The sequence below is a fragment of the Cyrtonyx montezumae genome, unplaced genomic scaffold, assembly GCF_038088225.1.
Source record: "Cyrtonyx montezumae isolate F1298 unplaced genomic scaffold, pur_monq_1.0 scaffold_2, whole genome shotgun sequence".
Classification (NCBI taxonomy): domain Eukaryota; kingdom Metazoa; phylum Chordata; class Aves; order Galliformes; family Odontophoridae; genus Cyrtonyx; species Cyrtonyx montezumae.
This window is the reverse complement of record NW_027071936.1, coordinates 38281411-38386806: the sequence shown is the minus strand read 5'-3', so window position 1 is coordinate 38386806 and position 105396 is coordinate 38281411. Positions and strand designations below refer to the sequence as shown.

The following is a 105396-nucleotide window of genomic DNA, read 5'->3' as shown; positions in this document are numbered from 1 at the left end:
ACCTTAGAGCTGTCTATTCTGTGTATTAATAAAATACCCACAGGCTTATAGAAGAGGCAGTAGATACTTAAATTTGTTTAAATTACTAGTTTTGTACAAAATATTTTATGTCATTTAGCTGACAAGTTAACCATTTACCTAAATGTGTTTCAGTAAGCCTGAGAAGACTGGACAATAAATGTCTGAAGTGTCTATTTTGAAGTGTTTTTATATGAGACAAAACCAGCAAAGCAAGGAAAAAAAAAGTGTTCTAAGAGGTGCTTGAATGCGCCAAGATATAGTCTGGGAGGAAGGGATAACAGATGAGGAATGCATATGAATCAACAGCTTCTGGGTCTCCTGTAAGTTTTGGAATAGGCAGTGTTTTTTCATTATGCCTTTCAAGTCCATCTGGAGCTTCACTGTATGATTTCAGACTGTCTCTAACTCAGGAAAACTGATTTTTAACTGAGTTGATCAAGTTGTGGGAATAGTTTTGGTTGTTTTTTTTTTTTTTCAGTAAAGCTTAAACTGAGCGTAATACTTCTACTTAATAAAATGATATCCTGCAGAAAGGCTGAGAAAAATATTCTGGAACCCTTAATAAAAGCAAAAACCATTAGGTTTGAAGCTTGTAAAGTGACGTGGATCTCCTTTGCTATATATAACCTTCCTTGTTTCCAAGAAGCTTTACATTTGAGTCTGGACCTGATGGTTTTAGAACTAGATTTTTAAAGGGTGTCTTGCACTGGGGAGAGCTAAACAACATGGTTGAGCATACTGGTGAAACCCATAGAGCTTTCAAGCTTTCTGGCCCTTGGTTTTAGATGATTTCTGTATGAATCCATTACCCTCTTAAGAACAGTCAATGGTTTCTACAGTTTTCAGTGAATAAGTTATAATTATGTCTCACAAAGTTCTTAGGAAGAATGCGTGTCATATTCAGCAAAATGTCATCTTTTATGGGAACTGAGGCTGTGTGGCAGGAGTTTACTTTGCGTAGATGACTTGTTGATATTCTCTACTCCTACAGATATACTCTTTTCATCCCCATCTCTCAGCTACTGAAAGTGACATCACAGTAGTTCGTACTGAGCATTTTGTTTTGAGAGTCTATCCCAGCCAGGTGAGCAGGAGTGCAGAGCATACTAGCAAACTTTGGAGCCAACCTCAGCTCTAGCTATCCAATGCACCTGCTGAACCTCCCCATTTCCATTTCAAAGCTTCAGAAGCTGCTGAAATTCAGACTCTTTGTTTTGATCTAGACAGTGTAGCTGCCTGAGCAGTATCACTGCCCTTTATCTGTGGAAGAGTTTTGTATATGCCAGAACTTGTTTGCAGGCATCTAGCTCTGCAACAAAGCCTTTAATAAGCACTTAAATTCCTTTCCATACAATTCCTTTCCGTGGTCGTTTCTGCTTCTCCTCATGCCTAGTGGCTGCCAGCATTTTCCCAAAAGGCTGTGGGATGCCCCATAAGCCTTCCTGTTTTAGAAACAAAGCAGACTCCGATATCCAGAGAGTTAAATGTGAATTGTGACTGAAGGTGGTGATTGTTTCGTATCCTGGCACTTTTTGTCTGATGCCTTAAGTGTAAAAACATCCTAGCTGAAGTCAGTCTGTTGGGATCGATTGCGCTGAACTCATTTTTCATATCCCCTGCTAGTACTGAGCCTGTGACAAGCTTAACCACGAGTAGGTGAGATTTATGATTGCTTGTGCTTTTCCCACTTTGTTTTTTTTTTCCTAAAACGTTTTAAATTGAAGGATAAAATTACAAGTCTAGTCACTGCTTTTTTGGTCACTACAACGCTGCAGTGTGTGGAATTCCAGCTGTTGCTAACCCCCCTGGATAAAGACTGTCTTCTTTGGCATGGTCTACTTATGGGGTTTTCACTTCTTTCTTTTTTCTTTTTTTTTTTTTAGCCATGTATGATAATAATGGAAATGATACTTGAAAGTATGTGTGTGAATATATCATATAAAAGCAAAAATGACTCATCTATTTTTTCTATTTTTCAGAGTAGAATACTGTTATTTCTAAAAAGGTTTCTTTGGATGACTTTCTGTAATTTTGGATTTTGCTTATAGTAGGTAGTTTAGATCTTTCTCTTTTTTCTCTATGTTTTGTCCATTAATGTTACGTTATCAAGGAGTTGAAGTCAACCTTACATGTAAGGTTTGGCATTTTTGGAACTCGAGCTATGTTTTGTTTGAGCCTTTTCTTTCCTGTGTACAGGGTAGTTATCTTAGTGCATTTCACCCTGAGTCGTATAAATATGCAGAAAGTATGATGACCAATTTAAAGGTACTTCTTTATTTCTGTAGCTTGAATGAAAATAAAGCTTCTGAGGAACTGAATGTCTCAGCTTCTTGACTCTGTATGGGATTTTGAGAAATGTAAGTCAAGGATAAATGAATACGCTGCTGCTTTGTAATACATTCACTCTTCATTTTGCTGGAGCTTGCCTTGCCCACAGCTCAGCCTCGTTCCAAACAGAGCATAGATCATGACTAAATGCTGCTGGGTGCTCTTCCCTTGTTTACTGTAGTTTCTCCAGCAGGAAGGAGTGGAGTCCATAAAGACTTGTTCAGTCATACTAGCTAGATGGACACTGCAGCTCATCTTAAGTTGGAGACAATACCTGCAACTTGCAGGAAGGGCTTTAGTTTGAGTGTAGGCAATCCATGAGGGGCTATAAAAAGCCCTTGCCCTGCAGGCATGTAATTGCACAGCTGTTCACTTACTACTGGAGGCTTTCTTGAGATACAAGTGTAGATGTTTAACTCTTGCTGCTGTAACCTCATTTGGCTTCAGTTTTCTTGTGTTTGTGAAGTGGCAGTGTTATGGTGTGGGCAGGAAATGGCTTCCAGAGATGGAGAATGCTGCTTTAAGGCTTTCCTGGACCTGGTGAATTCATCCTTGAGTTCATTCCCTAAAGCAAGGGAGAAACATCTGCAAGCTGCAGTCTGGGAACACATGCACTCCAGATTTTCAGGGTTTTAAAAAAAGTAGTAAAAGGCCCCTCAAATCTTAGAAGTCATCAGCAGAGATGTAATGCCCCTATACACACAAACTGGGGACAGGGAGGAGTGAAAGATAAGGCCAGAAGCAGGGTTTTCTCAGGCCATGAGAGTTGTTCAAAGGTATATTGGGAAGAAGTGAGAATTCAACAGATTTGAGCGCTCATGTTTACCTGGGGAGCAGTGTTATCCCAAGATCAGCTCTGCTGCGAGGAACTAGTATCCCTTCCCCTTAAATGCTATTGCACAGTTAATATCTCTCACTGCTTTGCAGTCAATATATAGGCATGTGCGGGATCATTTCTTTAAAGTATTACAGAATCGTAGGGGTTGGAAGGGATCTCTGGGGATCGGGTCCCGTCCCCCTGCTGTAGGAGACTCCCAACAGTAGGTTACACTGTACTGCACAGAAGATTGCAGTAGCAGCAAAATCCTGGTCACTTCACCTTGCTAATGTGACCTTTTCAGATTGCAATGGAGATAGATGAGAAATCTGTACACTGGGAATTACTAATGCACAGGAGGTTGTAACAGTGGTGAATACCAGTCAAAAGCTGCAACAGTGATACCTGTTTAGGGGATGTGAATTTTTCAATGCTTAGGTACAAACAATATATCAAAGAGTAGGTGGTTCTTTCACATTTTCGTAAAGTATGCTGGATGTAAGCTTCTGCCACGTGTGCTGTTGCATGCAGTTAGCTGCAGGATTGAGGTGAGGGTTTCAGCTCTGCCCTCTAAGGTCGTGTCCTCTAACTGGGCTCATTATAGCGCAAGAATGTGCTCTTGGGTCTGATCCACCTGATGTTATTGCACGAAACCTGTCACCTGCGGGGTTTTTTGATGTTGTGATACAACCCAGGACAAGTATTCGTGTGAAATACCAGGTCTCCTGCCAGAACATGATTAATTCAGGACAGAACGCAACCCCCAACAGCCTTTCCTCGGTTACACTCTTGCAGCTACGTTTCAATTGCACTGAAGCATACGGTTTAGGGTCATCTCTTATAAAATTTATCTGAGGCAACTTAGTCCTACTTCATTTTTATAATTTCTATATATTTACACAGCAAACTTGGTTTTTCTGAGGTCTACACACCTTCACTGTAACATAGCTGTAGCCTGGTGTTTTATAACAGTCCCTGGCTGATTGTATTGCCAGCACAGCTAAAACATTTGAGCAGTGTTGGTGAATGCACCTGAATGCAGGCTGAGTGCAGTCAAACTTGGTCTGGTGGTTAGTACGCTTGCTGGGAAAGGCAGAGAAAGCAAATTTTACGGGGCCTGGCATGTGTATTTAAGGGGTTTTCCAAAGCTGAGCTGCAGCAATCTGGAGAATGCACGTAGTTGAAACAGTATTTCAACAGTGCTCAGGAAAATCTAGGGAGGGGAGTCCAGCAATAGATAAAAGAAGAAGCAGAGGCTCACGTGAGCATGCCAAAGGGCAATGAAACTATGACTCAGCTGTGCCTGAGCTGCTAGGGCTGTGGAACAGCTCCTGCTGGATCTAAGAGATAACCCAAAGGTTATTAGAATCCATAGGCTTTGTCTTTAGGGGATGATTTGATGTGCACTATCAGCAGCATGAGGGGAGCTCTGTGCAGTGTTTCTTTATGCCAGCCGGAGCACAAAGCTTTCCCAGGTGGTCTTCTGCTGGGCTGCACGCAATGAACAGTCTTTTGCTGGATATGAAATTCCAAAACAACTCAGAGGCATAGTCTGTGTGAGCTGTTCCATACCTCGTAATGGCACGAGGGCATGGCTGACTCATACTGCAGATTTTGTGCCAGAGGACTTGGCGAGCAAGCATCATCTCTGCATTAATTCCAGCACGGAAACCAGTGTTAACGATGGTCACAAAGACAAACGAAAGGCAGCTGAGCCACAGCATTCCCTTGGGCAGATGCTGAGCCTGGAATCAGACATGATAAAGGTGGAACAAGTTTTACAGCTCCTCATCAAGTCCTGCGGTTAGGGCAGCTGCTCTATGAGGTGACTGTTGAGCACACAACAGCTTTCTCACTCCTTACCTTTATGCAGTGTTCCAGGTTGCTCCAATCCACCCCATGATTCTTCCTCACTGAAGCAGACCAGTTGTTTCACTGAATGGGGCAGTTTGGATTTTCCAGGTTGTAGTCTGAGACTTGTCCCCAAGACCATTGACTGCGAACACCTTTTAGCTGCAGAGGTCTAAATGGGGAAAAATGAGTGTGCACTTCTGTGCAGATAGGTCCCTGTGGAAACATGAATCCTCAACCACAAGAGATAAGGCCTCTGGTCTCTGGACAGACCTTGACTCTGTCATGAGGCCCGTGTACTTCCGAGGTGCTGGTGAATGGTTCTTGGGTAACAAGAAAGTAGGAAAGGCAGAGTCATTCAAAAACATGAATTCCCTTGAGATCTGGCTGGACTGAGGCTGTCCAATCTTTGTGTCAGTGTGTGAGTTGGAGTAGAAAATGCAACTGCTGCTACTGAGCATTTTGTTTTGTCACCTGTAGGGCCTTGTGATTTATTTGTTTGTTGGCAAACACTGATGACTGAGCTGTTTTCCAGTAATTCCTGCCCTGTGACTTCAAGTTCTTCTACCCTGTTTTTAGCTCCTTTTTCACCCATGCAGAAAACAGTCACAGCTTAAACAACTCTGTTTCTCTTTTACTTTGTTGTGAAGCACTTTGAGTGTGGTCTGTGGGGATCTAGATCTCATTGCAGAGGTCCAGAGAAGGGATGGGGATATGGTGACACAGATTAAGAATTTCTTTGGGTAAAGGAAAGATGCAGAAATGAGGAAGCTCAAGCAGGCTGAAGTGCTCCCTCTGGGAGATCAGGTTAGCCCAGCTCCAGCCCAGCTGGGCTAGTCTCCCTGGGCTTTGGGTGCCCTCCCTCTACTGCACAAAGAGCAGAACTGAGGAGGCCTGCCCACATGTTCCCCTGCAGCTGTAGACCATGCACTGTGAGAGCTCGTCCAGGTGCACCTATAGTCTCAGATTTACTCTGGAAAGGCAGAGCAGCTGCCCCTGCTCCCACCTATTTCCTGGCTTACGTGCTTGGACGTAAATTCTAATACTTACAAGAGTAGTTTCCAGCTGCTGGTCACCAGCTGTTATATGCCCTCCGTAATAAAGTATTAACACAGAAAGTTTTGGGCAGTAAGTGCACAAATGCAGGTAGCTGTCCTGCACTATGGCAACAAGCAGCATGGCCTCAAAGCGGCCCTGCAGGTAAGCACAGGTTAAGCAAGCTACAGCTCCTTGCCTTTTCCCAACACTTGGCATCATGTTCATCTGCCACATGTGCAGGGTCACACAAAACATGCCCTGATTTGCCTGAGAAAGAGGGACTTGAGCAATGCTTGGAAAAATCAACAGACTTTGGACAGGGGCATGAGGTGCTTTTGCACTAAGGTCTTTCGATGGCTTGTTCATCTTTATCTAGTGGCATGAAACGTGCAAAAGGAAAATAACTTGCAGAGAATATTCCTGCCCCTTGCTGCAGGCCAAAGCACAAGGCAATGCCATAGGAACAGCAGCTTCTTACAGCCATTGTGGTTAGAAATGTAACTCTTCAGTCACTGGGTTCAGACAGTGCAGTCTTTGGTGTTCTGTTTGATGTAGCTGTTGTTCTCCATTCAGTTCAGGAGGAAAAAGCTGTGATATTTCTGTTCACATTTTTAATTGCTATCTATCAATTGTGGTAGAAGTAGAAAGAATGAATGACATTAACATGTAATGCAGGCTGCAGCTGACAAGCAATTTTCTTTCATTAAATTAATGTTTCCATGGACTGGGATGTCACCAAAAGATGGTAAGTTTTAGTCTTCTCCATAACATAAAATTAGGGCCTGTTTACCCTTTAGAGACTTTTTAATTTTTTTTTTAGAATATCCCTCCAAGCACAGGTTTTTCATTATTGCAGGTAGAGCTACAAAAATGATGCTTTATTACCTAGAGCATTTCATGCAGAAAATTACTTTTCTGGCTCAGCTGAGAGCGTTGCCATTTCCCTTCCCTATGTTGTTGACCATGCTCATTTGAAGCTTGGGGCTGAGGACTAAGATGTCCTGCTATCTGCTAACTTGATTATAATGTTGATATAACTTTCTTATAACTTTGACTTAACCAGTTTCCTGTTTCCAGCATTGGCTGGAGACAGATGAACAAAAACAGCTTAAGAAATGAAAGATCGCACTACAGGTCTTTCTCAGCTTTTGATAATAAAAGACACCTTGCATCTGGACCGTGCTATTTAATAGTGGCTGATTGATCTGCCTCCACTAACTTGGCCAGTCCCTTTCTGAACAGCTTTATGGCATTGGTCTCAGGTGTCCTCATGGCAACCAACTTTCCAGTATTATGATGCCTCTCAAGGAGTCAGTGCCATCTACACATCCTCCGCAGCAGCTTTCTACAAACAAGTCTGTCTGTCCGAGCTTGAGCCTCCCTTCCAATTTGCTTTGGTGGTAGATGTGTCACTTTACAAAAAAAAAAAAAAGGCAGAGATTATATATATATATTTTTATTATTACTTTTTTTTTTAACTGTGCCCTCTACTGGTTCTGTTTACAGTTCAACATGCTGAGTTGTTCAATTGTTGAGTACTGAAAATCTGCTCCACCTAAGACCATGCAAATCGCATTTAATGGTATATAAATAGAAGTAGTGTAATTTAGTAGACAGTACCTTAAATGTAATGGAATGACAGAAGCAGAAAACCAGATTTTGGATTAGTAGGAGCTGTTTTTCAGGTCATCAGCAGCACTTTGGAAGAACAGCACCAGCTGCCCTATCCCATGTCCACTTCAGCTCATTAGAGGACTGCGTTTGTTTTAAATGCAAGCCTTGCTTTTTGACCCCAGTAAGAGATGGAACATGAAGTCTAGATTTTCTGGGCAGTGCTATCCAGAGTTACTGTGCCCTTTCTTTTCTGTCTCTGTAAATCCTCTTTCAATTAAAAAAATAAATTCAAATGGCAAATTAAATATATAGCATATTTGCAAAGGAACCATGCCTTCTGTGCTTCTGCCCATTGTGTTAGCTATTTTCAAACAGCCCCCCGGGGTTCTCAATTACTTTGGGAACCTTGTGACCTAATGAATGAAGCAGCCATAAACAAAGCCAGTCTTATTTCATCATACCAGGCATTTTGCCAGGGCTCACTGGCTCAGCTCTGCTGTCAAATAAGAGGCATGAGGAGAAGGAAAGTTCATGGCCTAAGCTCATCTTTCTCTGCCACAGCAAGGCACCTCCAGCCATTCTCCACTGGGCTCTACAGCAAAGGAGCAGGGACTGCAAACCAGCAGGACCAGGGCAACAGCCAGGTTCACGGGGAAGACTAAGATACAAACTAATGGTGCTCGAGTAATCTCCTCACACTGGCTTTTTCCAGAGCTCAACCTACATTAAGATAAATAAATAAATAAATAAATAAATAAGGCACAAGGCAACACATTTAACAGGTGTTTGAGGTAGCTGCTGTAGCTCTTTCTTTCAAAATTGGCTTTCAAACAATAAATGCTTCCAGCTGGATCTTGTTTTTGGCTAATTTCTGCAATACAAAAGAGGGCCAAGGTGAGAGCAATGGGTGAGGATGCACTGATTTTTCTTCTTCTGTGTACTTCTTACAAATTAAGGTTTTGTCACAACAACAGTCAGATTTAGAACAGAAAGCAAACCATGGGTTCATAAGAGTAAAAGATGGATCCACTTAAGCGGAAGGCATTTTTGTTTATTTTTGATTGCGTTTGATTGTTCCAGAATAAATGGTGGAGCTCCAAAAAGGAAGGAACTGCTGCTAATGATAAATACTGGTATGTACAAAAAATCTCATCTGCTTCCTCGTGGATGTTTCTTCTGTTACTGAGCCTGAATTTCAGGTTTCTGCATTTGATTGAGTCGGTGTCTGCAGAGGGGAAAAAGCCTGGCCCTGGCCAGCAACTTTCCCAGGTGGGATTACTTGATAATTTTTGTCTGCCAAAGAAATGTCTTATCGGGGTTAGAAGTATCATACTGTCTACTGAAATAAAACTTAACTCCTTTCCAGACAAATCTAGTTGCAGATAGAAATATTTTCAAAACCAATTGAGCTTTATTCTTGCACAAGTTTTACCACTAGGGGAAACTCAATGAATGTCCCTCCTACTGCCTCTGTAGAACCATAAAATACTAGGCATTCAGCATAACATAGCTTTTAAATGTAATGCTATTGCATTTGCAGGGCAAAGGGGATACAAATCTTCCAGGATAGAAGGGAATGAGCATCCATCCAGGAGAAGAGGTGAGGCCACCGCAACTCTGAGTGCTTGCTGGGCCTGCTGTGAGTCTCTGATGGAAGGGCTCCGTTGGGTGTATGTCCTTCTTGGTACAGCAGGTGGGGCCCTGGCGTTTTGACTCTGTGCATAATGCTTTACTGGAACCATCCGAGCTGTTCCTCTGCTGTTAAGCACCATCGAGGGTGTGAACAAATTCTCAGTGTCTTCGGGGACTGTTCCCATTACTTTTTGTTGCTGTATGCTTTTCCTTAAGTGTGATCAGTCCTCCTCGCATTGGTGGTTGCCATTGCGTGGAAGGGACTCTGAGAGCACATACACTACGGTACTGAAACACAGGTGTAATGTGCATAGATGAGCCTGTAATCATCTCCTGTCTACCTGTTATATTAAACATGTTAAAATGTGCCCATGCAAGGCCAGTGGGACATGAAATTGAAGTGTGTATTTACCTAATAGTCTGTGGTATCCAACCCAGGATGGCCCTCTGCAAGTACACATCTGCCACAGGATGTGACCTTGTGGAAAAAATAACACAGCAATGTATCTTTCATGTCTTTGGATGGGTTTCCCTAAGAGGAGGAGGATGTGTATCCTGTCCTCTGACTCCATGGGTACACACTTGGCTGAGAGAAGAGATGTGTTATTGCGTGTGATGGCTCATATTCTATTCAGGACAGAACAGTTTGTGCTTTAGTGTGAGTTACACAGAACTAAGCACTTCCTGGTATCAGTCAGTTGCTTCATCCTGTTAGTTCTTGCTAGAAATACACCTAGGTTGCACCCCCCTACCCTGAGCCAGTTACCTCACTGTATGTAGAGTAACTCAGGCTACCCCTTTCTCACTGCCAGAGGCTCACATCATGCTTGTGGTTTTGGATAGCCTATGAACATGCAGTGGGTGATGGACCTGACCTGCAGCTTCTGTCAGCCAGTATTACCTTACGGTTTTAAACTCATCTGTCTGCCTGATGGTACTGAGTTTCCCTTTAGATGCATTTGTTGGGCCTGACTCTAGTGCTGCTGCTAGGCTTGCCTTACTGTTGCAAGTAAGGATTAGCCCCTTGGTAGAGCAGAACCTGTGCTATATGTGGGAAAGAGACAGCATAAGGCAGCCAGAGAATGCAACCAGCCTCCTGTTCTGCAGGCAGTTCTGTGGGCCCTGCTGATGACAAGGCAGCTGCACTGAGGATGAGGTGTGGATGTCTGCAGGGGAGCATGGCTCCTGGAACAGCTCTGTGCCATTCTGGATTAAGGAAATACTGATTAAAGGCAAACACTTAGACACCATCATGAGCATCTTGTAAAGTTTCAATCTGCAGTAGATTCCTTCTCTTGTCACTATATGACATGAAGCTTCAGACATGATCTCATTCTCATCAGAACCACTGGTTTGGCTTGTAAACCCACAGACACTCTCCTTGGCTCTGTGCCACAAACTTAATGCTATCGAGCTCCCTCCAGACCAGCCTGAGTGATAGCTATCAAATAGTTCCTCTAAGAGTTCTTGCCTGTTGTAGAGCAGGTGTCCACACCCCAGCGTGGGGCACCAGGCCTGGCTGCAGCTGGACCCACAGAGCTGCTGGTCCCATTAACTCTATTCAATGTTTCAGAGACTGATTTTAAGCCTCCCACGATTAGTATAAACTTTTTCATTTGGGGGTTATGTAGATCTATGAGGCTGTGCTGGTGCCATTTTGCCAGTAACTGTGCTAGTTAAATGTTTTACTGTAGATCAAACTCAAAGGGATTCAAGAGTGCCATTCAACACTTGTACAAATGTGAAAAGAATAGAAAGAATAAGAGGCTGAATAGAGGATCTGAGTCTGAGAAGGAAACACCTCAGTACAGGTCAAAGAGAGAAATGCTGTATGTCCTGCAAATATTTGCTATGATGGAGCATGGGAGGATATCAAAGCAGTCTGAAAATCTGAGTGTTTGCCACCTGCGGAAGGAGAAGGGGAATCGGAGTACAAGCATTACTCTTTTCTCTCTAGGCTTGTTGTCAGAGGGCCAAGATAGGTAACAGCTGCAGGCAAAGCTGCATCCTTCCTCAAGTCCCTTGCTTGCAAGGATGTGGACAACCTCTTCATATTGCCCTCATTTCAGTCCAGCTCTGCTCCTCCTATTAAATTGTTTTAGGAGACCTGCAGCCCATTCTTGCCTGCTCTTGTCTTTTCCAGTGTAATTTTAACAGGAGGAATGGATCAGTTTTGCTCGATATGACTTTGAGGTCTGCTGCCATTGAAAGAGCTTCAGCCTGTGAGAGACTTAGGTAGCAGCAGCAGCTCAGCTTCAAGAACAGCTGGGGCTGTTGTGTGACCCAATGAAGAGGTGAATGTATTTGGTTCCCTGTGTGGCAGAATGCCATGCATTAGTGGAGATAGACGGTAGGTATGTGGGAAGGAGTTCCGACTCAGTTAATACATCTAAATGTGAAAACATGGTATTTGAGGTCAAAGCACATCTCTTGCAAGTGGCTTGATGCGGTCAGAATGACGTATTGGTGAACCTTTGTTCTCTGATGTCACAAGTATCAGAGTTTCCATGGTTTTCTATTGGCTGCTGCTCCTGCTTTTGAAATTTACTGCTTTGGACATTCAGGGTTGTTTTTTTTTTTTTCAGTGTGCAAGTGGGTTAGCTGTAGGAGGGGAGTGCTGATTGCACACAGCTGACCACACTGTGCTAAGAGCTTTAGTGCACTTGAATTTAAGCTCCTGGCTACAGTAATAGTTGGAAGAAAAAGGATAAAACTGGACAGCTCTCATCAAGTCCTCTGATTTGTGATTTTCTTCTTTTTTTTCTCCTATTTTCCTACCATTTTTCATTGTTATATAAAGGAAAACAAACATTTTCCCTTTAAATTTAGACAGCAGCCATAGATTAAGCTTGCTAAGAAATAATCAGCTTTCACTGGTTTAAAATTAACCAAAACAGCATAAGAATGTTTGTTTTCTCTCGGCTGGTGGCAGCAGAGTGCAGGTGCCCAGGGGAGGCGGCTCTGGAGCAGATGTGTGTGACAGGATGAGGAGAGAAATGCCCTGCAGCAAGCTCTCTCCGTTGCCAAAGGCACAATGTCCCATCCACTCAGAATAAGTTTATCTGGCCCAGTTTTGTGGCTGCCAGAATGGGATAGAGGAAAGCTGGATTGCAAGAGGATGGAGAGAGTGGTGTCATCCTGGTTGGGATGTGAAGAAGTCAGCAACACTGTGTCCTGTGCTACCACCCATTGTTCTCTACTAGCTCCCCAGCAATTGCCTCATCAATTATCTCCTCCCCTCTAGTGTGTTAACAGCAGAGCTGCTCACTTTGGCTTATGATTGAATCAGATTGGGGATTTTAATCTCTGCCCAGTGCAGTGGTTAAGGAAGAGGTCTCTCTTATCCTTCTTTCCTTTGCTTTCTTATTAACTTGCTGGAAACTTCTGTGCTTCTGGCAGAGGGTGTTACAAGGAGAATGAATATTAGTTGATCTGCTCACTCTGACCCCACAGATGGAGAGAGGATGTGCTTGTTTTATGTGATGTGATCCTCTCCTTCTCATCAAGACTTTTCAGCTCCATGTAACCATGCTCTCACCATCTCCCATGGGCTTGGAGAGCCAGTGAAGGAAGGCTGAAGTCTGTGCATGCCCTGCAGCTGCCTTGTGGGGCTGCTTCATTGCAGGAGTAGGGATATTCACCCTTACCTTGTTTCCTCTAATGAAATTTTGTTTTCTTTTGTATTTATCTGGGAATGTCTTCAACATGCCTTGTAGCTGGAGCACCATAGTGTATCTTCAGTGTGCGTCTCCAGGTTTGTGTCATGCTGATTTTAGGTTTGGGTTTCTTCTCCTCTTTTTCTTTTCCTTTGGCAGAGCAGCAGTTACAGTTTATCTTTTCCTATTACTGAGGCATTGGCCCGAAGATTTCCTCCTGAAATCACAGCTGAGACTCATTCTCTGTACTAAACCAGCAGCTGTGTGGTAGTTCACAGGGTAGCATAGGGCTGTGTCTAGAGGGCAAAATTTTTAGTTTCTTCTGTTGGCCAAGCCACGCTGGCAGGTGTAGCATAAGGCCAAGAACCTCTAAGGGGTGTGGAAATGTTATCTGTGTATGAAGATTCTTTTGAATCTCCTTTTAGGCAAGACATAAGAGAAGGCTATTTTCCTTTTCTAGCATTAGGGGGAGCACAGCTGATAAGAGAAAGTCTATGTTTAAAAAAATAAATAAATAAATGCAGAGGATGCAAGCAGAGAAACTCCAGTCCTTACTAGTCTGTTTTAAACCCTCTCATATATATATTCCCTTCCTTGTGTATACTATGACCTTCTTATAATTCCTGTGCCACCAGCAACTAAGTTCCTGCAGATTTAGGACATTGCTCTCAGAGATGTCAAAGAGGAGGTGTGAAGCTGGACAGCCTATACATACTCCCATCACCCAAATTACATTCGCCAAGATGCAAATTCATAACTTCATAACTGAGTGGCATGAGCAATTGTTGAAACCTTGCTTGGCATCCCAGCACTAGTCATTTAGGATTGCTGTTTTACCACCAGGACCATCTGAGATATTACATTTTATAGACTATATTCTTGTTCTGAGGTTCCAGTGCTATAATGGGTGACCATGTGTTGGGCCTTGGCTACAGAGGAAAATGTTCCTCTGTTCTAGTCCAATGGCACTCCAAATGGGTTTTGGTTTATGCTTTTGTAGAAGCATTGCCCAGTAAGCTCTACAGTAAAATTTTTTGACCCCCAGCCAAAATAAAAAAAAAACTCATATTGATCTGCTGAGAGCTGAGATTTTGTGTGAGATCAAAGTCTTTGGGCCTACAAAAGTACACTGCTACTACCTCTGCTGCTTTGTGCTTATTTCCTGCACTCATAAAAAGTACCTTATTGGTCTGTCCTCCTCAGACCCACAGGGATGTTTCCTGGATGCTCTATGAGCAAGGCTAGCAGAATCAGACAATACCACATAACATCATTTAGGCCATATGTTCTCAAGGAAATTTTATTCCATGCATTTTAATTTGAATTGTAGCATATTTTAATCATTGGTATGGTCAACAGTGATTGATTGTTTGGCTGATTCACCTAGATTCTACACCTAAAAATAGTTTCTTGAAAGTTATACAAGCTCAAGAGCCATGGCAGCTATCTACAATTTCTTTGAAGGCCAATAGTCCAAGCTGGGGCTTGTTGCTTTGTGGCTGAGCAGAGCATCCTCTGAGAGCGGCCAGACTTGGTTTGTGACAAGAGGAAGTATAGCAGATGGGTTCAGCTATTCCCAGCATTAGGACTGGATGGTTCTTGTTGGTATTACTGCTTTGGTTTCATGGGGTTTGCAGGACTTTGGCAGAGTACGCATACTTCAACCTAGCCTGTTTAGCACACTTCTGTGCTGAATTGACTTCTTTAGGAATACGCTGACACTGACATAATGAAGAGAAGTGAAGAATAAAGTGTGCAAGGACTCCTTCTGAGAGAAAGGGATGTCCAAAACAGGCACACAGAGATGACATGCAATAGTACTGCTGGCTGCAGGAGGGTGATACCAGGAAGACAAACTGTAGCTGTTATGTGTGGGTTTTTCCTTCATAATATTGCTTAGAAGGAAGTTTCTAGGAGAGTTCTAGTGTTTATAGTGCTTCCAGAAGTTGGAGACAGCTGGAGAGGGACTAAAGAGGGAAGAATCCTGGGGAGGGGAGAAGGTCAAGAAGAAAAAACCCTTCACCAGTGGGAAGGGTTACTCTTCTCCCTTTGTAAAAAAAAAAAATTTTTTAATTTTCTAGTTCGAAAGGATGACAGGAGCATGAGGCAAACTGTTATTTATGTAAAGGGGAAGAGACACATATGGGGACATCTGTTTTTAAGGAGCTGCTTCAAAAATAACCACAGGAGAGGAGTGTGTTTGCAGAGTGTAGCTGCCAACCTGCAAAGCAGTATAAAGTATGACAGCAGTGGTGCTTTGAGTGCAGGCAGCCCCATATTCATTGAATATCCAAAATACACAACAGAGGAATGCAGATTGGGATGTTACTGTAATTCCAAAAATAAAAATAAAAAAGCTGTTATTCACCTGAGTAAGCAGACTGGGAGGTTTTGAAGCAGGATACTCAAACTTAGCTTATGCCCTAGCCTTTCACTGATCACTAAAGCCTTTCACTGATTACTAACAGGCAGCAGCTGGCCTCTGGACTTGGCTTCAGACCTAACTGTTGATTTACTGGAATCATAGATTCAGTCAGATTGGAAAAAACCTACAAGGTCATCTAGTATAATGATCATCCCGTCACTATAATGCCCGCTAAACTATGTCCCAAAGCACCACGTCTACTCTTGAATGCCTCCAGGGATGGTGACTCTATCATTCCCTGAATAGCCTGTACCAATGCATTTACCTCTCCTTTTGAGAATATTTTTTTCCTCATCTCCAACCTAAACCTCCCCTGGAGCAACTTGAGTCCATTACCTCTCATCTTGTCACTAGTTACCCAGGAGAAGAGGCTGACCCCAACTTTGCTACAGTCTTTCAGGTAGTTGTAAAGAGCAATAAGGTCTCCCTTGATCCTTTTCTCCAGACTAAACAATCCCAGTTCCCTCAGATACTCCTCACAGGGCTTGTGTTCCAGACCCTTTGTTAGCTTTGCTGCCCTTCTTCGGACACAGAGAAAGTTCATTAAAGCCCACTTGCTACTTTCACTTTCTAGAGGGTAAGAAAACATGGCTTTTGTGCTCCTTCTTCACCTTCTAACATCTATGGCTTCAGACAGCCCTGAAAGTGAGGTGAAGCAGGATTCATTATAAATATCAGGTAAGTAATGTACTTGCATCTGTAACTGGGTATCAGATATCTGGCTTTATGCTTTTATTGAAGTTCAATAGAGACTGAAAAAGGTGTCGTTTAACTGTTCAGGATGCATAGGTTATCCCGCTGGATACCCATTCTCTGTGCATAAGTGAGTTTCATTTTGGGCCCTGCAGAACTTGCAACTGACTGGTTTCAAGGGGATGTGGGCTTCTAAGCACAGATCACTTCTGAAATGGGAGCTCTGGCAACTCTTCCCTTGGAGTATCTCATGTGTTCTGTTCTGATGTGTCTTCAGGCCTTGCCAAGTTTTTCCTATGAGTTTGTAACCATATTGAAGATATGAAACAGTTCACTCTCAACAAAATTTGGTAGGTAACTTTTATCCTAGTTTGAACTAAGCATATGGCTTTGTCTGTGTAGTTGTTTGATTGCTTCCTTCTTGTTTCATGACAACCAATTGGCTTACAACTCTTTTTCCTGTGTGAAGCAGGACCTGCAAGCATTATACCATTCTGCCGTGCACACCCTAAAGACATGCTGTTGTAAACAGGTACCACTATAGCATGGACATTGTTCAGATATCTAGTCACTATAGCAATGAAAAAGATAATGCTGACTGCAGACTATTAGGGTCTTGTTTCAGTCCAGCAAAAGCTGACATTGTGTTTGATGTGGTTACTTCTCCCAACCCTTCTCCTACCTTAGCTGCTAGCTCTGATATACTCGCTTCCTAGATGCCTTATTACAGCAGAGTCCTGCAGCTATGAGAATTTGGGAACAGTAAGGTGAAATGTTCCTTTCTCATTCTACAGAGCACTTGCCTGTGAGCATGCCCATGGAAGGTTTCAATGTGTTGTACAGCAGTGCCACTTATCGCTAGATAGCTGAACCTCCTCTTGGTCCAGCTCTTGGTTTTATCAAGCTGACAATGCTTAAAGCAGAACAATGGGCTTTTTGTAAGCTCTCTTCCCATTCCCTTTATAACTTAACATTCTTAACAGTGCATGCTTTTAGCAAATTTACTTTTAAGATGAATTGTTCAAACTTTTCAGGCATACTGAGAGCTATGCTAATTTCTAAGAAAGTGATGTACAACATGCAAGGTAAAAACAAAGAAGAAAAATCTTCCTATTGCTGTTCTTTTTGCATTCCGGTAGACATCTAACACAACTTTCACAGGGTCTTTTATTTCATAGATACATGCATGAGTGTGACACATTCTAAAGTCCATCTTTCAGACTGTGTTAGAGCATGATAAACTCCTGAGAAGTCACGACATAGCCACATATCTTAGTCTGGTGAATTTGGTGAGGCACCATTTGCAAAGTTTTGAAAGATGTGACTTAGGTCATTCTAATTTTGTTCAGGAGGGATATTTCTCTCCCCAAATAGCTTTCCTTGCCCAAATAAAAATCATTTTACTTTCAGTCAGTTTCTTCCAAGAAGTTAATACTTCTGTGTGAAAAACGTCAACTTCCCTGATTTCTGCAGACTGATACAATGCACAAAGAAAGCAGGTTTACCCTGAAAGGCAGATAGGAGAAAAATACAGAGTATACATCTGTGTCATGGTTTTATGATTTTAGTTATTGGTATTTCACATCATAACATCATGTAGTGCACTAGGAGTTCACAGAGTTAGAGCATTAATTCTTTGATTGCTGATATTCCTGGGTACCTGGCTCTCGAGCAGAAAAAGAGCTACATCTCTCAGAAGACTTTAACTGTTCCCTTTCTGTTTTCCATTTAGAGGGAAAGATAAAACTGCTTGTGAGTAACAAAATAGTCCCCTTCATTTTCTGGTCATCTCTGTTGCTGTGTGCCATCTCACCTTCAGCACGAGACTAAAGCCTTCTATTTTGCACACTTTCTCATTTTATTTGGTTTATTAGCTTCTATTCCAATTGTATTGTATTATATTGTGTTATCTCACATTCTGCTACCATGTTTAGTAAATTAGCTTGTTGGTGCAGTTTTGTTTTTAGGTCCATCTCCTTATCTTCTCCCTTTTATCCCTTTGCCCTCTCCTGGGGAGTAGGTTGGAAAGTGCTTCTGTCCCATTAGTCACAGAACTGGACTGAACCAGCTGTAAACTATTGAGTTTGTTTCTTGAAGACATTGCTGCTTTTTTTAATTCTTTTTTCTTCCCTTATCAATCTCTTCTTTGCATTTTCTGATCAGTACCTCTTAATTTACTGGGCCTACATTGTGTGTTCGTAGATATTTGCATCCTTGAGTGAAAAACAACAGAGAGATACATTTTAAAACAGAGATTTCTTTAGTTGTTTTGCTGCTACATTTTGTGTCGACCACTTGCAGAAGCAAGGAGATACACAGTCTCTGCCTCTACTCCAAGGGACTGATGCATCAAACTTGGAAATGGTTGAGGTTCTTTAACGGTCGTGAGAAAAGCTGAGAAAAATGGACTGAAAATAGGTGGTACATTAAAAAATAAGGTAGAGATGGATCCAGAAGTACATCTGGGATAGGATTTTTTCTTTTTCCAAATACTGTCTCAGGTTTCAGTCACTTGCAGTTCAATTTCCTTAAAAGATTATAACAGCAAAATAGCTGATGGTATAATTACTGCAGTAAAGAGAAACAGGAAATTAAAAATGAATTCCACCCATGCCAATTCAGAAATTAACACAGGGAAGCATACAGCAAACTACAAGTCTATGAAAAATAAGGCTTTTCAGAAGCTCTGACAAGAATATGGTGGCTCTTTTGTTTTTTTTTTTTTTCCTCTCATCCACTTGAATGTTTCTGGTTTTGTAAATGTAATGAGAGAATAAAAAATGCTTGGAAATTTCCTCTTATTGGATTTGCAAACAAATAAACTACATATTTTCCTGAAGCATCTTCACTTTATAGGTGTCCGAAGGGTAATGCGTGCAGATTATTTATAATGAAGTTTTAACTTGGAAATTGAAAATATTCTAGGAACAAAATCTGTCTTATTGGCCCTCAGGCTCTCAAAATACTGCTGTTCCCAAATAAGCATGGGAGTCATGTAGCTAGCCTGAACCCTATCTTCTGCTGCTCAATCCTGTCACAAACAGTATGCTACCACTGAGAACAGAGCACTATCTGCCAAAGTTGTAGCATTACCAGTGGCTTGGTCTGTTTCTCTCACCATGCTATGGAAAAGAAAAAGCCCTTAACAATGAAGCACAGTCTTGTAAAGATGATAGGACTGCTATTTTAGGCCTTCTGGCAATGTTTAAAAAATGTGTATTATTTATCTTGTCCTGGTCACTTGTGGTATGAAAAGTGCGGTGTTTACTGTGGTGTCTTTGTGTTATGTCTGAAAAATCAAGAACATTAACACTAACAGTACAGGAAACAGTGGTATCTTTGATCCTACTATGTGGTAACTATTGTCAGATGTGAACAGAGATGTGTAGGAACTGGACACAGAATTATGCAGAAATCACATTAAATGTATCAGTCACCTTCCTTTACAATTATCATCTCATTCAGAGAACTTCAGAAGCACCCTATAATACATGATTAGAGGCCCTAGAGATGCTCTTTCACACAGCCTGAAAGGCAGGAGTCACCAGTGTCACAACAAAGATGAAGGACCTTTTGCACTGCTATTGCTATAGCTGAGATGAGCAAATGTGCTCTGCAAGAGACTGGCTCCCTCAAGCACCTTGTTGCTTGAGAGCTTAGGGTCCATATTCTGCCATGAAGGCCCTGACTCTACAATAGTACAGAGCCCTTTCACAATACAGCATCTCTACAGCTATTTGAATCAGAAAACAATGAATAATTGTTGCCTTGATTTAAAATAAGAACTTCTTGTATAGATGGCTTTTCCCACTGTTCTCAGCAAGATGATTGAAGGCTCTGCCTGAGCTGAGAGTTATGTGCTGAATTCCTGAGTGAACCAGCAAAACACCTACTTCAACATGTTTTAGCTCCATTCTTGGTGAATCCAAAGATGAAAACTTATTTAGAAGATAGGTTCCAAGATGAGTTGGTCTGCTAGCCTCTCCTCCTACCACTCTGCAACTTGCATTTACAGCCTTCAGCAACCGCGATTGCCCTCTCATCTAACCTTCTGCTCCTGCTTCCTGACCTTCTGACAGTTCTACAGGTCTGCCTGGAAGGAAATGTAAGGCTGATTCCTGATGGGTTGCTCATCTAGACAGCTCTCATTCAGGCCCCCAGGTAAGAAAAAATCTGCTCTGCAATTGGGAAGGGGGAAGTTCATTTGGCTTAAGGCTGTGTAAAGGAAGCCCTTGTAGGGAAATACATTCAAAAATTACTTGAAATGGTGGATTTACAGAAAACTTTATCATCATTAAAAGCACACTCAGAGAAATTCCTCACTCTTCTGAGTCTGTTACAGAGTAAACACCGTATGTTAAACCTGAGCTGTGAAGAGAGGCTGTCCTGTGTTATCTGCTTAAGAATGTCTGAGAGTAATTCAGAGGGCCTTGGAAAGCCAAAAGGACCCTAACATACAAAAAGGGTATAGTGCTCCATCATAGGATAAGCATCACATGCGTTTCCAGACAGAACATCTGAAAGAGTTACACCAAATCTTTCAGAAACAGACAAGTGAACGCTTTTGCTGAGGAAGTGAACAGTTCTTAAATTTGCAGAGTTTGTTCAGTCCTTTAGCAATTCAAAATGAAAAGGATAAACTTGGCACTTGCCAGAGTCTACTTTTATCTCTGCATTAATGACAGTGGCCCTGTAACACCAATAACGAAGGTGCTGGGGACTGCCTATAAGTAGCAATTGCAGTCACCACTAATTCAGGACTGCAGATGTGAGACTCATTTGCAGAATAATATGTATGTTTTTACCCCAGTATGTCCTGCCACTGTCCTGCCTACAAAATTGTAAGAGGTAAGTAGTAGTTAATGCTTTTGGGGAGCTTGTTTGGCTATAAGAGGTAGGTGCTTTGAACTATCTTCAGTCACTGTATGATAGCAAGACATGGACCAGGCACATCAGACCATTCCTGCCTCAGTGTCACATAGACTGGTCAGGGGAAGTATTAAGAAAGCACTGTGTCAAAATCTCCAGAGCTAGGGCTTGCTGAGGCACTGCACTACAGAGCTAGTGCCATGCTTCTGAGCATTAGCTGCAAGCAGCAGCACTGTGCAGCTAGCTGCAGCCCTGTTCGCTCCTTGGCCTTTAACTGCGCAGCACGAGGGCGGAAGCATGCCACCTCTTCCTCTCAAAAGCAGAAGAGGTGTCAGCTTGAGGTTCCTGGCAGAAAACCCAAACCAAGATAGACCCTCCGTATCTACTCCTTCTACTTGCAAGAAAAAGCAGGGTGCGTTATTCTTCCCTACTCTTCAATAGTAACATTTCTGGCACTAATGTTCTTCATATTTCGTTTTGCAGATGTTTGCTGCAAAGGGACTTCTGAAAGCTGTATCTTTGTTTAGACTGCTGCAAAACTTGTCTGGGCTCATCTTGAACAAGCCAGCTTGCAGACTGTGTGCAGTAGAGCTCAGCCGGGTGGATCTTATTGCTGCTAGTTCTCTTCAAGTAATTTGCATTCTAATTCTAGTTAGTAGCTCTCATCGCCTTTCTTCCAAAACCTGTTAAATTCTAGAGGGATCTGCAGCGAGTGGAACCCGCGGTTTCTTTATATGATTATTTTTACCATAAGAACAAAAGAAATAATAGAACCTTATGCTAGAGGTATAGCATTTGGACACAAAAAAATAAGGCTTAGATTCATACTGTATTGAGAAGGTAACAGTGGGTGTGATGTGCTTAGTTACTGGTTATTATTTGATATGCCCTAACTTCAGCTTCTGGCCTCTCATTCTGCAGATGTATAGACATGCTCAGTGCTATATGACTCAGCCTAACAACAATGCTTTTGTTATCAAATTATAAGGGCAATGGGTTGGTCCTGTAAGTGGATATTATTATTCAGTACTCAGAGGCTAAGTTTCAGGCTGAAAAAGCAGCTCAGTACTCACCAGAAAGCCACTAACTAGTGTTAGCCTTAATAATAATAAGTTAAAAATTATACTTGTGAAAGAACTGAAAAGATTTGTTTTATTCCTGTAGAAAACAGAAGCTATGTTCACAACTGGGATAAGGCACATAAATCCACTGAAGCCAACTCAACTTGTTCCAACACCTGAGTCTGGTCCTGTAAAATGCTTTTCTCAGAAATTTTAAGCCTAGAAAGCCCTCACTCTTAGAAGTTGGACATTTGCTAAGCAGAAAACAAAGTGTTTTTATGTTTGCAGGTGTATGAAATGAATACAAATGGTATCACAAGCTGGGATGATAAACAGATTGAAAAATACTTTTATGTAGGTAATACCTCTAAGTCCATAAATCTTGTATTCCAGAAAGCTCTAAGAATTCCATGTGGAAAAAGATATTGCTACTGTACAAATTTCAACTACAATGAGGTGTCCAGGAAATAATTAGGCTTAGGGACGCAGACCTTGAACTCTTTGTAGACTACAACTCTTTATCTTCCTGAATGTGGCATGAGGTGACGTCAGTAATGTGATAATTCATGGAACTTCCATCTTCAATGGGCTACTTAGCTGTATCTCATTTCAAATCATTCAGACTTGCATTTCTTTTTCCCTGGAATATGTCTAAGAATTCAGAGATTAACAAACAGGGACAGACGTGAAGACAGAAATGACCAAACTGAGGAACTGGGATGAGAGCTCTTTATTTCAAGTAAGAATTTCAAAGTCTACAATGATTCCCCTTCTAAGATATTTATCAAACTTCCTGCATTTACCAGCATCAGTCTTGGTCAGAAGTCTGTTGATGTCTAGATCTTAGGGACAGGAAATATATTTAATCATTCAGATAGGACCTTTTCTCCCAAGTCAGTAGTAAATCAAAACATTTCCTAGTGTCATGAAGCACGGGGCTCTTAGAAACATTGCTTTGTCACTGAAATACTCTCCATTAGTTCTCCTGTAACAAGGCAGATGAATTATAAAGCAACAGAATTTGAATAACTGTTTCACCATGCTGCAAGGAAAGGTAATATTATCTGCTTGCTGCTGCTGAGGATTGCCTCAGGCTTTTGTACCAAAACATCACACTAGAACTCAGTGTTGTCTAGTAACTAACACTGAATTTAAAGTGTTGGCACAGTCAGTCAGGCTCAGTTTCCAGACCTAGGTCACCAAAGCATGTAAAAAAGGATCCACAAGTGATGACTCAAAGCCAAAGTGCTTTTTTTTTTTTTTAATAATTCCTGTTTGTTTAGGACAGAAGATAAAATGTGTTTATAAACCAGAGAGGCTGCTGCAGGTGCAGTAGACTCTTCCAGCTGGCACTCTGAAAGATCAATTACCTCTATCAAAGCTGTTCTGCTGCCTTTTCTGTCTAGTTGTTCATTTCTGAGGCTGCACAGGAACCCTCCACAGAGAGTGAATTAAAAAGACCAGGGCTCTGTGTTCAATACCCTCTTCAAGTGTGTAGTTTAACCATTAATGGTACAAGTGCTAATTCTTCTTAATCTGGTTAAATGGTGGGAAAACATGAAAAGATTTTGAGTTTGAAATGACCTGGCAATGGTGATGCTATTCTCAATTGGGAATGAAAATGAAGCCATATAATAGGATGCTATAATTGAGAAATGTTGTTTTTGCTTTTTATTTTTTTAAGTTGTTCATCAGGGATGAATGGACTAGTAGGTAAGCTATCAGAGATTGTTATTGAATATAGTGTAATAAATATTATTCTGCAATATTTTCCTGTTGCCTGTGAAGCATTACAATGCTAAAGGGTGCCAACATGTGGTGTTAGTGGAGTGTTGTGACAGTAGTATTATCAATGTTGTACAGGCTGTCACCAATACTTGAAATGACGTGTAAAAACAGCACTTTAATAAATAATACCATTACCATTACTGTGCTGCATGTGGAAATGTGCTTTTGCTCATTGGTACAGAATCTATGCATTACTGAGTACTTTTCTATCTTCTTGCTCTGAATGGTCTTGCAAAAGACACAGTGTTAACATCACTCTAACAGCATCCACGATCACATTGCTCATATGGTAAGCTATACAATTATATTCATGTTATAAATTTTTGTTGCCTTTGTTTCTCATTTACCACCAATCATGACCAATATTCATGGATCCATTTCAGCAGATGCTTTCTCTCCCCAGCACCTACTGCACCTGAGAGAAATGTTTTCATCACTCAAAAAAACCCCACACATGATCAAAGCTCCAAAACCAGCACGAGGTGATCTTCAACCAAAGACTATTTTTTTTTTGTTCCTCTAAAAATATCATACTTTTCAAGGCTGTTATCTTACAGTTTGGTAGAAATGGGAGACATAATTTATTATTACGAGGAAGTCTTTGTCAATGGTTTACGGGCCCGGTTCCTCGATGATTGGTGTGGGGGAACCATGGACCCACACCCTGGGAAGGGGGAAAGGGAAAAGGGCCTAAAAACAAAACAGTGGCAACAATCTGAGGAGGAAAGCTAATTTACTAAATAAGATATCAGAAAGCAAAATAACACAATGTAATACAATATAATTGGAATTGAAGCTAATAAAGCAAATGAAATGAGCAAGAGAGAGTGTCTGATAAACCAAAGGCCTTACGCTAACGCTGAAGGCGGACGGCAGCGAGCACCCACTGCTGAGTCGATCCCAAAGGAAAAGAAGATTGTCCCGTGACATGCAAAGTTTTTATCTTTCCCCCAAGAATAAAAACGAAAAAATACAAAGTAACGCACAGTCCTCTGGGGAATGTAGTTTTTCACTTCTGAGACAGGTATACCCGTAACTATCGATGATCCACAGAGCTGGAGCATTAACTCTTTAACTCTTAATGCACTACATGATGTTATGATGTGGAATACCAATACCAAAAAATGTAAAACCATGACAGCCTTCCATCTTTTCAATTAAAAGTATTGCAGTTATTGCTGGGCTAGGAAACTCTGAAGACTTGCGAGATTGAAATGAAGATACCCTTCATCCAGGAAACGCTATTATGCTCTTAATGGTAGGTTGGCTCTCTGAATCCCAAGTAGCACATGAATCCAGCGGTACAGCTGGAGGATTCAGCGTATCTTTCAGTAAAAGTCCGCCACGAAGCCACGTGTTCTCGTCCTTACTACTGACCACAGGCGCTAAGGGAGAGGACGTTCTTTCCAGCGCTGCCAGGAGCCCCCACCATCGCCCTCCTTCCGTCCTCACCCGGCCTCGGGACCTCGCCGAGGCACGCCGACCCCCTTACATCCCTCTACCCGCAGCGGACAGACCCCTGCGGCTTAACTTCCCCCCCCCGACCCAGGCACCCCGCCGCGGGGAGCGGGCGTGCCAGGCAGGACGACCGCGAAGTCTGATTGGCGCGGCGAGCTGTCGATCATCCCGCCGGCGCTCGCCACTGCGGGGCGGGGCTCGCGCGGCGGCCTGCGCTGCTGTGGGGGCGGGGGAAGAGAGCGTCGTGCGAGCGGGCGCTCGCGAGCCCCGCGCCTCTGCCTAGGCGCCTCCCGCTGGTCCCCTTCTCCCCGCTGCGAGCAGCCGGGGCCTCCTCCATGCGGGAGAGGAGAAGGCGGGAGCTGCTGGCCGGCCATCCCCGGCGCCCGGCAAGCCGGAGCCGAGCCGCCGCCGCCGCCGTGCCGCTTCTGCCGCATCTCCCCGCGGCGCGCTGAGCTGTGCCCGTCGCGCCGCCCCCTCCCTCGGTCCTTCCCCCCCCCCACTCCCCCCCCCGCCGCCCGTTTTATGTTGTTTTTTTTCCTTTTTTTCTTTTTTTTCCCCCCCCCCCCCCATCCTCTTACCTCTCCGTTTTTCACCCTGGCCGCGAGCAAAGTGTCTTCATGAACGCAGAGGATGTCCGGGAAGCACTACAAGGGGCCTGAAGTCAGTTGTTGCATCAAATATTTCATCTTCGGCTTCAATGTCATCTTCTGGGTGAGTGAGCGCAGCCCCAGGACGGGCACCGTGGGGCGCCCCGGGCGCGGGTCGCGCGTGACAGTTGTGCGCGTGACAGCTGTGCGCGGCCCTGCGAGCGCCTTTTGTTGTAGGTGCCCCGGGGCCCCGCGCACCCCGCCCCACGGCTGCTTCGCGGTGGGGTTGGGGGGTTTGGCCGCCGGGGAAGGGATGGATCCGTATGTGCGCGGTGGGGTTTGTATTGAAATATGTGCACGCGCGATGCGAGAAATCCAAGCTCAAGTTGTGCGAGCGGTGCCGTTGGTTGCGGGAATCGTTCCACGCGCAGCTCGGCATTGTGTAACCGCGTTGTTCTGGTCTGTGATCTCACGGAGCTGTGGCAGGGATAGCAGGAGGGAAACGCTGTGCAGACCTCTGGCTCTTGTTGCCCCGTGCCAGCACCGCGCATGCAGCAGGCAGAGCCATATGGCGGGATGTAGCCCGCATAGCTTAGCGTTTCTAGCATCTTCTCAGTGTGTCAGGTTTGAAGGAGAAGTAGCCTATTTTGGGTGTAAATTCCAGATTTTGGAACCACGCGGTGAAGGCGTCGATGGTTGATCTCACGTGTGCATGGACGATGAGTTCTTAGCACTGCACAGAGCATGAAAGTTGGGTGAGTGCTCCTTATGTGTGCAGTCCCCTCTTTATATGAGGCATTCCATTTAGCAGTAGCAAACGTGCATGAACCACAGCAGGGTGGATGCCCTTCTAAGGGAATATCAAAACAAGTTGTGTACATTGGTTTCTTAGAACTGTAAAAGTGGTTTGGGCCAATTAAACACAAAACAAAAAACACCACCATTTTCTTATGGATGTAGGTGATGAAGAGGAAGAAAGAAACCTTGCTGGTACCAAGCTTGTAATTATCACCTCGGTGAGCAGAGAGCAAGGTGTTTGCCTGGCTAATAAGGACTTGTAGTTCACTTCATGTCTGTGTACCTGGGAAGTAAAGATGCCTGGAGTGGCTGATTTGGTGGGAAGGGGTTTTTTATATATGACACACTTACAGTGAAATATCTTTTCTTAATCAAGGAGGTATGTTGCTAGAATGAAGTTGACAGCAATTGCATACCTTTACATCAAAGTTTTCTTGGCCTAAGAACGTGACCTGTGGCAATGAATTGCTGCAGATGAGTATCCTGACCCTACGGTAGCTGCTGTGTTTTTATGATCTGCTGAAGTTTAATGGCTGAGTTTGCTGTGGTTCTCTTCCCTCATCTGTTTTTTTCCTTTTGATTCTCATGGGCATACGCTACTGTGAACATATATATTTTTTAGCAGGGAGCAGGGCAGTGTTGGAACACTTGTGTGACACGTCCTTGAACCAAAGAAGGGAAATCATGATGAAACACACGTGAATGTGTTATCTTGCTCCTCCAGGCATGTAGCAAGATAAGATACCCTATAACTTCATTCGCTTCATTCTCTGAAGGCTAACATGTGGATGGTGGAAATAGGGAAGTGGTATCTTCTCAGTACCTAGTGGCTGGTTGTTTTCCTATTCTTGTTCTGTTGGGGCTGGCATGTACAGCTTTTGCATAGCACCATGGAATGGGTTAAAGGAGAGCTCTCAGGGCCACACAGCTTTGTACTGCTGCAGTGGTAATCCGATGACCTGAGTGTATTGCTCGCTCTGCCACTTGCTTGCTGTGTGGCCCTTGCTTACAGATTACCTGTTTTGCAAAATGCAAATTGTCTGGTGTCCTTGGCAAAACCTCATGAGATCCACACTGAATTCGGTCATTTCTTCTGTTACCTTTTCATGAGGAAGCCTGCATTTGTTAACCATGGTAGGAAGTGAGACTGTGACTCTTGCAGAATACATTTTAAAGTTTTTATTGAATTAATAGCAAATTCTTTAATATTCTGACGTGAAACTGGGCCAGAAAAGCTGTGAAGGAAAATTGCAGGCTTGGTTGGCTGCTTGCAGAAAGGGAGCATCAAACATAGCCACTAATGTAGTCCTTATAAATAGATTGAAATGAGAAAGAGGTCATTGTATTATCCCAGTGACACACTCCTGGGATCTTGTTCCACATATCTAAATGTCTACACCTTTGTTAAAACTTCTGAAGCTTTCTTATGTGCTGGTTTTAACATTACCTTTTAAAATTTTAATGAAAACAAATGGAAAAAATACCCTCTGTTATGCATCATAAAACAATGGTCTAAAAATAAAGAGAACTGAGTTGAAAGAGTAATGGTTTTGACAAGAAAATTGTCAATGTCTCAAATAAGGAAATATTGTAGATCTGCTGAAGTTTTGTGGGTAATGCTTGCTGGTTAAACTGAAGGTATTATAAAAAAAATACAAAATTTGGAGGGTTTATATGCTGTAGAGTATGGGCAAAATAAATTATCAGATCAAATTCTCAGTTGTTTTTATTTTGTGCTTATACGTTATCTTTCCTTAAAAAGCTAACAAGCAAAAGAATAAAACACAGCTGATCTGCTGGAATAATTAATATGGGAAGTTGCACTCTAGTGCTGTGTCTTCAGTTGTGACTAAAGGAAAGGTGACACGATACTCTTGTGGAGATGGTTGTGCTCCACCCCAGGCAACTTGCCCTTGTCTCTGTGTCTCATAATGCATTAGAAGAGAACTGTATCCTCCAAGACTGTAGTGACTCATGTTCTAGGTATACTTGCCATTTTAATTTATTTTTTTTCTGATATCCAACAGTAGGAAGTAAGAGAATATACCCAAAGTGCTTGTTCGGAGTGCTGTGAGGTTGCAGTGCTGTGTGGAAGTGCCTGCTTGGCATTTGCCAACATAATGTTTAGGAACTGAGACCAATAGATCACAAATATATCTAGATGAAGTAGAATTCATTGTTTTGCTTTCCTTTCTGTTGCTCAGCTGCTATTCTGCTGATTGTTAATTAGAGCATACTCCTGTGCTTTAACTTGGCCAGCATAATGCCTATGTGAAAACACCACATAATGTTTGCCACCTTTCTAGGCTGCTAGAATAGTGCTTTTTCTTGAGCCTTTATGCCTTTATCAAGGTGAATTGTAGGTGAATTCTGAGCTAGATAAGACCTGAATGTATAATACAAGTTAAAAGAAAACAATTTTATTGTTTACTCACATTCTTTACCTACATATCTCTCCTCACCCTGTGTAGTCTTCCACGTAGAATGATGTCAAAGATGTAATGTAACAAATAATAGTAGATCACCTTGCTTCTGGAAAGGTGAGGACCATTTCCCCTTCTTACCTTTCTGCTTCTGCAAGACAGTTTTAAATTGACTTTTACTTCCAAGAAGTACTTTAAATTCCTTTCTGTGCTTTACTGTGCTTGATGGGATCTACGGATATATACTTTCATTTAAATTGGAATTTCCACGTCAGCTGGAGGTCACTGACCCAAACTTAATAGGAACAATGTATAGAAAGCATTGATTCATCAGACAGCAACCTTTACTTTATCTGGTGATTCGCTTTAAGTAGTGGGATATGCTGCCATTGTGAGATGTCAGAATATTGCAAGTCATGATTTATATCTTAATTTTCTTGACATGTGCTGGTTTTGAGGGTAACTGTACGGGAGTCTAAATGTCTTCTGGCAATTTAGAAGACTAGCAGAAAGAAAACTGAATGAAGTTATGTAAGTGTGCTGTGGGAAAAGTGTTGGAAATGTGCGCTGACCTTTGAGGGACAAGAAATAGACTGTTTATTGAATTTTATACATTGTTAGTAGTTTATTTTCAAAGGGGCAGAAGATCATTTTCTCATGCCAGCTACTTCTCAAACATCCATGAACGAAGTTTTTGTTATGTAATTTTGCCTTGCCACATTGGTTAAAAAAAAAAATAATAATAAGTCTATGTAAGACTTGTTCCATGTGGCCTTCAAATGCCTTCTGTATCATTATAAATTTGCACATGGGGGATGCTCTTTCCGTGGAAGTGAATGACATCCTGATCACTTCTCCCAAACTCCTCTTCCAGTTCCCACCCCCACCCCCCCCACTTTTTTTTTTAATAATCAAATTACTTCATTGTTATTATTTTAAAATTTAATATCACTAGTAACTTGGAGAGCATTCTGTAAATGATCCCACCAGAAACAGAACGGTTCTTGTCTGGAGAAAATGTATAACTGTTTTGTGACATTGAAGGGTAGCAACGCACATTGTACATACGGATAAAATAGATGCATTGTTGTGAGTTCGGGAGCTCTGAATTCCTTGAGTTGTCTTTGCACAGGCACAGCCACAGCCCTTTAAATGCATACAAAAATATAGTAACTCTGCTGGCTCCAGGGGACTTGCCTCAGATTTGCGGAGGCCACTCTCGAAATAAAAATGTTTTGTGTCCTGCCTTCCCTAGTAACTTTGTAGCAGAACGTATCATTGCTTATTCCGAAAGAATTATGTGAGAATCGTAGGCAAAGCTGTCTCCTTTCTCCTCAGTGTTTGTGCTGCCCAGACTAGTTGTTTGGAAGTATGTTATTGTTTCAAGCTATTTTATGTTTGGGGTTTGCAGAACAAGAATAAGCCTAGGGACACAAGACTAAGAAATAGGGAAAAAGCACTGATTGTGGTTAATTGTGCAACTCACTGTGTTGGATTTCAACGTACTTAACGTTATTGAACTTTAAGTGCAGCTTACATAATTCTGCTGTAGTGATGGATTTGTTAACTATATTTAACAGACTCCCACCTTGACTGACCAGTTTCACCTGATGGCACATCTACTGCGGGGCATTGAGAATACGTTTTGAATCTTTTGAGTTTCAATCAGAGAAAAGCTCATAAGCAACATCCTGTGAATGTGCAGTGGCTGTAGAGTACTCCAGCACATGAAACAGTTTATAATGTTTTTCTGATAAAGGCAGTAGGTCCGTGTTCCAGAACACTGAATTTGATGAAGAGGAGACTCAGGGGAGTCTCTATAGAAAGGAAATTGTGGCGAGGTGCTGGTTGGCCTCTTCTCCCATACAACTAGCAATAGGACTAGAGGGAATGGCCTCAACATGAGCTGGGGGGGGGGGCTTCAGTTTGTTGATTAGGAAAAAATTCTTCTCTGAAAGAGTGCTCAGGTGCTGGAAAGGGCTGCCCAGGGAGGCGGTGGAGTCACAGTCCCTGGAGGTGTTCAAGAAACATTTAGATGTGGTACTAAAGGACATAGCTTAGTGGGAAATGTTGGTGAGAGGTGGATGGTTGGACTATGTGATCTTTTCCAACCTTGGTGATTCTGTAATTCGGTGACGATACACATACCACTCTAATTCACTAAGATAGCCTCTTTTTGATAGACTCTTCAGTAATATATTTATCATGTATGTGCATACTCAGTTACTCCATATGATACAAAGGCACACAGGGAAAGCTAGCAGCAGCTGTACTGTGGAAGAAAGTGTTTTGAGCCAATATCAGGTAGTGCAAATAGATGTAGGGGTAATAAATTTTTTTTTTGTGTTATGTGGGAATTGGAAAGAGGAAAAATGAATGGAACTTCTGTCATCTCCATTGCAGAGGAGTTTCCAAGTATCTCCTCTCTGTTCTTTGTTTTTCAACACTCTTGCATTTAGTTCCTTAGATTAAAATAATACTGAAGTACTTTTGTACTTTTAAGCAAAATTTAGTTTATTCATTATTCCTTAAACCCTGTAAGATGCAACAGGTTGTAATTAGTAGGGGATAAGACGCTTAAGTTACAATTAATGAAATACTTCCAGGAAGCTTTCCTTCTAGTTCCCTTGCTACAGATAGACTTCTTGTAGATAAAGCATTCTATAATGTTTTTGACACCAAGGTCACTACAGTCTAGAAATTCAGAGCAAGAATCTGATGCATCATTAAATGCTCACCCATAAGTAGGTACCTCAACAGTTTCTACTCTGTGAACCAATGGCAGAAACCAATGAAGATCTGCTATGGGTATTTAGAATATTGTTTAGCTTCCAGTTAGAATAGAGGGTGAAAGAATATTTTTGACCTAAATAAATTCTAGTAAGTTCTAATTGTGCCAGGCAGGGAAATTCAGTCTTAAAGTATAATGCTAAAGGATAAGTTCAGTCTTATACTTTGTGTTGCCCAAAATGTGCAGAACGTTTCTTGTATACGTGGCTAGCAGCCTGTCAGCAGGACTCTAATTGTTTTATTGATGGAGGCAGGAGCAAAGAGCTGAGCAACTCAGGAGTTAACCCAGCTCTGTTAGTAGTGACCCAGAAGTGACTGTCACTGTTAACCATAGAAGTGCATTCTAGTAAAGGAAATTGGCTTTAACTCTTCTAAATATATGACTTCACGATTAGAATTTCATAGTGACTTTGTATGTTTGCACTGTTTTTTCTTTTCTTGTTTTTTCTTTTTTTCCCTATTAAAGCTTCAAACATATTGTCGCAATGCAAGAAAGAATTAAAGAAAAAAAAATGAAACACTTTTTCTTTTTTCTTTTTTTTCATAATGAATTGCATTTTAGTGCACTTTTACAGTTCAAGATCCTGGAAAACATTTCTTTACTGTTTTGAGGCCTAATTTATTTTCCATTGTACTATTGTATGAGTTTGGAAAACATCCCATTTCTTGTGAGTCTGCTGCTGCTCCTGCCAAAAATATGTTCCCTGTTGGCTCCCTGTGGATGTGGATTTCCAGTGATTTCAGCAGGACTTTGCACAAGTAAAAGAGTGAGTTGGGGTGGCTGTAACTGTTGTCTCAGTGCCCTGTGTATGGCTGCTTCTGTAACCAAGATCTACAGCCATCCGCCTTCCCCTTTACACTCGCATTTAAAAATGTTGCTGACACAGTGGGGTTTGCAGTCAAGGGAGCTTGATTTGGTATCAAACTCTGACTCAGTGTGATCTCATATAACCTCCAGATGGCCTGACTTGTGGAGGTGCTCAGAACAGTCTGATCCCACTCCTTCAGCTGTAGAGAACAAATGAGGCAAATGGCAGTAGCAGTATTTATCTTAATACACATCAATCTCCACCTTCAGCTAATGTTTCAGCTTTCCAGTTGCTTTCCTCTGGACAGCATTTAGAATAAGCATTTCAGCATACACAGAGGATCTTATGAATGAACTGTCAATTTCCCACAGAACTGGGGAAAAATCAATATGCCTCTTCCCGGCCTTGAAAATCCCTAGTGAAGGCTCCATTACATCAAATAATATTGAAAATCATTTCAAGTGAAGTTCCTGATGTGTGGTGATAGAGGACTTTTAGTCTTCTTTTTGCAACAAGGCAAATACACATTATGAAAGCTGCCTATTGTCTACCTATTCTGTACCTGTTACTGTCTGGTTTTCTCAATAGCAATGCTACTTGCGCAAAAATCAAAGGACTGTAGCAGCTTTTGCCTAAATATGTTTTTGTTTTTTTCTTTTCCCTTTAAGAGGCAAGTAAAACTGCCTAAAAGTGTCTAGTGCTTCTTTGTATATTGTATTCAGTGAAAGAAGTAAAGGGAAACTAGATGCCTTTAGATATGACATATTTTGCATTTGTAGAGGCTTCTGTTTTGCTGACTGTAATGTTAAAGGAGTTAAAACCTTTTGTTTGTCTGCTGTCATATGCTCAGTAGCTTGTCCTATTGTTACAGGGTAATGAATGTGGCATAAATGAAATTGCAAGGCTGCTTGCAGTAATTCAGCCTACTGGGTGTTTCCTAGCGTTAGTAGCTTACCCTTAATGAGAGTCCAGCTTAATTTACATTGATTTAGGTGCAAATATCCCATGATGCAGAATGTTGTTTTGTGTCAGGTCTCTTTCTCTACATGGGCAGATTCTCTCAACCAAGCTTTGGTGTGCTAAGCAAAGACACAGCAGTACTGTCAGAGGTGGCACTCATAGCAGATCTCCCAGCTGTCATGTTGTCAGAGCCCACAGCACAGGTTCTCCCTGTTGAACACCTTTGGTTTGCATACATATGCATAAAGAGTGCATTTATATTTCTGAGAGCAGGTTCTGTTTTCCCCTCCCACTGAATTGCATGTCTTCTGCAGCATTTTGTTTTCCTGCCTGTAATGTGATCTTAACGTGATCTTAAATGCAAGTGTACATCTTCATCACATACTTCTCTGATTTCTTTTCCTTCCCATAAATGTCATTCCAAACACTGTGCCACTCTGTGATAATGTACTTCATTGGAACGGTCTCCTGGAGAAGGGGGCAAATGATCTGCTCTCTGAAAAGCAGGGATTGTTTATCATTATCCATTTCTAAGTGTCCTTTTTGGCTTTGTTGCAGACAGGTTAGTAAGCATTTAGTGGTGAGAAATATGCTTATATGTAGTGAGTATGTAGCAAGATATGAATATATATGTACACACATATACTTTATGTAGAGAACACACTCTGTGTATGTGTGGAGGAAACAAAAATATTGACTTACAAGAGCAGAAATGTATTGACCTGTGTGCCTAAAAGGAGGACTTGAAGAGACTGGAAACTCATCTAACTTCTGTTACCTGGGAAGAACGCCTTTTTGTGCTATCTTCCACTGGCTGCATTCACTGTTCTGCTGCTCCTGGGAGCTCTGAGATGGTCATCAGTGGTGTTCCTGTTTCAGCCACTCAGGGCTGAGTATGGCTGAAAAGCACTACTTTCTTTTCTATGAAAGCAATCTTATTTCTCTTCAAATATATCCTGTTCTTCTAAAGATAGACAAAACTCCTATCTGGATACTTTAGAGGTTCATAATTACATCTGAATCAAGTCTTCATGATACAAAATCTTCTTCCACGCTAGTGGAAGCTAGTGTGCTTGACTTAAGGACATCAGCCACTTACATTTTTATGTGATTTACATCCTTGCTGGATTCTGCTTTTATTCTCTTTTCCAGAAGTAGCTCCTAGATAGATGCAGTTAATAGCTTTGTATTTTAAAGAAAACCAATACCACTTTTGATGAGAGAGGTACTGAAGGGTTCTTGACACCGTAGTAGGCAAGTTGCAGCTCTCATCTGGCCTTTCTTGTTTTCCATTGTAGTACTCTCCTGTTCCCCAGAGATGCATGACCCTATCGCAAAGGTGCTAACCTCTGACAGGGGCAAAGGGACAGCTGTGAGGAACAGAAGCTATTGCTATCAGCTTTCCCTATCCAAGGATGTTGTATGTAGGTGGGGTTTCCAGTGAACTCATTCTCATCCAGAATTTCATGGATATTTTAAATGCCATGCCTAGTAAATGACATTGAAATTATACTCAACTCCACCATCACCTGCAGTTTGCTTATAAGTAGCAGCTGATTACTTCATGGATAAATTACCAGGCCTCTTGTGAATACCTGATTAATGTTGGCTTTGCCCTCCTTTCAGTTTGTGATCCACTCCAGCTTTCTGCCAGAGGCTGTTCTTGCTGTTGCATTCCCCTATTTGTCTATGCTTGTTCTTACTCCTTTCTCCTGCAACCCCAAGTTCAGCTGGGTTCTGCGCTCGGTTAGCTCACAGGAGCCCCTATATTGTCAATACTACACTCTGAGAGGCCTTTGTATGGGTGCTGCTTGCTGACTCCTACTTGATCTAGCCAGAAGTCAGCAGGAAAGTGGCAGGAAGTAACAAATAGCACTAGGTTTTTTGATATCCTTTTATAAGACTTCTTCTTACTTGATGAACGGCTTATGTTAAATGCCTTTTTTCAGTGTAATACACAAGCATCTCCTTCTGAAACAGCAAGCCTCAGTGTAGGTGCAGTACCACCCAGATGGTGCTTTATGGGTAACGTTTCCTTAATTGATGTGTCAGTCAATAAGTCTGATGAATGTCAAAGCAGTAACCACTGCTCTGGCTCTGGTGTAAAGAATTTCACATTTTAGCTTAATGAGCAATTGCTGCAAGAGTGAGCCAGGTAGAATGGGTGGGGCTGTGGCAGAGACTGTGAGGTAGCAGTGATTTGAGAAGAATACTGTCCTTTTTTTTTCTTCTTTGTATTTTAGTTTTGGAGCACATGGGAAGGTTCTGAAGCTCAGAGTCACAGTAGTGTTGCTTATTCAGTAAAGGGCAGAAATTAAAAAAGGCTGTTTGCTGCTGCTATACCTGTTAGAAGCATCCTAAGTAAGTCCAAAATATTTTGAGAATCAGTGTAGATACTTTTTTGTATCTATACAGAGCTGTCAGCTTCAGTGAGATCTGCTATTTATTTAGATCTTAAGGTACAAGGGTCAGATTTTCATTTGCTCTAGAAGACCACCTTGTACCAATCTGTGTGTACCCTGTTCTTAATATGCCTGCAGGCTACACATACAGAGCAAGTAGAGCAATGTTGCAGTTGTGGCATCAAATTTTCACGTGAGTACATTTGGTCTCCCAATAGGGAATTTTAAGGTGTTCTGAAAGGCTGGACTTTGTCTCCACTGTGCAGTGGAACTGTATGAGTGGTTGGGAGAAAACAAACTTGTAACTTTTTGCAGGATGAGCAGGAGTTTGGAGCTCTCCATGTCTTGATCATAAAGCAGGAGGTTTTTAATTTTGAGAATGTGATCTTGTAAAAGTTGGAAGGTAGTCATGTTCTGCCTGAATGAAACCTGTTTTCTTCTTTATTCCACCTCCATGCTGGCTTCAGGGTAGATGTTTTTCTGCATTTATTTACTGGTATCATAGTGCCACTCAGGGAGCTCTCTCGTCTTATTTCACTCTGTTTTGCTAATAGGACTTTATCCTGGTTTAAAAATTCTCTATCTTGAAAAACAAAACAAAAACAACCAAACAGAAAAAGAGAAAGCAGAATAAATACGTACATAAAGACATTTCAGGATTCACTGAAAACAAGCAGTGGATCAATTACTGAGTGCTTTCCCTTTTCTTCATCCACTTCCTGTTGTAGTATTAATTTTGAATGAGCCTCCTGCGTAGCTTGCTTTCATCCACTCAGGGTGCAGAACACAAAGGCTTTCAGCACTGTAAATACTCAGGGCCTTGTCCTCTGCATAAGAGCAGCTCCTGTGGACTTCAATAGGAGTCACTTGGTGGCAGCTGCATAATTAGACCCTTAGTTTTCAAGCAATGTTTTTTTTTTTTTTTTTTTTTTTGCTTGTTTGTTTTTTTTCTAATGGAAAAAAAAATCAAGGAGGAAATAATAAAGAAGGAGGTGGGAGGAAAGCTGCAAGATGTCCTCCAAAGAAAACACTGAAAAAACTTTGGAAAGAGATAGAGCCCTTACTTAACACTCCTTAAGTAGTTAAGGGCTGACCAAATGGGTAATACACTCGTTTAACAAAAAAAAAAAAAAAAAGCCTGTCAAGAAGAGGGGAGTCTGACAAGTGTTTCTGTTGGTTTATGTCTTGGAGTACGTATCCATCTGACCATTCCGATCTTTTGAATGAAAACTTCCTCTTGATAACAAGAGCTACAAGAGAACCTAATACCTGCAGTGCTGAGAGAATGTAACTGCTGAAGCAGACTGTTCAGTGTTCTCTAGTTTTGAAGTGGTTATGTGCTTGTATGAAATAGCTTTACAAACACTGAGCTATCGCCTAACAATTTTCTGCAGGGTATGTTCCTTCCCACTGGTCTGGACAGCAAGTTGGCCATGACTGTTGCTTTTTTTAACTAGTGATTCCTAGTATAGTTTGACTACTGAATCAGACTTTTGCCAGACTTGTGTGTAATAGCAGCAACTTCATAGCAAATCTGTGTCCAATGGAGCTACTAATGCCCATCTGTTAAGTACCACTACTTATGCGGTCTGCCATTAGACACATAAGGAATCACTACATTTTATTAATGGCTTCTGAACTTTAACAACATCTTAGGTTGAAGATAATGGTTTCTGCATGAAATACATTCCATTGCTGCTAATGGTGTCTGAGTAAGTTAATGTGGCAAATAAAAGAATTTCTGTAAACAAAGCATGGAAGTAACTATGTATAAAAATCAAATCTGAAAACTGGTTTGTAGCTGAATGGAAACTGAACATGTCAGAGTAGTTTTGGTTATAATTAGGTGACTGATAGAGGAGATTTTAAAACAGTTTGTCTAAAAGCAGAACTTGATAAATATTGCATCTGACTTCTGTTATTGGATTGTCCTGTAGTTTGTGGTAACACAATATGTGTAGATAGTAATAGTGTTTACTATTAGCAATAGTTGCAATACTACTAAAAAAACACAAAGCAAACCCAAATACAAAACAGTAACAGAACAGGAAAATCAGCCTTTCTTTTTGCCTCTAAGGAAAGCTTTAAAGAAGTATGAAGTCGATTCTTATTGATAGTGTATATATTAAAAACAAAAAACAAACAAAAACCCCACACAGAACAAAGGCAAGATTAACATTCCCTCCTTTTACACTGGTCATACCACCAAGGGAGATCAAGAGATTATTTGGGCTGCTGCACCGAATCCTTAATCTGCTAGTGTCAGGCACCTTCAAAGGTACCATTAACCTACAGATCCAAAAATTGCTTCAAGGTTTTGGAGAGGTGCTGAGCCTTGCCTTTTGATTAAGTTTGGTGCAAGGGAGCTTCCTAAGGGAAATAATCCTGCTTTACTCTCTCTAGAGTGCGAAGAAACAATGTCTCAGTGCACCAACAACTCTGTTGAACAAGCTGAGGTTTTAGTAGTAAGGAATTGAAAAAATGTTTCTGTGAAGATCAGTTGTGTGTTCTTGATTCTGTTAACTTTGTGTATTGACAAATTAAAGAAAGTGTTCTAGGTATTTAAATCTTATCATTCACAGTCCGTTAATAAAGATGGAAGGAAATGACAACTTCTGGAATATTTTTTCATTTGAAGTTCTGTCCAGTGTAAGGGCAATTTGGGTGGGTCTTAAATTTTTGTCAAAGACGGGCAGCTAGGATAGTGTATCTGCCAGCGAAAACGACTTAAACAGCTTGTGTTCAGTGTTAAGATATGGCTTCAAAAAGCAGCTGAAGGGCTAGTGAAGAGTGAGAAAACGTGCCCGTCAGTGTGAGGATGGGACCTCTGGGAGTTGTGAAGCTGTTTTGCTGCTTAAAGCACCAACTGGTTTAATCACCTTGAATAAAAGCTGTGTGGTTTTGTGTGAGTACTGTTCTGGTCAAGCACTGACCCTGCAATGAATATTTGACATAACTGGTAACTTCTATGTACAGACTAACATCTAAAAAAGCAATAAACAATCATAGAATCACAAAACAATTGCTGTTGGAAAAGTCCTTGAAGATCATGAAGTTCCGACCCCCCTGTCATGGACAGGGTTTGCCATCCATCAGACCAAGCTTCCCAAAGCCCCACCAGCCTGGTCTTGAATGCCTTCAGAGATGGGGCATCCACAGCTCTCCAAGGGAAGAATTTCTTCCTCATGTCTAATTCAAATCTCTTTTAAAATAAAACTACAGCTCCCTGTCCTATCACTGTGCTCTCTCATAACCAACGTGTTATCCCTTGAAAGTATCTTACCTTAATCAGCTGTTAAGTCTGGGGGTATGTTATCATTCCCCTGTTCTCAAGATCTTCAACTCTGAAATCTGAATTTATCAAAAATACCTGAGGACAATCCCAGACTCAGTTAGGAAAGCCTCAGTAGTGGAAGGTATGTTGAGATCTGAAAGGCTACAGTTACTACAAGAAGATATTGATCCAGAAACTAAATTATTACTACAGTTAAGGATGTCTGGTACAAGACAATGTGACTGTGCCTGGAATGGTATTTCCAGTGTACTTCGCTGAAGACTGGTAAAGTTCCACTCTTTTCTTACTTTCTTGATCTCTGGGGTGAATGTATAAGTGTCTAATACAAATTCTTCTTTCTGGCTTAGCCTGAGATAATGCCAGGAGTCCAGGCTTCATGGTTGGTTTCTTTAAACTTCATGAAATTTCAAAATGAATTCTCAGTGTTCATAGTGAGAATGGGGTGGGGTTATGAAAGTGTTGTTTGTGAACTGATCATAACAGTTGATCATCGTTGGTTTAAAAAAAAAAGGGAGCAAAAGAAGTAACAGTTGAAGTTTCAAAGTGAGTATCAGGAGTAATTTTGTGTGCTTAATTAAAGATGGCATTGATATTGTCAAAATTATGCCAGTACAAGAAGAATATATAAAATAATGATGCATTCATTTAAATTCAGATATAGTTACAATTATTGATCTATGTTTTACCTTCAAGAAGAGGCGTTTTGCATTTAAAATAAAATGAAAGTTATTGGATTCTGATGAGATGTAAGAATGAAAACTTGCACTAGGCTGAACAGAACAGTTGTTTTGAAGTATTTTTGGGCGATCTGCTGTGAGGTGTCCTGATCAACTCCCCCTTCTTGCCTCCCTGTGCTATTCTGTTAAAATTATCGTGAAGCATTTCCTGATAAAGAAATGAAATAAGAAGAGCTTTGAAGAGTGGCCAGTGGTAGATAACTTGTGAGAAGTGTTAGAACAAAGCAGGCAGGTAGTGATAATACTCAGGGAATATGCTTTCAGCCTTTCATAGACAGAGTTAGGATATTTGTATTTGATGTCCCTAGACTGATTTTAATTTGTGGTTTTTATTTTTTCTAGTTGCCCCTTAAATCTCTTTATGAAATACTTGTCATCCAATTATTAGTTGTATCTTTCCTCTACTGGGTTTGGCTTACTTTAGGGAGAGCTGGACTACCAACAAGCATGTGATAGAGTGTTCTGTGGATTGTAGTCTATTAACTTTCATATTCATCTACCTACCCTTTTTGAAACTGCAGTGAAAGTCTTGCATCTGAAAAAAGAGACTTGAAACACTTTTTCTCTAAGGCATGGCTTTTCCATACAATACCACTGAGAAAAGAATTTTGGATGCTTTCCTTTTCAGTAGTTCCGATGGTTGAATTACAAATGTTGGAGGCGTATAAAGCCAAGTAAGTGTGCCAGTCCAAGGAAACTGCAGCTGGATGTCACAACTGAAAAAGCTTGCTGCTGGGAAGAAGAGTTCAAAGTCTGCAGATGGTGACCTAGTTGGATCTTTAGTTGTTACGAATTAACCATTTTCAGCCCCGGGTATATTTAACAGCAGTATGTGTAGTACCTGCTCTTCTGCCTTTTTAATAAGCGTTTTTTCTGTTGACGGTTTTAAATATAGGCTTGTAGTTACCAACACTTCTGGCCTTTTTCATCCACTTGTTGCCTCGCCCACCAAAGGGAAGAAACAAGCAACATCACCAGAATTATTCTATTCTGTCATTGGTTATGGTGGATTCTTATTTAATATTGAAATGGTATGTTGAAAGATGAAAACTTTGTGATGAACAGGTGTATCTGAAAGATATTCTTAAGTAAGCATCTGATAATTCCCTTCTTTCATTACTATTTTGATGACTCGCTGTTAATAGTATGTGAAAGCTCAACCGTATTATCTGTCCCATGTTTTGGAAGGAAAACTAATACATAATTGGCAGTCAGCTTAGTTAACAACTTTTGCTGTTTCACAGATTTGTTGGCATCTGTGTTGCAGTCTTGTTTAGGTAGTACAAATTTCCTTTATTCAGCACTGTTTCAATCTTGACTCTTCTTAATGCCTCATTTAAACCTGCGCATCATAATTCATTATGGCCTGATTTATGTCTACCTTTCTGAAGCAGAACATTTAGATAGAAGCTATTTTTGTTTAAATATGTCTCTTGGCTGGAAGGAACATTGCTTGAAGCTTACCCTTCTTCTCCGTTGTGTGAGTTGTCATTAACTTAGTGAACAGGGAGTCCTGAACTAGCATCTTCGCTGCCTGATAGTGGTACAGGGATTCTGAAAAAATGTGGAAAGCTCGTGCCTCACCTGGAACCTGAGGAGGTCTGTAAGCAAATTTGAGGATTTTGGGAAATGCTGCCTAGGTTGTCTCCAAAGCAGAGACTGGTGTGCTGAGTATGATACTGACGTGTTGCATGAGGTAAGCTGGTGGTCAGAAAGGACAGTGAACTCATTGGTGTTCTATAGGTATGACATTTCAAAGTCTACAAGGTTGTATTGTAGTACGTGTATTTAATGAAAACAAATTTGTAGAAGTCATCTTACGTTATATCACAGCATTTGTCATCTGATATAAGTTACGCTTTTCTTGTTTGCTTGCACAATATTTGTGGGAGGGGAGGAAGAACAGAAGTGGCATAAATGATTACTTATATCTGGCTGAATGAAGAGAAGGCAAGGACTGTATTACCTGATGGTATATGCTTTTAGAAAAAATAAAAAAAAAAATAGATCCTTTAAAGTGAGCTGACTGCAGAAGTGGAAGATGCATTTCAGATTTAAGCTAGTTTACTAGTCTTGGAAAAAATAGCCAAGCTTACAGAGAGTTGAGTCTTTCTGTTTCCTTAGAAAAGAGAGCTTCTGAATGCCTTTGAAAGTTCTTGTTCCCAGGTCCATGGTCTGATCCCAGTGGGAACTGAATTTCCAGGTAAATAATATTTTAATCTAAATTCCAGTTCCTGTAGGAAGTCTTTGTTTAGAAGTATAGACCTGAGTAAACAGTTTAGAAGCTGCTCATGTTGGCATCTTTTTTTATGTGCTGCATGGGATCTATTTTAGAAGTACTTCAATGAAAACTTGGACAATAGAACAAAACACTTAAAAGCTTATCGTTTAAAGGCATGTTATTTAGTTTAGTTGGCTGGGTTTGGTGGTTGGTTTTTGTTTTTAAGTTTTTGGAGATTTCATTTTTTTTCCTTTCAACCTTTGAAGCTTGATGTGTCACTGTTTTGTATCATATGCTGCTCTTCGATGTGATAGATGCTATTGAATGAGAAACAAACTGACTCTGCAAGCTAGATTCAATGGCTGAGATTAGGAATAGTTCCAAAACTATAATTGCTGGAATATGTGGTTCCTATTAGCACTGATAATATCCAATGTAAGCAGTATACTTTAAGATGTTACGTATATACATTTTTTTCTCCTGGTTTTGTTTTTCTGCTTCTGAGGAATGCTGAAGAGCACAGCTTTTGCTCTTGCTAGCCAAATTCTGTTTTTGTAGTGAGGGGTCCCTGCTGGGGAAATCTTTTCCTGCTATCTTTCTTCTCCACAGGGTAGTGGGCATAAGGACTGCCCTCCAGTCTGTTCTGCTGACAGCCACGCGTTCTCTGCTGCTTGCTGCAGCAGCTGCTGCTCCTCAGCCTGACGGAGAGAGCATAAATTAAAATACAAAAGTCTCCTGTGGCCACTCTTGGCTGACACTGCAATGGCAAATCAGACCTTTTACATCATCTTCACTCGACTTTCTTTCTTTCTTTCTTTCTTTTTTTCTTGAGGATTTCCTCTGCATTTGTATCAGTCACTGACTTAATGCTGGGCTGAGTAGGTGCAGCAATTCATTCACTCCAGATGCTTTATGTACTTGAGTGAGCGAGCAGTTTGTAGAGAAAGAATTATCAGTGTGGATTTCATCAGAAGCTCAGATCTTTTTCCTTTTCATAATTTCTGGAAAAACAGAAACTATTTTTGTTCTGTTTTTAGTATGCTGAAGATACAGGCCAAATTTCTCTCCCCTTCTTCCCATGAGGTCATGTGGAGTTTTAAACAGCAGAACCATTATACTGCCTTTGTGTACCTGTGACTGAAGACACAGCAGTGAGTGCAGTTTTTTTCTCTGATGGAACTGTATTTTCTTAAAGCTTGGTATCTAAATGGGGCATCTCTAACTCCTACAGGGCAGAGGGGGATATGTGGTGGTGGGTGAAAATAACACAAGGTTGGTTATGTGGCTGTCCTGACCAAGGACATATATATAGGTTTTTGGCAGCAAGTGGGCTTCTTTTTTAGGTTTGTATTTATCCTGTATGCCTCAGACATAGCAGACATTCTTTGATTCAGTATACTTGTATGTTATGGCACGTTATTGTAGTTGGTGCAGTAAGGGAATAACTTAATGACAACATTTTTTCCAGAACTTTGTTAAAGTAAAAGCTAAGCATAGCTATCATATTTATTTTACTTATTGTGAAGACTTATTTAGGGTTGAGCTGGACAAGAGTAGACTTCAAGCACTTAGAAAACCTTCCTAGAAATCACAGGCACTGCCTTTGTGCACTGTGGAAGAAGGGTCTTTATTTGCAAGGCTTAGTTCAGAGGAAAAACCTTTCAAAAGTAACAGAAACTGTGGACTGAAGGAGGCTGATAGGAATTTCTCACTGATAATACATCACACTGAAGTCCATTTGCATGCTAATCACAGATTTCTGTAAGATGCAAAGTGCTCTTTGAAAACTTTCCCTGGTTTAAGATTTTTCTTTAACACTGTTGCAGTAGCTGTGGATGTTGTATAAGCATGCAGTAATATTTGGAAATAATCATGGGACCAACAATGGAATTGCTGTTATATCTACTGGTCTGACTTAATGAGAACAAAATGCCATTATTACCTTCATAATCAGATTTATTTTAATGTCTTTGAACAAAATACCTCTGGAGTCAACTGCTGAGTGCTTTAACTGCCTCCTTGCTGCTTAATGAATCAGTGGCTTCACCAGACTGCCTACTAATGCAGTAGCTGCTCACATATTAGGTATCTGGAACATCTTCACTGATGCGGCTGCATGCAGTACTCAGGTGGATGCAAAAGTAGCAGGGCCAATGTTCACATTTCTTTATCCAGTTTTTGTATGTGATGCTAGTGATGGCAGACACAGAGGCTCAAAAAGTCCTCTTCTTGAAGCTTGACTCTTGTGTGAATGGTCTTCCAAGACCAGTGGAAAATTGCTGCTTTTTATTAATTTTTTTTATTTATTTACCCAGAGTCCTCTAGGTGAACGGTATAGTTAACAAATTCTAAAGAAGTGTGTGTGGGGGGAATTCTTTCACAGTACCTTGAGTCTCTGATGGTTAACAAATGAATTTTACAACATTTTTCACTTCTTACAGTGATTTAAGTTTATATTCAGTAACCACTGCTTAGAGTAGCATTATGCTGTTGCAAGGTTAGATGAGGAGGAGCTGATTACTCTTGCATAGTTAGGGTGATTCACTAAATTGACTGAAATGGTTACGATAAAGCTGTTACTGAGTTTCTTAGTATCTATTTCCTCAAATCTGGAAGCAATGAACAAATGCCAGTAATTCAGATAACGCCCCTGAATGAATACATACACTATCTCATTTAGTCATACTTAATATTCTGCATTGTGAAAGCCTAAAAATTAAACTTACCTAAGCTTAGAACCCTACAACCCCCCCTTCCTTTTTTTTTTTTTCCTTTTTCTCTATATTTGTGTTGCATTAAGATGTGTTTATATACGTTTATTTATAGGCATATAATTTCCTTTAATATAATTGATTTTAAAGCTCTGGGGAGGGAAGTAGCAGGATCGGGACTTGCTCTCGTTGATCCTTTTATCATGCTAATAAGGCTACTGCAAGTTACCTTGCTGGTGAGGCAAGAGGATAAGATTGTGCAAGTAAACTGTTACATGAAAGTGAATAAACATGCACAGAAGTTGTTTTGTTTTTATTTTTTTTCAGTAATCTTAATACTATTTGCATGTGCTGGATGAACAGTCCTGCATGCTGATGTCCTGTATCTCTATGCCAGGTACATCAGGATGAGTGGGAGACTGAGTGTCTGTGCAGCATCTTTGCAGAGGAGCAAGATAGTTCTGTAGGTCTTGATAGCTCTTTTCTGGGAAACCCATACCACCTCAACCATGACAGGTCTCCGATATGAACTTGCCAGCTAGCACTTGGACTGAGTAATTTGCTCTTTATTAGCTATTCATCTAGAGAGTAGCAGTTTTAACAGACTATTGCTGTGTTACGTTTTTTTCCCTCTTTAAACAGTAAACTTTCACAATGGAGAGAATGAGAAATACTGTGTGCACTGGCTTGCTGATTGTAGTGCTACAAAGACACAGATTTCTGCTGAGCGATGATCAACCCAATTATGTGTTATGGAGACTATTGTGATAGGGGAAGTACAGGGTGTGGTGAGGCACCCAAAAAGGTTGCTGAGTACTCATAAATTTAATTGTAGGAATTGTACCATTTCTGTCAGCTGATGCAGCTAACTTCTTTTCAATTGGCTCGGAAATTGTATAATCTTTAAATGCATTTTTGTGTACCAGTTTTGCTGGACTTTCTTTTGGGTTCAGAAGACTGGCTTTTACATAAAGCTCCTTCCTGTCCCTCCTTGGCCGATTAAATAAATAACATTTCCCTGAACTTTTGACACAGCTTTGTTTGTGTTATCTGTTAAAGGTGAGGAAGAGGACTGAGTGTGTCTGCATCCATTTCCTACTTAATACTGTGGCTAACAAAACGGATGTCAAGAGGTCATGAGGACACCTGCTTTTGATGTTCAAGCTGTGTCTCTTTTGCAGGCTAGAAAATCTGGAGTGGTACCTGAAGTACTTGGTAGACTGTACTTGCCCGCTGTTACACTGAGATTTGTAAAGGCTGTAGAAGCAATATAAATAGCTTTCTTTTGCAGACAATATTCATTCCACTCTCAGCTGTGACCAGTGCACTTCTGTTACAGCTCACTGTCTAATATGAGCTGAAGAGACTCTTTAGCAGTAGCTCAGATCAGAAAGGGAGTTGCATAGCTGTAGTATAGAATTCATTATTCTGGAAAATGATACTGGTATGATCCAGCTGACAGTTTTTAGGCTTGCTAACATGGTCCTTCTACAACACAGGATGCTTTGTTCATTTGATATTGTGCTAGGAGTTTGCCATGCTGTCAGGCAATCTGACCGTGAGGTTTTGATTTTTGTTACGCTTGATTTAGGTTAGTGGAACTTGCCTATGTTGCCTGTGGGTACTACTGCAGGTGCTGTAAATAACAGATAAATATGCCTTTCCTTCTCACATAGCATATTCTTGTAACGTCATTCCAACTGTAATAATACAAAGAAAATTATTAAAAATATTATTTTGTGGTTGGGCACTTTGATTTTCTTCTCCAAAATAAGAATCTCTCAAAGGAAGTGGGATTTTGAGGGCTTTTTGAGGACGAATAGGACACAAGTGTTTTTTCTCTTTGAGACTGACCTGCTCACCCTTTGCTGGACCCTGTTGATTTTTAAAGGAAACCTGGGAAACAACTGCTTCAAGACACTGGAAAGAATTATTCAAAAGGCTCATTTGCTCAGTTCTGTTTCCTCATCATCCTTCTGTGGTGAGGGTTGGCATGGTCAGCCTGTTAAGAGAACAATTACCCTGACTAGCTCTCTTATGTGCTGTAGGCAATCATGGTGGAAACTTGCCTAGTATGTGATTAAGTTTTGGGCTGGAGCAACAGGCTTTGGCTTGGTGCGACTTGCTTTGCTCATGATTTGGTAGGCTTTGCAGGTATCTGTCTGGTAGGGATACACTGGCATTTAGAATATATTTTTTCTTGGCATTAAAACAACATGTATTTTCTCACTGTAGCTCTTCCTTGCTGGTCATTAAAAGCAGCATATTTCAGAAAAGCCTGTGGAAGAATAGAGATTGGTTAGTTTTGAGCAGTTAGTGGAAAACTAATTCTGTGCTCCAAAATGTGAGTTGTGAATGTTTTGCTCCACTGAGTGAAATATGACTGGTGTGACTTAGTTTATCTTGCATACTTAACATGCTAGATACTTTTTGTCTTTTTTTTTTTTTTTTTTTGCATGTTTCCTAGGAAACAAGTGCCTTGGTATGGTAGAGAACAGTTATTCTATAGAGAATGCTGCCTGTCTGGAAGCATTTTTATTCTGCTGGTGAAAGGCTTTAAAGGAGAAAGATGTTTTTGAAATCTACAGCTCTTTGTTGACCAAAATGGCACAAGGGTGTGTATTTTTCACTCAGCTGTGCAACACCCTAATGTATTTATATTTTCTTTGCTAGTGGTATCGGTGTTTCCGTGTTGTAATCGCTTCTGTAGTGAAACTAGCATATCTGTTCCTGTTCCAGGTGTACTTAGTTACTCAATCAGTTTCTTTTAGTAATGGTAACTTGTTTGTCATCCACACTGAGCAACATGCAGATATATATTTGTAGCAGCATTTTATTTTGAATTACCCAGAATGCAGAATTTGGAGTGAGACTGAGCTTCTTGAAATGGTATTCATGTCAGTGAAGTAGCTCAAGCTACTTTTGATGACTGCTTTTGATATGTAACTTTGTTTGTTCTGAACTGCTTGAAGAAGTTGAGTGTGTAGTATGTGATGACTATCTCTCAATGACATCCCTCACAGATACCTGTATTGAGTGCTGCTGGCGGTGTCGCTTCTGTGGCTATGGCTTACTGTGGGTGGGTTGTTTGGACGTTTGTTTAGACATTTATTTCTTGCTGTTGTTTCAGGCTTTAATAGCTATCCTTCTGATCCTTTCCTTTCTCAGAGCACCATGCACTGAGAGAAAAAGAAACCATTCAGTGAGGAGATAAATCTGTGTAGCTCCATGATTCCCTGCCAGAGCTTTATTTCGCAGCACTTTATTCAACCCCTGTCCTCAGGGAAGGTTAGGTTACTAATAGCAGTGTATGATCACGAGCCTTCTAGAAAGGTGAGCAAAATAAGGGGATATGGTAGGGAATGGAGCTTGTGCTGTTGTTATTGCTTTTGGATTTTTAATTCAGCAGAGCTAATACTTAAACTGTATTTGCCAGTAATATGCATATAAAGTACACTTATTGCCTTCCCCAAGGGTTACATCTTTCAAAAGTCTCAACACCTTTTGATAATGAACTGCACTGAAGGCACGTATAAGACTTCAAAGACCTTGTGGAAGATTTAAAATAAAAATGTAACATTCTGAAATAACCAGGGTGAGTACTGAGACTGTGCCTTCAGTGCAAGAAGTGGGGGTAAAGGCAGGGTGGAGCAGGGTGGCTGAGCAAATAGCCAGCTAAGTGCATTCCAGCGTAGAGCCACATCCACCTACCTGTGGCAAGGCCTGCTAGACCAAAAAGTCGCTGGTCTGTGATGCCAGGCTGCTGCAGAAGGCAAGGCTGAAGAGAGCTCTCCTGAATTCTGCCAAGAGGGGGAGTTTTTGTTTTTTTATTTGTTTGTTTTTTGTAGCTGTTGCCTCATCTGTTACTGATTATTACACTTGTGCAGAGCAAGAAAATGGTGGACCTAATTGCTTTCAGCCTTGCTCTGAGCAGATAGTCACAGCTGCTTGAAAGGTTGCTCTTTGAAAGGTGTGTGATGTGCATCAATGATTGCATGTGACCTGGTGACATTCTGATATTTCTGTATTTCACCTGGGACTTGTAGCACAATCCTAAATTTTATTCCCAAGCTTTCCCATTTAGCTTTGGGACAGTCATGATATTGTCATTTTCATGGTGCCTTGCACGGTTGAAATATCCAAGGTTATTGTTTCTGACAGTTTCCTATAACAGAACATCTTTTGTGAAGGAAACTATGATTTATTTGAAGAATCTCCTCATGGTGATGATTGTAGAATGGTTTGAAGTGAAAGAGACCTTTAAGATCACCTACTTCCAAATTCACATACTGATCTCCCCGTGTGGTCGTATGACTTATGAAGTGGTTTTACCTCATGGAAAGAAAATAAGTTACCAAAGTTGCTCTGGATATTCAATTTGACTATCAACTGCTGTTCCTGGGTGACTATTCCCACTTAGAAAAACATGGCTAAATGCTAGCAACAAATGTATTACAAATCTCTACAAGTGCAGACTTCTTCTGTATAGAGTCATTATTGGGGCACGTTATTGAGAGACAAATTCTATGCCCCTGCACTCTTCATTGGTTACTAATGAGAATGGTCAAATTGAAACCAGGTTTGAAGACTCAATTGTTATTTTTAGAATCCCAGAAAGGGAATGATAAAAATTCTTGTAAAAGCAGCTGCACTTGATGTGATGTTGACCTCTTGTGAGAGTTGTGTGCCTATGGAACTGTTTGTGGTGTTGGCTGTGTACACCCAGCAAGACTTTTACAGCTAGACTCGATAGTAGGCAAACAACTTCAGGTTTCAACACAAAACTAAATGCCTATTTTTCACACAATTGTAACATCAAAAATAGTTTATCAGCCCTTAAGACTGAAGAGAGGAGAAAAAATGAAAAGTGCCTCAAATCCATTTAAATAGTAAAATACCTAGATTGCATGATTGTTGTTGAACTGTTCCTTTGCATAGTAAATATTCAGCACGTGAATGAACAAACCAGGCACGAGAAGTCGCTGATGAGCTTGCTGTTTCCCAATGACTGTAAGAGGGTATTGGCAAGAACTCAATGCTTTGACTACCTATGGGTGCACTGAATAAAGGGTGAGGCCAATATAGCATGTGGCAGGGAGGATCTTCCTTGCTATTCCAAGATAAGCTGAAGCCTTTGAACAGTGACCATGGCAAACTGCACTAAGGCACATGGACAATAAGGCTCTGTTCAGAAGGTTCATTTATTAACATTGTTGCAAGCTGATTTCTTTCAAAATGCTTAATGCCCTCTCCTGCCCAAACTCATTACTTGCTTCCATTGTCTTTTCTTCTGGAAAGGAGGTTGTGGACTATTGTAACAAATGATGTTGTAAATTCTGTCTGTTTATTAAAAATTCCCATCTGTTCAATCTTCAGTACCTTATTTATCAGTATCATTTATGTGGTGTGGGATTTCTTTTATTAGTAGTGCATACAGTGCACACTCACTGCTGCTCTCAGAGCATTTTTATGCAAATGTAAAAATTCCATAGCTCAGTCTATTTGAGGTGCTTGTGTAAAGCAGTGTTTGATTGTGTGCGTGAATGCAAAGCGCAGACACTCTCCTGTGGAACAACCAAAAGTGGAACTTAAGATCTGTACGGCAGTAGAAAATAAGAATGGGAAGGTCTTAAGAGTCCATTGCATAACCAGAGCATCTGGTTATTGTTATTTGAATCAATTCTTCTAATTAAAGTCAAACTTGCAGAGGAGTTGTTGCTTTGTATGTCCTTCTTGTTAGCTATTCCGCATTGCTGTGTAAAACTCAGAGTGGCTCTGATGCAAGACATTTTGTGCTCACATGAAAGTTACAACTGAATCTAGTTTCAGCACACTTTTCATCATACATTCAGTAATGTGAGTGTAGGAAACTATTCAGACTTTTTTTTTTAATTATTTTTTCTCTTCTTTAAAGAAGTTCCACTTTGAAGATCAGGGCTATGTCTCTGGGTAGAAAGGAGAACAGATCTGCACATAAAGAACCAGTCAGTCCAAATGTCATTCCACCCTGGTGGTTTTATCACAGCATGCTTTCTGTTTGCTTCCCATTCCCTTTGTTACTTACTGCAGCTTTATAAGGGAAAGCAAAATTAACTTCTGCAGGCTGTTTTTGTGAGCTGTATTCATGGCCTGGTATATCTCTAGGTACTGTGGAGAACTGAGCTGTACTTGGAAATGTGGGAGAGGCTGTTGTAGCATAATTAGAGGGAGTTTCTCAAATTTGCTAAAGCTTATCACTGCTAAAATAGCTTTTCTCTAGACTGTCTGAAGCCACGTGCACTGTGGGAATGAAATTGCTGGTCATCTAAAAGAGCAGGATGTCAGGTGGTGGCTGCTGTTCCCATGTTGAGGTGAATGGCCACCAATGATACGGCATAGTCTCCCAGCAGCTGGGGTATTAGTGGGCACTAATAGCATGGAGTGAATTGGATGTGGCAGTGCATGCGAGAGATTACCTTCCTTGCTAGGTTCCCTACGGGGTAGACATTGTGGTGATATGAGAAGCAGAAGAGTACTCTTTCCAAGTATGCTGACTGTTTGTTTTCCTCATCATTGATGACTGTGGTCTGTTCATCAGTTACTCTAAGTGCTGCGTGAGCATCTGGATCATTGTCAAATTTATTCTAGTCCTTGTAGAAGAGATATGCAAGAAAGCAATGAAGTGTAAAAGATGACTGGTGCTTTATTTTGAAGTACGTTATTACAGCTCTTTAGTTGCTAATTTCCATGCAGTGACACTGTGTTTTGTGGTGCTTCCAGGAGATCCCTGAATTAGAGTCTGTAACTGCTTGAAGAGTAAAACAGAAAATTCTGCGCCTTTTAATAATTCTTAGGCTATTTTGAAAGTCCTCTTCTAGAATAATCTCAGTGAGTTTCAGCTGGGTGTAATATGAAGTGACTGGCTGTCTTGGAGGTAGATCTGGTAGAAATTATTATCGCTGTCTTTGCTGTGCTCATTCAGCATCTGTTGGTAGGAGACATTGTTAATTGTACTGACATAAATGTTTGACAGCCCTCTAAGCTGAAATGGTGAAATGATACTGGCTGCAAGCAGATACATAAACTTTTTTTTTTTTTGCTTATATGAATAATTCATAGTTCCAGTTTAGAGATGTGCTAGTGCCTTGAGGAAGAAGCAACCTCTGTCCCAGGGTGGAACAGGCATGAGCAATGGAGGGAAGATCTGGGGCTTACTGCTGATGAAAAATTATTTATGTAACCTCAGACGAAGTCCTGTGCAGAAAGGGCACCAGTGTGCACCCAGATGTAACCTTTGGAATGAGAATCAGGAACGATCATGGAGAAACATACTGGCACTGCTCTCTATTGTTGCCAGGGTTTGCTGCTAGCATGCTAAATGCAACGGTGCAATGAATTTGAAATGTTAGAAACTTTTAAAGGCTTCTTTTGCATGCAGATGGGGTAATTGATGGATATTTGACAAGTCTGTTGAAGACTGTAGTTTTTAATTTGAGTATTAAATCCACTTTGCTTCATTTACTTTTCATATACCTAAACTGTAGTTCCTGCTCATCCTCAATTGTTTTTTCTCCTCCATTTAATACAGGATGCTTGTGCAGGACTACTTAATCCTTCTTCCTCTCAAGTAAATTGCCACGTATTAGTGTAATTATACAATGAGCTTTCATTTTGTTGTCTGCTTCATCTTAGTAGACCAGCAGTTCTCCATACCACATAAATCTCTGCATTTCAGCACTGTTTTGCAACCTGCTTTGGGCTTTGTCAGATGGGACCTGCATTTTTAACTTTGACCTGCATTTTCACCTCGTATCTTAGAAAAAGAGGGCAGTTGAGTGAGTGACCTGCAGAGCAGCACATGTCCTTTGGGTTATTTTGACATGAAATTTTGGGAGAACTTTTTAGGATTGCAGTACTACTTTATCTTTCTTTTGTTTTTCACGGTGCACCTATGCACAATGATCAGTGCATATATACTGAATGAGGAAAATGATACAGAGATAGGAATCACCTTCCTGCTCCATTTGCATTTAGCATTACTGGGAAGTGATGCTTTGAATTTGTTGAAGCAATTAATGATGGCATCATTAACGCATGGTGAATGATAGTTTTTTAATAGAAAGAAATTGATACAGCAGTAGAGAATAACCTACGCTGTATTCTCACAAAAGGTGTGAGATCACATGCCCTGAAAGAAGCAAATAAGAGATGGGCTTGGAGATGTAGGCACAACCATGCAATGCTCAGCAGGCACAATTTTGGACAGCTAAGTGTAGCAATGTGGTGACTTATGACGTTATTGCCAGCTCTTTAGCAGCACCAATGTTTTCACCTCGTTGCCTGTTCTGATAAAGTTGTACTATGGGAAATAGATGCATGAATGTTGCCAAGAGAGATTCTGTATACCTGGTACACAACTCACTTTTATTAGCTCTTTGAATAGGTTGGATACAACCAAACCTGTTGGTGATGGTACGTAACCTTTCTCTTTTGCCTATACTACAAGCATAGGATGGTTGTTGTTTGTGCTGATTTGTGAGTTGGTCCCTTCCAGTGCTTCCTTGATCAGCTTCGCATGCTGTGTTCCTGCCCTGTCCTTAACAGCGGTACTTCTCCCACAAGGATGTTCCATGACATACAACTCTGTGTTCTTAAAGAAGCAGATGGAAGCTTTTGTTGTTGCAGAGGTTTTCTTGCTAGTTTCACCCATGATCTTCAGGTCTGAGTTCACCCAGATCTTGTTAGGTGTACTTTTGATTTACCTCCAAAGCTCTTCTGTCACCCTTGCAAACTACTCATAGTGGCTCGTGCCTTTGGCAGACCTCAAGAAGCACCATGGCTGGGAAGTGACGTAGTGAAAATTTTGCTGACACAAGAGCAGCAGAGCTACCTGCCTGTGAGAAGTCTGCTGTTCTTGCTTTTGCAGTGCACAGATCTTTAATCGAGTGAGTCCTTACTGTGTTTCCTCCCAGAGGCTGTACTTTTGAGGCTGCTAGGAGTTGCTTTATAGTGGAAGATTACTGGAGCCTGCTTCACATGACAGCATAACAGTAAATTTAGGTGAATGCTTTTAAATCCCTTGCAATAGCTGAGATTCAGGTTCTGTTTGTAGGTTCTGTTTCAAAGAAATTGTTTTTTACCCTCTTTGAATAATCTTTAGAGACGCACAGTGATTTGAAGATCAACAGACAGGCACTGATCAAAATGCTTCTATAGCAACTAGCGATAAAGAAATAACCTTTTCTAACAATGGATTTGTTTCTGAAATAATGCTTCCCAGCATTCATTTACTGGAGATGATTTTATTCATGTATTGGAGATGTTGCTGTGCTCCAGTCCTTATTGATCAAATTGGAGTGCATGCATCAGCACTGAAGACTGCAGTTTTTAAAGTGTATAATAGGTGCACAAATGTTTTTGCTTAAAAACCATACAGCAGGGGGCCTAACACTGAATAGATAGGCCTAACTAAAATGATAAATTCAGTAATTTCTGTTAACCAACTTAACTTTATCAAGTGATTTCCTGGAGGAAAGTTACCTGATAGTGACAATGAGCTTGTAAAATACCTTATTTTGGAAAGCTGGCTTTCTGTAGTACTTGCAGTATGGTGATATAAGTAGTGAATTTGGAGTTGTAGTCTTAACTCCTTGCTTTGTTCAGTGTGCAAGGAAGATGTGTTATTGGTTTTATAGTCCTTGTTGCACTGTAATAGGTACTTATGCAACACACATTAACCACCAGAATGTACTTTGAAAAGAAAGTTCTTTTGTAGGAGTATGATGAAGCGGTAGGAGAACAGCTAAGTGGTGCAGACAACTACATTTGAAGAAGAAATGGGGGAAAGAAAAAGGGAGAAATCTAATTCAAGCTACAAGCTAAAGGTGATCTCAAGAACGAATTACAGGTTGTGGGCTGATGATTTTTGAACCAGCTACAGAATTGAAGGGTAACTGCAAGTTGAGGAATAGGTTTTCTTGAATTCCCTCCTCAGAGAACAGTTTCTGTTCCAGAGGTTTGCTTTGTGGTATGTCAGTGTAACTGTACCTGAGAATGAAGCGTATGAGGAATGTGATCTGAAAAACCTAAGTTCATCCAATTGCCGCTGATGATTGCTCATTAACTGAGGGACTTTCTAAATGGTTTTATGTTACACATTCTACCTTAGGTAGAGATGAGTGCTGCTCTGAGTGATGTTTAATGCTATTGGTTTTATTTCAGTTGAGAGCAAAAGGGGAAGTTGCATCAAGTCTCTTAGAAAGGACGCATTCTCTGAAAGGAACAAACGTGGGGGAAGTTAGCAATAATAGCAAAGATGTTTGAAAAATACAATGTCTGTAGGGTTTTTGGTTTGTGGCTTTATAGATGTTGGGCAGCTCCCTCAAAAGTGGAATAATCTTAGCTTTTTAGATTACAGAGCTGAGAGTATATTAAATTTCTATTTTGTGTCAGAATTCAGATGTAATGCTGAAGCACTCTGGGTGCACTGAATATACAGTTATTACTTCACCCCTCACCTGCTCCCAGACACAACACTGTTGATGGAGCTGAAAGCATTTAGTGTATCAGTAGCCTGGCTAATAAAACCCTACTTGATTACTTTGTCTTTAGATTTTGAAGAATTCTGACAAGGAGATGCTGGTGCTTGGAGAGATTCAGAATAATTCTTCTCCTAATCCTGTATTCCTCTTTACACTTGGAGTAGTGAATTGCAAAAAAAAAAAATCACAAGCTGACTTAGGTCCAGGGAGAAGGAATTAATGGAGATTTGTCAGAAGTATCTCTTAATAGGGTAGATATCCTAAAAGCATACAGATCAGTTGGGTTCTTCCATGCTGCTCAGTGTCATGAGAGTAAGAGGTCACTTGGGGCCAGGTGACCCAGTGCCTTGAAGGAATGCATCTCCACAGCGTGAAGTCTTGTAGCCACTCAGTAAACTCCCATTGCAACCCAGCTCCATATTTTTCATATCAAGACCTAATGGACTGCAGCCTGCAAGGTGTCCTGAGCACTGCATGGCCACCTGATGCCAGTCATGGAAACTGTAGTGTTTTGAGTTAGTGTTACATGGATACCACTCCACGTAGCCAGAGAGCCTTGCCTGCCTATACAGCACAGGCTTAGCACCAGGTGGCTCCTATTCTGTCCTTCAGTTGTATGCTCAAGTTTTGCTTTTGTTCTTGCAGAACAGAAGCATGCTGGGTGCTGCTCCTGCACATTTAGGTATCCTTGCTTCTCAACTGAATGGAATGTTGCTTTTAAAAACACTCATTAATCATGTACGTGGCTATACAAACTAAGCCCTATGTGTGTATTCTTCAGACCAGAAGCTGATGGCTCATGAAGATAATTTTCTTCAGTAATAGTTAGTATGTGTGGCTCTGTATACTTTTTAAAAAATTATTCCCTAAAGGGTATAGTGCTGGAATCAAATAACTGTTTTTTTTTTCTGCTTATTTACATAGTCTGGTGCATTGCATGGCATCTCTTTTAAAGGCATGTAGATGCTTTTCTCTATGAGACTGATATTTGGGGGATTTGTCACCAGTCTCTAACATATGTTAATAATTCAAGTATCATGCTCAAACAAAAGTTTATTTGATTTTTTAATTAAGACAATTTTACTTCTGTGTAGCCATCATATTTAATTGCAAGCCGTTGTTTTAAGAAATGGTCATTTGGCAAATTTGTAAAAATGAAAAAAAAAAAAAAGGAAAAAGGGAAAAAAAGAAATATAAACTTGCAGTAAAGGTCTGGATTTACCAAACAACACTCAAAATTCTGTTGAGGTCATTCTTTCTCAGTAGGTCCGTTATCTTGATGTGTTTCTGAGGGTTCATGAAGTGAAAACTATACACAGATATAGGTGGAAGAATTCTCTTTCATTTTTTGTGTTGTCTGTGATCCTGTTTCTGTAGAGTTCAGCCAGCTCTTCTAATGCTGTTTCTCCGTTCAACCACTTTTTCATTTTTACTTTACTGTCTCAAAGGAGCAAAGCATGTGTAAGCAACTAGCAAAATTCATGACAACTTAAATCTGTTTCAGGGGAGGCGGTGTATACTGAACTGTGCATCTCAGTCCTGTACTATCACCCACCAGTGGACTGAGAGATGGCATTTGTGTGATAATTCAAGTAGCACCACTTGAACATCAGCCTTCAAACTTTTGCTGATCTGCTGGATAGAATGAAGATGAAGTAATGTGCTGTGTGTTGTTGGCTCCCCTCTTTCTTCTCCTGTTATCATTCTGAAACCCTCTGGACCACATAGGTGGTATTTATTGGGAGGACGAGGAGTGCACACATTTGAGCAGCATTGGGAGTTCTCACAATTACCACCTTGCCAAAAGGGGTGGAGTAGGAACCCTGTCTCGGGAACTTATAGGTTGGAACTCTCTGATCAGTTAAAACTCTGAACCATGATTTTCCAGGATTTGAAAGGTATGGGAAGCCAAGGTTAAAGTAAGCATTCCTCAGTACTTCTGATTGTATCTCTTTTGCCAAAGGAAAGCTGCAGCAAAGCACTGCGTAAAGCTACACGTTGAGTTCGTGAAAGGTCTTTGTGCTGTGCACCATTGAGTTTTGATCTGAACTCCCAAGGAAGTGGCCTGGCTTTCAAAATAACCTGCTCGCAGAGCACAGTTTGATATTTGGCTCCAATATATTCCCAGTGATATGAATAGACTTTTCATGTTGCAGCATGTAAGCAGGATGAGAATGTGAATCTACTACAGCAGTTGGTGAAAACAACATATGTTTGGTTTTATGAAGACTTAAAAACAGATGGTGACCCACAGGATAATTATATAACAGCCAAAATTCTCTTAACAAATCTTTTTATAGTAGTTGTGATAATTACTCATAAGTAGCCAGTAACTTCAGTCTTCCTCTATTTCATAAATGGGATAGAGATCTAGTTTGGCCTCACATGAACTCTTGGCTGAATTTGTTCTTTAGTCTGGCTTATTTTTTCCCTTGCCTTGCTAATTCTACATGAAATCATGCAAAGAAAAATATTTCAAGTAATGTTTCTATTGTACATGATCTTGTTTTGCTCTGAACAAAAGGCACAGCTGACGTGTTTGCCCAATCAAGTGAAACAAACCTGAAAATGTCACTTCTCCCTTACTTCTGCTTTCAGGGTTATTTTCTTTATCTTCACAGGGTTTTTTGTTGTTTGTTTTTGTTTTTTTTCCTCCTCCTCCTCCTGATTTCTGAAGGGATTAATGTTCCCCTAAGAAATTGCTTGCTGCTTGTCCTGTAGTGTGCTTTGGAAGAATGGAATACAGAAGGATGATCTGTTTTCTGGGAACTGCTGGCTTCCATCCAGAATTTTACCCTCATTTGTTCAGCTGTCATCTTGGCTGCCTCTTACATGACTTCTGAGTGGACTGGGAAATTTCAGATTTCTGGAACAGTTTTTAGGGCTGGGAATGAACTGGACAACCAATTCTGAGTTATCAATGTAGCGGCCTTTGAGCCACCAGTGGCCCTGATCCAGCATCAAGATGAAATGCCTATCAGTAAGAACAGTCATTTTTTGTTGGGGATTTTCAGGGGTCGATTTAAATAAAAATATCCTTTCTTTCCTGCCTAAGTCTAAGCCTTTCAGTATCCAGTAGCTCATGAGCTCATGACCCATCTGTTTTATGTGTCTGAAGAGCAATTGGCCAGCTAGACACAGGCCATGGATCAGTCCTTGACTGGCATGATCTTTGAGGGAAGGAAGCAGCAGAATTATTTTTGTTACGTGTTTGTGCTGATGCCTACTTGTCCAGCTAAGGTAATATTTAGGGCAGGAATACTGATTCAAGTCACATTAATTGGCCTGACTCAGACTAAGGAGATGTTACAGAGGAAAGGAGCAGAATTCTGCTAATGTATTTTCAGTGATACTTACCAAAATAGAAGCATATATTGAGTACTGGCCGATTGGTCTCCAAAGTGTGCTACTTATTTAAAAGCCTCTTTGTGTGAAGCTGTATCCCAGCTTTCCCCAAAGGAAGCATTGATAGCTTCCTTGCTAGCCATGGACCTATACCAATGAAAACAGATTAGGGTTTGAAGAAGTAATTATAGGAAATACAGCAGCAGAAATCCTTGAGCAGTACTACAGTTTCTCAGCTGGAGAAGTACTAACACTGTGTTCGTTTGGGACACCGCATTTTATCCTCAGTGGTTAGATGAGTCAGTCAGGCCTGTGACAATTCTACTTATGTGAGGTTACATAAAGTTCCACGTAGTAAAAGTAACTCAGGGCTGAAAAATACTAGAAAGAGCTTGTGTTAGCCAGGTCATTACTCTCTGAAAATGAGATTGTCTTGAGAGTCTGTCATGTGATCCTATGGACAGAGTAACTTTCTTTCATGCTTTTTTACAACAGTGGGAGCCCTAAAGAAATCCTCTTGAGCAGTTAGCTGGAAGCTTATCAAAGGCTTCTGCTTGCCAGAGCTGTATCTATCCAGGCAAGCATCCTAGCCTTTCTAAGTCACTGAACCGAACCATTTTGATAATGATAAATAAAGGAATACTTCCCTTTCTAAGATCAATTAATTTACTCATTTAAAAAAAGTCAATTTGTTAAAATTACTTCCAAATTGTATCTACTTTTTAACATTACTTATAATTTTAGGGGAAAGAATTCTCTTAAATTCCTTGTTGTTTCAGTGTGGAATTCTTTTAGTTGGCTGGTTACCTGGTTTATTTCCTTGCTCTTTGTGCAGAAGAGGTTCAGATCAGATTCAGCTCTTGGCTCAGACAAATTGAGGAATTAAACAGAACAGAATCTCTTGCATACCAAGCAAGTTTCCAAGCAGCTGTGCTCTTGGTTACTCTGTGGTGATAACTTTTGTGGTTATCCATCAAAGAAACTTGTTGATTTCTTGTTCTGGTACAGAAACCTTTTGTTAAGTTGTTGAGACTCTGGCAGGGTATTAAAAGGTCTTCTTCCTAGGTCCAGGATGGTTTGCTTTAAGACTTGAAAATGTTCTTTTATATTATCTATTCGATTTTTTTTTTTAGCTCATTTGTAGGTCTTTCTCTGACAGTATACAACCTGATTGTCAACTGTAGAATCATTCTGAATCAGCATTCTCAGCAATTCATAAGGTAGCAGTAGGATATTGCCTTTGCTTAGCTGTGTAAGAACATAACTGCTTTCAGTGGGGCTAACCTTCTTGGTTCAGAGCTGCTTGTCATGTAGTAACAGTTTATGGGCCTTAATCTTCTCTGTTCATCAAACCCATGACCTCTGTGCTCTATTGTCTCATTTCTTTTTATTTGCATCTACTCAAGACAGAGTGACTGATATTGGGTTTTTAATACACACACTGAAGGATTAAAAACTGTGTTCTGTGGAGCTTTCTTGTCTTACTGTCCCTTGATTTTTGACAGCCATAATTTTACCTAATATTGAAAAGACTTTGGACTACTAATTTTAAATATTTTCTTTGCCTGTGAAAAGCAATGAGCGAAACATAACTGAGAACCTTGAGTAATGAATAACAAGTTACTAGTACCTAGTGGTAAGATGTAATTATCATGAGGTCTGTAAAACAACCTCATGAGTCGGTTGCTTTTATTTTTAAGATAGTTGTTCTCTAGTCTTGAGATCTGAGAAAAGGCTGTAAGGGCTTCATATGGTAGGATAGTGCATGTATCTCCATGTGCACTTTTTATTTTGTATGTATAAATTGCTTTATATCACCGAAATTCTCTGGTGCTTCTTACTCTTGGCTTTTTTTCAACTTGCTTTGTTTCTTTCTTGGACCAGTTTGTAGAATACTTTTTCATTTTTTTCCTTGAAAATCGTCTTTTTCATTTAAGAGAGAGAAAAATCCTGAATGTTCTGTTATAAATATGACTGTGGCAAGCACCTATTGTATTTTCAAGTTATCTTTTATTTCCCTCTGGTAACTGCAATATGTCTTTCTGTAATGTATTTGACCTAATGAAAGTGGGGACTACAGTTCAGTAAAAGAATAATGGGATAAAGCAGTGATGTTGCAAATAAACGTTGACAATAACATTTGTGTATCTTAACGTTTGTCTTAGAAATGTCCCTTTTGGGCAATGCATGGAGAAGTATTATGATGACCAATGTGACAGCTGTTAGCATTTTGCAGTAGCGTGTTCTCTCAGATTTCTCCAGTTAGTGCAATATGTATATTTTGGGTAGGAGTAATACCTTGAAAATAAATAAACCTCTGCAAGACAAACTGTACTTGTAAATATTTATTTTATTCTAGACCACTGTGTTGTGTGGAAGGAGCAAGGTTCATGAGAAAAAGCTTATATGTGGCAGATAGTTAGGATGTGATTTACACACCATGAAAATCTATTTAACAGTTTTAGGCCTTTGGTACCCATGATTCCTAAGAGGATCTATTGTCCTTCCCAGTCTTGAGGACAAAGGCAGTCATATGGCCAAGAGCAGCCTTGTTTGGACGGATGAACTAGCTCCCTTTTTGACCTGGGGACAAAAGTAGGATCATCAGGTTTCTAGAAGTGATCATTTGCAGCATGATAAAAAGTATTAAGTCTTCTATAGTGAGGAAAAAAAAATCCCACCTTTAAAGAATAATGCTGAAAGTGTTGTGTAAATGTTTCTTATCCTTAGTGCACGCTGCTGAATTTGAGGTCTCACACTAGTTTCTTCAGTTTGCACTGTTTTGTCTCAGTCAAAAAAACCTTTCAATACATTCAGCTTGTTCTTGCCGCAAGAACTTTGAGCTCAAAAGCAAGGAATGTCTATTCATTGAAAAGGCGTAGGAGATGGGGGTGAGAGATGGCAAAATAATTACAATGACAGCTTGTAAGTTGCTCTATATTCACTTCAGTTACAACTGACGTACTATATATATATATTCTTTTGTGTATTTGCCTTTACAGAGTTTTTAACCCTAACTTGTAGCTTGGATCTCAGAAAAATACAACGAAGATTTGATGCTGTATCTTTTGTTCTTTTGTTGATATTCTTAATAGTCTTTACAGTCAGATTGTAGTCTTTTAAGAAGGCTTATTGAGAGGTCAGGAGCAAGTCATCCCACTGTACAGGGGTGTAAAGCATTTCAGGGAAGGGATGTTTAGCTAAGCAAGGAGTTTTGGCAAGCTCAAATGTGAGAAAAGAGCACAGAGGAAACAAAAGGGATAGGCAAGACAGAGTGTGTAAAAGCCTCCTTTGGGCACCAGGATGCTATGAGGGAAAGCCAAAATGTAGCTGAAATGAAAGCTGATTAAGGACATAAAGGCTTGCAGGAAGGCTCTCTATAAGTATACCAGAATCAAAAGGAAGTTCCCAGAAACATGTCCCTGTTGTTGTATAGGAAGGTAGCTTAGTGTTGCTCATCCAAGGAAGGCCAAAGTATTCAATGTGTTTTTGGCATCAGCCTCCCAGGCCTGTGGGCGAATGGATGCCGGCTGGGGAGGATCCTGGCTGCCGCCCTTCAGAGATAACAGGCAGGGGCTTGTCAGAGAAGTTAAGATATTTTATTGTCTTTCTGTTAGAAAGCTTTCATTGATGTCTCATCTAAAACCTCCTTGATTAAATTTCAGCCTAGTGCAGTTTGGGTTGTGAGTACAGACCACAGGTTATTCCCTCTTTCTGCAGCGTTTACCAGTTCTCTCTCCTTTGTGTTTTTTAAATTAAGGTTCTCAGTCGTCTCTTAATTTTAGGCCAACAGTTATTTCTTTGCTTTCTTGGATGCTCTAAATGATCCATGTCTTTGCAGAAGTGCCTAAAACCAGGTGTAACACCCAGCTAAGCCTTATGTGGACTAAGTATAGCATGAGGATTATTCTGTGTTTTGTAGGCTATTTCACTTCCTTTATAAGCTCCTGTGTGAAGCATGGTTCTAGTCTGAGCCTCTTATTGTTGTCTAATTCAGCTTACAGTTTACCACAGGTAAAAGATTAACAGCAGCAGCAACAAAAAGTTTAATGATATTCTCTCAGTAAATAAGTGGTCTTGTATGATGCTAGGTTTGCCTAAGAAGCATACTGTTACTGTGTCTGAAACTGCAGAAGTGCTTTGCTGCTACTCTCTAAGAGCAAGAAAGCTAAGGGAAGTGGGGGATTCTCCTGAGAAAGGTGTAAATGCTACATAGGGGACTTTGAAATCTGGGCAGAATTTACTTGCAATGATGTCATAACAGACATTGGCCGTTTGAGTAATCCTGCATTTGGTGCTTTCCTGAGGAACTGCCATGTGTTCAGATGTTCTCAGTGTTGTGCTTCTGCATTTGCCTTCTATCTGCTAGCAAGTAACTCCCTGTACGCTGTCTGTTCTGAATGGATTATTTAATTCTGTCAAGATTTCTGTGCTCCGTTAAAAGAAACTTCGTAAGTTTCACATTGTAAGTGCCATAGGAAAACTTGATAAATGCTCCTTTTTCCTTCATCCTGGCAACAAAGTTGTTGAATAGTACTGGACACAGAACAGGCCCCTGGAAACTTGCCTGTTACAGCCTTCCCTTTTGCCAGTGAAGGGTGCTGAATTACTCCATGACCTAGCTTTTTTCTCCTCATTCTTGCTGTCCCCAGTGGGTTCAGTAAAGAAACTGAACAAACTTCAGTGAAGAAAATCCCCAAACTTGGCTGTAAGGGTGTGTTGATCCAAATTCCTATGAAATGCTCAAGACAGGTATTACTGGAGATAATGGGGCCCAGAACAGGTACAAGAGAACCTGTGCGTGGATACTGCTATAAGTATAGTTTTTTATTTTTAATTTTTTTTAGTATGTTGACATTAGTCCAAATAGTTTCAACAGCGCATTGCACAGCTGCAGTCTGTGTCCTCAGGGTAACTTTCTGATCAAAATGTAGTGAGTGTCTTGTAAGTACACCTGATGTGCACAAGACAAATTCAGCCCTGGTGCATGAAATAGAAAGGATCCTAACAAACCTGTTGGTTTTCATTTTGTAAAGAACACAAAGGCAACTGTCAGATCTTTTATTTCTTTATTATTCTTGTTATGTTTGCCCTTCTCAGAAGGAAGGAAACAGGGCTATTACTCATTATTTGATTTGTTTCAGAGCCAGTATTGATTTTGGAAATTTGATAAACATCTGAATAAAAAGCTGTTCTGTTGCTTTTTCAAGTGGAGCAAGACTTGGCACAAGCTCTCTTGGCATAGGGCAAACATGATAGAACCGATCATCAGGAATCTAGGTTTAGATTTTAGTATACACTGTAAACTAAAAACCAGTACCTGTTTAAAATCCCCTTTTTGAGTGCTACTTTATGTATCTGGTCTGCAAAAAATTTAACTTTAGAAAACTCTTTTCTTTGAAAGTGGAAATTACTACTTTTTTTTTCTTAAGTTAAAACCTACCCAAACTAACAAAAACCTCAGCCCTCCAAATTAAAGAAACCTGAAATTTACATCAAGAACATTCAAAACTGAAAATCTCCTTTAAATTCTTTAACTCTTGGGACTGCAGCAAATACTCAGCTAAAATGGCACAAAGTTAGTAGCAGCTTCTTCAAGTTGGTAGTTGATATGGAAAACTCTGGGTTGTTTGGTCTTGCAGTCTTGGCTAAAAATGTCAGAAAGTATTGACACTGTCACCGAATAGCTGATTCACAGGGTGTTGTGCTGCAGTGCCCAGGATGGCCATTCAATGCTTTTTTGGTATTTCTGGAGAAGCAGATTAGAGCCAGTTGCTGCCTAAAGGCATGTCAAAACAAGTTTCTGTGCATAGTGCTGGTGTTTTTTGTTTAGTTTTCAATAATCTAATGCAGTGAATGCAATCTGTGGTGGAAATGAAGTGGAAGAAAACTGTTGTCCCAGAACGGATTTTGTGCCAAGCCCAATTTGATAATGAAATTTCTCCTTTTCTGTGAACTGGGTAGACATGCAAACCAGATGGAGAAATCTGGAAGTGGAAAAAATAATAAGTAACTTTTATCGCCTTAGAGAGAAATTAGAAGAGAGTCTGCACAATTCTGGGGGTCCTGTCTTGTGCTTTTGGCTCCTACCATCCCAGAGTTCCCCAGTTTTTATTTCTGATACCACAAGGGTCTGTTCTCAGTCCAGTCAGCACTTCATGTTACTTGGGCAAGGGCAGGTGTGTGCACCAGGATTAGTGCCATCACTTTCTTGGGGTCTGCTGTGGCATTACTGGTCTTCATTGTGCTGATCCCAAATGCGCTTTAATTAGGACAGGCAAGCAGAAAAGAAACTAGAGAGCATGGGTCACGTGAACCTCCTCTCTCCTGCATTTTATGTTCTTTCCTCTGCTTTGTTTTTCTTTTCTCTGTCCTTTGAGTTTCAGGCTTTTATTAAGAAAAAGACGAGTCTGGCTTTATCAGACAAGGTAATTACATCTTCTAAAGCATAGCTGTCTGCTGTGACTAAAAGATATCAAAACAGCCTCTAACGTCCTGATCCTCTTGAAAGTTTGTCAGGCGTGAGAAGTTGATAAGGCTTCTGTTTGGTTTATTTTCTGGTGGTATTTAAGGCAGGCCACTGGAAAAGATGGGCCCTTTTGTCATTCATTTTTTCCTAAATCTTTTCATCACATGACAACAGTGCCACTCTGTAGCAGCACATTTGTCTCCCTTCCTTTTCCTTCAGTATTGCCTTTTTGACATCTTAAAATCCATCAGACAACGTATTTTTTTCCCCTATTGTAATACTGTATGACTAAAACCAAATGAGTGTTAGCAGAACTGCTATAGTGAACCCTTTGCTACATGGTTTTTCACATGCTGTTTTCTTTCTCTTGTATGCTCAGTAATAAAAGTGTTAGTGGAAGTGAACCAGCAATAATCTGTTGTAAAATCCCCAATCCAGTCTTTCCAAAGAGAACAATAAGAAACCAGTGTTTCATTAACACTTTGCCCTTGCTGAGCCTGAGAAACTACCTTTTTTTGCCTATATAATAGAGATGTCATTGTGCTAAGCCAGCAGCTTCGAGACGGGCCTTGTTGCGAACAGCTCAGGCTATTTAGCTGACAAAAGATGGCACGAAAAAGTGAGCCATGGAGAGGACGTGACCTGTGTGGGGTCCTGTTGCAGGTCAGTGGCAAAACCATGGAGAGGGCTCAGGCACCGGAGCTGCCGTCCTGCTGCTGCTCCACCAGCTGTCACTGCGGGCTGCCGCTTCCCAGGCACTCTTGATATTCAACTTGCAACACATGCACTGATGGTCGTGCTGCTTGGTGACTTCATTGGGGTGACGCTGTCATCTCTCTTCATTCAGTTACTCACATAATCTACAGCTTCAGGTCTTTCAGTCTTCTTTGTAAACTTCATAAATTTGAAGCTTCATTTGGAATGAGAAAATGTTACTTTACAGAAGGATCTTGCATCAGGTCATTATAAGCGGATCATTAAGCTGTCATGGCCTATCGTGTCTGTGGGACTTAGTAGAGACCTTTAATCAGCAGATTATTGACACTGTGTGGCAAACAGTCTGGTGTGTCAATAAAAGTTCATAACCTTAGGGAATACTAATAAAAGTTCTTGATGCAGGTTAGTACCGCTAAAAAAGAAAAATACTTATATATGCTTTTGCAGTTGTTTTTATTTTAAGGTCAGTGAAAGGTGAAGAAAACAGTGCCTTGTAGTTGAGGTCCAAAGCTTTTTATCAGCAACTGTAGAATTGCACTGCTGCCAATATTTAACTTTGCTAAGCATGCAACTGTTTCCATATGTTGTAATCCTCTTTTTGGTGATTTCATCTTCCAAAGTTATTTTAAGTTCATTTGACATAGTGAGGATTTAAACGGTATGGGAGTAGTTCTGAGCATTTGTTTAATGGTAGTGAACTCTTATGCTTTTTGTGTGTACAGTGTAGGACCTGAACCGAAGCTGCATTTCAACAGTACACGTTTGGATGCGTAAAAGTGAGTAGTTTCCACTTGGTAGTGTAGGTGGTCTTACATTTAAAAAACAAACAAACCAAAAGTCCTAATCTATAAATTAAAACAAAATGCTTTTTGTTTATCCACTGTTTTCTCAACTGAAGGGATGAGAGCATCAAAATTGGAGAAAAACAGGATAGAAGTCGGTTGGAATGTACAACCCAAAACTGAAGGGCTCACCTTTTGTACAAATGCAAAGACCAGCCATCAGTTACTGCACTTCTCCTGCAGTTTCAACAGCAGCATCTTGTCCTTATGCAGTTGCCATCCTCTGCATTTAATACCATGGTAAAAATTAATCCAAATGTTTGGAAACAGTTAACTCCCAAACTGAAATGCCCACAGCATTGGTCCTTGATGTCTATAACTTGCCACAAAAAGAAAATCAATCCAACAGGACTGACAGTACTCATTTGTTTTAAATCCTCTGCTCTGGGATTTACAGAAAATAAATTAATCATTGGTGGAGGTTCCTTTTCTGTCATGTTCTCTAAAGCATTGCCTGTGCTACTCTTATTTTGAAGGGAAATATGTTTACAATTTCTTGCCCTAATCCCCAGTTAACTGGATTTAGTAGATGGATAAAATTTTAATAATGAAAAGGGTTACAAATTAATACCATTAAATAAGACTTTTGAATATTGTGTAAAGCATTCTAAATGCTAAATGGAACATGGGAATTTGAAACAGATTTATTTTTAGTTCTGTTCTTTGTTCAACCAACCTTAGATCAATTAGAAATAGCGCTCCTTGTCTTTTCTTTCATGTCATTTTTACCAGAACCATAGCTGGAACTTTTATGAGGCCTTATTAGAATTAAGAGTTTCAGCAATGGAATACAGCAGTGATATATAGCAAAATGTTTATTGAGTGTTAGATTTTACTTTTAGTAATTTTTAGGTTACTTTTAGGTTTTTAAAACTTTTTTTAAGGAAAAAAATACTACACCTTTGAGGTCTTTTTCTGATCTCTAAAATATATTAAAAGATCAGACAGCAATAATTTTTTTTCTTTTTTTGCTAAAATGGCCCAAGCTCTTGTTCTTAATCCTTTTTTGTAGATATTCTATGGGATAAGAAATATTCCACATTATACAGTAGCACAGAAATGTATGCTTTTTTTTGTAATTTGATCTAAAGATATACTTTATTCACTCAGCAGTAACTCATAGTTGAAGGATTCCCCTTACTATTTAATTAGATGTTTCTTGAACCCTTTTAATTATTGCCCAGGTTACAGCCTTTCTCTTGTGGAATGGAATTGAGCAATTGCTAGGCGATGTCACACAGCACAAATACACTCACTTCCACTGACAGAGCTTGTTCAAAGAGTGCTCTCTGAGAAGCGGACCAGGGATAATTTGTCCTGAGTAAAATACTGATGACTTTGAGTTGGTTCACATGCTGCTGGCAAAACTTTACTGCTTTACAAACAGAGAGCTGATGGAGATTATGAGGCTGCTTGTGTATTAACATTTTTTGGCATTTCTTTTTTGTAGTTGGCTCTTGGGGTGAAAGAATTTTACTTCCGTAAGGAATTTTTCCTGTGTGAAAGATATAGCAGTAATCTTGTTCATTTGAAGGCACTAAAATTAACTATCTTTCTCCAATGCTAATAGTGACAATTTATATAAAAGTGTTTCCTCAGTGCCCTTTTATAATTATGTGAGAGGGACTACTGGTTGAACTGTCCAGTATGATAACGTGACGATTTGCAATTTTTAATCTACAAATTTAGAGTAAAAAATGGCAAGCTAAAATTGTGGCATAACTATGACAATTTTACAAAATATATTATTTCTAATTTATAAGAAGGTCTGCACCACATAGGAAGTCTGGAAGGTGCTGACTACTAAGGCAGAGTACTAAAATAGCACCACCTCAGGGAAGGAAGGGTATCTAAGCTTTTGCTGGGGACTGGCAGCTGTCTTACAGGACTTGCAGCAGCTCAGCTTGCTCTAGAGCAGCAGCCTGGGTGCTTGTGTGTTGGCATTCCTACCACAGGTGCGGGAAAATGGAAGCACATTATTGTCTGAAAAAAAATGGCCAAGACTCATTTTTTATGACAAATCATCATTTGCATTAAAATTACAGGGTGATATGTTATGTTACGTTATGAAATGAAACATCTTGCTAGTGAGAATTTACCTGGATGCTTACCATGCTGTATGTGGTGAGGCTGTGCTAAGAATAGCAGTTGTTTACTGTAATTCCAAGGGGACTTCTTCAGATGGGCAATTTTCAAGTTCACTGAACACTGGGAAACAAACTGATTTAAGTTTAACCACAGTATAAATATTAGAAAGGAATCAGACATACTTTAAAGAAAAGAAAGGGGAAAAGGGAAGGAAGGAAAAAATTGAAGTCTGAAGTATAGGGCATTCTTGAATAGTTCCTGATTATATTTTCTTTCTTTAGAGCCACAGAAATATTTTGACCAATATGAAAAATCTTATTACTTCAAAAATGTGCTAAAGTTTTTTCTGGTTTTTGAATTTACTGTTAATATGCATTAGCTTATAAGACAGTATAGGAGAAGAGAACTACTGTACAAAGTTTAAGTCATGTATGGTGTGTGTGTGTATATACATATATCCATATGTGACAGTTCTGTCATCTGTATTATTGTATTTCTTGTGTAACTCTGGAATAGGGGAATAGATGGTTACTCAGCAAGTCCTTGGTGACTGGGTTTGGAAGAGTGAATTAAGTAGAAAGTATATCCCCGAGCTTAAGCTGAGCCCTTAATTGTATTGCTTCTGTCAGGTGAGACTGACCCACAGCATAGCTGTCACGCTATTTTGGTTCAGACTTCCAGCATTCTCAGTCCTGACTTACGAAAAACCTGCAGAGCTTTAAAAATACGTTTTCTTTGTGTAGAGCAAGCTATATGGGAGCTTGGGGGTCTTTGGTTTTTCCCCTGCAGTTACTGCTGATTCATATAACAGAAGTAGGAAGAACACCAGTGTCTCTACTGAAGTGTGTGTTAAACTGATCAGTGAGGTTATGCTGACAGAGAAATCAGTGGATTTAATAAGCATATAATGATTACTCAAACTGGATCAAATTATTTCACGTTTACTGGGAATCAAGAACTGAGGTAATCTTAAAACTGGTGAAAAGAGCGATCCTTGCATATGATGTTTTCTTCTCTCCTGGAAAAGTGTGATCTGTAAGATGCATTACTTTTCCAAGGAGATAAACATTTAACGTAAATTAGACTGATGCACTATGTGAAATAATACAAAAATGCAGGAAGCTATTCTGGGAGGTAAAACACTTTCAGCCACAAAAGTGACTGCTTGTGGTTTAAGGTGACTGAGAAGATGATCTCTGGGAATGGTGGTAAATATTCTGATGGAAAATTTGGCTTTCAGAAGAAATCATTTTTAAAGAGGAGATGCAGCAGGTGGCTTCAAATAGAGCAATTCTATTTTTAGCTTGCAGGATGGCCTCTGAATAATGAGAAGCTTACTGGTTTACCACTTCTCTGTTTAGCTATGTTTGTGCTAATAAATTGGTTCTTTTAAGCTGGGTACAGCAGACGTTAGCAGTAATGATGGGGAGGATTTTCAAAAGCTTCTCTCAGCTCTCAGCTGCCATTGAAGTCAAGAGGGAGAACCTGGAGAATCATGCCAGGATTTAATATCTTTGTATATCTTTATCATTGTACGTGCTTTGCCTGGAGAACTAATTATTCCAAATTTCTCTCCCTTTCTCCCATAATTAAAAAAATCTGTTGTTTCAAGTATGTTCAGTGCATTGTGTACCTCTAGATTGCTGATGGATGCAGTGTTTCATGGGAACAGACACTTGGCTTAGCCAGCTGCCAAACCCAATCTCTTTTAGTCACTGGAAGCATTGTAGAGTGTGGGCCTTCTCCTTCTGCTGCTTCTTTCACAGCTCCAACCTCCACATGGCCTCACGCCTGATTGTAAGCTCTTTGTTTGTGCGTGTACATGGTGGTGATGGGGGAGTGCAGGGGTTTTGCTTAACAAAACGGGGCTTGTGAGTTCCTCTAGCACATCCTGTGGGATGTGTGTCTTGTTGGGAGCTGTGTAGGAGAGGCAAGAGTAGGAGCACTCAACAAAGCAGTGATAGACTACACTGACAGAGTAGAAAGCTATGCAATAGATTTGTTGTTCTGCATTATTATATAAGCATCAGATATACTGGCTACAATGATGGGATAGTGAAATAACCCCTTTCCTTAATTTAGGGTATATCACACAGATGTGCAGCTTTTCCTTCTGTTCTGACAGAGGCAAGAGGTGGTAGAGCTAATTACTGTAGTGGCTGAAGGCAAGGCTAAAAGCTATTGGTGCTCTCTCTGTTCTCACACACTGTTCCTCCATCTCTCCCCTTCTAATGCCCTGATGGTGACTGCTGGAGAGTGTAATAGCTTGATCTGGTGCATCATGGTAAAGGATCTGACACGCCACACTTCAGTTGCTTGTTCCTTGTCTGTTTGGCAGTGACCAAAATCAAGCAGAGGTCACACAAGTGCAGCCAGAAGAGTATGTCAGTGCCAGGGCTGCAGTTGAATTACGCTGGGCCCCTTTCATGATGCTGTGTGAATAAGGATCAGTGCTCTACCAAGAATCTTGGAATTAATCTGAAATTTTTCCACCTGCTGTTTATGTGAAACAAGCTGAGTGAGCTACCAGTATTGGAGGGGTCAGATTTAGACTGGTTATAACCTGAGTGTGGAGTCAAATGCTAAATAGAGAAGAATGCTAACATAAGAATGCTGGGGTTAGAGGAATCAGAGAGACCTAAGAATCGTATAGAACTGTAGAATCATAGAATGACCTGGGCTGAAGGGGACCTAATTGTAACAGTCACAGGAAGGGCTGTTGAAAACGTGCTTCTTAATTTTAAAATAAACAAAACCCTGCCACTCTAAAGAGATAGGACTGTTATTCTGTATATATTTGGATGTTTGCATTTAAGTGTATGCTCTCTGGGATGTCTTGTCTTGGTAGCATTGCTTATGTTAAACTATAGTAAATGAATCTGAAGTTTTATGTGAGTAGATCCAGTTACTTCTTAATCATGATGAGCCCATGTCCAGCAATCTCGAGAGCCACATTCTTTTACTGAGTACTGATGGGGCACATCGGGGTCTCATACAGGACTTGTAATGCATGCACTAACTTGGTGTTGGCAGGGTCCAGCTGTACAGCGCTGATGTGACATTTGAAAGAACAGCCTGCAGTCATGTAGGGGACTGCAGCCATCCTGGGCATCTTTAGTGGTGCTGCCTGTTTTAAGCATTTGTAGAGGCAGGGGGGATTGAGGGAAACTTAAAGAAAGCAATCATACATTTTTTTTCTGAGAATATTTTTTCTTTTTTTTAATTTATTTTCTAACGTCTTATTTTGCCTTTTTTCACATCCCATCACCTTACTAGCTTGCAGACAGATGCATGTAATTCTAAGGCTGTTTTCTGTCATCTTTCCAGGGAGTACGTTTTCAGCTTATGGCAGATATTTTTGTATTTCTAAAATATATGATGCTGTGTTTGGATTGTTACATTCTATTCCATCTGCACCTCCCATATGTTCAGCCCTCCACAGTTTGTTTGGGGTCACCTTTCTTCACTAAGGAAGGAGAAGGACGGGAAGTATTGGTGAAGTATTCTTGCTGATGGCTCCATAGCTGTGGTGATAGGCTGCCACCGACTGGGTAGACCTTTTGTCTCAGTCTTTCTCCTGTGGCCTTGCACAGATGAACTGCTATGTTTGTGTCGCAGGATGGAACCAGACTTGAAGGTCTTTTTCTATCTCCAGATGCTTCAGTTCAAGTGAAAATATATTTAAAAATATAATAGAAAAGGCAAAGGAAAATAATTTGTACTCTAAAAGGCTACTTATGTATTTAGTGGCTGAACTAGGACACAGATGAAGTCGGAAGCTTCCCTCTTTGAAGTATTCTGAAATGGAAGAGGAATGCCTGAAATAAAAGACTGTTCTGCATGTTCTTGGCTGTATTAGCCAAGACAATAGTTCAACTCTTATGTAAAGAGAGCAGTAGATGAACTTATTGGGAAACAGAAGAAGTTGTTTGATATTACTTTTCCTTGCTCAGTTAAATTTTCATTGTTTGCATTTATTTCTTGACTGTTTGGAAGTGACTTCCAAGTGTGCTTTCTCTTCAACAAAAGAAAGCATGGCTTTCAGTGAAACTGAAATCATTGCCTTAGGGTAAGACTTAAGTAATGTTTTTCCAGATAAGGAAAAACTTCAGTCATGTTTTTAAAACTAAGCTGTCTTTTCTATGTGGCATTAAGTCAGTACTATTGTGCTGCAAAATGTTTATTTTCTCTGCTAACTTGGATTCAAATAGCAGTGCAGGCAGGGAGGTGCTGAACTTTGCTTTAGTAGGTGTATGCTGCCCGTGTTCTCCTTTACTTTTGTGCTTAAGTTTTTATGCCAACTCTGTCAGGATACCTTCTTTACGCTGGTGTTTTTAACTGGAATTATTTGTCGTAACAGCTGAGATGCATCACCATTCCTATATAAATGTACCACTGGCATAAGCTGTTATTTGCAGTGAAGAGTTACTTTATAAGAAGATGATGCCTCTTCAGCAAAGTTGAGAAAAATGCAAAGTTTTTTTTTGTGCATCAGCTTCAATCACAGGTTTATTATTGCACATGTTGCTTCATTTCATTGTAGCCTTGACTTCAGTGTTGAGGATGAGAAGCCTGCGCTTGGAGCGGTCAGGAAGCTTTCAGAGTCCCTCAGTCTGATACAGGTCTGCTGTTTTATTCACTTTGTACCCAAGGGCATTGCTATTGTGCAATGGGCTCCAAGGAACACTGGTCATTGAATTCCCTTGAGGCTCTTAAAGGCAGAGTTCTCTGTAGTCATGTTATCTTTGAACCTGTTGAGCTAAATATAGTGGATTTTGCTTGGAAGGATTATATTGAGAGTCTGTGGATTGCTGAAGTCCCATTTGAGATTCTGCATGGGACAAGTGTTCCATGGGGAACAGATCTGTAGTACCCAAATACTAAAAGCTAAATGCTTTTTCTTCTCATCTATAAGAATGTTCAAATAGGTATGGAAAGTTACTGAGGATATGTATTTTTTGTGCCTGGAAATATTTCTGGGGCAGAGTAGGAAGTAAGAAAATAGCAAGAAAATTACATCTGATATGCAAGGAAGAATTGCATTCTGGTACCAAATTAAAAAGAAAGAAAGAAAAAATGAAGATTTCATTTTTAAGATCGTACTACTGTTTCCAAAGCTTTCTTAATAAATGATCTTATGGTACTGCCCTCTTCAGTGATGACTACGCAGGTAAAGCTGGGATTGTATGAGCAGCAACTCTGCTTTTACAGGCGAGGGTGAAAACGAGGCTGTCTGGCGGGCACGTGCACGTTTGCACATCTTTGTGATACTAGCATGCCTCCCTGATTTTGGAAGAGAGGTAGGCAAAGACTGACTGACTGACTGCAGTAGCACAGCTCTGCAAAAGGACGTAAGGCAGCATCATTTCCTTTTTATAGCTTTTCTCCTAGCGAGCCATCTGCATGTACTACAGCTACATTTCCACTTCCCTTAAACAGACTTTGTAATGCTTTCTTTTCCTGATATGTGTCAGCAGGGGGAATTAGCTATTAGCACTTGTGCAAGGTAGAAAAATTTTACATTAAGCAAAGACAGTGTGAGTTTGTGGAAATAGTGTACTACAAAGGGACAATAAAATGAGGGGTAAAATTTGTACTTAATATATGAACCTTTTATATGACCTAGAAAATAACGTTCTTGCTGTTGAGCTGAAGTTGTATGAGAATAGTTTCTACAATAGCAAGCCAGAGATCTTACAACATAAATCTGTTTTCTCAAAGAATTTACTCTTAAAGCAAATTTAAGGCTCTCAAATTAAGTTGCAGTGGATGTATAATCACCAAAACACGTCCAGCTCAAGTGTTGGAGCAAATCCTCCTCAGACTGCTGTATTGCATGGAGCAACAGCTCTTTGAAGGGACAGCTTTAAGGTAGCAAAGGGCATTTTCTTTGTGTTTAGTCAAGCCCGCAATTCCTCTGTTGAGAATGGCAAATAACAGGGGCACTGTTTGATGCTGTCTGCAGACTAGACAAAGGGTTAGTGCCCTGTATCATTTAGGCAAGCAGCTGTTTTATAGCTGCATTTGTTTGCTGCCAAACTGTGTAACTTTTGTGTAGGAATAAAACCTTCATCTAAATGGTGTTGTGACCGTTTTTTGCCTCCTGTTTGTTCCACATTTGAGAAGAAATTGAAATCACAGTTATTTTTGCTCTGCCCCCAACCAATTGATATTATTGATGAAATGACAAATTGATGCCTACTTCTGTAAATTTAACTGGCAATTGGGAAGCTATCTTTCAGTCTAGAACTATCTAATAAACAATTGTTTAATTTTGTAATCAAGTAAAAATTTGGATTTGTTTGCTGGATGACCTTGTGTAGTGTGCAACAAGGGTGGAACAGAACTTGTCAGAGCTCTGGTCCACAGACCAGTCGGTGCCCCTGAAACAAGTGCTGTGAGACCCACAGACTCAAGCTTAATATTTCATCTGAACTTTTTAGTTCTGGCCACTTAGGGTGTGGTATGTGGGAAGTGTGGAGAGTTTGGTGGTGGCTAACACCACCAACCACACATTTCTATTGCAAGGGCTGCAAGATGCAAAACAATAACTAATGTGGCAGAACCTTGTGTATCTGGCTGCCTGAGTAATTAGGTATGGTTATCGGAAATAACTTTGATACCTGGCTAGTTAGTGTTTCGGCTTTCTTTTCCCCACATCTCTGAAAAAGAGGCATGCATGGACACAGCTAGCCCAACTTTTGAGGCTATGCTTTTGTTTGTGTTGTCAGAAGTAGTGCCCATCTCTACACAACTGACTGAAACACTGGCAAGTGAATGGTTGCTGTGTTGTCAAATAACTCGATAAACCTTAAGCCCCTTTAATATCCCCTTCTTTGCTCCTGGAGGAGGGTACAGTGGTACCAGTTGCTTTCTGAGTGGGGACTCCTAAAAAAGAGCTAGGAGGAAGTATTCGATGAGAGTAAGAGGCAGTAAAACCACTGCAAGTTTTTCTTGAAAAAGCTTGATGTGTTTGCAGGCAGGCTGGCATTCACTGTTCATGCAGTGTGTGCTCCAGCAGGTGTAGCTCCTTCTCAAATGCATGTATTCATGCAGTGTGTGTTCATGCAGGTGTAGCTCCTTCTCAAAGTACACCAAGTGCCAGATTAAACTGTTCAGCCCAAGTTTACCTGTAAAGCTGGTGTTGTTCACTTAGCGCGCCTGTCTACCCAGAACTGCCCAGAACTTTTCATGCTTCCCTCACACTCCTCACATGCTGGCTTCCCATTAATAAGTGGATCTCAGTGCAGTCCCTGGAAATGGCCTGGGATGTGGGAGTGCAGCTGCTGGGACAGCGGAGCTGGGGATTCCTGCTGTGTGGGCAGGCTGTGCAGCTGGAAGCTGCGGCTGCTGTCCCTGGGGGAATTTCTGAGTGCTGGAAGCATCCTGCTGTGTTGACAAACATACCTATTCGTGTTCCCTGACTCTACTACTTAAATCGATTTGTTACCAAGAGAAAAGCTAGCTCAGGTCTTTTCTGCTTACTGTATCAAATGCCCAAATTAGGTGTTACAGCGGTTGAAATGAGTGTTTGTATATCAGTTTCACAGAGTTTATAAATGTTTATAAGCATAAAGTTTATATTTATGCTTTGTTTTGTAGTTTTTTCCTTCTTTTAATGGAAAAGTAGCTCTACAAAGAAAAAGAAGGTATGAAGAATGGTGGTGGGGCTGCACCTGAGTAGCCCTTAGCTCAGGTGTAAGCGAGCAAACCAGGCACATGCAGCAACAAGAATGGAGCCAGAGGGGGTCTCACTAACTACAGGGGTAGGAAGCTGCAAGCCCTGGGCAACAACCCATTCACAGCACTGCTCTGAAACACTCAGCTTCAGCCCAGTGTGAAGAAGACCATGCTTTCTTTACCTTGGTGTTTTTTCTTATTCACAGACCAGGATGAAAAGCTACATTTCATACTTAACTCTCTTTGGCAGTTGGACAACGCAGGGGGAGAGATACAAAATTCAGTTATTTCACTTCAAGCTTCCAGGCACTTCAGCTCCTTGTGGTTATGTTTTAATCTCATACAGCTTTCATATTTTGCTGCAGCACCACTTCCAGAATTTTTGTGTTTTTATAAACAGAAAGTGACTTAAGGCAGAGAAGCTGCAGAGGAGGGGCCTGAGCCCGAGGTGGAGGTGGTACAGATGAGAGAACAAGGCTGGAGAGGAAAAGCAGAGGCAGGCTGAGCACTTAGTGTAGCTCATAAGGGAGGCTGAGGAAGAGGCCCACGGAGAGGTGTATGCAGCAGAATTTCTCTCTCCCCACTTAGGCCCTGAGCTTGGAGAGACTTACTGCAAGCTTGGAAAGAGTTAAATTTATTTTATTTGGGCTTGAGGGGAATTGTTATTCAAAACTTGGAGCAGGAAAAATTGGGTCTAATTCATCCTCCTTTTTATGTTTTCCAGTATATCAATTTCTGTGGACAAGGGGAGAGGAACTTCAATTTTTAGGGACTCTTACTGCAAGCTGATTGGCAGTACTTATGACTGCACCACCAGAAAGCAATAAAATAAATACATAGAGCAACTGTAACAGAAAGCAGATGTCTTGCTTTTGCAATTAAAGAACAGGAGAAGGCAATAAGAAAACTAACAGCCAATGGCTGTGCATTTGGGGCAGGAGGAAAGGTAGAGCTGGCTTACTTTTAAAACAATTGAAACAGAAAACCCTATACTGGTGCAAATAAGAGATGCGTTAACGGGCACAGTACCTTGCACTGAAAATGGATGTCCATTCAAGCTTAATTCTTCATTAGAAAATATCATGCTAAGAGACCAGCAGGATGGAGCAGATAGTTTTTCTCATTGTTCTCAGATCTGGTTTTCTACTTTGGATAATTCTATAAAATCAATTGTATCTCTCATACAACTGAACAAAAATAATGTGATTTTTTTTTCTTCTCCACACGTGTGATTTATGTTGGGAGATAACATGGACAGTTATCTGTGAAATGTAGTCTAACATTTTTCTAAAAGCTGCACATAAAATGAATATAAATTGGACATCTTTTAGCCTATATTCAGTCTGTGTCTGAATGTTGCTATGAACCAAGATAATAATTAGTCACATTTGCAGCAACTTCTTTCATCAACTGTGGTACATCAAGTTGTCTTGCTGGTAATGTTTCAAGGTGAAGAAGAGGTGGGCTTTAGGTGAACACTTTTTTTGTGAGCATTATATAAATATATAAATGAATGTGTATATTCTGAGCAGTTTGCCTTTCTTGTGGCCATAACACGTGTCTAGCCACCTGAAAATGAAATGCTGTGCTAGGTTGGTTTCAGGATGGAAAAGAACATTGGAACTGGAGTGTAGGGAAACAGGAACAAAGCACACTTCTGCTATCTTCATCCTCTGTATGGCTGGTCCTGGCTAAAGCTGTGAAGCTGAGAAAAGAGTTGAGAGGGTGTCTTATTTCAGTTGTTTGAAAGAATACACGTTGACATACTTAAAGCAGGATGCACATCAGTGGCATAAAGAACAGAAATAGACTGCATGAATCTTTATTTTAAATTTTGTTTTGGCATCCTTTCTCTGTCAGGACTAGCTAAAGCTAAGTAATAATAATATTTTGTGCTCTGACAGAGTAATTAAGCTCCTTTTTGGCCTTGGTTGAAAAGCCAAGAGGTTGATTTTTGTATAAAATACTTAAAGAAAGCAGTGAGTGTTCTGACTTTGAAGTTTCTGTGAGTGCACGTTAACACAGGCTTCCGTGGAGGAAGCATTAAGGGAAAAATTATTCATCTGGGATTTTGGAGTCGATTAAGAACTTGTCAGTGCTGCTTTTATACATGCACAAAGCTCAGAAGTGCTGTATTTTCCTGATTGTGTTTTGGGATGTGAAATGCAACTCTTCATAGTGTCCTGATCACTGCTGCGTTTATTGGTAAACTACTGTACCTTGCTGTCCCTCATTGTACTGGCTGGAATTGCACAGGAGGAAATGTTGCTGTGTGAAGAACCTGCAAGATATTGCCAAGGAGGAAACACAGAACCAGTTGTAGGAATAGTGAGAGAGTTTCCTTGCTACAACACTACACACAGCTCTTGAAACACACAGAGCAGATGAGAAATTTGCACGGTCCCTACGTATGTAACTTAATAAAGCAGTTCTGCCTCTGAGCTCTCTCAGGTTTGACGTGCTTTTTGCTAGTGTGTTTGTATGGTGTGATTAAGGTAAAAAGGCAGCTGTGCTGTCGTTTTTTCTCTCATAACTCTTTAATAATGCATTCACACATGGGCATATACTGGCTTAAGGTACATTAACCAACCTTTTTGCTGCTTGGACTGCAGTTGTTGTACTTTTGATTGAAAACTGCTACCAAGTCGCTTAAGAGTGTCAGCTGAAATGAAAAATCTGGTATATGAAGAAATGTCTGATCACAATACTTAAGCTCATCTCTCTGAAATTGTATCTCATGTTTATGTTAGTATTTGCCCCAGTGTCTTTCACATGAAATAGTGTTCTGTATAATGCTGTATCCCTAGCAACAAAAAAATCGTTTTCTTACATGTAGCCAAGACTGGGAATAAGATGTATGCAGCTTGAAAAACTTATTGATCAATCCACTTCTGAAAACTGCATATAAACTTTATGAGCAGTCCAGCAGTACAGATATTGCTACATGCTTTAGAAAAGAGAAACTTGAACACATTTATTTGGTGCTTATGGAGTAAAAAATATGACTCAAAAAGTGCTATTTTGCAAGTCTTGTAATGCTATGACACTCTGGAGGAATGTTTTAATGTTCTCTTGCAAACTATTGTTTGAAAAGAAAAAATCAAGTTTTTACAAGCTTTGTCTTAGATCCGGTGACCATTTACATTCAGGCTTAATGTTCTTAGTAGTTGTCTGGGGAGAATTAAGGATGTCTTTCCTGTAATAATGAGGCAAACTTTTACCTCTTGATTACTCACTGGAATAATTTAAAGGATGTAAATTAAATTTTCCAGAGTTAATTGAGAAAATGCATATTATGCCATTCCCTTCCCACATGCTTAGCGTGAAGAGCTTTTCTTTTTGGTTACAAACAGAATAAGACACTCAGAGAGATATCTGCAGAAGAACTGCAAGATAAGCAGAGCGTGCATCCTGCTTTACCTCTGTTATTAAGAGCAAAAATATAGAGGGATTTTTGCTAAACACTTCCTAAATTCTTCAGGCTGCGCAGAAGTTTCTTTCATAATTCTCAAGAAATTCTCAAGTTAATCCTGGGAAGAGGTGTAAGTCTCCTTCTGCTAGTGGGGGTTCCTGATAGCATTCCTCTGAGCTTCATCCACCCAGCAGGCTGTTTGTGTGAGGGTAGGCATCTCTGGGGAGCAAGTGTAGGGACTTAGGGCAGTTGTGTGCCTTGCTGACTGTTTTGGCTCAACTAATGCATGTAAGTGTTTGCCTAAGGAATGGGGTGTTCAAGCAACAAAGCATATATACAGGGATCTTTTCCTGCTTATATTCTTTTGGTAAGCAATAGTTTAAAAGCTTCCTGAGCCAGAAACTGTGCCAAAGTCACTCTTCAATAGCTGTGGATCCTAAATGAATTTATCTAAACCTGCTTCTGAATGACATGAAGTGTTCAATTTCTGCAGCATCCTGTGACAGAATTCATGATTCCATCCTGAATGTTTTCTTCTCCTATTGGGTGTTGTCTGTTGTTCCTATTTTATCAGTTGCTCAAAAGGCAACTGGACAGAGATTTCCATTTTGTAGTATGAAGAGAACAGGACAGCATGCATTTCTTTGAGTCTTCTCTGAGAATTCTCAAAAGAATGTTTCCTGTTTTTTTTTTTTTTAACAGACTTGCCAGAAGCTTGACAAGTATCAGGTTTTTTTTTAGGTGCTTCAGCTTAGCATAGTGCAGTTTCATCTCACTTTACAGACTGAGTGATGAGGTCAGTCTTGCTAAAGATCCATGTGCTCTACAAGTTACCTTTTGCAACTCATGAAGTAATATCTTACCCTTATAAGTTTCAACATCTGGTGAATGATAAGGACACTTGACTGGATTACATTTAATACAGCTAATGGATCCGAGCCAGACTAGCAGCTGATGTATATGGCTATTAAGTTACATATATAGGCACTGATCAAATTCTTTCTAGTTTTCCTTGCTTGTTTTGTTCAAAAGTATGTTCAGCTACTCAGAAAACATTCTGTATCTCTCTAGAAATAAAAATCACTATTTCCAAATTCAGTTTTTCATTTTTCCACGCTCCTGTTCCTTAGTCCTTGGTGCTTTTGGCTACGTAAGAAAGAAGGAAGGGAGCCTGTTACTACAGAATAACTGCATTTCTCTGAAAGTGATTTGGAAACTTGTGCAGCTTTATCTCACCGAGTTTCAAATAATCATTCCAGTTGGAAGGATTACCTACTTCTGGCAAGCTCTCCAAGCATAAAGCGTTCTTGATACAGGTAAAATAACCTTTTTTTGCTTGTGTATGCCACGGGAGGCTGTTCTTTCAAGTCCATCTCTTGTGAGTTACAGGTAATTAAGGCTGATGGAATAGCAGATTTTTTTGACAGTTCTGTTTTTCCATTCAAGACATTTTCCATTTATCATGTATTTAATATAGCCAAGCTTGTGACTGTTCCCTTTGAGGAATGCTGGCTTGTAGTACTCTTTAAATTTGCAGGCACTACTCTTCAAATCAAAAAGAAGAGTAGTGTAGATGTGCTTCTGGGTGAGCTGGGAGTATCTTTATGTGCTGCCTTTGCTTAACAGGCAGTGTACATTTGCAGAGTACCTCACAGATGTGAGGGGTATTATCATACAATCATAGAATGGCCTGGGTTGAAAAGGACCTCAAAGATCATCTAGTTTGAACCCTGCCATGGACAGGGTTGCCAACCACTAGACCAGGCTGCCCGGAGCCACATCCAGCCTTGTCTTGAATGTCTCCAGGGATGGGGCATCCACAGCGTCTCTGTGCAACCTGTTCCAGTGCATCACAACCCTCTGAGTGGAAAAACTTCCTCCTAACATCTAACCTGAATATGCCCTGTCTTAGTTTAAAGCCATTCCCCCTTGTCCTATCACTATCAACCCATGTTAAACAGTCATTTCCCCTTCTGTTTATATTCTTCCCTTCAAGTACTGGAAGGCCACAGTAAGATCTCTCTGGTGCCTTCCAAGCTAAACAAGCCCAGCTCCCTCAACCTTTCTTCATAGGAGAGATGCTCCAGCCCTCTGATCATCTTAGTGTCCCTTGTCTGGACACGTTCCAAGAGCTCTGCATCTTTCTTGTGCTGGGGGCCCCAGGCCTGGATGCAGTACTCCTGATGGGGCCTCACAAGGGCTGAGTAGAGGAGGACAATCACCTCCCTCTCCCTGCTAGCCACCCCTTTTTTAATGCAGCCCAGGATATAGTTGGCCTTCTGGGCTGCAAGCACACACTGCTGGCTCATGTCCTGTTTCTCATCCACCAGGACCCCCAAGTCCTTCTCTGCAGGGCTGCTCTCAAGGAATTCTTCATCCAGTCTGTATTAATACTTGGGATTGCCCCAGCCCAAGTGCAGCGCCTTGCACTTGGCCTTGTTGAACCTCATTAGGTTCACATGGGCCCGCTTCTCCATATTGTCCAGGTCTCTCTGGATGGCTTCCCTTCCCTCCAATGTATCAGTGACACCACCCAACTTGGTGTCATCTGTTGCAAACTTGCTGAGGGTGCACTTGATTCCATCATCCATGTCAGTGATAGAGGGAACTTCAGGGTTGAGTACATTCCCTTTTAAATTATACTTTATAGAAATTCTTGTGTGTGAAAGCTAAAATTGCCACTTAAGTGTATATAAGGAAGTGTAAGTCTTGCTTTGAAGTTGTTGAAATCGCTTCTGGGAAAGAAGTCTTATACTCATGCTTCCTCCCACTTCTAAGCAAAGAAAAACGCTTCTGTCCTGTTTTTGCAAAAGAAAAAAAAAACCCACCAACATTAGGATACTTGACTGTTTATGTAGATAGTAAGAGAAAATGTTCATGCAATATTCTGTTACACATCCTGAAATTAGAGTGTATATAATTATCTTTTTAGCCAGTGCATAAGTTTTAAAAACCAAGGATTAACACTGGACAGGTGAATATTTAGGGATGTGCTCAGATACCCAGAATGTGTTAGTGTTAAACGTTATATATGATTGATGGTACCGTATCATGCCAAATACACAGTGGTGGCGTCAGGAGATGGAGTGCTTGTCTGCCTTTTCTGCTTGTTTCACAGATTTTTAATGCTGGTTTCATATGGAAATCCAGCAGTATTCTGAGAGGAATGATGCACTTGAATTATTCGATGGAATGGAGAATACAGAGTCATAATAAAACCTGAAATGCTATTCCCTTTTCCACTGTTTGGGAAGACATTATCTTTTGAATCTCCTAAAGGACATTTTTTCGTATCTTCCTTTATGAAATACATGAAATTCAATTAAAAAAAATATTATATTTTGGCTTTTGAGTTTTTTAAATTTCTTATTCTTTTAATTTTTTTCTTCAAATCTTGGGTTGTATTATGTTAAACAGCTTTTTATGTTTGTGGGTAACATTGCTTAAACTGATAGTAAAAGTGTACCGGGGGCTTTCTTTTATTCCTTTCCTCTTAATGTGTGTAAGCTGTAAGAGGAGTGATCTTGAGGCATTGTTCACTAAGGTGGTGGATAAGCAACAGGAAAATGATTCACTTGACTGTGAAGTTTGGTTTGGGGGTAGTATGTCAAGTTCGAGAAGCCTTACTTGCACGATGCTGATAAAAGTGATGTTCATTGTGTCTACTGTTTCTACGTGGAATATCACTGAATGAGCTGTGCAACATGTGAATTTCTCTAGTTCCAGTGGTTGAGTTGTAAAATAAATAAAAACAACTACCTTGATATTTTAAAACTCTCAGGAAGTCCTCAAAGTCCTGATAAAATTGATTATCCAATAGAGGGGATGAGGTAATATGTATGTTTAAAAATAAATTAATCTCTAAATATATAGTTCCTATTCTGATATTTTTCTTTCTTTCCTTTTTCCTTTAGTTCCTTGGCATAGCGTTTCTTGGGATTGGATTGTGGGCATGGAATGAAAAGGTAAGTTGAATATAGCACCAAACAAACATTTTTTCTTTCTGATGAAGTATTGGAATAGCAGTGTACTGCACATTTAGTGTGTCCACACAGTTTCTCCTGAAACAAAATCAAGATTCTCTAGGGGGAAAAAGAAAAAAAAAATAATTATAAAACACAACCTTGACTAGGTTCACCTAAGGGAAGATCTGAGGCATTTTTCTTAAGAATGCTTTGGCAAGAAATCATGGCTGATACTTGCACATACAATAACCATTTCAATCCACGCATGCTCAAATGGCGGCACAGATAATAAAATGCTCTACTGAAGGTGGCGTTGGCAGTGTGTCTGTTGCACGTGTCCCTAGGAATGAGAGGGAGCCTATATGTCTCACAAGGCAAACTCTTGAATGTGAGACTTCTGGGCTTTGTTACCTCAATGTAGCATGCTCATTGCTGCTTCTCTTAATGAAAACCAAACCAAAACCGAGGCAAAGAAAATGATTTTTTTTTTCTTATGCTGAATATAAGGTGGTCCACTTGAAAGTTTTCTGTTTTGAGACTGTAAAGTCAACTGGGAAATGGGAATAAAGAAAGGAAAAGGTGGGGAGGGAGAGAAATCACTTGTGAATCACAGCCTGATTTTTAGCTTGCTTGATGCAGAAGTTAGGAAGAAGATAAAGTATCAAAACATAATGTACAAAACAAGTCAGTATGTATTGTGTTTCCAAAATGCAACTGCTGAAATTAAAGAGTTTCCTTAGAGTTTCCTTATTTGTTTAAGAAATGAAGGAAAAAACACACCAACAACAAACCAAGATCCATCCCTGGTTGATAACAGCGGTGCTATGATATTTAGTGCTATGATATTTAGTTAAATAGTGTTTTTCTTTTTTGATGGGAAACACTAAGTTATTTTCAAACTAATGTTCGCTTCAGGCATAATAACTGGCACTTGCAGCAGGAAAACAACACCGCATTGGAAACATTGGAGTTTTGCCACTTAAATTCAGGACAAATTTTGCTGATTTGACAGTGAGTTATTGACTTAAATTCTGATTGCCCTGTGCAAAAACTAACTCCCAGTGCTAGTAATAGTGTTAACTATTTCACACAATATACATGGTCAAACATAAAGTTTGTATTATACACATACGTTTACCTACTATATGAGTATCAACTCATGTTGGAAAGCTTGAATAGGTTTGGAAAGCAGTGCTGTCATTCAGCAGAGATGCAAAAACATCTTTAATTGAATTATCTGAGCATACTCGTAGAGCTGATGCCAGTTTCTAAGCCTCAGAGAAGTAATACATTTCAGAGTAGCTTATCAGAGAAGGTCTTAACATTTTTGTATCATTTCTATGGTAGCACAAATTATTCCTATTTAGAATAAATGAGCAAGTAAAGGGAAAAGTGCTGTAGACTAGTTTGTGGAGTCTGAAATACACTAGTCCTGCAGCTAGAGGTCATTCTAGCAGAAAGGTGGTTGGTGTGGTTTTTCATATTGCCTGTATGTGAAACCACTCCCCCCTCCAAGGAAGAATGTTTTCAATTCATAATTGTAAATAATCAGAAACCAAAGTTCATGTTTTTACTCAACAGTATATCTGTTATCATGTTATCTTAAACATTTCCTGGGAACAGGAAATAGCCAGTAACTGCAGTCAGCATCAGGTGCCAGGTAATCATAGTTTCCAGGTAACTGGGGGGATGGATCAGCTATGTCCCATACAAGGCTGTTCATGCTGCAGCCGAGGAGCTGGAGGTAAAGCAGGTGAAGTCAAACACTTGGAAGATCTGTAACTAGATTGAAAAGCACTTCTCTAGTTAGACTGCTTCTTGTGTAAGGCTGATGTGAATCTCTCTTAAACACTGTGGTCTGTTGTAATGGTACACTGTAAGACTGTAAGACAGCAAAGCAGCTGTGGATCCTTGTGGACTGCAGGTTGAGCAGAAGCCAGCAGCATGCATTTGCTGCAAAGACTGCTCTAGCTAATGACGATCTAGACTCCATTAGGCAAAGGGTTGCCAGCAGGTTGAGAGGGGGATCCTTTTGCTTTGCTCAGCACTGGTGAGACCACACCTGCAGTGCTGGGTTCAGTTCTGGGCTCCTCAGTAGGACAAGAGACATGGACATACTGGTTAGAGTCCAGCAAAGGGCCAGGAAGATGAGGAACCTTTCCTACAAAGAAAGGTTGAGTGAGCTGGGCCTGTTCAGCCTTGAGGAGAAGAGGCTCGGGTGGGCTATCTGTCTATAAGTATCAATTAGAGTGCAAAGAGAATGAATCCAGGCTCTTGTCAGTGGTGTGCTATGCCAGGCTCCTGAAATCCTTTCAACCCTTTTTTTTGTTTGAATGTTCTGTTATGCTGTGAAGACTGCTGCTGTCCCAATGATTAGGACTTCAGAAGGATTTCTGTACTGTGAGGTGATATAGTGGTGGAGAGGATTTTAATTTAATTCTATGTTTAATAATTTGGTTTTACATCTAGATGTGTTGTTCTGTGTCCTGGTCATTGACTTGTGTGTACTTCTGCTGCATCACAGAAAAATAGTGTACAAGGCCGTGTTAAAAATGCAGGATGTAATGAAGTAACCCACGTTTTACAGGAAGCCTGTTTGCTGACAGGTGAGACTATGATAGATCTGTTGATTTGGTGGCTGGTTCCTCTTTTTAGCTAGATTGGTTTGAATTCTCTTTAGACTTTAAAATAAGGAAGAAAAAAAAAGTGAAGAAAAAAAACCAAAAAACATGCTATACAGTCTCATGACCTTCCTTTGCAGGGAGGTAAAAGAGCTCATTTGTCAACCAGGCAGTAGAATTGGCTTGACAGCCAGCCAGCCAGGCCTGAACAAAAACTGGGCAATTAGCATTCCAGATCATGGACTCAGAAAGAGAACTGGAGGTGGGGGTAATAAACTTGAGGGATGAATAAGGCCATCTATACCATAGATGCGTTATATAGCTCACAATCTCACGGTGTTTTCAGGCATGCAAAACTTAGTCTAGTACCATTTAAGAAAGAAGAAGTTCATCCACTGAGCAGCTGACACCCCACCCGCTCCCTCCTCCCCCCAGCTTGTTAACATATATAAAGAGACTTTACTAAGTCAAAGCAACTGTGTTTGCTCCGCAGCAGGGAAAAAATATACAGTCATTATATTTCACTAACCTTTTAAACCACTTCAAGCAATTTTTTCTGTTGCTTTTTACAACATATTAATCCTGTACAAAATGTCTACTTCCCTCCTTGGTTGTGAATATTAAATAACGTGGTCTTAAGGCTCTTTGAGAGTGTTCATGATGTGATGCCAGTAGGTACTTAGGAAAACAAACTTTGTGGTTTTCTCACTACCTGCAGGAGATTTATATGCAAGTGTAGTGAGAACAAGTGATGAGTTGCTTTTATGTCTTCTGAGGCTTTTGGGGACTGTGAAGTGGGAGCTTTTAGAGGTTTTGGAGTCTGCATTAGGTAAGAGGTTGTAAAAGCAGAGATGCTAAAGTGGGGAGAAGGGCCTTGCAAAGTTTGTTGATTAGCCTCAGCTTATAAGGTTGGCTGTTATGAGGTGGGAGAAGTAGAAGAGGCTGATAACATGCATAAGTTTAGTTTCAAAGTTTTTCTTGTCAAATCAGCATAGCTAGAAGGTACTCCAGCTCAGAAGCCAAATTGCAGTTTGGAATACCAGTATGGTACATCAGTGTGCCTGCACAGTGTTCTTGGTGAGTGAGAGCTCTTACTCTCGATCTCAAGTTTTGAACATGACTTTTTCATGTCAGTTAGATCTCACTGGTACATTTATGTTTAGATTTCTGTACGTAAAGACTCATATTCTAAAGACTCTTAAATAATCTGTAGTAGTTTTCCAGCACCCTGTAACCATTAATGCAAAAATGCAAAAAAAAAAAACGTATTTTGTGTATTTGTACCAGTCATTTGCCAATTGAACTTGACTTTGCCAGAACAAGGCAGTTAGGCTTCTTCACTAGGAGCTGGGAAACTGATGTTCTGCTGCTTTTACTATTTGCTGTAGGAAATGCAAAGCCAACAAAAATCAAGGAAGTAACTTCTGTAAACATCACTCACCTAGATTCTTGATCGCAGTGACAAAATGCTGGAGTGGGATTAATTTGGCATATTTTGATGACTATTGTTCTGTTCTTCATGCTTATTCAGATGCACAGCATGGAGAAACTGCAAAAATTTTATAACTGTGGAAGTAAATCTTTTTACCATTTTAAAATAATACATTTGGAAATCAATCCTGTGTGTTTCTGTTTGCTAGTATTTCTGAGCCCTGCAGACAGGCTTGTGGAAAGGTTAATCCTTAGCCTGCAGAGAATAAATGTTTCTGAAGGTCTTGTATTGTTGAACCTTTTTTCTGACCACTTACTTTCTTCTTCACCCTGGAAATGCACTTCTGCAGCAGAGAAGTTTAGTGGCTTTTTTCTGTCTTAAATATTTTCGTGCATCTCCTCTTGATTTCTCCCATTTATTTGTGTTGATTTTTTTCTTTTTATGGCCCTCTGGGATATTGTTTGTCATGGGACTGCTGAATGTGCTACTGTTTTCTTCAGGCTAATTCTAGAGTGATCTCATGGATTGAATGCCTCCCAGTGTCTGGAGCACAAGTTGTATATTATGGAGGCACATCTTTATTTGTCAGTAATCTAGTTTATGTGGTTTAAGACTGTTAACATGAACTGAAGCATAGTTTATGGGGAGTCCCTTTAAATGAACTAAAATGTTAACATAGATGTATATCAAATATCACAGGTTGGAGCTGAAGTTAGAGATCTGTCTTTGAAAAGCAGTACAAGTGGTCCCAGTAATCTTTGTATGGGATGAAGAAAGCAACAAGGAATGCATTTTGAAGTAAATGTTGTTTCTTTCATCTTTTTTTGATGGGATATAAGCAAGCAACAGTACAGATATAATACTGGGAGGGGCTTTATCAAGTAACTGTCTTCAGTATTGTTCCTTTGACTTGAGCTATGCATGGGATCCAGCTCATGGGGTGCATGGCTCTGGCCATGTAAAAAAAAAAGCATTACAACAGAGGATCAGTCATGAGATACAGGCATCTCTCTTAAAATTGTTTGCTCTGCCCTTACTCCTGTACTGGAGGGAGTCAGCTCCTTGTTTTTAGTTCAGGCACTTCTGATGGGCCTGGCTTGGTGATCTTGTGTTTGTTGGTGTGGTAGAAGTCACCACCGATGCCTCTACCATTCCTTCGTTGGAGAAAGAAGCAGGTCCTGCTGTTTCATTTGACTTTACTCCTGAGCGTAGGATGGGTTAGAATGTTATGTTAGTCTTTCAAGTTGCACGCCTGTGTCATTCTATCCTAGTGACCAAAATCAAATAAACTTCACAGACAAAGCAAACTTCTTCGTAACTTCACCATTATTAATTTTAATTCATTTATGGATGAAGATTTTGCTCCTTCATAACCCCTAACAAACAGTGACTTACAGGGGATGGAAAAGTTAAGAAACCCAATATTCAAATGCAATTGAGGGTGGGGGAAAAGAGCAAGCAGATGAGCTGGAGTTCATCCAGGGAATACGTCCTGCTGGCTCTCCTTGTGGGACTACAGTAGAGCCCTGGATTGGTGCCACTGGGAGAATAAAAGTATTAGCATGTGTAGCTCTACACAAAGTGTTTACTGCCAAGTAAAGATTAGGCATATGTCTAAACTACCAAAGAAGTGCTATGTTTGTACCCCAGAAACACTACTATACCTCTGAAGTGTGAATATAGGTTTAAGAAAAAAAAGAAATTAATGTTTTTCCTCCTGTTAGATGCCAGAATATCGATAGTACTTGCAACTGTTTTGTGGTAAAGATTGGACTGCTGCAGTAATGTTGCTGAGAAAAAATTCTATCCGTTTGCAGGGAGCCCAACTTTAAAAGATTTACAGGTGGTGTGTTGAGGTTTTTCATCCCTGGAAGAAATGAGCTGGCAAACAATCACCATATATTATGTGCATGACTGGTAGCCTTGAGGATTCAGTGTCACTGGAGGAAGCAGTGTTATCTTGTGAGATTCCTATTCCTCTGCTCGATTACCTCTGAACATGTTTCCTTCTGCTTTTGGCTGAAGATAGGATGAAGACATAATTGGCAACTATGAGACTCTTGTACTTTCCCCCAGAATAAGGCACTACCTCTGTGCAAGTCTAGGTCTAAGCACAGAGCATTGTCTGTTTGTCATTCCTTTTGCTAGCAATTGTTTTATTGCCAGAGCCACTGTGAAGACTGTATATTCTGAGGTACCTCCAGAATACTGATAACTTGGGATTCATGTGCAGACAGCATGCAGTACAAATGAGAATTATGCAGTATGCTTTGCACTGTCAGGATGTATTACTTGGAGGTTATCCAAGCTTGGTTTATGATTGCCACATGTGGACTAGCGAAAGATGCACATAAAGGTGCTCTCCAAGGGTAGCAAACAATGGGAGATAAAGCCTATATTGTTTTACTTCAGTGCATGTCAGATCACAGCTGTACTGAGCAATCGGAGCCTGGAGGAGAACTCTGCTTAGATGAGTGACCTTTGCTGTGTGACTGGCCAGCTTGTGACATGCTAGAGTGGCATGAAAGTGCCAGTGCTAGAATCAAGTAAGGTGGGAAAAGGCATGATCAGAAAAGGAATATGAATTCAACCAATTTGCTACATTAGGTGTGACAGTATAAAGCTGTATTTTTCTTACTAACACTTATTTGTATAAATATCTTCTCAAAGAACAGGGTCTACAGCTGTTAGCTGAATTACTCTTGGATTTCACCTTTCATTTGAATGTTAATGCTTATAATGGCAATGACTTGATTAGACTGTTCTTTCTTTTCTTTGAAAAAGAAAGATTGAAGAGTCTTATAAAGAAAGACTTAATTGACAATTCATCCTTCTGGATGTATTTCTTTCCCAAGTAAAATAAATGCAATAAGCTATGTTCTTTTTCCAGTGGCTGTTTTTATGCTCTGCTATAGTGAATTAATGAAAAAAAAAGAGCTAATGTTAAAAGAAATAATGAGTAGTTTTTGCTTAAGGCATAACTTGTTCTCATGTTATGAGATAGGGGAAAACATAGAAGGAACTTCCAGACTTGGTTGGAAGTCATTACAGCAGACCTTTTCCTTTGGGCAGAGCTTGTCTTTCCTGTCTTGCGTATGTCCAGATCAATGCCTTCTTCAGAAGTTTGTGTGTTAAATTATGCTGCTTACTGTTTGTTATTCTTAGCCAGAAAGTTGTATCTTAGATTTCTTATTTACAGCTCATGTAATCAAGAAACAGTGGTGGAAAACTTTTGTACAAATTGTTTAAAATGTTAGCTATTGTGTTCAATTCAGTCTGACTTGTACCACCTCATCACTGGTTACATGAAAAGGGGGCGCACCAAGTGGTCTGCTTTGACAGTAATACTGGGTCTGAGCAGCATTGTGTTATATTATGTGTTACATCTATTTTTGCCTTTATAATGAATGACAGTGTCTAGTACTGTATGTATTGTAGAAGGCAAGCACTGAATACGTTTATTCCATCTATGTCAGACAATAGTAAAGTTTCCTTCTCTAATAGGAGGAAAATCTAGGCTGAGAATGTTAAACTTATGTCTTGCTTATAGTTTTTAAGTTGGAGTTAGGTTGTGGTTTTTTTGTCTTTTTTTTATTGTCTTATGGTATGCTAACCTCTTCCAACGCTCCTTGCTGTGTGCACTGGAGAAATTCAGGCCCCTATTTTATCTGGGCTGTCATTCAGAAATAAAAAGTAGTAAGGATTGTCTTCATTTCCAATTTATTCTTGTGTCAGTTTTGTGTGGGGAAATCATGGAAGCGATTGCAGACTGATGTGCTGTATTAGAGATACCGGGTGCGTGACTTTTTACATGCTTTGAGTGGCTCAAATTATGTATTAAAAAACAAGATCACGAATCCAAAGCTACAGTTATGAAGAGTTGCCTTCTAACAGCATTAGAACTTTTGGAAGTGATGCTATGATAACATCGTTCAAAACGATTGCTGTTCTGGGAGCAAAAGAATCAAAGTGGATGTGAGCAGGAACAAGGAGAAGGATGGAAAACTTGAGAATAAATTTGCAAATAAAAAGCTGTAGAGGAGAAGATCTATACTGTTGTTTTTCAAGCCATAGCTAATTCAGGAGTTAATAAAGAAAGCAGTAGTCTTAAACACTCAGTCTGCATTCAGGCTTCTTTGAAGGAATGTGTGAAGAAATCTCCACTGCAGCAGTGTGCTTAGTATTGACCTATGACACCAGGGAGTTAAAAGAAGAAACAGTGATGCTTCAGCTTTTTTGCTGCCAGAAGGCTTTGTGAAATTGTAACTGTTCCTCTACAAACTCACTGGAATAAGGAAGACTTTGTATTTGCTCCTTGACATGACCCACTGTTCAACATCAGCCAAACTGATTAAAAAGTGTTCAGATCAATAAAATACATCCTCAAGACTTCTGGCTTCACAACTCAGGCTCTGTATCTAAGGTATTAATGGCATTATAAGTGGGCAGTGCTGACTGTCGTATCTAAAATATTGCTTGTGTTTACCATATGATAAATTTAACCCAAGTTGGTGCATAGCATCTCCTGAGATGTGTCCTTTAAATGGCCTTCTGTCCTACTAAGAAACATAACACCAATTTCAATGTTTTTTTCCATTTAACTGATTGGACAGTGGTCACATTGTATGTACATAATGAGGTTTTGGCATGTAAGTGACTGAAGTTTTAATCAGCTCAGTGTCTAAATTGCCAAAATATAACATAAAATTTGTTGCTGTAAAATGCTGCATTTAACTGAGGAGCTCACTTATAATTCTTGTCAGTTGTCGTAAATACTGAGCATAAAGGCTAAACTTAAGAGGTTTTTTTTTGCTATTGGCTGCTTTTTCTATCACAGCATTGCTAAGTTTGTGCTTGCATGAGCAACATCTATGATACCTAAAATGCATTTCCCCATGGTTAATAAAATCGAGTTAGATTTTATTCAAATGTGTAAATTTTTTTGCGTAAGATTCTAAGATAATGCTTTTCGGTTCTTCACATTTGTCGATTCAGAAATATTGAACATAATTACTCTTTTTATCTCTCTGTTTAATGTGAAGATTTTATTAATTGCTGTTTTCTTGCTGTGCTGAAGAGCGTCTGTTTGCTTTAAACATCTACCTTTTTAAGAAGAAGAATGCAAGCTGAATGTTTACAACATGAAGCTTAACCACGTGTGTTATCTCTTGGTATTGTTTCTTTCCCAGGGAGTGCTGTCCAACATCTCTTCCATCACTGACCTGGGTGGCTTTGATCCAGTTTGGCTCTTCCTAGTGGTAGGAGCGGTTATGTTCATTTTGGGATTTGCAGGATGCATTGGAGCTTTGCGAGAAAATACCTTCCTTCTCAAATTTGTAAGTAACAGCTGTGGCATTCAGTAGTTACGTGACACAAGTCGTGTTTGGTATTCCTGCTTAACTGTTTAAAGATTTTAAAATGCATTTTGGGGAGCAGAAGGTGTTACTGATGTGAGAGGACTGTTCTGGGAATCTCTTTTGATTAACTGTTAATGCTTTATAGATCTTAATCTCTGCTGCTTAATTTTTATTTTTTTTTATTTTTTAATATTGAGAACTATTGACGGAAGAATCATAACATGGAACTCCTGCCTTCCTATCACTAAGAATCTGAATTAAGTTTAGAGTCAATAACCAGCTGCCTGAATTAGGAGGAATGTATAATATGCTACTAAATGTGATTTTTGCTGTGCAAGTTTCCCTCATATTACAAATGAGAGAGGACTCCTAGGAATTCATTGCTTGTTGATAAGGCTCGGCTCTGTATTTTATAGCAAATGTGAAAAGATCTCATTGCCCAGTGTAAATTTAAGATTTGGAATAAATTCAAGATATTTTCCTCTCCTGTCCCACCTTCCAGAGTAGAGCACAGCCAGGATAGTATTTGTCTTCATAACCGTTAACTGCCAGTATATGCACAAAAAGTTTTCCAGTAAAAAGTCAGCCTTCAGGTCACATATTTGACTCCCACTGACACATTGTATTATGGGAGGAGGCAGTTGATTGTTCTTAAACCATTTATAAAGTGGTTTGAGATAGAAGAGAGCAAGCTAGAACTTAATTTTATTTGAAAAACAAAAACCAAAAACAGAAGGAAAGATATTGTAATTTTTTTCTCTCTTCTTTCTTTCTCTTATCTTCTCTAAAACATACCCATCTGCTGTACCAGAAATAGTTTCCTATACAGCAGCTGATGGAGGAATTAAAAATGCATTGAACAGAGAGCATATTAAAATGAGACTTAAAGGCGCAGTTGCAGAAGGGATGGAGTTCTAGCATACGAGGACCCTATGTGTTTTAAAACACTGTAGATTCAGTGGAGATGCTTAGGGAAAGCAGCGGATCGTTAGTAATGCCTTTGGCATCCATTGCATTTGCATTAATCATCATAGCCTCATTTGGTTTTAATGTGGATGTGAGTCATTCCATAGACATTCCTCTCTGACTTAGTCATTAATTAATTTCTGTTGTTAGCAATTTTTGCTTTACCCACTTAGGCTAAGTTTTACGAGACAAGATGCCTAAAGAGAAGGTCACTTAGACAGCATTTAATTTGTTCCATTTGTTGTTCAGTGTCTTTGAAAATGAGAATGCCTACTCAGAAATTTAACATGAGTTTCCAGAGAGCCTGGCAGGTGGCCATCTCTGTTGAAATTTAGAGTGAACAATTTTGGGCTTCTTTAGAAATTCCAGTGAAATTTCCAGCTCTAGATGCCAATGTTTGAATTCACTGCCATTTTTATTTGCTAGAATAAAATTAGGAGTATTGTACTGCGGCTCTAATGAAAAAAAAAAAGATTTTTAAAAATGTATTGTCTACATGAATAAGCTTGATTTTGCTCTGAAACAGACAAAGCTTTATGGCAAGATGTAACTGTGAGCCTTGAAAAATAAATCTTTGGCAAGACAGCAAAATAATTGTAATGTTTTGTTGTTGTTGTTTTTTGTCATAGTTTTCTGTGTTTCTTGGAATTATTTTCTTCTTGGAACTCACTGCTGGTATTCTAGCATTTGTTTTCAAAGACTGGATCAAGGACCAGCTGTATTTCTTTATAAACAACAACATCAGAGCATACCGAGATGACATTGATTTGCAAAATCTCATAGACTTTACACAAGAATATGTAAGTAGGACTATGTTTATTTTTTAATGCTTGCTTTAAAGAAATACCTTCTCTGTTTATTACTTCCTGTCTGTTTGGTTTCTTCAAAAATGTACTAAAATGCATTCACAGAACTTCTGCAAATGCACAGTACTTGTGAACAGTGGCTTATTTCTTGTATTATTCATCAAAACAATTAAAATAGAGACTTGGGGTGATCTATTCATGAAGCCTTTTAAAGATAAGCGTGTCAAATTGACTAGTTACCATAAGAGTTTTGTGTTCAGATTATTGGAGCATATTTGTATGTGCCTATAAATATACTTTAGGGGGGATTGTTTTCTAAAGATCTTATTCTAAGAGCAATCACTTCTGTTAAAAACCACTCCCCCAAACCACAATTTTCTTAGCTTGATGGAAATGTATTCAGTTATGAATTGAATGTTGGATGTTTTAGCAACATTAGAGATGCTACACTGCTCTGCAGTGACAGAGAGATGGGGGCTTGTTGTGTCTGCCATGTTTTGTCTCAAGAAGGCTCACTGCATTTAGCCTAATGAAGTGGACAATTCCAAAAGTCCTTATAAAAAATCTTTAAAGGACATTTCAGCAGAACCTGAAGGGGAAGGAAGAGTGAAATCAGATGTGCGTGCTTATGCAGGTTCAAGAGTCAAATTTGCCAGTATGTAAAGGAGTCTTGTACTGGATTTCACACACAAGCCATTTTACTGGTACATTCTTGCTCCAGTACTGTCTTCTGGACTATGTTTTATGAACTGCACTTTGAATTTGGTCCCTTATAGCTGCATTGTGTAGGTTGAAATCATAATGTCTCTTTATTTGTATATATTCGGCAATAACTTTGTATTTTAACCAAGCATTTGGTTTGCTCCTATGTGCCTTGGGGGAATAACTGAGTGAGTAATAGAATGTGGATCCTTATACTCATTTGAAACTTGTTCCTGTTTGAAGAAGCCCAGAGGTCTGAAAGCAGTGGGGTATATGTATGCATTGATAAAGCTACAATCCAGTTTTGCAGTAGACTTGGCAGTAGATAGCTGGATTAGCATTCTTGGCAGTTAAGTTGGGGCAGCGTGAGTTTGGAGAGAAAGTTACTTTTTCAGCTAGGAGAGAAGAGACTTGAAGACAACATATTTCTGGTAATGCAGTTGGAACTGTATCTACACCCAGAGGGAAAGAATTACCATTCCCAACACTTTAAAATGTGCTTAGCTATATTTATTTATTTATTATTAGTGTGATTTTTTTTTTTTAGTTGGCATAGATAGATTCCTTGGACCAGATTCTGGAGTGCTGTAAACCATCAGTGCTCCACTGAAGTTCAGTCTGTTCTTCGCAGGTTCAGCATTTTTTTACCAGAGACTAGGTATAAAATTTGGATTATTTTTGAAGGGTTCTGCTTTCCTTCATTTAGGGGTTTCTTGTGCAATCTGTGATGTGCGGTAAATGCTGAATTCATACTGACTAGTATAAAGCCTAGCAAAGAGTCCTTCAAACTGGCAAATGGAGTAGCTATACTAGTGCAGCACTTGGTGCTGATCAGGTTTGTTAAGAACTCATGGTATATTAGACTGGGCAGAGTATCACACTTGACTATACTGTCCCTGGGGCCTGAGCTTCTAGGACTGTGCAACTCCAGATTTTAGAATATATGCTCTGTAGTTTTCTTTCCAAAGAACAACACTGCAGGGTGTGAACAGAACATTAATCCCATGGTAATGTTATAATACCTTAGAAGTTTGGAGTGGTCTTAAAAAAATGAATAATATATCTCCAATTAAATGAGGGACTCTTGGGTTCTTTATGGAATGCAATAAGAATACTGGCAGCAGTTATGCACATTTTAATGCTGAGATTTGATTCTGAAAGTTGTAAAGCTCTTCTTTCTGTGTTCTAGTGGCAGTGCTGCGGGGCTTTTGGAGCTGATGACTGGAACCTTAATATTTACTTCAATTGCACAGATTCCAATGCAAGTAGAGAGCGCTGTGGTGTGCCATTCTCTTGCTGCACTAAAGACCCTGCCGTAAGTCACAGTCAAGAGAGTAGGAAGGGTCTGCTGTTCAATTTTAAATGATTGTATAAGGTTTTTCTGGAAGTCATGCATGATCTTAACTTTTCTGCCATCTTTTTTTTTTTCTTTAACTTGAAGCACAGCAAAACTACCAATTTCTCTTCCATCAGCAAAAAATCCTGAATTAACTTAGGTCTTCACTGTATGATTTTTATGTTTGCTGTTTTTTGTTAGAATGAGAGAAGCATAAGCCTGGCTGAATGTACATGTTAATTTTAGCGAGTATAAAAAGCAGGAGTCCATAATGAGTTGAAGGATATGAGCTTTTAATTGATTACCATCAGGATATTTCATTTGCTGCCTTAAAGAACAACTGTAAGGCCAGACACTTTAAAGCAGGTATCACTTATTATTTAATGGAGTATCCAGAGGCTGCAATCATATTGGCCTGGTTTGTGCTCTGTGCAGTAATAAGTGACAGCCTGTGTTCTGAAGTAGTGTATGTTAGCATTACAGTCTGGAGACAGCCACAGAGATCTTTGCACTCTTTTTCTTCTTTTAAAAATTAGCTTGTCCTGCAGTCATCTGAGATCAGATTTAGAGGATCAGAAGTCGTTTGAAGGAGCATAGAGAAGCAGTACAGTGACAGTGAAAAGCTTGGAATAAGGATGGGTTGTGTGCATAGAGATTGTTACGTGGCTAATACCGCTACTTCCAAACTCAAGACTGTTGCATTCCTAAGAGTAAGAAATCAAGAAAAGTTGGCAAGAGGCTTTTGTGAATGAGTAAGGAACTCATGGGTAAACTAAAAGGAAAGAAGAAGGTCCATGAAATGTGGGAAAAGGGCCTGTCTACCTGGGAAGAATATAGGAATGTTGTGAAGTCCTGTAGGGATGCAACAAGGAAGGCTAAGGCCCTCTTGCAGAAGAGTTAAAGGATAACAAGAAATGTGTTTTGTAAGTATGTCAACAGTAAAAGCAAGATTAGGGAAAATATGGGTCCCATTCTAAATAAGGCCAATGCCCAGGTAGCAGGGGACACTGAGAAGGTAGATATTCTGAATTCCTACTTAGCTTCAGCTTCAATAATAGGACTAGCCCTCAGGAATCACAGACCCTGTAGGTAAGAGAGAGAGAGTCTGAGGAAAGGAAAACTTCCTGTTGGTCTAGGAGAATCTGGTCATAGACCATCTAGCCAAAATCAACTCTCACAGATCCTTAGGCCCCAAGGGCATGCATCCATGTGTGCTGAGGGAGCTGGCAGCGGTGATTGCTGAACCTTTCTCAGTCATCTTTGAAAGATCTTGGTGAACATAAGAGATACCTGAAGACTGAAGGATAGCCAATGTCACTCCAGTCTTCAAAAAGGGCTATAAGGAGGATCCAGGAAACTACAAGCCAGTCAGCCTTACCTCTGTCCCTGGAAATATGATGGAACAACTTGTTCTGGATTCCATCTCCAAGCAATTGGAAAGAAGAAGGTTATTAGAAGTAGTCAGTGTGGATACACGAAGGAAAAATCATGCTTGACCAACCTGCTAGCCTTCTATGGTGTCATCACTGGCTGGTTAGGTGAGGGAGAGCAATGGATGTTGTGTACCTCAACTTCAGCAAGGTGTTTGACACAGTCTTCCAAAACACTGTAGGTAAGTATAGGAAGTGTGGGACATATGAGTGAATGGTGAGGTGGATTCAGAACTGACTGACTGACAGAAGTCAGAGAGCTGTGATCAGCAGCACAATGTCTAGTTGGAGGCCTGTCACTAGTGGTGTTTCTCATGACCCTCGTACTGGGCTTAGTTTTGTTGAACATCTTAATAATAGGGATAAAATGCACCCTTGGCAGGTTTGCTGATGATGCCAAGTTGGGAGGAATGGCTGACACACCAGAAGTCTGTGTTGCTATTCAACAAGACCTGGACAGACTGGAGAGATGAGCAGGGAGGATCCTGATAAAGTTTAACAAGAACAAGTGTAGTCTTGCACCTGAGGAGGAATAATTGCATGTGTCAGTACAGATTAGGGGATGACCTGCTGGAGAAGAGCTCTGCAGAGAAGGACCTCCATGTTCTGGTGAACAAGTTGGCCGTGAGCCAGCAGTGTGCCCTTGTGGCCAAGGCCAATGCTATCCTGGAGTGCATTAAAAAGAGCATAGTCAGCAGGTTAAGAGAGGTGATCCTCTCTCTCTACTCTGCCCTGGTGAGGCCACATTTAGAATACTGCGTCCAGTTATGGGCTCTCCCATTCAAAAAAGGCAGGGATCTCCTAGAGGTAGTCCAGTGGACAGCTGCAAAGATGATAAAGGACCTGGAGCATTTCCTGTGTGAGGAAAGGCTGAATAACGTGGGTCTGTTTAGCCTGGGGATAAGATGACTGAGTGGGAATCTGATTAATATTTGTAAACACGTGAAGGGAGGTAGGAGACAAATGAATGAGATCAGGCTCTTCTTGGTGGTGAGTCCTGATAGGGCACGGAGTAATGTCCTAAAACTTGAGCAGAGGAAGTTACGTACAAACATGTGGTAGAAAATTTTTATGGAAAGAGTAATAGAGCATTGGAACAGATTACCCAGAGACGTTGTAGAGTCTCTTTCTATGGAGATATTCAAGACCTGCCTGGAAACCTACTTATGTCAACCCTTTTAGAGGGTACCTGTTTTAGCAGGGGAGTTGGAGTTGATGATTTCTTGAGGACCCTTCAAACCCCTGTGTAATGCTGCATATATTTGACTTTCATATAGTTCAAAAGTAGAAGCCTGTGAGTGCTTGTATTATGTGGTAATTCAGCCATGGCTCAGGTGAAGTGACTTCTAGTTCCTTGAATATCTGAGTCCATAGCACTGACTAAAATCAGATGAGTTGCCAGTAGGCAGCTCAGGTGATTCCTGCCTTGCTAATTCAAAGCAGTTGCTACTTTGGCCTCTAGACACTTCTGGAGTTGTTCTTCTTTGCCCTTCATTTACACATGCTGTCTTCTGGTTCCTCTGCAGTTGAATGCATCTTCAAACTACTTTGAATATTCCTTGTAAATGACTCTGTCTTTTAACAAAGTATTATAACAAAATGGAAAGCACGTTAGGCTAAAGCCTTACTTTAAGGTGACAGGATTGGTACCTGTTGATGTACTTCCTGAAAGTGGAAAAATGCTTAGAGGAGCTTACGTGCTGATAGGAGGAGATTTCTTCTTCTGTAAGGCTGTTACTTAAAATCTCTCTCTGCTGGCTGTGTTTCTAACTTCCCACAATTTGAATAAATTGTGATGTTCAGTACATCTAGCTAATACTGGCTGATTTTCTGACTTCCTTGAGCAACTCCTGCTCACTGTTATTGTATGAGCCAGTAACTTAAAATGTTGCTGTTGTTGCAGCAAAGTAGTTGCTTCATTTTATTGCTCTGAAATACCTGTATCTGGAGAGTAAAGTCAGCTTTAGCTTCCACTGCGTAGCACCTGTTCAGTAGGAAAATCTGTCAGAGCCTGTGAAAGGTGCTTGAGAATTTCTGAAGCAGAGGCAGTAGGAAGAAAACTCCTTCCCCGTTGGTATCAAGATCCCATAAGAAAAGATGGACGCTAGTAAACGCTACCCATTTCTTTTTCCTCTATTGTTTTGGAAAGGAGCTAGGTACTGTATATATTTCTACAGACATCCTGTAAGAACTTGCAGCTTCTGCGAATGGAACTCCTCATTCTCACTTCCCCTTGACTGAACCCTGAAAAATTTTATCAGTAGTTTTTGTGAACAGATGAAACCTTTTGAACGGGAAGTCTTTTCCTTCAAGCAGATGCTTCCTAATCCCTTTTCTTTGATTTCCAAATGCTTACATATGGAATGTGGGGTTTACCCAGGTAGAGGGCTGAATTTTCCCACTGAGCTCCTTTGAAGGCTTAAAGTATTTTTCACACTGTTTTTGTTTGTTGCTAATAACTAACAGCACTGAATGGAAGAGAGAAGGATGTTTTTAAAAACAGTATGAAGATCAAAACTGGGATGATTGTATTATTACATACAGGACCAGCTCTGGGGAACTGGGACAGAATGCTTTGGAGGTATTTCTTTTTATTCATTTGCTTTCTGTTTGTCTCTCTTTCCTAGGAAGATGTTATTAATACTCAGTGTGGCTATGATGCAAGGCAAAAACCAGTAAGCATTTTTTTTCCTCTTCTTCTAATGTGTCTTAAGGATCTGAATCCCTCTGGCAAAAACAGGTTATTTTACTGGCGGGATATTTGAGTGTAATTACCTCTGTTTTCTTCCTTTTCCCTGACAGGAAGTTGATCAGCAGATTGTTATCTACACTAAAGGCTGTGTCCCTCAATTTGAGAAATGGTTGCAGGACAATCTCACCATAGTTGCTGGTATATTCATTGGGATAGCATTACTGCAGGTAATTGTTATGTTCTTTGTAATGAGCTACACAGAAGAGCAGCAGAGAAATAAAACTTTTAGGTGCTGAGTGGGGACTGAATATGAGAATTAGAAATACAATGCGAGTTTCACCTAGAAACAGAAGGTCTAGATTTCAGTGAGGTGTGCTAAATGCTGGAGGCTTTTTTTCTGTGTGTTAAGAGGTATTTACTTTTTGTCAGTAGAGATTTTCCTTTTCAGCTATTTGCAGGTCAAAATCAGTGTTCTGTGTTAGATAAAGATTGGATGGAGATTTTTAAGCCTGTATAGGTCTTAAGTTCCTGATGGTTTAAGTGAGCAGTGGAATGCCTTTACAGTTGCTTTTGTGAAGTAAATATAGAAAATTTGATTTCCTGGTACCCAGCAACACTAAAAACATGAGAGTTACATGAGTTTTTCAATACTTTCTTCTGCCGATGCTTACTGTTAATTTCCAACTTTCTTTTGCTTGTTTTCCTGTCAAAGTTTTGTATAACCAAAGGACTTTACCTGTCTGAAAAGAGTTGTCTGATGCTCCAAATGAATGAACTATTGTCTCTTCCAGATATTTGGGATTTGCTTAGCCCAGAATTTGGTTAGTGACATTGAGGCTGTCAGAGCCACCTGGTAAAACTGCTGAAGTAACCACAACAAGACACTGGACAACCGAAACCCTCTGAAACCTCCAGTGTGTCACTCCGACACCAAGCTGTATGGACATGGGTGACAGGGAAGCCTTCTCTCCCACACAGTCTCAAGTTTAAGTTCCTGTTATTGCAGTGAACTCGTATTTCTTTGGGGTGGGGAAGAGAGGAGTGGGCTCTTTAAAATCTGCTGCTCACTGACAATTAGTATTATTATTATTTTTTGCTTTAAACCACCAGTTTGAAAGCTGTTGAGCCGTGAATCTCTACTGTATTCTTGATCCTGAGTAACAAGTGGACACTTTTTTTTAAAATTGGTGTATTCAGTGGGACAGGGTTGCATCGTTGTAATCTGTGGATATACTGTTGATTCTTCATGTCATGAGCTCTTAGTAGCTGCCAAATATTCCTGAGATGGTCACTCACTTCACTATTCTGTAAAGGAGCATTCTTCTTATTTTCACAGATAAACGTAGCTACAGGCCTAAACTCATCAAGCAGGAAGCAACTTTCTATGCATCTATTGTACAGTAAATGAAACTGTTTTTAAAACAAGGGAAAGTTAGGTTTTTTTGTTATTTGTTTTTAATTATTATTATTTTTACACAAGCTTCCAGCTGTCTCCCTTTAGTACTTTGAAGTTGAAATCAGCAAGCTCACAGGGAAAACTACCTGATTTTATCAACATCTTCCTTCCTTTCTCCACCCTTGTATGAAGGGAAAGGAGTTTTATATTTGACAAGCAAGCATAGAGCCTTTGGTTGCTGCCATACCTTAGGACATCAGTCTCTTAAGGAAAGAATGGGATATAACTATAAATGTATGAAAGCAGTGTGGATGTTGGGTCCAAGTGAATATTATTATTCAAAGAATGAATTATATATTAACTTAAAAAAATAATCAAAGCATATGTATCTGATATGGCTAAATCTTTTGTTACTCTGGAATTTAGTGTAACCTAATATATTTAGGGATCTCACTAATATTTGTGCTTTGATATACTTGTACAAGACTTCTTTTAAGATAATTTCTTGATCTGTTCCTATCTGAGGCTTTGGACTTTCTCTTTTATTTTTTTTACTTCAATTCTTTTCACTTGCATGAGCTGTGGAGTAAGAATCTGTGACACTCCAGTGCTTTAAATCTGTGCATATGTTTTAATACAATCTAATCCAAACTTATTTATTGGTAAATGCATGTGATTATGGGAAGATCACATCCCTTTCCTTTGGAACTTGGAGAAAACAGCTTTTACCAGAGTAAATGCTTACTTCTAGTGGACAAATCTGTGCTATGAAGATATGTCTCCCTTCGTTGCTTAAAATGCAACAAAAAATTTTCTTGAAGCAATGGAATAAAAGTTCTAAAATAGAAATGTGTATTAGGATCAGCCAAGACATGTATTCTTGCAATAGACAAAGGAGCACGATTTGGAATCAAGCTCAAATAGTGGAAGAAGAATTAGATCAGATTCCATCCACCTTAAACTTCGTTTCTCTTCAAAAATAATAATGACTTAACAGACCTGACAGTGACTTGGGTAGCTTTTTCATTGCACTTTGTACAAATTAAGCTTCTTCTGTGACCCTTTTCAGTACCTGCAGAATCAGCCCTGAAAGCTCTTTGCACCTGCATTGGTAAAACAGAGATAAAAAGGTGTGTAACACGTTTTTGCAAGAGATGGTTTTTCAAAGGCGTACATGGAGAGATTAATGCATTGTTTTCAAAGTGTCCCTGCTGTGGGGGATGGATAGGAGGCTGCTCTGGTGGCCTATTAAGGTCTTTTCTGGTCCCGTGGCTCTTAATCATGTGATTATATGTATCCTTGCACATTTTGCCTTTCTGTGCTTTAGTTGACTGTGTTTTTTCCCCCTCCAAATACTGGTGTTGGGAACACTGATGATCCACAGATGCTACAGAGAGTCCTGTGGTCCTTCTGTCGTTCAGTATTACCTCATTCTCTTCTGGTTAACTCCCACTGACTGTCTCTGAATCAGGCAGCCTCCATATCCTATGGTATCTGCTGTTAAAGGCCAGCCATGACTCAGAGTATTTTTTTTTCAAGCCTTTGCAAGCAATTATAATTCACTGTCCTTAATAAAGTTGGTTCCACCTCACCACAGTGTTATGTTTTTCTTAGTCACTCCTCATCTTGAGGAGTTACCGGTGTTTGTTTCCCACAAAGGGACACACCATTTTGCCTGACAGCAGCAGGGCAGACAGCACCTATGATGCTGCACTGATGAAATGGTGTGGGGAGAAATCAGGGAAGTCTGGTTCAGGAAATGAATCCTTCACTCAAGAGCCTTGGTTGTGACCCAGCACTTTGCTTTGAAGAAAAAAAGTCTGTATTACAGAAACATTCCTTATTGCCACTGATCTTGAGTACTGCTGTTGCTGCTGTGGGATTCTGAAGACAACTTCCATTCCTCTACTTGAATTTCTGCAGTTGTACTGTATTGGCCTTCTGTCTTGTGCTTTTCTCTGAGCTCCAGTCTGCTGGATGTGCACTGACAGTGTCCGACTGTTAGGAAGGTAAATGATGTGAGGTGAGCAAGTCTTTTTCTCAGTATTTGCACGTGTGCACACAAATGTGCAACATATCTTGTGAGTCCCAGAGTGACTGTTCTTATAAAAAGCCACTACATTTATTTTTCTAGGCCTTGTATTTTTTGCTGCAGATGCTATTTCCCCCTCGACTCCCTTAACTTTTCTCATTTTTGCAGTTATTTGATGGATGAGTACTGAATGTTCAGGATTACCTGCCTTTATCGCACATTTAAATCCCACATTTTTGTCTGCAGATTGAATTAGATGTCCTAGAAATGCCCCAGCTACTGGCAGCTTAGGGTGTCCAGTTTGGAAACCTTGTGGGAGGCCTTGGAGGTCAATCTGTTACTGTCAGAGCCTACCAAAATCAATCGAGCTTTCTTCCAGAAAACCTTACAGAAACTTCAGGTGAGCACAAATAGAGCACAACTGCTAGCTACACGGGCTCATTTTCCAAAGCAATAAAATATGGTAGGCAGTATGACTTTTTGGCACTTTCTAGCTTGCCTGATGGGCTAGTGAGTAATGTGAGTTCAGAGATCAGTGTTGCTTAATCTGCAGTGATTGCTCAGAAATTTGTTGTCATGCTTGTGGCCCTTTGTAGACCATGAA

At 40.1% G+C, this 105396-nt stretch overlaps 1 protein-coding gene across 2 annotated transcripts; it reads left to right on the top strand.

Annotated features, from left to right (window-relative positions):
- The first annotated feature begins 25471 nt into the window (after nt 1-25471).
- TSPAN5 (tetraspanin 5) lies at nt 25472-104351 on the top strand. 2 transcript variants are annotated; one of them, XM_065736968.1, is made up of 8 exons: nt 25473-25962; nt 83972-84022; nt 93265-93411; nt 95028-95198; nt 97096-97221; nt 101300-101347; nt 101475-101591; nt 102156-104351. In XM_065736968.1, the coding sequence occupies exons 1-8, from the start codon at nt 25882-25884 to the stop codon at nt 102219-102221; spliced, it is 807 nt and encodes a 268-aa protein (XP_065593040.1). In that variant the 5' UTR covers nt 25473-25881; the 3' UTR covers nt 102222-104351. The 2 variants fall into 2 exon arrangements, with proteins under 2 accessions (XP_065593042.1, XP_065593040.1); XM_065736970.1 differs by lacking the exon at nt 83972-84022 and having other exon boundaries at nt 25472-25962.
- Nucleotides 104352-105396: the final 1045 nt, after the last annotated feature.

What these genes read in the sequence shown, in the direction of transcription:
- TSPAN5 (XM_065736968.1), top strand. Translation starts at nt 25,882, where the DNA reads ATGTCCGGGAAGCACTACAAGGGGCCTGAAGTCAGTTGTTGCATCAAA. An exon ending in TAGACTTTACACAAGAATAT is followed by an intron (nt 95,199 to 97,095) that starts GTAAGTAGGACT and finishes TCTGTGTTCTAG; the next exon opens with TGGCAGTGCTGCGGGGCTTT. An exon ending in GCTGCACTAAAGACCCTGCC is followed by an intron (nt 97,222 to 101,299) that starts GTAAGTCACAGT and finishes TCTCTTTCCTAG; the next exon opens with GAAGATGTTATTAATACTCA.